This window comes from Ricinus communis, chromosome 10 (genome assembly GCF_019578655.1).
Source record: "Ricinus communis isolate WT05 ecotype wild-type chromosome 10, ASM1957865v1, whole genome shotgun sequence".
Taxonomy (NCBI): Eukaryota; Viridiplantae; Streptophyta; class Magnoliopsida; order Malpighiales; family Euphorbiaceae; genus Ricinus; species Ricinus communis.
The window spans coordinates 16,635,896-16,746,628 of record NC_063265.1 but is presented as its reverse complement, the minus strand read 5'-3'; the positions used below and the strand labels follow the sequence as shown (position 1 = coordinate 16,746,628).

Below are 110,733 nucleotides of genomic sequence, written 5' to 3'. Positions count from 1 at the left end.
TAAAAAGAAAATAAATTTTATTGATATTACTAACTTTTATGAATGAATTGCTGGGGATGTAAGCGGCGTGGCATGAGAAGTGGGTGAAGTATAAGGATTGTGGTGACACTTGGCCATGCCTATCAATGTTCCTGGAAGGCAGGTCCAATCCAATTGTTTGTTGAGGACAAGCTGTCAATTTCTTAGCATTCGAAGACATGGGCTCGATGAAAGTGAAAGGGACCATACTGTTACTATTACACCTCCTGATTATTACACCTCCTGATTTTGAGCCTTACACATTGACATTTCCTGGTCCCACCGTCACCGTCACCATCACCATCACTATCACCGTCACTGCTGCTCCAGTCCACCACTACCCTACATCACAGACCTACAGCTACACCTCCCAAATGTCAATAACCCAATTGCTCCATCTTCATCGCCTGCTAATTCTTTTAGCTGATATATGAATCAACTTTATACACATATTTGTTAATCAAATTTCTAAATAAACCTAAAATGTGGATTCAATGCATGTCATTTATGCATTATGCAAACTATGTGATTGAAAAATTCTTTCTTTATCTATCACAGTTACTTTTTGCTTTTTTTAGAATCCCAATTCTTATTTTTCATTAACAAAATCTCTAATCAAAGATGGAATCAGATCTATTTTGCATCTTTGGTAAGTTCAAGAAACAATGGTACTCGATCGTTATCAGAATATAATGGAATACATAATTATCCATGGCTTTAGAGCATTGTCCTCAGCAAGCGTACTCTGTTTTAGTTACTACAGCCATTTAAGCCCTTGCTCCATGTCGGATGAAGAAGCTGCCTTTTATAGTACATTTTTAATAAATTATATACCATCACACGTACATGCAATGGGTAATTAGTCTTTTTTTTTTCTCTAAAAAAAATAAAAATGAATTGTAGACAAATTTATAAAACATGATCTTAAACATTTATTATAACAACGGCCTGATCCAGAAAAGATTTGAACTGCAGTTGAAGAAACCTCATGGTCTTCTCTTCCCATTCCTTGCAACTTTAGAGATAAGGGGAAGCATGCTACCTGCAGCAGTAAGAAGTGTAGGCCACAAAAAGAGAAACCTTGGGTTTGTTTTGGGTCATTGATTTTGTGGACCCACTTCCCTTTTTTATTTTCTTTTAGATTGATTCTTTGTGGGCCCTCTGATAAGAGCCCAAAGCATGCCTTATGATGGGTTAAATAAAAAAACAAAAAAACAAAATCAAAATAAAGAAATTGATAATCAAGAACAAGAACAATTTACAGGCAGGCTAAACACAGGAAGAAAAAGAGGAGACGTGGCCTGTTCTATATAGTTTTGGTTTTATTCAAATTTTATTTATTTATTTTTAAAGTCATTTCATTCCATGTCCTGTGGCTGAGAATGAGATGTTGATTCTGATAGATAGACATGCCCTGGGAAATTGTTATTTCTTCTGTTTCTTTTCTTTTTCTTTTATATTATTTTTATTATCCTTTTGGAGATTTTCATAGCTCATTTATTTCATAATTATAATCATATATTATATATTATATACTTTCAAGTCAGTCCATAGATGCATTTAGAGTGAGAAAAATGGTGCCAGCCAGATATTTGCTTGTTCATCAAATGCAAGCTATCTGGTAAACACTAGACTAGCCTTTCTTGGACTATTTTATGGGTGAAAACAAAAGGAGGTGAAAGAAAAAAATCCTTGATTACACCATTTTGTCTCATATATTATTCTCTTTAAAGATATAAAAATACTATAATTGGGCTTAATATTGTATTTCTCATATTTTAAAAATTACTTTTAAACGAATTTGATATTTTTAATTAATTGAATACTATAATTTACAATTTCTTTCTGCACTTAATATCAAAAGAAAAGAGAATTCAATTATGTATTTTTTTGTAAAAATTGCCATAAATGGGATGTCATGAGGGAGATAAAAGGGTCCATAATACATGGAAAGTGTCCAAGTTTTTGAAATGAATTTGCACATAAAGTTGAAGAAAATCCCAATTCTACATTTCCAAGGAATTCAATAATATTTTAAATCTGAGAAGAGGGAGGTGCTCAATTAAATTGACCCACCAAAACAAAAATGCTTACAGAAGCATAATTTTCTTATTATAGTGCAATACTTGTTTAAAAGCACATGAATTGATACTCTATGTCACCAATGAGGTCACTGATATTTTCCTTTTTTTACAAAGAAGATCCATCCCTCTTAAAAATATCAATGGACCAGAATCCTTCAAGTTTTCGCCCCCTGGACCTTCTATTTTTCATGTGATTGCGGTGAAAGTTATATTAAATCAGGAACCTACGTTCTCTACTGCCCTGAAAAACTATTAGCATTCATCAGTTTTAGTGTTACCCAAGATTATCCAAGAATCCCATTAAAAATAAAAAGTTTCCCGTTTCTCTTTTACTTTTTTAATTTACAAAGTCATGTTTTTTCAATATATAATATCCCATGGAATAATTTAATAATTCATTGTACCAATGACAACTGAATTTTATATTTAATTTTATTATTATAATTTAATTTTTTTTATTTCAATCATTAAATTTTAATATTAATCATCCTTTAATTATTTTATCAATAAAGAATTGATACGTGGTATTTCTCATTCTTTATTAATTATTTTATTTTATAAAGTAATTAAACTAAAATATTATTAAAATTGAATAATTAAAATAAATAAAACTAAATACTCAAAAAGTTGAATGACCAGTAAAATTATTATTTAAATTCTGAATGAAAATCAAATAAGATATGAATAAATCCATTTTGTTGTTATCATTGATGCTAAAATTCCTGTAGTAAAGATTGAGAAATTCAATTTTTAATGTGAAATTTGGAAAAGGATGGCATCATCAAAACTAAAAATTTGAGCCGATTTTTCATTTCACATATAACAACATACTAAAAAACAAATCCTTCTTTTCTTATCTAAAACATGTGAACTTCTTTCTTACTCACATCGCTATCTAAAATCAAATTCAAATTAATCTCCTACAACCTTCTCATCACGTGGATATACATACAGGATTAGTGTTTAAGATGCAAGATTAAAAGAATATTATAATTTTAAAAAGTTTATGAGAACTTTTTTAGACCCACCAAACTTTAGTCTAAGATATCGGCACCATAATATATTATATTATTATGTTTTCTTTTTAAGGAAAAAAAGAATTAGTTTGCTAATATATCTTAATGTATGGACCATTTCAAGACAAGCAATTTCCATCTTATTACAACGTTCCCCACTTTGGGGTCATCATAGAATTTCTATAAAAGTGTTTGATTACGTTTTGGCAAATTCTATTGAAAAAGTGCTAAACAATATGTATAAGTCTTCCCTGTTATTACATTAGAGATCCTTTGAAAGGAATTGATATACTAAACGTATTAGTCAGGGCATCTGAATTGGTGCCATATGATACCAATCTCTCAATTTATTCTACTTTTTTCTTTCTTTTAATAGTTATTACTTTATTATAACGGAGAAAAAGAACAAGAGATTTTGAGAAAAAAAATTATTTTACAACTTTTTAAAAAATTTTATTTTTATGGATTTTGAATTTTTTATTTTTAAAATTTTATCAAAAAATAAAAATATATATAAAAGATATTGAGAAATTTTCTTTTCAATCTTCTTTACTCTCTTTTTATTATTCTTTACCTTTTTTTTTCTTTTCACTACGGCTACTCATTTTTTAGATGAACGATAGTTCCTTCTTCTTTTATATATTATTACATTTGAACAATAAATACATATTTTTAAAATTTATTTAAGAATTAAAAAATTGATTTGTTATTTAAGATAACCACTGAGTAGTGCACACGGATCTTTGAATTGCAAATTAAAGAAGTACTATCAAGGCGATCGAAGAATATGAACACAAATTTTTATTATTCAAGTGAGATTTTTTTTTTCTGTACTTCTTAATTGTAATGATCTTTATTTTTATTATTGATCAAGTTGTACTTTTTACCTTTAATAAATAAAAGATTCATGATTTCTATAAAAAAAAAAAGATACCAAAAGAATATCATGTTACTTGTATTATTATTAAACTAGCCAAACGAGGTAGATTTATTGTTTTTATTTTGTTACTTTATATTTGATATCCATGAATGGAAAGACATTATATATTTTTTTTATAGTAGCTAGTATGCTTTGATAATAATGAAGAGGTATATGTTCCAAAAATATTCACATATATAAGAAATATACTAAAATATAGTTAAAATTATATGAATATAAAAGAAAAATTAAGAGTCTAAAAAGAATAATAATTTTATATTTATAGTAACTATTTAGAGTTTTATGATAATGAAAATGTATATAGGGATAAAAATGAAGGTGACGTCCTCATATTTTTATTAAGAAAAATAATAATAAAAATATCACAAAAGGATACCAATAGAATATCATAATGCAATTCTAAAAAAATATATATAAATAATTATTTTGTTCAGATTTTGGTTTGTAAAAGTAAAAAGAATTAGACCTTAAAAATAAAATTTACAATACATTTCCTGTATATATGTAATATACCTAAAAAAAATAAATGATATAGAGTTGTAAACTATTTGTTTGGACCTAAGAAAAACTATAAGCATCATATAAAATTGAGAAAAAATTGCTGTTCATGCCTTTTCCTGTTGGCCTTTGAACAAAAAAATTGAATAAGATTTTTAAAAGTAAAATTTAGAAATAAATAATTATGTACCTCTTTCACATGTAATGATTGATGATTTCCAATTTACATTGCACTCAAATTGCAATATAAACTCACTCTTGTGCAAAAATGTCATTACAAAAAGGGAATGTTACCTCTTATTGTCATCAAAATTTTAATTTAAAAAAGCTATCAATATATGAAAAGAGATTTTATTTTGAAATGAAATTGGTTTATATATAATTATTTGACTATATTATTGTGTTTTTATTTTTTTATATGTGATTAATTAATTGTTGATGTCTAAAACTAAGACTTTCTTCTTGGAAGGTGGAAGTCTTGAGTTCAGGTCTCCACCTTTATACTAAGTGAGATTTCTCCTTTATGATAAGTATAAGGAGATGATACCCTCTATTATGTAACTCAAGTCTATTAAGCATCCTATTAATAATGAAAAAAGCTAAGACTTTTTTCTCTATTTGGCTTTCTCAATTTTGATTTTGTTGATATCAATCTTCTCTCTCAATTTTTATATTAGTGGCACACATGAGATTCGATTTACATTTTTATTTTATTATCTAAATTTATGAGTTTTAGTTTATTATTATTTTAACATCTTGAAATACAGACTTATAAACAAGCTGTCCTCAATTTACGATTTTACTTTGTTTTTCTTTTCTTCTCTAATTATACTTTTATCTTTGCCTACATTATTTTATATTAATTCCAAATTAGTGCTTCAATGGATTCAAGCATCTTTTACCTTTTAAGGAAAACAATAACTTCTGAAAAAGCCAAAGCATAAACTCATTTATATAAATAAATATTAAAGATAAAACTGTGCATTGCATGGTTATACGACTAACACATTTAACAATATCGAGTAGTTAAACATACAATAAAATGGAATTAATTATAGTTGAAATCAACGAGAGTAATTAAGCTTAAAAAGATCTAAAAGCTGGAGAAATTTGATGGAAATGAAACTAAATATGTGCATGAACCGAAAACCTTGACATAGAAAGGAAATGCAATACGAAACTTTGCTTGAAGGATTTGCTGTAATTGTGTGGTTGTTCTGTTGGAGAATTATTATTCCTTTCTTCTTCTTCTTCTGCCAAAGTTTCTATTCATGGAGCTCTTAAAAATGTCCTCTCCAAGGAATAACTTCCCTCCATTAATTCTGTGTATCTTTGGTCTGTAACTTTCCTGCTTACTGCAGTGGAACCAATTTAAATTGCAGTTAGTGGGTATTTTTGGGGTGAGGGGAGGTTAAAATTCAGTTAGGAGTCCAATTAAAAAGAAAATGATGCTCAGAAAAGACAGGTAGACTTTGACATTAACCATAGGATAGGTGTTGCATAATGCATAATGCTTAATGCGGTCCATGCAGAAAAAACAGTGTTATAGTGATGTCTATCATTATTTTTTTTTTTTATGTCTTACTTTATTTTATTTTTCTCTCTTTAAATATTAAGATAAGGACATATAATTGGCTTATGACATGAGGTTGTCTATTGTATAGTCGGTTTATTTGACTTGATAATCAAAGTAATTATTTTCTTTTATATATAAGGGCATTATTTAAGTATTTCTATTACTTTCTCTTTTAACTTAGTCAAGATATTAAATGATTTGATAAATCTCTACAATTATTTGGTAATATTCTTTTTCCTTAATTGCAAGCTAAGTGATGTTTTTCTAAAAAAGAGAAAATATAATTTTTATTTTGGAAGTCTTGAACTTTCTGTGGATCTCAATGATGGGCACAAAAATATAAAATAAATAAAGAAACATTTAGCAAAGGATATATTATATAGTTTGAGAATTGAGATGAGATTTTTGATCAGAGGCAAACCTTCCCAGTTCCAAGAAGAAACACAAAACAAAACATCAAATTCACAAGCAAAGGCTGTACCTACTAATTATATTCATCCCTCTGCATTCGAATCCCAAATTGTCTTCCATCTTATAATTAATTTAAAAAGAAATAATTGCATGTATATGATAAAGATATATATATATATATATATATATATATATATATATATAAAGAAACAATTTCTCTGTCATTTCCAATTCCTCTTGCCTTTGTTCCCTCTCACAGATTATTTAATAATGCCTGATTTAATCCTTATGCTTAGTCTTCTAATAGAATGAAATTAGTCATTTTCAACCTATGTATTATCATAGAGTCTTTTAACATAAAATATGGTTACATAATTAATTAATCAATTAGACTTAGCTAATTAAATTGGTATAAGGGTCATCTTCAGAACGGTAAAATTCCAATTTAAACTCGGATTGCAGCTAAATCATGAAAAGGAAAAAGAAAAGACAGAGAGAGAATAATTAATTCACAGATGCCGAGAATCATTAACCTTAAATTAACTGATATGTTGTGTTTCGTTATATGCCTTTGTGAAGGTTCAGTTTGTAGGCAGATAAAGATGCGTATCTACTTATAGATTGTGGTGCATTGTTCTTGGCCTTTTGGCATGTTTCTTAGGTTTCTTTCATTGAACTGAAATATACAAATCTCAAATCTGCATCTTTTCCAATTAGGTTTAGGAACTTATTCTTCAATATATCCACATGTTATAAAAAAACATTAGACAAAAAGGTACATATTATACATGTTGATGTTCATGATGCTATTACAATAATATAATATATATATAATCTTAAAGATTAGTCTAATTAATTGATAAATGATTTTATTATTTATATTCAAAGATTAAGGGTTCTTTTAGATTTTTTTTTTGGTGAGGAAAAACAAACTAACTTGTGATACATAATGACTTTAGAAAAGGGTATTAAATTATAGATACAGTTTGTTTTCATTTAGAAAAAAGAAAGAAGAAGAAGAAGAAGAAGAAGAAACACCTCCATGCATATTTGTTTTTCTTTTTGGCCATAAGTATTTTAATAATAATATAAAAAAATCGAAGTTTGCAAATAATTTATTGGTATAAAAAGAGAGTAATGGATTGTAGTGCAGAAATCCTGAGGGATAGTCATGCACCAGGTGAGTTTTGCTTGGGAATTGAGGAAGTCTCCAGATATAGAAATTTTTAATTTTGTTTTTTTATAGCAAAAGCACCTTTATCATCACTCACCACTTTCCTTAAATATCTTTATATAATTAATATAGCATGTGTCTGTCTCTTGTTTCCTTCCTGCCTACTCTCTAGAATAAACTATACATATGCATTATGCAGAAATTAACCCTCCACGGATTACATAGCAGATTCCTTCCCTATTCCTGCAGTGCTTTCCCTGTGGTCAAGGATTCCTCTTCACCATTAGAAAAAACCCTAAACAAACTTCTTTTCCTGAAATTGCACAAAATTCCTAATCCTCACAGTTTCCTTTTTTCACTCCTGAGATGTATAATTTATAGATGAATCTGAATTTAGCAATATTGTTGTAAGATTTTAAATTGGAGCTCTAATAAAAACTCAATTAATGATAAAAACAACTCTTTCTTTCTTTAACTTCATGGCCTTTGTGTTAGTATAAGAAAATTTCTTGTTACTTGAATCGTTGATTAGAGGTAATGACTTGACGGATCATACCATGATTTCAGATGAATTGCATGGTGCAAATAAAGAACTATAGATAGATAAGGAACTACTTGATAAGTACAATATTTATATATAAATATAAATATATGTGCATAGCCAATGAATAAGATGACAGAAGCATCAATTGTTTGTATTAGACAATATTGTATAAAACAACAACCAACAACCTCTATTATGTGTCCCCAACATGTACTTAAATTAACAACTAGTCTCTATACCCTTTTGTAAGGAAGAAATAAAGGAAGAAAGAGTGTCTGAATCTACCTGGAAATTGAGGTGGGTCTTGTCTCAAACTACTAGAAAAGACACATCTAGCTACAAAAACATATATATCATAAAAAGAAAAAAAGAAGGGGAAAAAAATCTATTGAAATAGAACACAGAATAACCCTAAAAAGCCAAGTGATGATGAAGTGCGTATGTGTGTTTATATGTATTGATTAATAAGAAAAAGAGAATGAGTTTGAGGAGAGGAATTGAACACGACTGACCCCCAAATAAAATATAAAAGAAAAGAAAGAAGACTGAAGAGGGTTACACTGGTCTGGTTTCTCTTCCAATTGTACAACAAATCTTATCTCATCATCTTCTCTTTCTGCTCATTGGAAAGGGAAGGGATCTGTGGACTTTTTTTTTTGTTTTTTTTTGTTTTTTGTTCAGACCCCATTTTTCCACCTCAATATCCTTCTTTTTTCTCTTTCTTTAAAACTAGGAATGGCCTGACATCAATAATGCTGTCATGCACGTGACTAAAATACTATTCTCTTCACATACTTTACATTAGATTTGGAGAGACCCAAAAATTCACTTCCTTAAGGACCACTTTTGCTATGTTTATGATTTAATGTTAGGGAATGTAAAAAAAAAAAAAAATCATCAAACTTGTCAATAAATTGAAACCAATCGAACTGAAAAATAGTTAATTAAATCATGAGCCCAGTAAAAATTTTAATTTTAAGAATTAATAAGCAACTGATATGGAAAAAAAAAATATATAATAAATTAACTGTTATTGCTCTTATAATATTTTAATTTTCAACTGCATTTCGCTATAAAATTATAACTAATGTATTTATTTAACATACTATATAATTAATATAACAATGATAAGAATAATAATAAATATATACGATTTAGTGCATGTATTAGACAGGAAAAGAATAGAATTAAAAATTTAAAGTGATCAGTAAAAAAATTGATTAAACAATTGATGATGGACCGATTATCGGATACAAAAAGGTTAAGATTCAAAATTGCTCAACCGCACGGTTAATCACTGTCCTCAAGGCCATAGGTAAAATTATTCCATTTCATAATATTACCAAAAACCCATAAATGTTTTCTCTTTCTTTTGGCCTCTTCTTCGTTATTTACCACTAGTGTAGAAGAGAATTAGGTTTATTTTTTTTCTTTTTCAATATTCTTGTAGTGGAAGTTACTGCAAGGGGAGAATCCCATGTGCCCAATGAATGAAGACCTGCAAAAACAAAGTGCTCAACAGGCCGTTGGATGGGAACACAAGTTATCAATTATACGGCAGGAGGAGGAGGAGGAGAGGGTTCGGAACTTGGACCCCACCCATTTGATTTGTTTGCCAATGTAGTAACATGGGTTGTGTTTGTTTCTAAATGACATATAAATTTATATGTAACATGTACAGCAACAATTTATGTATCTGTGTGTGCGCGTATGTATCTTTTCTCTCTCAGTTTTCATCCTCCTGCTGCACAATTCAGTAAAATTCCTTTGCATCAGTATTCTTTTATTTTTAATTTTCTCACTAGAAGCAAGAAACCAGCTAGTCCGTCAATACCCAACAAAAAAGAAGAAGAAGATGATGATGAAAAAGGAAAAGGAGAAAGAAAAGGAAAACTATGAAAAGGGATTCGTAAAAAATACCAAATTACACTGAAAATAATGATTGAAATTTTTTTTCATCACGCAAAACCTTAAAGTACTTTTGTACTTACCTACAATATATCTCATATCCCACACCCTCTCTCACTCTCTCTCTCTCCCTCTTTCTCATTGTCTTGTCCTTGTAGCTATATCAAATAGTTCCCACAGTTTCCACATCAAACCCATAATCATCACGCCTCTACCAGCCCACAATCACCCCTCCCTTCCCTTCCCTTTCCCCACTCCTCTCTCTCTCTCCCTTTATCATTATAACACCAAAAACCTCTCTTTTCTTCCTTTAATTTTCTTCTTTCTTTATATCTTTCCTCCATAATGTCCATAAACCAGTTCTCTAGAGACCTTCCAGAAACACTCTGGTGGTCTCAGCATCAACAACGGCAACACCAGCAGCACCAATCTTTCATGGAGCCAAACCCAAACACAGCACACAAACCTCTAATCCCAAACCCCAATTCTTCTTGGCCATCCCACTTTTACCAGCACCACCACCACCACCAGCAAAACTCTTGGCTTAACCCTTACAGTAATAGCCAAGAACCTGACCAAATGTCCACTGCCCAAAACCCGTCTCTCACTTTCAATCTTAACCATGAAGATATCGAAGAAGAACAGGACCCACTAGAAGAACAAGAAAAGCACTATCGTAACAACCAAGAACAGCATCTTCACCAGCAACAACACCACCAAGAACGTGAAGAGCAAAATGAAAAAGAAGGAATGTTCGAGAAACCCTTAACACCAAGTGACGTAGGGAAACTAAACCGTCTAGTAATACCAAAACAGCATGCGGAAAAATACTTCCCACTCGGAGGTGACTCAGTCGACAAAGGTTTGTTGCTGAGTTTCGAAGACGAGTTAGGCAAGTGTTGGAGATTTAGGTATTCATATTGGAACAGTAGCCAGAGTTATGTACTGACAAAAGGATGGAGCAGATATGTGAAAGATAAACAGCTTGATGCAGGCGATGTCGTTTTATTTGAACGACATCGTTTAGACGGTGAAAGGCTGTTTATAGGGTGGAGAAGAAGAGATAACAATCATACTAATACCAGTTCGTGTAGTAGTAGCAGCGGAGTGATGGTGCAGGGTAGTAGTGGTGGGGTGTGGAGTAGGGTATTGTATTCTCAGCAGCAGCACCAGCCTTATCAACTTGGTCATGGGGCTAATGTTACTACTCGTGTCCCATATCAACCTGACTGTCTTCATGCAGGTAATTTATTTATTTATTTATTTTTATTTTATCACTATTCACATTATTATTATCTTTCAATAAATGGGATTACTTTTTTTATTTTTTATTTTTCTGATAATGGGAAATGAGCATTAAAGTGCGTGAGAAACACCCTCCAATTAGTTTGGAGGAATGTGGCTGGATTCGGGTTATTTTCAAGTCCTCGGGAGTTGTCTTAAGTATTTCCTTTTTCAAGAAAAACAAATGGAAAATATTACTCAATTTCTGGTATGCATTTAACCCAAGCTAAGCTTGTGGATTCTTCTCTGGCGGCATAAATCTTTCCTACTGTTTAGCGCGTGATTTACCAACTTTATGCAGTTTTAATAATTTCCGAGGAAGTTTATGGGATCATAGTTTGCTTCTTTTGTGGGTTCTCAGGGTCAGGTGGGCAGAACCAAACCATACCAATAGGGAATTCAAAGAGGTTCAGGCTATTTGGGGTGAACTTGGAATGCCAGCTAGACGACTCCGAGCCATCTACACCAGATGGTTCGTCAATGTCCAGCCAGGGTCCAAACCAACAACAACAGTTCTACAGCTCCCATTCTCCTTATAATTCTTCTTCAACTGGCAGTCAAGGTCACATGGTAAGCTATACTTAATTTCTTTTATTAAGCTTAAAAAGGGAATTTTTGAGCTGTTTATTTTATGTACTCTGTATAGTTTAATTCTTTCTGTTTCTTTTAGAGAGACAGATTATTTTATTTTGATTTATTTATTTTTTTAATAAAGAAAGGATTGATTAGGCCAACTATCACATGTCCAATTTAAGTCTAATTTTGAAGCATGATTTATCATGATGAGGAGCTAACTTGGTCTCCTTTTTAGCTTTACCTTTTCTGATATCATTTCTTGACCATAAAAATAAAAGAGAAAGAAAAATAAAAAAGAAAGAACGGCCTAAGTATAATTATAATAACTAAACAGCTTAACCATATAGTTTGAGCTGATGGGTTTCCATTAGTGGACCCATATAATATAAATATTGACATAAAAAGGGATAAAGATTGTTTTTTTTTTTTTTTAATATTTAAACTTCAAGTATATTTGGCCTGTGTTGTTTTATTAGGCCCTTTTCGAGATAGAGAAAAATCAAGGCACGTAAAGTGGAACCGACCAAACCAGACACTAACCAAAGTTATAATTAATTTTGAGTTGAATTGGTCTTTGTTTCTCAAGTTGAACATATCATTGTGTTCTTTGCACCCAAACCCTACACCATGACGAAGATGGCCTCTTTCTTCTTCTTCTTCTTCTTCTTCTTTCCTAGGGTCTCCATTTAAATTTGCCCTTAATAAAGTAGTTTTAAATTTCTTTAATTTTTAAAGGGCTTGAAAATTTTACCTACATAAAGGGCATGAAATATATTTTAATGGCTTCAAGTAAGGGGGAGAGGGGTCAGTACCGACCATAAAAGAGAGTAAAATCAAGACATAATTAAGGAACAGCCTCACTCATTTGTCTGGTGATATATTATTGGTCATGTTAGATCGATGGAAAGTAATGTGAACTGCCTACTGTCAATTATTAAACAAAGAAAATTGATGGTCAACAAGAGTTATTCTCACATGATAGTTAGGCACATGTGCTTAAATAATATACAAATAATTGTATTATGTTGAAAAGTAATTCCATATATATTTTCATTTATAAAAATTGATAAGATTTTGAGTTTAGATTTTGTTCGTCCACGATCAATTATTGATGGAGTTTTTTTTTTTTCTTTTTGTGATAGATAATAAAGTAATTTGAATTGTCAAATTTTTTTTTTTTAAATGATGAAAATAACTTAAATATGTATGTGATTGTAACAGGATATAACTTTCTCACAAGATGTCAACCAAATGAGAAATCGTCGAGGATAAGATCTTGAGGATGTGACTTATTTTTGGAATTTGACTTAATTGAACACAACACCAACACCAACACCAGCCACCCCCTCCCTCTCCCTCTCCCCCTCCCTCTCTTCCACTTGGAAAAGGTCGGTCCAAAAGATTTTATGAAAGACCAGAAAAAAGAAAAAAAAAGAAAAAAAAAAACATATTCTCCTTTTCTTAATATTAAAAAAGAAACAAGAAAAAGAAATCCTGAATAAATCAGGTGTGGAAATTTCAAGCCAGGAAGGGGAGGTGGGGCCCCAAAAGAAAATAGTAGCAATCGAGAGAATTTATTGCCAAATGGGCAGAAAAGAGAAAGAAGAATAAGAAAGATGGGGTTGGGAATTGAATTTGTGGGAGAGGAATCTATTTGGTGTACTGTTGAGATTCTGTCTGAAGATTTTTCATAATCACAACAATGGAATACAAAGGAAAGGTGATGGGTATGGTGCTGGTGACTTTGAATAGATGAATGACAGCTCTTCTACTGGTTACTACTGCTACCTGTACCCATTACTCCTGCTGTACTTCTTCTTTTCTACCTTAGCCCATTACTCCTGTACTTCTTCTTCTTCTTCTTCTTCTTCTTCTTCAACATCAATCTATCTATGCAACTTGTTTTTTATGCTTTTTTGCACAGTCCCAGAGCATGTCTCATTTCCTTGTAATTTTTTTTTTTTTTTTTTTTCAATGTAATTGTAATTCTCACTTCAAGTTAAGAAGGGAACAGATAAAACAACAACAAATAACATTGTCTGCATTTCAGTGAACAGTTTAACATGTTCCATATGGGTGGTGATGGACAGGATAGGGTTCATAAGATCAATGCAAATCGTACTGTTTGTCCTCAAAGATCCATATAATACTGTTCATACAAGAAAAAGAAAAAAGTAATAGAAAAAGAGTTGCAGTAATGAACAAATGTGAAAAGAAGACACATACTAAAGTATGCAGTTAAGAACATATGACATAAGTTTGTAACATAAATGTTCTTTATTCATTTACTGTCCTATTTCTGCCTATAGGACTAGAACAAACTATCTTCAGATTTCTTTACACAGAAAACAACATAGTTTTCCCTTTGCTAAACACCAGAATATATAATCTACACCTTTGCCTAGAAGCCCCAGATCATTCTTATGTTCTCCAGCAGCAAGAGCAGCCCCCAATTAATCTACCAAAAGACATTAAAAGGTCTACCCTAAATATTAGTAGCAATCAAGTTGAATTTAAAAACTCCAAATGATAGAGAACTCATATCAAGAATTTAACTGCTAGATGTCAGTTATATGACAAAATAGAGATTGTGGAACCAGATGATGCTCCCTCTCAAACCCAACTGAGTGGGGAGTATGCCACTCAATGATTTCTCCACAAAATATTACCCCACATAACTCTCTCTCTCTCTCTCTCTCACACACGCTCACAAACACGCACACAATATGCCGTCACATGCGAAAAGATCCTTGCAAAGAAGATGATCTTCCATGAAAAGCATAATTAGAAATCTTGAACAATAGATGCATAAAAAGTAATCGACATTTGACATGCTTCCAAAAGGACTTGGGGCAAAATAAGCCTGAAATTTAATAAAACATTATGTCTTGATACATTTACAACTCGGTTCATTAATTTATAACAAATTCGCATTGTCATACATGTTTAACTACAAGTTCCTCCTATGATACTGAAGTTTGACATCTATTTTACATAGATTTTCAAGCAACTAAGAACTTGATTTGATTAATGGAATCATTTGACAACAACTTTTGAACAGCATTATCCCTTAAAGATTACCATAAATAATTGGCCTAATGTAGGATTTCATCATGAGACACCTCAATGGTTTATGCTGAGTACTTCCCACTTGGACGTATCAAGTCCAAACTCCAAATGATCTGTCCTATCAAATAAGCATACCTATTAATTTTACATCCATCCGCCATGAATCGAATAAATTGAGCTTCTTTTTTTTTCAGCCGAAAAGGCACCTTATGTCAAGACAAGCTGAGCACTATCTGGTAAATGACCAAGGAATTCATTTCCTAGGTCTCTTCACACATCCTAATCAGCAACAAATCCAATTACAGTGCAACAAAATTGAGTACATGCTAACAATATGAAGGCCAAAATTGGTATCATCAAAGTAGACAGCAAGGGAAAATTGTCAATTCACCCTAATGGCAATAATGCTATCTGTGACTAATAATGGATGTGAGCAAAGCAGCATCAAAAATTGCAGTCCACCAATTAGAAACAGCCTCTCATCTATTAAAGTTAAGCTTCGATAACATATCACTCCATACAGTGTCAAAGACCAAAGCCTTCTAGCTTATCACCACATGTTCATTACAACTTGTAAATGAACTGAAAAGATTGACACAATTGGGCAATAAATTAACAAAAAGACTAGCAGATATATGCATTACCTGAGTGAATGATCATAAACAGTATCAAGTGAGTGTTAGGGCCCAGAAATTATTCAGGCACAAGAGACACCATTGACCTTGCTAGCAAAGGTGTCCAATGCTTAGTGCTCTACAAGTGGGAGGGTCCCTAAATGGGTTATTATCAAAAGGCAGTGGCCAATCAAAGGAGTAAAGAGACTTGTCCTGTATGCTTCATTTGTTCAAAAGAATAATTTCAATCATGCATGACTTGGTACAGTAATGATATAGAAAAACCATGTGAGTATTTCCTCATCCACTTGGCTTTTCCTCTTATCAAGCTTTTTCTTTTGGAGTTTTGGTTCAGTCCCACCTCTGCCTCCTTCCATTACCTGCCAAAGAAAAATGAAGAACCCAAGTGAATACCTTCCCCCTCAGGAACTCAAACAAGCATTGGTGGTAAAACATTGTTGACAATGTATAAACATTGTGGACAGATAAAAAATTGCAGATAGAGAACACTTACCAAAACACGTACTAATAAATTTGAAAAACTGTAGATTCTAAAATGTATTTATCAACTAATTATCAAATAAAAAAACAAATAAGAAAAGAAAAAAGAAAAAAGAAATCAATACCACAACTCAATTTTGAAAAAGAATTCATCTCATAATAGGAAAAGAAGTGTATTATCTACAAGTCAAGAAACATATTAGTTTATTGTTCGCAAGGCTCCACTGATAGGCACAAATATATTAGTTATTAGTCATCGAGTTCTAATCACAAAATCATATCCCTGACAAGACTTAAAGCAAGTGCATGTGCTTGAAAAGACTCGACCAAAATCAATCGAACAGCGGGTGGGATGTGGAAACCCCACTAACAATATTACTTGAAAAAATAATTCCACAATCAGTTTCTCAATCACAGTAAACTCTAATCTAAAACAGTAAGAGAGAATGATAACTTTCTTCTATTATCGACAAAGCAACCTTCATTAACAGCTTATTAGTAGTGTGCAATTCATTAAAAGTGCGGTAAGGGCCCATTTTTAATCCAGGAGCTGCAAGTCCATTCAGCTTTCAGACCATGCATGCCATAATCATCTATTCACCCTAGAGTTTTATGAACCAATGTGTCTGCCACAAAAAAGTCACCTGCCGTATCTAGTTGTATCAAGGATAGATGCATTTCAATTTGAAGTTCAAAAAACACCTACCAAATATTCCCATTAAATGCTTGGGGATCATCCGAACTAAAGTAAGACTACTAAAAAAGTAAATAACAAAAGATAAGAAGCACCAAAAACCACAGATTCTAATCGTTCTAGAAGGAGGCATGCAGATTCAGCACACTTCTCAAAATATTCACTAAAAGATCAATACTTTGTTTCAAAATTAAAAAGACAAACAGAAAATCTTCCTGAATGCTCCTAGCATGATGAGAAATTCAGATAGTTCAGCAGTGAAAGTACCAGCAAAAGGAGGAGAGAGAAAAAGAAACACAATACTGAGAACAAAAGAAGAATCTACAGGTAGTTCTAACAAAAGCAATACTTACAATTATTCCTTTTCAACAAAGCTGGGAGGCTCCCCTGAGCTTCATAATTAGTCTGAATCGTGTGTACTTCGACAAGCTCTGTTGCTTGTGTTCTCTGGATATGGAAGTCAATAAATTTTTGGATATTACCTCTTGCCATTGATCCACAGCCAGAAACTATCAGGCAACATTACAATTACACTTCACACGGCGCTGATGCACAATTCAGAACTCATTAAGATGCCTCAGCCACATTAGTGAATATAGTTTTCATAAAGTATGCAATACTTGAGCATTCATTATATTTCCACAAGTGAAAGAACAACAATATTGCCAGATAAACAAAATTTAGCGGATTAAAGCATCAAGAAGTGCTAAAGCTATTCGATGAGAAAAGCTTAGAACAACAAAAATGTGTCTGTGGGTTCTTAGACTCCATAATGGTATAATATGTACAAAAGGTTTTCCAGTGTGTCCACAGTTGTCGACTTTGGTTAATGTACAATAGCTTAGAACCCTCATAAGAGGACGAACACCTAGAACATTTTACATTCTTTTTTGCTAGAGCAGTAACTTCCCACATTGAAGAGATCTGTTACTTGCATCAGCAGTTAATTTGAGAACAAAAACTCGCACTGTTCTAATAAAGCAATAAGTAGTCAAGTCGAATTCTTGGGAGCATCGCCCTCTCGTTCTGTTTTAGATTCTTCTTTCTTGTCCATGACCTGTTGGACGCCTTCTTGATATCCTTCTATAAAACTTTTTAGAGCATCTTTGTATGCTGAAGCTCTTGTCATGTACACCCGCTGCAAAGCAGGCCTTAATGTCTCCATGCCTCCTTTTGCAGCCACAGCTATCAATTTAATTTGTAGCAAAAACAAAAACCGAATGTCAGAACTTAAGGCAAGAAAGCACAAGTTCACAGAAAAAGAAGAATATAGAACAACCTATTACAGCGACTTCCTCTTCTTAATTTTGTATTAGGGTGAGCAAGAAGAGAAATCAGCAGCAAAAGAAATTATCATTATCTTTAAAATGTAATGTTGCTTTTGAAATTTTAGCAAGTATTATGCCCTTTAGGCTACCTTTAAGCATCAACAGTTTTTGTGCAGCACAAAGGCAAGATCAAGGCATGACTTGTAACCTAGTAAATTACGACCACAGTGAGGTTCACTCCATAACCAAACCATTCCTCAAAGAGTTTACTCACAGAATTCTACAGGCTGTAAGGCTTACCAAGTACCAAACAGAGTTTCCCAAAAAGAGTGGCTCCCATTAGGCAGCACATCTGATTCCAATTATCAATCTCAGAACCAAGAGAAATGAGAGAATATAGCAATAGTTTATCACCCTATATAGCATAATTTTTAATGGCTATATAGTGATTATATGAAGGAAAACAAGAAAGGCTGTTTTAACAAAAGATGTATCAGAATCTAGTTCTATTGCTGTCTTCGGTTCTCGTCAGGCTTCTACCCTTTTAAAACCTAAAACCAATAATGAAAACTTATCCCAATCACCTCTATAATCACCTAATAGCATTACAACACAAATACAATCGGACTTGCTCCACCTAAACACAGAAGGCAATGGCTTTTGTTATGAATAAAGTTTGCCTCAATCTAGGGAATGAAGACATTATATTTTCCTAGTGCATTTAATAAATATACAAATTCCATCCCCACTCAGAGCATGATAATCTCATTCCTTTTTATCAACCCAAATAACGAGATTGCACCACCCTGTTTCTACAGCTCCAAAAGCATTATTAAGAAAGACAGAACCTAATAACCACCACAAGAACGAGACAAAAATAAAGGTGGAACTCAACACTCACGGATCACCTCAAAATCCATGAATTAATGGTGTTAACAGAGAAAATCTTATGCAAACAAAGTACGGTCCAGACAACCTTTATGTATTTTCTCAACATTCATATTCATTTCTTTCTCAGTAACTCAAATCTCACCAGAACAAACAAATTCATAATATTAAATTCACAAGAGCCTTCAAAGGCCAACTAGTTCAAAATATGCTGAAAAAATTGCATGTTCAATGTCCTGCAATCTCATTAATAAATGATAATCATGCAAACCAATAGAAACATAAATAATAACAATTAACAGCACCAATCGCATTAGTCAAGCGCTCTTACCAAGATCTTCAAACAATGAAGGCTCTTTCTCTCCAGTTGTGGTACTATTTGTCCCATTAGCTTTATCTTCACTTTCTTCTTTCTTCTTCTTGTAATCATTTGGCCTAAGCTCAGGACCAATATCCCTTACCCAGCTAGCAGCATAAAGCCTTGAGGCCTCTTTCAATATCTAATACAAGTACATAAAGCTACTTACTAACTAAATAAAAAATAGGATCATGCATATGGATAAGTGTGCTCAATTAGCAGAAACTAGCAATTTCTCGTGTACAGGAAAATTTCCCCTTTAAGGCCCAGTGAGAACCCAGAAGTAAAACACTATAAAAGACATATAAAGTATAGCTGAATTCATCAGTTTTGAAGCTTCTAAAGTATACATTTATAAGTGTGCTCAATTTAAAAGCTTGGCATCAGTGTTTGCTGATATTTTTTTCAAAAAAGTCACAGTAGACCCATAACTAAAATAGTAAAAGGACATAAAAATTTATAGGTGAATTCAATATAATTGAAGCTCGTTTACAAAAATTGATGGAGTAGAGAAGAAAGAAAGAAGAGCAGGGGAAATACTAGAAAACCCACAAGTAAGATAGTAAAAAGACATCCAATTTATAGCTAGAATCAACAGAAACGAAGCTTATACATACAAGTTGATAATGTGGATAAGAAAAGGGAACATACTAGAAAACGATCGTGCCAAGTCAATTTGGGTCGTTTGAGATGAGGAGGGTCTGGAAGTGAAGAAGGAAATGCTATTTCTTTCAAATCATAACGAATGTAATCATACACTTTTCTGCGTACAACTTTTAGCTTCATTTCTATTTCTCTTTTCTCTTCTTCTTCTTTTTTCCAAAATTTGAAAGTGTGAAAGAAATTGAGATCTTTGCTGTTGTGTCTCTCGCTCACTTCCAAGTACATTCAGACTTCTTCTAAGACCCGTAAAGTTTGGGCCCAGTGAGCTGAGCGGAATCGGTAAAAAAGAACCCTAAACAACACTAAATTTCTTAAAACAATAAAAAAATTTAATTATGAAAATAAACAAATTAATAGATTGAAAATAAATAAAACCAATCATTTATTTATACGTCGGAAGACAGATATGATTATTTTAAATATAAAAATAAGATTCATAAATAAAATTTAATAAGATTTTTAATATTTAATGTTTATTTATAAAATTTCAAATAACAATAGATTAAATATTTTTATTATATTAATGTAATAAAACAAAGATTATTCTAAGAATATTTCTTAATAATTTTGATATTACATAAATTTATATAATCAATATAATTAATATTATTTTTTATAATTAGAAATTATTATATAATTAAAATATTTAAATATAATATTGAATATTTTTTAAATTAAATTATTATTTAATTAATTAATAAAATATTACAATATAATTGTACATTAACTTTATAATATAATTATAATTATTATCTATTTAAATATAATTAATATATTATTTTTTAGTATTAGAATTTGTATGTAATTAGAAATATGATTTATTAATTAATAAATTATCTTAAGACGTATCAAAAGTTTAAATAATTAAGAACATAAGTTTAAACTCTATGTACCAAAATAAATATATATATATAAATAAAAACTTCATGTATCGAAATAAGAACACACGTGTTAAGAAAATTTAAGTATATATATAAATTTATATGAAAATCTTACTTATAAAATAAAATTTTGACTTAAATAAATATATTATCTGTAATAAAAAAAATTAAGTAGAGAAATTTAGGAAAAAAAATTACTAGAATGGTAAAAATCATAAAATTAATTATTTCTGAGAATTTTGCTAGAAAACTATTGCACTCTATCATTATAAGTCTATCTTTTTAATTTAAACTATTATTAGATTTTATTTTGAATAATTTATTAATTTATATATTACTTTATTAATTTAGACTATCAATAAATCTATATATAATTTTTAATCATTTACATAAGTCAAATTTATATAAATAAATATTGTAATTTTAAGTAGCTCTAATTAAATTTAAAAAGTGAATAAAAATCTTTAATAAGAAAAAATAATATATTTAGTTAATCGATAATTAATGATTATATATAATGACTAATATAGTATTTAATTATATCAAAAATATTAAAATATAAATAATATTAAGTTTTATAAATTTATACGATGATAATACAATAATTTCTTCTCTTAAAAATAGCTAATTTGGGATAATCTATTATACTCTTAGATATAAAGAATGCCTCCATGTTTTTCTAAGTGCATATTTCAATCATAACATATAATGATTGATTTGAATAAATCCTTAAATGAATGAAAACTTTCAAGGTTAGACTATCTTTTTATATATATTTTTAATTTTTTTTTTCATATATGAATAAATTGAAAAGGAGTAAATAATGTCTTATAAAATCATCAGTTATTTTAAATGTCATGAATATAAAGAAATCCTAAGAGTATCTCACAGAAAGCATTTATATTTGATTTTTTTTTGTAACTTCTTTTGTTATCACTTAGTTGAAGTAAAAAGACCTTCTCATTTTACCTCCATGAAACAATAGAATTAAATATCTTTTTTTTTTTTTCTTTTTTGAGAAGGATAGCGAAATAGGAAATATGGAGAAAAAGTTTTATAAGAATTTTAAAGGAAATATTTAATCCTTTAAGAAAGAAATTAATTGAACTTTTAAATAGGTTTCCAATTTAGTTGTGGCTCTAGTAAAAATAGTTGTGGAAATAGAAGTAGCCTTTTTTTTTTTTAAATAAAATCCTAAATTATAACAATAAAACAGATCCTAAATAGAATCTAAACTCTAACTCAATATATGAATATGATGACAGCTTGTTACTAAAATAGAATACAAACTCTAAAAGGAATATTTATCTTATTTTAATAATAATAATCAACATCGCATTATATGGTAAACATGGATATTCTCAAATAAGAAAAGTCATTATACATATTTAGTAAATCCACTGACTACAGTTACTTCTTTGTTAACAATCAAATAGCAGCATGATCAAAGACAATTAACAGCCACAATCCCTTCTCTCTCTCTCTCCTTCCTCTTCTTATGGATCATCATCAACCCACAATCCAAAAACAACAGTTTTTTCTTTTCCCAATTATAATCAAGAGAGGACTTGTTTATGCAATATCTTTTCTTGTTATCATAATCTCTTCAGTCTTCTTTGTCTCTGATCTTATAGCTCCTTTCGGACCCCAGCAACTTTTTCGTTTTGATTTCTTGTCACAAATCCAACTTAACAGTAATAAAAGATCATCATCATCATCATCAAAGGAAACCTGTGATTACTCTACTGGAAGATGGGTTCGGGACGAAAGTTACAAGATTCAATCCTATGATGAAACATGCCCGTTTCTTGATCCCGGTTTCCGGTGCCGGAGATGTGGAAGGAAAGACGTAGAGTATCTGAACTGGCGATGGCAACCTGAGGGCTGTGATATACCAAGGTAAAGACAAGTATCTTTTATATGCTTGTTATCTTTATGCATGGTTTTGCATGGTCGTGTTATGTTGTGTAGAATACAAATATTGCTAGCAATTTTAGAAAACAAACTCATAATATGGTTGGTACGTCACTGGCCCTCCATTTCTGTTTACTGATTAGATTTTGCAGAAAAGAAGAATTGTCCATGGTATCAAAAGAGGCAATTTTCAGTCACTTTTATAACGTTTTTTGTTTTACAATCACAACGGCATATATACCTCGATGACACAAAAAAGGAAAAGAAAAAACAAGAGTAAAATAAATAAAATAAAAAAGTATTATTTTTTCTTTTTCTTTGCCAGAGCAAAATGTCCTCTATTTTCTCGTCAAATGTCAATTTGTGTTTTAGAGGACAGGCTTCAGCCTTTTTAATACACGTTAACTACATGACAGAATCTGTACAGGGAGCATTCACGATCACTGTACAGTAATAGTGGCTGCATCATTTTGACAAACTTTTTCTAGGCCCTACTAATTCCAAGGCTGATATATCAAGAATAATTATAATCTTTTCTCACTGGCACTGAGGATCCAAGTTTGCCAACAGCCTTGATCATAACAAATACACGAACAACTTGTCGATTAGAGAATAGAATACTGTAAATTATTTGTTTCAAGTATTTGTCGCATAGTATAAGAGGTCTGACATTTCACCATTCAACCTTGACAACTGATAATATTCTCACTAGATAAAATGGCTGTAGAAATAAGCATATCCCGTAACTAAAGTGAGATTATAATTATCATTAAACCTTCTATATCCCTACTCAGGTTTAATGCAAGCGACCTTCTAGAGAGGAGCATGAATGGGAGGATTGTGTTTGCTGGAGATTCTATTGAAAGAAACCAGTGGGAGTCATTCCTGTGCATGCTAAGCCAAGGAGTTCCAAATAAGTCAACAATATATGAAGAGCATGGGAACCCCATAACCAAACACAAGGGCTTCCTCTCTCTGCGTTTCAGTGAATACAACCTGACTGTAGAATATTATAGGGTGCCTTTCCTGGTATCTGTTGGCCGGCCGCCAGTTAATTCCTCAGTTGATGTCAAGATGACCGTAAAGGTCGACCGCTTGCACTGGTTTTCCACAAAGTGGGTAGGGGCAGACATTCTGGTTTTCAGTGGAGGCCATTGGTGGAATGAAGATAAAACAGTGAAGATGTACGGCCTTTCAAATTCTCCACTCTATTCTAGTTTTTCTTTCTCCTTTTGTTTTCCCTTTTTTTCCCTGCTTGATAACTGTACTTTCGTTCATTCAGGGGCTGTTACTTTGAGGATGGGGGGAAAGTAAACATGTCCATGAATGTGATGGAGGCATTTCAAAGATCTTTGCAGACATGGAAGTCATGGGCATTAGAGAGTTTGGATCCTGAAAGAACTCACATTTTCTATCGCAGCTTCTCACCGGTGCATTACAGGCAAGTATTACGGGAAATTTATAGCAACTTCCCGTCTGAGAATTATGAATTTGTTTTCTGAACAGAGCATCGGGTAATATTTAGGTCATAATTTAACCGAGTAAAATGGCAGGAATGGCACATGGAACACTGGGGGACGGTGTGATGTGGACATGCAACCAGAGACAAATTACATGAATCTGGAACCTGAGCCAGTGAATAATCAATTGATTTCCAACATAATAAAACAGATGGAATTGGAATACAGAATAAAGAATATTCAGTACTTAAATATCACACATCTGACACGGTTCAGGTTCGATGGTCACCCTTCAGTCCATCGCGAGCCAGGCACTCCAGTTCCTGCTCCACAAGACTGCAGCCACTGGTGCCTGCCCGGAATACCAGACATATGGAATGAAATTCTCTATGCTCATTTATTGTCAATGGAATTCAGAAAGCGATGATCTTACCTTGTCAGAATAGTGAGGACTTGAAAGTCAGTCATATTTTTTGGAGTTGTATATAATCTGGGCTCCTTCTAACTAGGCTAATTCCTCATCTTCACTGGCATCAGCTTCACTGGTTTCCATTTCCTTCACTTTCTCAAGCTGCCTCAGAAGCTCCAACCTTTCTGGTCCATAAGTGGAAGGTATCTGCCAAATAGCACCCTGCTTGTTAGAGATTGGCATCCAAATAAGGACTTAAGAGAATCATTATGGTCAGAAACCACAGACCAAAGCTGGCACATAGCGCTGAATAGCAGCCAACATTGCAGCATGCCCAACTGCAGTAACCTGTGGAACACAGAATTATTGATTATACAACTTGACACGTACAGATTAATGACATTATCAATTTAAATGTGAAACCATTTGGATGGTGTTTAACTAATCCACTTATTTGCTTCATAAAAGCAACGATTCAAACTTGAAATGTGATATGAGAAGCCCAATCCTGATCAATTCTTTTCATGACAAAATTAAAAGTGATAATTTCAAGCAGTCGAAATCTCACTATAAATAGTTTGTCATCAATGGAGCAAGCTACCACTGGAATTGTGATAAGGACAACCTTGGAATCAAATCTAGAATCAGAACACCAACCAAAATGCAATTGGAACCAAATCTAGAATCAGAAAACCAACCAAATGCAAGGCAAAAAGGGATGGTAGCCATTAGTTTAATAGTGCACTTCCGGCAAGCCAGATTTATTTTGGTGCCCCAGTATGCATCCAAGGCATGTCAAGCCTGTGCAGGTTTAACAAACAGGCACATTTTTGGCAAACTAGCATATTCCTCACCAGAGGTGTATCAGCATGTTATAGCACACTCGGAGGAAGTCAGTAGAGGTATAATAGTAGAAAAGAGAAAATGAGAACAAAAGGCCTTCCAGTATCCTCTGTTTTTATTACCCAAGTCAATAAAAGGGTGAAGTGATCTATTGGCATGAGTAGAACAGTATAGCGAAGGACTAAGGGAGCATTTTCTGATTTTCTTCAGACCCACTTTGCCACCTGTTCTAACACTGATTTACCAACAATACTCCAGAAACTAGGGAGAGAATAAAGGATCCTTTTGCATTTAAAATTAACCATCTCAACCACCAGATGAAAGTTTTGAAGCATAGCAGTCGCATGGATTTACCATGATGAACATGAAGACGAGAATTGAGAGAGCTGCAGTGATATATTGATGTTTGAAATGTTATGATTAAACTTACAGGAAGAAGCATTAAAACCCCAATAGGAACAACTGATGCCAAGTCAGTCAGTGTTCTCTTAAGAGCCTTTTTCTCTTTCTCCGTTAACTCATCTCCAATTAAGGCTCTCCTAAGCAACCCTAGTGCAGCACCAACATCAATTGCTAGAAGCTGAGTTCCTTGGAATACATCCTGCACATAATCAACCATATATCACCATTCAGAAGACAACAAAAGATAATATTCTTGGAAATCTGAATATGGTACACCTTATAGTAGTAAAAAGCTCAAAAAGGAAAGAAACTATCCCAGAAATTGACTAGAGGAATGAAGTTTCAAAATTCAAACTATGATATCTTTATTAGCTATTCAAAGAAATGAAGGATGTGATATGCAAAAGCACATCATAATACAAATTAACAAGGGTATTAAGAAGAATGCCACTTCCTCTCTCCTAATCAGGAACCAAGGACACGAGAAGACAGGCCACCTTAGGAGAGGGAAAAAACAAGAAACAGAATCTTCCGTACACAGTTAAGGAAGATGGGTGTAATTTGCTTAATTTGATTGTTGAAACTCATGAACTGATTGAATCTAACAGTAACCTCAGTTTTAAGTAATAGGTGTCAAATTATGCATGACCACTCAATACATTTATCCGCATGTGGAGTAAATTATGCATGACCACATGCCTCATTGGAGCTAACAGTAACCTCAGTTTTAAGTAATAGGTGTCAAATTTTCTCAGAGCTTTTCTCCCAGAATGACGTATTGTATGTTTATCCTTTCCAATATGAATTTCTTATTCACCCAGCCTTAACTAGTCCACCAAATGTCTATCAACCATCATATAGTAAACACCCGAAGATATTTAGAAAATAAGCTTTTTTAACAAATTGGAAAAAACTAAAGCCCAATACTATTCCCCAAGATCAGCTTGAGGCCACTGATAAAATACTATTTATTTACTAATGGAAGCCCTCACCGTACCGTGCTAGTTTCCTTCAACTTGTCCAAAGACTTTTCAATTATATTTTCTTTCTTTTGAATGTGGACCAATTGAGCACCTCCAGCCTCATCAGAGTTATCAATAACTTCATCAGCTTCCTTAGAAACCTGAAAAAGAAAAACAGCATGTTTGACTAATTAGAAATTTCCCTGGAAGCAACCCAATGAATAGATCTGACCATGTACTAGGGCTTGGTTTAAAGTTCTACCAAAATTTGAAGGGTTCCATCTAAACCTTGATTAATTTTCTTAAGAAATTGAATCTCAAAGCCAGAAGTATGATCAGGTTCTGTGATAAGTAGTTGACAGTAATTATGATGAAATACTGGCATAGATAGACCTGATCACTGCAAGGCTTGAGTTAAAGATTGTTAGAAAGGGATCCATCAGACCTCGACCAGATTTCTTAGGAGATTAATCTCAAGGTCCACACCATAATCAGGCCCAAGGACCAGTAGTTAAAGTAATCATCAAAGTACTGACAAAATGAACCTGATAATGGCATGGTTTGTATAGAAAAATATTGCACAATTTAAGTATTTTAAATTCTTCATTTCTCATTGGATAAAAGGAAATCTCAATGAAAGAAAAGAAAGAAGAACCTTCACAAGCAAGAGAATTGTATAAATAAGACAAAAGAAAGGCAACAGATTACAAGAAGCATAACTAGAACATCTGGAGCACCAGGCTAGTCAATGCTATTTCAGAAATTTTAATTGATATCATACATCAAAATGATTCTCATAATTTCTCAATTATACCTAGTGAAATTTCTCATATGTAAGAGAAAACCACAAGAACAATGTTAAATAAAGGTGGTCAGAAGCACGAGATGTACCTCTTCATTTTCTGATTGATCAGTACTTCTTTGCACACGTTTTTCTAGTTCCATTAGCTCCTTCCTTAGAAGTTCGAAACGGAGAATCTCATTTGATTCTGACTCTGCAACATCTACAGTCACAATAGTTTGTCCACTATGTTCATCTCCCTGCATTCACCAAATGAATAACACATGAGCTTTCATTATAATGAAGACAGAAACTTTCAAAATCAGAATATATCTTTCAACTCCAGTAACTCCCTCTGTGCAAACAAAATCAGGTAAAGAATTAGTGCATTCATCACTTTTCTAATAACTCTGAAGTCTGAAAGGAGAATTTCTGCTTCTGTATTTCAACTGAGCAACAGCTAATTTTACAGCTAAACTACAATCAATGCTTGAGTATTTAAATATTTAAATGTTCCTGACCTCCAATATGATAATTCTCTAATTTTATCTATTGGACCATTTTTTACAGATCATTTGCATATTTAAATGTTTAAATGCTCTGGACCTCCAATATTTATAAACCAGATCATTTGCATTAACTATACCTTAAATTTTTATAGAGACCAAGGAGGACTTCTAACTTTTGTATTTGTCACAAGCCCAATCACTTTTCCATCAAGATCACATTTCAACTTCAGAATAATATGCATCAAGTATCATAAAGACATTTTTGTTGTCAATAATTCTCCATTTTCAAAAGGACTACATACAGTAATTATTAATCTCTTAGATCTGGCATCAGATTTCAGATTTATCATATCCTTCAGCATGGAAATATGGAACATAATATTACTACGGTAAGGATAACCTTGCCAAGTACCAGCCACGTATAGGAAATCAACTATCCATTCGACAGCCTACCCAGTGCAATTTTGTTAGTTTTGTTTCGTTCTAATGAACTTTTGAAGTGGACAAGGGAATGGAGAAAAGGCAAGTGTAAGGATGAGGTTGAAGTGCACTCATGCATGCATGTCTAATGATAACTACCATCGGCATTAGTTTTTGTTCAAAACCTACAGTTACGCTAGTGGCAATCACAATGCTTTGATGTATAAAACTGCATGAAACTCAGTTTATGCATTTGACAGTGATTTTCTCAAGGCACATAAGATAAATAATTAATACTATAGGCACATCATGAAGGTAGTACATACAGATCCATCTCTCACTGCTATGTCAGGATCAGGCTTCTTAGTTGGAAAGCGCACAAAGGAGTTCCATAGTCCTTGAGATTTACTGACAACTCATACAAAGAAAGAGAAGGCAATGCAACTCAGCATGAAATAGATCAAACTACTTGCATACACAGCACAAACATACACCAGGGTTTTCATACCTGTTGTTCTTCTCTAGTCTTATATCAGCATTCTTTCTCCTCTTCCCTTTTAAATGCACTTGCTGCTTGCTAACAGAAGGCTGAGAATCACTTTCATCATCACCCTTGAAATCAGTACTCAAGTATCAATATGATAGATGAGAATTGTATAAAATTTCAATAAAGAGGATAATAATAGAATGATAAGTCCAAGTATAAAGCAGATGTTGAAGGATGAAATAGAGAAGAATTAAAATGCACTCTTGTCAAATATAAAGAAACAAATGATAATCTACTTTGAATATTAAAGAAAAAATCCAGCACCACCATTGTCCATAGAACAAGCAGGAAAATTAACATGTACCTGGTTTTATTTGCATTTTGATTTCCTCTACATGAAATGACTATTAAATACTAAGCAGGAACATTTCCTATTCCACATCACTAACAGATGCAATCAGTCTGTTATTAAGGAACAAACACAAAAATTAAGCACTCCCAAATGACATTCGTGTTTAGAAAATTATAAAACCACATCAAAATTATAAAATATGCTACTTTGTAGAACAAATGAATAAATATGCAAATGCACATGCACGCACCACCTATGAGTACATGCCAGCTATGACAGGGAATGTAATTAGCTCTCAGCAGTAGTTAATATGTTTTGAAGTGCTCATTCAATTGAATGTTAGGAAAAAAAGGAATACCTGCTGAAGGGAAGCTGCTTTTGCTCTGAAAGATGCCTCCAGAAATTCAGCTTCTTTTTTAAGTTTCCTTATTCTTTCAAGATCAGAACAAGCTGCTTTTAATTGCTCTTTTCCAGAATTAGAGCTTGAGACATGCAACTCTTGCAGCAATTTCTCTAGTCTCAGCAGAGCTCCTTCAACACTTTCCAATGCCTGACCAAATGCAAGGCACAGTGAGCAGCATTCAATAAATTCTAAATGCAATAAGAAGCACATCAGTGGGGACAGATATTGTATTAATATATACATATATATAGTAATTAGGTGATCAAGTGTGTCCCATAAACATTCTGCAAGGAAAAGGCTATCACCACAGCTAAACAAATTTGTCCATAGACACATAAATGTCATTGGATTGATATAGCTTGATTTCTTTCATTCAAATTCAATCCTTTCTGCTATGGCCTTCCAAGAACAAAATCATCTTTTCTATCAATAATTAAGGGATTCACATTTGATCTTCTAACCTACCAAGGATTATTTCATCAGTCCTTGACTTAGCCCACCAAAGTCATTGTTTCATTTGTGACATCATGTTTATCATCCTAACGCTCATCTTATTTCTCCAAAGGAATCTTAAACACCACTTACGACCGGAAAACAATTGTCCAAGGTATCTGTTAAGATGCCACTTCACTAGTTAGGTTCACAATACATCTCTTAATAAATGATAAATGGGCTTGGGTAGAACTCATTCCCAAAAACTAGCTCAAAGGAAGAGGGTGCCCAATCCGCATATATACACCATAACAGCCCAGTAACTAAGCGATGTGGGATAAATACAACTTCTGACAATAAAGAACTAAGAGTTTCACACATTGCCATGTTTGTCAATATTCATTGCACATAAGCATGTTAATGTGGTTCTTATACAGATACTTTGACTGCAAGATAGTTCCATCTTTATGCAAATTGTTAACAACATAAATTTTTAAATAAGTGAAACTGATACCAGCAGTCACATGTTTGAATACAGGTCCACTTGATACATTATAATATAATTCTATGGAAGCATGCAGGGAGATGATGAGGGTTGAAGTTCATATGCTTTAAAAATCACACTCTATTTGTAACTAGTCTCTAAACATAGTACTAATGTACACGTTTCAGAGTGTCAATTGCCAAAATAAGTTCATTGTTTTACCCCCATGAGTTATTGGATGATACCAAATACCAACCTGAAATGTGAGAAATTGTAGAAAATGGGAGGCACTTCAACATAAAGGTAAAAGGCAAACCTTGTCAAAAGAATCCATCTCTTTGTCGAGCGGTGAACAAATTCCAGATCCAGTTGCCTGAGTTGTAATTTTCCTACAACATGATTTCTCCAACTGAATCAGCTATAGCTAATACTTCCACAGGAAATATATAGACGATGAAAGGACACCACCAGGTAAATAGTGTCATGAAAACAGGACTTCATAAGTTTGTTAGAACCTTATCCTAATTCTTTATGCTAAGAAAAAAAATTAGAGAACATACAAATTTTGAGAAAGCATACTACTGACATAGAAAAGAAAAGCTAAAAAATAATGCATGAATTGGTAGGAATGTTGACAAAAAAAAATGTGGGCAAAACTGACAGTGGGTTAGTTCAGGTGTTTATGAACTCGCTGCAATGTTAAGCTTCTCATGTCATATTGATGTGCCTCCAAAATTTTGTCCAAAGATAAAACTCATTTATGCATCTTTGACCCCAAATTTAATATCACTGGAGGTATAATTTATGTAACTATGAAGGAGAAAGAACTAAAATATTCCCATTATTAGCGTACCGTGATATCCCCAGTTCCTCCATGCACTCTGTCAATTTTTTGTGCCTAAACAATGATAAAGGAAATGTTAACTGAACTGATGATTGATCTCAAACATGCGCAATGATGGTTGCAATGTACATTCATTACCCCCTTGACAGGAACCTCGCTGCCTTAACATTAGAATGATTTTCCAGCCATTTACTGTATTTAATAAAGCTCTGCATCCAAAAGGAGCAGACATTTAATATGTGAGGGATAGCTTCAGCATTTGGAGCACCTTCACGTTTATTTCCATGGCCATGAGACTGTTTTTGAGTGCTAATATCGCCTGGGTAGAAAGGAAGCCAGTCCAGCTCTTCACAGACTACCTATAGAAAAGCCTATTGTAATTATCCCAAATTAATAACAAAACAGATTTGTGTAATGGTATTGACGTACATGCTAACCTCAACATACAATTGATAAGAACTTATTGATGAAAGTTGAGGATAGTATAATACACTACCCCCGATAAGGTACCTGGCAAAAAAAAGTCCACTCAGTTGAGCTTGTAATGGGAAATCAAAAAAAAAAAAAAAAAGAAAAGAAAGCAAGAAAAGCTACCTAATGAAGGCTTCAATTGGATCGTCAATAACATTAAATCCATTTGCAGATAGATAGGATTGTGTACTTCTTCCTAAGGCAATAAAGAAACCAAATATAGCCAAATCCTTCTCCAAAACCTGCAGTTAATGAGGATTACCTTTTAATACCAGCATCTAAATAATTAGACTATTATTCATCAAGTTTTAAATTCTTTTGATAAATAGCTTAGTGAGTTCTAAGCATTTATACTACAAGCATAAGCAAAAATAACTTTATCCAATGACATCATCTCCTTTACAAAATTCATTCTCAAGTTTTCCATTATGTTCAGGCAGCAAATTGTACTAAGTGATTTTAAAGGTAAGTTGTTTCCTTTACAGGAGCTCACTTCAGTGGGGCCATATTCAATATTGTCAAGCCTTCAGTACTAACCTCAATGCTTTCAGATGTTGTTAACCTTGACCATATTCTCTCTCTATCTATAGCCTGCTGCAGTTGCTTCTGTATAAGATTAACCCAGAAAACAACCTCTTCTGAACTACAATCATCTTTCACTCCGAATGCAGCAGCTCGGGGACCAAAATGGACAAGAAACTCTCTGCGTAGACCAATATCCTTTATATAATGATAAGCTTGGCCCACTGGAACGAAATCAACCAGCATCTCCATCAATCTGCCAGTATTATCTGAGATCATTGAAAAGAATTGCGGGCAAGAAACCTTTGTCGGACCAAGTTTTGTGATTGCAGCAATGCAACTCAGTGCGAGCAACAGTAATGCAATATCACATCCATTGCCCGAGTCCAAGGACATGCCTTCACGGTACCTGGTAGAAACCAAAGTAACTTTATTTCCACCTAGTTACCAAATTTGTTATGGAATATATATGAAACACTTCAAAATCGAGCAACAGGAGCAATGACATACATGGCAGTGGCAGCAGTAAAGCGTAAATCCCCCTCAAAGTAATTAATAAATGATGTCACCACAGCTGGAACTTGCTCAGAGCAAAACCATTCATAAGCCTCAGGATGCTTGGCAGATAGTTTCTCCCTGATTAAACTCTCCAAAGGGGCAGATTGTCGCAATAAACTGCAAAAGATAAAATTGTTGAAAGGTAGCAAAGCCTAAATTAAGTGGAAAGTAAAATGGATGACAGCATGAAATTTACATCAAAAACATTAATGGAGAGATACAGCAATGGTAACTACAAAGGCAAAGATTGTGAACATACAACACAGACAGAGACAAAAGACAGATAGAACCTACAATCAACAGGACAACAAAACTACATAAATCACAAATGTGAAAGTCCAATCAAATTTCTAATGTCTACATTGAGTTATGGCATGACTTTCCACCGATTGATAATAGAAAACATTAACTATTTAGGCATAATAGTTTTGCCAAGCAAATTCTGACAGAAAGAGGACGAGAGATAGAGAGAGGAAGAACAAGAAAAAAAGGAACTTCAAAATTCAATTACTTGATAATTAAATCAAGTAAACTGACCATCTATGGAGAAAGACTTCCCCGAACAACTCACAGCATAAAATGGAAACAATCCAGATAGGTTAAACAATTTGAGATGCTTGTTCTATTCAAAAAGACCTGCAAATAGTTAATTGTTGATGTACATTCACATATATTAATAACGTTGAAGGTTTAGCATATCAATATTTCAAATAGGTACTAAATAGACAAGGTTTTGAAAGATTGAATATAAATTTATGAGGTTATAAATGTGTTATTCAATACCTCTTCTGGACAAAAATATTTACATCCCTATCTCTTCCTTCACCCCGAGATGAAATCTCACATGCTGCTTGCAATAGGGAATACACAGAAGCCTGAGAAATTCATGAAACATAAGGTAGTCTAAACAACATTTCTACCAAAATAATTACAGTCAAAAGTCACACACACACAAAAAATCTCTATGGAAGTATCTAGATCTCTTAGAAGAAATTTTGAGAAACAGAACTACAATAAATCAGATACATACTAGATAACAAAGAAAAAGGCTACAGTAATTGCGGAGGCAAAAAAAATATTTTAAAAAGAAAAAGAAGAGAAAGAAAATAAGGAGTACTTTATGAGATCTCAGAACCAGGACTTTAGTAAGAAGTCTAAGCAAGAATTTTTTTCTGCTGAGGACAGCACAAACTATTGAGATGTTGCCTTCTACTTGAATTGCTGATGGAGATAAATAAACCAAAAATACAAGAAAAGAATTTTTAGAATCTAGATACCTCAGGAGCACAATAGTTGAATATTCAATGTCAAAAGAATTGAATAATCAATGTAGAAGTGTAAAGTACACCCTGGTCATCTATAGAGGCATGAAGCAAATGCATCGCCAAGACAAGGCTGAAAAAGGGGACTCAATTCGCCAAACAAGTAAATGGATGCATATATTTTAAGCCACCAGTTTGGCAACAGGAAAAAGCACAAATATACTAGATCCATTAAGTTAAGCTCCATCAATGATGAATAACTAAGCCTATTACACACATACTATCAAACAAATTGGTAGCAGCAAAAATATCAAATAAAGGTTGAAGTGGTAGAGACCTCCGGAGCAGCAAAGGTTTAATACAATTTGTTTACTATGATTGGCAGCAGTTGCAATCAAAGCAAGGGTGTCATTGATAAGACTGATTATGGCTCTGACATGCAGCTGTAACAGAAAAATAGCAACTTGACTAGCAATGATGTATGGAATGCCAGCAACAATAGTGCAGGTAGTCACTTGCAATTCATACAGGTAACAATAGTGGTGGTTGAGATAATCACATTCTTTTAACAACAGCTACTGAAGGTGTTATAACAGTAGTGAGAGTGCCACCCGCGACTTAGACAGTAAAATATCTTCACTATTCTGTTAGTTAAAACCAAGAAGTAAAGCCAACAAAAGGCAACCAGCATATTCAGACAGGATAATCTCTAAGAAGTCCAAGAGCATTACAGGATGTATTCAATGAAAAAGATTGAGAAATATTAAACTACCATATGGATGATCAAAATACTCATTAATTTTTCATTTCAACAATGAAAAAGTTACCTGATAAGACAGTGTTTTCACCCATGCATTCCTGTCTATACCAAGCCAGGCTGTTGAGAACCAGGATAACTTTGAAAGAGAGCCCTGTTCTTTAATTGCCAACTCAAAACCCCTGGCTGCATCATGTAAAGATTGAACAAGTCTATCACCATAATCTCCATCTTGCAGTGATTGATTGAGTTTGACTCTCATTTCATCTACATCAGAACCAGTACTTGCTGGTGGACTTCCATTGACAGTTAAACCATCATCTGCAGTTGCAAAGGGACTCAGATGCGCTACCCTTCCTGTTTTATGATATGTTGATTGCAATATCCTATATACTGCCAATTGATGGTTCCCATTCCCCAACGAAGGACGTCTCATACTGCATTTTTTCTTTGAATTACCCCAGCTACTCAATATGTAGTCCACGTGAGCAACTCTTCTGAAGGAAGCATGTTGTCCAATTGAATAATTTCGTGACAGGCGTAGATTCGAAGAACTGCCAATTGCAAATACAAAGCTTAACTATAAGCTCTAAGCCTACATGCACATTCAAGAATATTTGCACATTCCGCTGGAATTAGTGAATATAAATTAGCTGTCACACAGTGTTGCAGCAAAGTCCAATACCGAATTTAACATAAAAAGGTAATTGTACCATCATTTTTTGTTCCCTGCATATATACTTATTAATACCAAGGTAATTTAACATAAATGGCAAAAGACACTGAAAACTGAATGCCAGACAGCAATTCAATTACAAAGGAAACTGAAATTTATTTCTCTAATATTCAATTGTTTTCCGAACATTCAATTTTTTATTTTCATTTCCTCTAGTTTCTGAGCATCTAAACAACAAATTCAAAGCAACAAATAAAAACAGAAAGTTCCAACAAGTAATTAAATTCCAAACACCCTAGCTGTTAAACAAGCAAACAACAGTCAAACCTGATGGCTAACGTATTAATTTCTTCAAAAGGAAAAAAAAAAAAAAAACACACAGACACACATAATCATTAGATAAGAATTAGAGGACCTTGAAGGTGTAAAGGTATGATGCTGCAACTTTACTGCCATAAACTTTACAAAAAGAAAATAGAAGAAGAACTAAGGAAATTCAGCGGGAAAAAATGTAGTGTTTGGGTCGCGGGAAAATTTATAGAGAAACAGTGGGAAAGGAAGAGAAAATGTGAGGAAGAAGAAAACTGGAGAAACTAGAAAGCGGTTTTTGATGACGTGGCAGTCAGACTTTATCCGTATACGTGGAAACGCGAGTGATCACATCTATTTTGTGGCAGCCAAACAATGTCTAGATACCGGTACAGTTCCCAAATTTATATTTCTTGCCGTTCTTTTCGGGTCGGGTACTCAAATAATAGCTCGAAAAATTGACAAAATAAGCAACCACGGATCTTTTAAATTTGATGAACGGCTACCCGACTCTATCCGACTTGAATAGAATATGTTTCAGAAATATACAATCAAATCAGGGTGAGTTTGTAAATAATTTCTGATACTTGTGATGATCGAATTTGGATGGATTTAGATTAAATTTCTAATATTTGTAACGGGGGTGTAAACTTTGCGGGTAATGGATATTTATCTTGTATTATTAATTTTTATTTAATTGATTTAGATTTTATTAATAAAGTAGTATTTTATTATATTATTTTATCCATTGATCCATTTTAAATGGATATAATAAAACTTCTTTATAAACTAAATAAAATTTATAACTATGAGGAAATTATAATTTAAGTTTGAGTTCTAAAATATTTTTTAAAATTTTTATTTAATATTATTGGTAAAATAATAGAAATTAAAAATAAAATATATAAATATTTTTTCATACTATATAAATAAAATTAGTAAGATAAAATAATATTATAGTAAGATAAAACATAGCATAACATACATTTTTTAAAGTTATATATAAATATTACTATATATAGAAATATTTTTTAAAGTATAATTTAAAAAATATATAATTTATTACAATAAAAATTTATTTTTATATATAAACGCTCAAATTATAACAATAATCTTTTATTATTATAAAGAAAATATTTTATATAAAAATATTTTATATAAAAATATTTTATGGTATTTATTTTAATGCTTAATTTTATTTATAGAGACGGATTTTTAGCGGAGCCCGTTATCCGATTATTACCTATCAATGCTAGTAGCTGCAATATGGCTGTGCAATTTATAACCAGTGAAATCATATTAAAATCACCACATTATATGCTTATGGTATTGATGTTTTATATTTATTTTCGGAATTAAAAATTATAGAAGAAATTATAAATAAAAAATAAAAACACAAGTTAGATGTCACATTATATAGAAAAAATAATTTTTTCAAAATAATATGGATAATTTATAATTGTAGCCGTAAACTCAAAGCATACATCCTCAAGTTAAGCCTCTTGCCATGGGGTCTTTCTACTCTTTTGGATCTTTAAATTTCTTTGAGTTAGCTCTTTTGGATTACACGAAACATATCATACTTGACTATTAGAACATTGCCATTGGATAAAGAGAAGAGAAAGAAGAAAGCCAGCAAGAGAGTATATAAGAGAGAGAGGTTTTTCTTAGAGAAACTTGTTCGGGATTTTATTACTAAGGACCTCTCCTTATATAGAATGGAGAGTCGGTACAAACCCCCAAAAGATAGTGGATATCCCACTAATGCTAACAAACAAAAGTTAGTGGATATCCCACTAATTCTAATAATACAGCAAAAGTTAGTGGATATCCCACTAAGGCTAACAAACAAAAGTACACCACAACTATAGCGACCTACCACTATCACCTATAATACACTCCACTTACTGAGTGGATAATTATTCATAATAAAGACACACACAATAATACAAAAGAGTGGCCGACAGTTGCATGTGAAACACAATTATATACAGAGGTGGTCGGACAACAGCATGTGATCAGAAGACGTCATCATATGAGTCATCATCCATTGGCTGGGAGTCTTGCATGAGAGCTTCTTGCTGTGCCCTGGTTAAGGTAGGGTCATCCAGAGGAGTTGGAAGATCAGAGAAACAGAAATGTTCAATGGATTGTTCAGTTGATTGATGTCCATTGAAAGTGCAGACTAATGGTGCAGAGATACTAGCTGTCCTTAATTCATTCCTGTATTGCAGGGCCCGCTTTAGTTCTTCCGTGATTCTTTGGAGGAGCAAGATGTAAAGGGCTATCAAGTGTTCTCCGATAGTGACAAATATTTTGAGTTGCATATGTGTCTTCCCGATAGTCGGAGATAAGGCCTCATGCAATATGAAAATAGCATGGTATTCAAGAAGCTCTGGAATTGTTGTCCGAGAATAAGCATTGCTCATGAATAAGTTTAAGGAGATCTCCTGTCCATTGATATGGAGTTTTGAACCAGGTAAGGAATCTCCATGGATAAGACCCCGAGTTAGCTTCGTTGTTGAAGAAGTGTAAGAGATTCATAATAGGCACCGAGGCACCATAGAAACCATAACTCACTTTCATGCTTTGGATGTTCAGGGATAAGTGGTAAATCAAACACCAAGGATAGTCCGGAAAGAAGAAGTTGGGTTGTATTGGGAGTGAGAAGGTTTGTTGAAAAGTTGCCGGATAATGGAATAAAGTCTGTGACTTGTTTGGTTGTAAGGTTGTTGGGAAGATCTGGTGGTGAAGGAGGTTGCAGTTGGATCCGGAGGATGAGGAAGCCATAAAGATTATGGGAAGATTTATTGTAAAGGTGAGAAGAACTATAGGGCCGATTCCGAGGGTTTGGAAAGTCCGGATAAGAAATCCGGGATTAGGTTTCTTATCCCTTTTATATGCTCAACCTTAAAGTCATACCCTGCTGAACCATGATTTTAATCGCGATAGTTGGGGCTCGGGCAAGGTCTTCCGGTTGGATTCAAGAATCTTTGGGAAGGAAGAGTTGTCCATTCGAACCGGGGAAGTGTTGTCCAATCGGGAAGAATTCAAACTTTTTATCAAAATTTCCTTGTAGGTCGTGTGATAATATTTTTCCGAAGAGGAAAAGCGACCGATGCATATCCACACAATTATTCCTTGTGGTGGAGCTTTTCTAGGAGGATGGCCCCCCATGCATAGTCAGGATGCATCTGTTTGGAGAATAAGTTCTCCCGATGGCGGGATTGTAAGAGGTGGCGGATTGTGGGCCGACTCTTTTAATTTTTATTGTTGTTTGTTCGCTCCCCATGGAGGAGGGTTCTTCTTGAGCATCTTTGAGAGGTGGCACGTGTAACTAGACAGTGTGGAATAGCCTCTCGAACATAATTCAGGATTCCAAGGAACTGTTGAATTTGTTTCTTTGATAAATTCTCTTAGGAAAATTATCAAGTTCCTTTGTCGGGGTGGGGACCATATGTGTCGGCCATTCTTGAAATGCATTCAGAAATTCAATTTCTCGTTGGCCAATAAAACTCTTCTTTTCGGATAGCATAATGCCATATTTTTGGATGATGGCGAGGCTGTATGTGATTGGTGATGGTCCTCTAACATTTCGAGAATAGAAGGATGTCGTCGATGTAGATCGAAGAAGAGTAAAGGATGGGCCCAAAATCTCAATCATTGTCTTCCGGAATTGAGATGGGGCCGTCTTGAGCCCAAAAGGCATCACCCACCGGTATTGGGCATTAGGGATACAAAATGCAGTTTTGTATCTCTCTAGAGTTGCCAAAAGCCCGCTTTTAGGTCAAATTTGGAATAATCTTGGGCCTTTTGGATGTGGACCTTGAGATTTGAGATTCGAGGGAGAGGAAATTTGTTGTCTTGAAGGAAATGGTTTAAGGGTTTGTAGTCTATGACAAGCCTCTTCTTTCCTCGGATTCTTTCAGACCTTTTTTCCACATAAAAGGCTTGACAAGCCCATTGTGAAGTAGTGGGCTCAATTAGACCTTCGTGTCGGGCATTACGATCGGGCAAGGGCTAGGTCAGTGGGAGACATTCCCATGTGTGTGGCTTTAGTAGGGTTAATGTCTTCATTAAGTTTGAATGGGAGGCTGATATAGAACTGTGGATTTTTCCACAGAGGAAGAGGATGTTGGAAATGTGAATGAGATTCCGGACAGAACTGAAGGAATTTTTCTGTGTATGGAAGGAATGGAGGAATAGTATCACGGAAAAGAGATTTGAAGTTTCAGGTATGTGGCCTCTCTTGAACTTTATACCATTTGGAAGGATTTGGAGCTTTTGAGCTTGGTGATAAACATCAAATCCTATCGGGATATCCTTGTTTGGAAGATCTGAACCAATGATGTGCGTCCATACAACGCAATCGGGAAAGAGCTGAATTCGATCTTGTCTTTGTGATCGGAGTGGTTTTGAAGGTTTGGCCGTTGGATCATGGGGCTTCCAATACTCGATGGGAGAACCATTGGGTTCATCATGCTTCTTTGAGCTCCGGTGTCGAAGAAAGCTATTCAGGCTTGGAGTATTTTGAGGGCGATTCGTATGGAAATATATGGAATTTGGAGGAGGTTTTGTAGTAAATTGAAAAGTTTCGGAGGTGGAGAAGAAACAAAGAAGGAAGATAATAGGGTTGGAGAGAGGATATTGTATTACATCTTCCGAATATTCTTCCGACTTTCTTCATGCGGACCAATCATCAAGATTGGTATTTCACTATCATCGAATCCGAAGAAGATTCTTGTGAAGACTGAGTCCGAGAACTCCATTCTAACCCAAATAAGCTTTCCGGGGTAAGATCCTCTTGCTCAAAGTAGAGATTCTATTTTCTCTTGAAAAGAGTCTGCAGAGATAAAGACATCTTGACTTGTTGAATCATCTTTCCGACTTTTCCGGATTCCTAGGACAATTTTTTGCATAGTGTCCCTTCCTTTTCGCGGATGAAACATCATGGACTTGTACCCGGTTCCGTTTTTACGAAAGTATTTGAATTTCTTTGGGTTCTTTTCCTTGAACTTCTTGTTGTTCGCTGCGTGTATTTCCGGAAATGATGTCCGGATTTCTTCTTATGATTTATCTCTGGCGGTTTTGCACTTAATCTTGAGGTGGTTTTTGTTGCAAGCCTTTTGGACTATCAAGTCCTTCCCCGAGACAACTTTTGAATAACTCCTCATTGCTACAGCTCTAGGAAAAGTGTAGTGTTGTGATTGCAGTTGCTGCCAAGGTGAATCTCCAAGTGTAATAGAGGTGGGTCCCGGTGTGTGTAGCGCAATCATATTGTTAACCTCGGGTTGTCTCCCATCCCCGGAGAGGTGATGAAGGTATACTTTAGTGTATCATCACCATCATGTCCTCCAATGACATAGTAGAGCTTGGACATGGCCGAATAGTGCTTTTCCGGATCCTTTATCTTGAACGAACATTTTCGATCAAAGAACTTGTTGTGTCTGTTCTGCTCTTAACTTCCATAACTCAAAGAAGAACTGGCTGAGGATCGTTATCTGCTGGCGATGGAGTCGGCGAGAGTGACAAATTGAAGCCTAGTGTATTCGGGAAATCGAAACCAATCTCTTAAGCCTTAGGTAAACCTTGTGACAAATTCGTGAAGGACTTTTTTGAGTGTGGCCCTTCAAGGGTCATCCGAAGATCAATCCATGCCAAGAATTCAGAAGCTTATCCTTCCATTTGATGGTGGCAAGTCATCGAAAGTGAACCAAGGTCCTGCGCTATTTGGTTTTGACCTTGGGTTTGGAGCTCCAAATGGGAGCAAAGAATGACCGAGCATCATCGTCTTGGGTTCCACTATACTTCCGGACTGGAATCGATGGCGGAAGTGTTCATAGAATCTCGGTGATATCCGCCATCTGCGGGTTGTTCAAGAGGATTACAATCATACTGGACTGATGAGAGATTGCTCTGGAAGTTTGTCTTTAGAGGCTAGAGGAGGAGAGGATTTCTTTTCTTTGGGTTTCCGAGCTTTTTGGGTAAAGGTGAGAAAATGTGCCAAAGGGTTGATAAAGGGTTTCTTGTGGTTGTTCGGTTGTGAAAGAAAGGGAAAGAAGAAAAGTATGAAGGAGTAATAGCCGGAGTGAGGTTGAAGCTGCCGATATGAATGTTGGAATTGCGATGGTAGTCTTTCCGGAGATCATTTTCAATTTGATCGATTTGCTTCTTCGGTGGAAATCTCCTTTTGCTTTTGCATAAAAGAGGGGTGATCGGTGAGGTATCCGGAGTTCTTTCTCCGAGAGCTTGATATTTCTTTGTCGGAGATGAGTACAGTTGTAGGACTTCTTGTGAAAAGTATCCGACATGATCTATGTTTTGAACCAAGTGCGATTACTTGATCTAGTTTGCCATCTATCTTCTTCAAAATAAGTGTTGGACAATTGGGGTTGCCACAATGAGTACTTGAGGGGTGAGTGTCTCTCTAAGTTTCGAGAGGAGAAACGGTCGTGTAGGAAGGATTTGATCTTTTGTTCTCTGTTTTTCCCAAGGGAGGGAAATCCTCTGGTTGTAACATGAAACATTCTTGAACCAAGGTTGTCACTGATATAGTGTGAGAGATGAAGTAGGTCCAAAAGTTCGTGGCATTGTTATACGGCGGTTTTGTACCTGGGCACATCGGTTTCGACCTATAAATCTGAAATTCTGCTTGAAGGGGTTTGCCATATTCAATGTTGAGTTGTGCCATAATTTCCTTGAACTCATCATAAGAAACGTCGTGGTATTTTTCCTTCTTTGGCTTCGATTGCCTCGTGAACATTGGCGGTGGTTTTTATTCTTTCTCTAGGAACCATCCGGATCCCGATCATCCGGCTTAGGATGGATCAGAACAAGAAGTATCCAGAGACATCTTCTTTGGATTCTTGTAATCCATATCATCATGACATAGGCATTCGGCTTGCACATTTCACGGGGCTACATCCCACAAAGTGTCCACGACTTGTGCGGCATAGATCTGGTTGCGGATGCTTGAAAGGAGTGAATAGGGATCTTCTCTGGGGCCGTGATACAGTTGTATCATTGATGCTTGAAGAATTGACGGTCTTTGAGGAAGATTCCTCGATTCTTGTAAAGATCGTCCTAGGTCCCATCCTTTTCTTTGAATAAAGGGATCTGTGGCTTATCTTGGTTTTGATTGAGATGCCTGGAGCTTCTCATAATTTGTTACCCATTCAATAGGAATTAGTTTGTAGATCTTCCTTGTCGAGGGGCTTGAACTATTGTAGGGGTTTGACCGAATCGACCATGATGTACAAAGCATCCCGATGAGGCTTGGAAGCTGGGATCTGCAAGTTAAGTGCATGATCCTGCAATCGATAAATGATCCGATGGTGAAGAGAGCATTTCGACTTGACTAGCTCCCGTGATTTGGACTTGTACTTTTAAGGCGTTGGATAGATAAGGATCACTCAAAGAGAGGTTAAAGTTTGGGAAGAAAGTCAAAACAACACTACCGGTGTTGAGTGTTGTGACTATTGTCCCAATCAACGCATGCTCGTGCTTGAGATAACGAGTGTCCAAAAGCGTCATTCGTCATGGCAATCCCATCCTTCCATGATAGGAAAGGACAAGTCTCAAGGATGGAGATGAGAATAGCCTTGTTCGCCATTGTTCTATGAAAGAGGTGGGAATTTCTAAAGTAACATCGCTCTTGAGAAGTAGCGGTAAGTGAACAACGAGAAAGTGAGGAGGATTGAACATATTCTTTTTATGGTGAGGGGTTTTTGTGGATGATTTGGTTAAAGGTTTTGACAAAATTTTTTTCTTGAATATGTTGTAAGGGTTGATGATAGGTACTAAAGTATCTTCTCATGCGTTATCGGGAATATGGGAGATTTCAACAAGATGATCTATCTTGTTAGATATGGTTTTCTTCTGAAGGAGATAATTGAAGGGTGGAAGTATGAGAGGTAATTTGATTGACATGGTGTTTAGGGTTTTCTCTTCTTCTATCACCAAGGCTCGATACCAATTGTATTTCATGGCATAACCCTCATGCTGTAAACTCAAAGCATGAATGGCATAACCCTCATCTTTGTAAACTCAAAGCATGGAATCCTCGAGTTAAGCCTCTTGCCATGGGGGTCTTTCTACTCTTTTGGATCTTTAAATTTGCTGAGTTAGCTCTTTTGGATTACACCAGAAACAGATCGTAGCAACTATTAGAACATTGCCATTGGATAAAGAGAAGAGAAAGAAGAAAGTTAGAAAGCCATAAGAGAGTATATAAGAGAGAGAGGTTTTTCTTAGAGAAACTTGCTTGAGATTTTATTACCAAGGACCTCTCCTTATATAGAATGGAGAGTCGGTACAAACCCCCCAAAAGATAGTGGATATCCCACTAATACTAATAATACAGCAAAAGTTAGTGGATATCCCACTAATGCTAACAAACAAAAGTTAGTGGATATCCCACTAATTCTAATAATACAGCAAAAGTTAGTGGATATCCCACTAAGGCTAACAAACAAAAGTACACCACAACTATAGCGACCTACCACTATCACCCATAATACACTCCACTTACTGAGTGGATAATTATTCATAATAAAGACATACTGATAATACAAAAGAAAAGAGTGGCGGTTAATGTGAAACCAATTATGGAGAGGTACTAAGACGATATCGTGGCGCCATCATATCATATGAGTCATCATCCATTGGCTAGAGTCTTGCATGAGAGCTTTGCATGTGCCCACGGTTAAGGTAGGGTCATCCAGGAGTTGGAAGATCGGAGAAGCGAAATGTTCAATGGATTGTTCGGTTGATTGATGTCCATTGAAGAAAAGTGGATAATATGGTGCGAGATAAAATCCTAATTCATTCCTCCTATTGCAGGGCCCGCTTTAGTTCTTTGAAGGAGCAAGATGTAAAGGGCTATCAAGTGTTCTCCGATAGTGATAAATATTTTGAGTTGCATATGTGTCTTCCCGATAGTCGGAGATAAGGCACTGCAATATGAAAATAGCATGGTATTCAAGCTCCGGAATTGTTGTTTGAGAATAAACTGTTGCTCATGAATAAGTTTAAGGAGATCTCACATCCATTGATATGGAGTTTTGAACTAGGTAAGGAATCTCCATGGATAAGACCCCGAGTTAGCTTCATTGTTGAAGAAGTGAAGAGATTCATAATAGGCACACCCTGCATGGGTATAGGATGGCAATGCGCTTGGCTCATCTGGCAGCTCGAGTCGGCAGAAGTGACAAATTGAAGCCTAGTGTATTCGGTGGTGCAGAGCACCAATCTCTTAAGCTTAGGTGAAACCTTGTGACAATTGGCGAGGACTTTTTGAGTGTGGCCCTTCAAGGGTCATCCGAAGATCAATCCATGCCAAGAATTGAAGCTTATCCTTCCATTTGATGGTGGCAAGTCATCAAACCGTCCCGCGCTGTAGATAGCTAATTGGTTTTGACCTTGGGTTTCGGAGCTCCGAGCAAAGAATGAGCATCATCGTCTTGAGTTCCACTACCTTACGGAATGGGATCGATGGCGAAGTGTTCATAAGAATCTCGATTGATATCCGCCATCAGTTATGCAGAAGAGAGATTATTGATCATCGGTGATGATTGCTCTCCGGAAGTTTGTCTTTAGAGGCTAGAGGATGAGAGGATTTCTTTTCTTTGGGTTTCCGAGCTTTTTGGGTAAAGGTGAGAAAATATGCCAAAGGGTTGATAAAGGGTTTCTTGTGGTTGTTCCGGTTGTGAAAGAAAGGGAAAGAAGAAAAGTATGAAGGAGTAATGGCAGAGGTTGAAGGCTGGCGATATGAATGTTGGTCTTTCCGGAGATCATTTTCAATTTGATCTATTTGCTTCTTGACGGGAAATCTCCTTTTGCTTTTGCATAAAAGAGGGGTGATCGGTGAGGTATCCGGAGTTCTTTCTCCAGGAGCTTGATATTTCTTTGTCGGAGATGAGTACAGTTGTAGGACTTCTTGTGAAAAGTATCCGACTTGTGATCTATGTTTTGAACCAAGTGCGATTGCTTGATCTAGTTTGCCATCTATCTTCTTCAAATAAGTGTTTTGGACAATAGAATTAGATGTTTGCCGGTTGAGTACTTCTTGAGGGTGTCGGTGGCTCTAAGTTTCGGAGAAATTCGTGTAGGAAGGATTTGGATCTTTTGTTCTCTGTTTTTCCCAAGGGAGGGAAATCCTCTGGTTGTAACATGAAACATTCTTGAACCAAGGGTTGTCACCGTGATATAGGTGTGGAGATGAAGTAGGTCCAAAAGTTCGTGGCATTATTATACAGCTGTTTTGTACCTCGGGGTTTCCAACCTATAAATCTTTGGATCATTGAAATGCGGAAGGGGTTTGCCATATTCAATGTTGAGTTGTGCCATAATTTCCTTGAACTCATCATAAGAAACGTCGGTATTTTCCTTCTTTGGCAAGAAACTCAATTGCCTCATCGAACATTGGCAATGGTTTTTTATTCTTTCTCTGGGAACCATCTGGATCCCGATCATCTGGCTTAGGATGGATCACTGAACAAGAAGTATCCAGAGACATCTTCTTTGGATTCTTCTGTTGATGCTAAAAACAGGGTTCAGCATAATCCATATCATCATGACATAGGCATTCTGGCTTGCACATTTCTGGGGCTACATCCCACACAAAGTGTCCCCTGACTTGTGCAGCATAGATCTGGTTGCCAGATGCTTGAAAGGAGTGAATAGGGATCTTCTCCCTAGGCCGTGATACAGGTTGTATCATTGATGCTTGAAGAATTGACGGTGCTGAGGAAGATTCCTCAGTTCTTGTAAAGATCGTCCTAACAGTCCCATCCTTTTGCTGAATAAAGAGGGGATCTGTGGCTTGTACTGGTTTTGATTGAGATGCCTGGAGCTTCTCATAATTTGTTACCCATTCAATAGGAATTAGTTTCTGTAGATCTTCCTTATCAAGCTGTCGAGGGGCTTGAACTATTGTAGGGGTTTGACCAGAATCAGCCATGATGTACAAAGCATCTGATGAGGCTTGGAAGCCTGGGATCTGCAAGTTAAGTGCATGATCCTGCAATCGATAAACGATCTGATGGTGAAGAGTCGCTGAGAGAGCATTTTCGACTTGACTAGCTCCCGTGATTTGGACTTGTACTTTTAAGGCAGTGGATAGATAAGGATCACTCAAAGAGAGGTTAAAGTTTGGGAAGAAAGTCAAAACAACACTACCAGTGTTGAGTGTTGTGACTATTGTCCCAATCACTGCATGCTCGTACTTGAGATAACGAGTGTCCAAAAGCGTCATTCGTCGTAGCAATCCCATCCTTCCATGATAGGAAAGGACAAGTCTCACAGCTCCGAGATGGAGATGAGAATAGCCTTGTTTCCGCCATTGTTCTATGAAAGAGGTGGGAATTTCTAAAGTAACATACTACTCTTGAGAAGTAGCAGTAAGTGAACACTGAGAAAGTGAGGAGGATTGAACATATTCTTTTATGGTGAGGGATTTTTTGTGGATGATTTGGTTAAAGGTTTTTCTGACAAAATTTTGTTTCTTGAATATGTTGTAAGGGTTGATGATAGGTACTAAAGTATCTTCTATCTGTACGTTATCAGGAATATGGGAGATTTCAACAAGATGATCTATCTTGTTAGATATGGTTTTCTTATGAGGGAGATAATTGAAGGGTGGAAGTATGAGAGGTAATTTGATTGACATGGTGTTTAGGGTTTTCTCTTCTTATCACCAAGGCTCGATACCAATTGTAATGAGAGCTATTCATGGCATAACCCTCATCTTTGTAAACTCAAAGCATGGACGGATCCTCAAGTTAAGACCTGGCGGCCTCTTGCCATGGGGGTCTTTCTACTATTTCACAAGAAGTCCTACAACGTACTCATCTCAGTAAAAATATCAAGCTCGGAGAAAGAACTCCGGATACCTCGGTAGATCACCCCTCTTTTATGCAAAAGCAAAAGGAGATTTCCGGTGAAGAAGCAAATCGATCAAATTGAAAATGATCTCGGAAGACCGATTCTTTGCAATTCCAACATTCATATGGCTTCAACCTCGTGGCTATTACTCCTTCATACTTTTCTTCTTTCCCTTTTCTTTCACAACCGGAACAACCACAAGAAACCCTTTATCAACCCTTTGGCACATTTTCTCACCTTTACCCAAAAGCTCGGAAACCCGAAAGAAATCCTCTCCTCCTCTAGCCTCTAAAGACAAACTTCCGGAGCAATCTCTCATCCGTATGATTCGGAATCCTCTTGGACAACTCGGAAGTAGTGGAACTGAAGACGATGATGCTCGGTCATTCTTTACTCATTGGAGCTCCAAACCCAAGGTCAAAACCAGCTTGGTTCACTTTTGATGACTTGCCACCATCAAATGGAAGGATAAGCTTCGAATTCTTGGCATGGATTGATCTTGGATGACCCTTGAAGGGCCACACTCAAAAAAGTCCTTGCCGAATTTGTCACAAGGTTCTGGGAAGCTTAAGAGATTGGTTTCGGTCTCGACTGAATACACTAGGCTTCAATTTGTCACTCTGCCATCATGATGTGATCCTCCATAACCAGTTCCTTGGAAGTTATGACCTTGTCATAAGACAGCGAAACAAGAGTTCTTTGATCGAAAATCTTTATTCGTTCAAGATAAAGGATCTGGAAAAGCACTGACCGGAAAACATAATCCAAGCTCTACTATGTTATTGGAGGACATGATGGTGATGATACACTAAAGTATACCTTCATCCATCTCCTACCTTAGGATGAGATACAACTGAGGTTAACAATATGATTCGCGGCTAAATCATCAACCTATGTACACTTGGAGAAATCACGGAAATTGCACCAATTCTTTCCATTAAGTACTGTGATCAGCGGAGTTATTCAAAAGGTTGTCTCAAAGGGACTTGATAGTCCAAAAGGCTTGCAACAAAAACCACCTCAAGATTAGTGTAAACCTCAAGCTGCGACCGCCTAATGTACAAATCCAACAAGAAGAAAATCGGACATCATTTCCGAGAAATCGGCGGAAATACATTGTGTGAGACAAAGTTCAGGTGGAAAAGAACCCGAAAGAAATTCAAATACTTCCGTAAAAATGGAACCGAGAATACAAGTCGGCGGATGTTTCATCTCCGCAAAGGACACTACAAAAAATTGTCCTAGGAATCCGGAAAAGTCGTGAAGATGATTCAACAAGTCGGCATGTCTTATTCTTCACTTTGAAATAATCTACTAACTAATCTACTCTTTTCAGCAAGATCTTACCCTAGTAAAGCTTATTTGGGTTAGAAATGGAGTTCGGACTCGCGCACAAGAGTCTTCACAAGAATCTTCTTCGATTCGGATGATGATAAATACCAATCTTGATGGATAGTGCATGCATGAAAGCGAGAAGAAGAAATAGGAAGATGTAATACAATATCCTCTCCTCGACCTATCCTCGACTATCTTTCACTTTTTTCGCCCATCAAACAAAATACGTCTCGGTCCCAATATTCCCGTCCTCAAGCATGATGAACCAAGGATCCCATGGCCCCATGATGGCACACCTGACCTTGAGCTCAAAGCAAAACTGGTTCGTCACATCGGGAGTATGGAGGCTGGAAGCGTGAATTGGGTTCTTTGCGTCAAACCCAACCTCGATCGAGCAATGTCCACGAATGCACTGAGCGAAGATTAATCAGAAGTTCTCTTCACCAAATATATCTGTATGGCCACATCCATCCTTCACAAGGATATCTCGTATAAAGTTCAAGAGATGCTTGGCCATACTCGCTGGCTCAAAAGCTTCAAAATCTCTTTTCCGTGATTGATACTATTCTCGCGTCCTTCCATCACTTCAAATTCCCGTAGTAGGATCTATATTCCTCCTCATTCCTTCCATACGAAAAATACACGAAAAATTCCGCACGGAATCCTTGATTCGATTACATTCATTCACATTTCCAACATGGAAAAAGCTCTATATCCAGGATTCTATATCCAACCTCCCATTCAAACTTAATGAAGACATTAACCCTACTAAAGCCACACACATGGGAATGTGACATGATCTGCTAGATATATAGAAGGTCTAATTGAGCCACTACTTCGCGATGGGCTTGTCAAGCCTTTTATGTGGAAAAAAAGGTGAAATCAAATCCAGGAATCAGGAGGGCATGCAACTACAAACCTCAAAACCATTTCCTGAGACGAGACAACAAATTCTTCCACTCGAATCTCAATCTCGAGTCACCAGGCCGGTATTCCAAATTTGACCTAAAAGCGGGCTTTTGGCAACTCGATATCCGACCAGAGAGAGATACAAAACTGCATTTTGTATCCCTAATGCCCAATACCGATTGGTGTGATGCCTTTTGGGCTCAAGACGGCCCCATCTCAATTTCGGAAGACAATGATTGAGATTTTGGGCCCATCCTTTACTCTTCTTTGATCTACATCGACGACATCCTTCTATTCTCGAAATGTGAGAGAGGACCATCACCAATCGCTACAGTTCCTTGCCATCATCCAAAAATATGGCATTATGCTATCTGAAAAGAAGAGTTTTATTGGCCAACGAGAAATTGAATTTCTCGAAATGCATTTCAAGAATGGCCAGTACACATATGGTCCCCACCTGACAAAGGAACTTGATAATTTTCCGGAAGAGAATTTATCAGCAAAACAAATTCAACAGTTCCTTAGAATCCTGAATTATGTTCGAGAGGCTATTCCACACCTGTCTAGTTACACGTGCCACCTCTCAAAGATGCTCAAGAAGAACCCTCCTCCATGGGGAGCGGAACAAACAACAGCTGTCAAAAAATTAAAAGAGCTGGCCCACAATCCGCCACCTCTTACAATCCCGTCAGCAGGAGAACTTATTCTCCAAACAGATGCATCTGACTATGCATGGGGGGCCATCCTCCTAGAAAAGCTCCACCACAAGGAACAATTGTGTGGATATGCATCGGGTCAGTTTTCCTCTTCAGAAAAATATTATCACACGACCTACAAGGAAATTTTGGCGGTCAAGTACGGGATAAAAAAGTTTGAATTCTTCCTGATTGGACAGCACTTCCTGGTTCGAATGGACAACTCTTCCTTCCCAAAGATTCTTGAATCCAACCAGAAGACCTTGCCTGAGCCCCAACTATTGCGATTAAAATCATGGTTCAGCAGGTATGACTTTAAGGTTGAGCATATAAAAGGGATAAGAAACCTAATCCCGGATTTCTTATCCAGACTTTCCAAACCTCAGAATCAGCCTATAGTTCTTCTCACCTCTACAATTGGTATTAGTAAATCTCATTTGTGTTCAATTATGTCGTAAGAAAGACTAAATAATTTAGATATATTATCAATTAAAAATTAAATAAAAAATTAATTAGTAATTTTATATCTCTAAAGACAAAAAAATAATTTTTAAATACTTTTTATAAAATAGAGCTATAAATTAATATTATCTAGAGCTACAAAAGGTGTTGAGTTGGCCCTAATGCTAGGTGAATAAGTAATAAAGAAGAAGATATTATGTGTTGAATTTATATTTTTTATGGCTTCAACTTTTTCTTTTTTGTGTTTGTGTAATATCCAATACTTTCGATTAAAAATTGAAATATTTTGTTTAAAACAAATAGAAAGAAGTGTGTTTATTAGACATAAAGAGACGTGTTTTTCTTTTTGAGTTTTTTTTTTTTTTTATATTTCAATGAGTTTTAGATAAAGGAAAAAATGATAATAAAATTAAAAGAAAGACACAATTGATAAATATATGTGAAATGTAACTTAAGTCACAAGAGTGTTTATTTTTGAAAAATACAGATATTGAATTCGAATCCTGACTTATGCACTATAAGAATTTTCGCATTTATGTTAAGCGTAAAAAAATAACTATTTTATATCTATAAATTAACTATCTCACAATCATAAAATATTGTTTCTACTGGTAAATAATCCTCCTTTTTTCTTTTATTTTTCCTCCTCCTCCTTTTTCTTTCTTTCCAACCAAATTCAATGTAGCAACTCTTCCTCTCATTCTTCTCTATCTTCTCAAACATGATATCATTTTTAATTTTATGTATAATCTCAAAGTAACTTTTAGCTATTAATACTCTCTTTTTCTCTTCTTTCCTTGGAACAGTTTCTTAGGAAACTATCATGGTTTGAGAAGAATAAGATTCAAAAGTAAAATCTTGTTGTTCCACCGAATAATGTACATCAACAATCTTATTATTTTGGCGACTAAAACAGAGTTTTGTCGGTTAATATTTCTGTTATCTGATTTTATAACATAACTTTAAAAATTCAGTAGCACTATATATATATTCAGGGAATGGAATAAAAGGATCTTTGATTCTCCATTTTGAATCCTACATTTGCAGCTCTCGTTGCGGCCACCAGCTCTCCGCGACATTCTATTCAATTACTAATCAAAAGAAATTTCCATGGTTACTTTAAGTAACCCTACTTTGTTACATGCAATCAATAAAAATTTACCAAATAATTAACTTTGGCAATAATATAATCCTCAATGTACTAAAATATTACTAAAAAAATACAGGATTTTTTATATTAAAAAGTTAAACTATATGGTCAAATTTTGTAATTTTTTCTGTTCTAAATAAAAAGTGACCATACTTTATTTTAAATAATCAATAGAATTGTAACGTGATAATTAATTTTTTATAATTAAGAAAAAATCAAGAAAAATAGAGAATTGTTAAAATAACATTAGGTAGTATTAAATTTCTTTATACTTTTAAAATTTATAAAAGAAATTATTTTAAATTACAAAAAACTATGAAAAGGTTATTATATTTCGTAAGGTAGTAATATATTTCGTGTTTATAACAAATTTTAATATTTTTATATATTTGTCGATTTTTTTTGTAAGTCATTAAATTTTACAAAAATGATAATGTTTTGGTAATACTATACATTTTTGCCAAGTAGTAAACTTACAAAATATTATTTTAAATTGCAAAAAGATTTGGAGAAGGTTATTATTTCTCACATTTTAGCAACATATTTGCATTTATAAAAAGTTTTGTATTTTTTATGGATAATATTTTATAAAATATTAAATTTTATAAAAGTAATCATATTTTTATAATATCATATATATTTTTATAAGTATTAAGACTTGAAAATAATATTTTAATTTATAAAAAATATGAAAATGATTATCATTTTTTATAAATTAGCAATATTAGTATTTTTCATAAATTTACTAATTTTCTTTTGACAAATGCAATCGTAGTTTCATAATATTATCCATTTTCTTATAATTCAGCCACTTTTAAATTCAAATTTTTAAATTTTAATTTGAATGAATAAGATTTAATAAGTTTATAAATGGTCCTTAGACCAAAGTAAAATTAGTTTGTAACAGCGGATGCCAGGTCATGACTGTTATGGAAAGTTTGGTTTTAGTATTGATATTTATATAATGTGGGATTTTTTATTTTTTACTCTGTCCCTCTCAACTAGCCAACGAAGGTTTGTCATCCTAGACAATCTATATCTTGAATTCTGAAAATAAATTGGTACAGAATGAGAAGCCATCGCTAGCTTAACCTTTATTATGGGTATCTAAATTGCTGCCACTCCTGAATTGCTGAACGAAGAGAGTGGTTAGAGATGAGATTGAAGTGTTCAAGTTCTAAGTTTGTCGTTGGTGAAGTATTATGGCCACTCTCTAGCCACCCTGTCAAAGCCTCTGCTTCATAAGTAAATCCATCCGCTGCTACCTTAGGATCTTGCATCACTTCCTGCAAACATAAAACAAATACAAATTATTCAATGAAAAATATAAACTGAATAAGATTCATGGCAGCCATTCGACAAATAAACAAGTTGCATGATTGTTACCTGCAAAATGGGACAAAAGAAGTATGATGGAGGCTTTTGATTTTCTTGATCTCCACAATGGATTGATGGTGAGGCTCCACAATAAGCTCTCATTGGTTCGAGTACCCTCCACACTTCTGATGCAAGGTCTGATCGGCTGCTTCGGTTAATATCGCAGCACTTTAAAGCCAGGCGAGGCAATTGCTTTGCTTGCACAAATGGCCAATCACCTGCTAAGGAATCCAGAAAGGATTGCAGATTTCCCGCATCTATCACATTACGATGCCAAGGGCTGATCTCCCTGTCAGCAACTGTAGCAGTATAATTCCAAATGAGTATACATCTGACTTAGGAGTTAATTCCCCTGTTGTTAGAAAATGAGGATCCAGGTAAAGGAAACTCCCCTTTGGGTCAGTTTGGTGACACAATGTCACGTCCCTTGGAAGTGCTCGACAGATTCCGAAATCACCGACTTTGCATGCAAGGTTAGCATCAAGAAGAATATTTCCAGGTTTTAAATCACCATGTACAATGCTGTAAGGGTTACTAGAATGAAGAAATATAAGGGCAGAACATAATTCAGTAGCTATGCGTATTCGAGCTTGCCATGGCAATGGAGGAGAATTGTGCTTGCAGCTTATTTGATCTTCAAGATTTCCATTCGGCACATATTCATGAATTAGAGCACAAACTTCTGAGCAGGCTCCAATAAGAGTTACCAGGTTGGGATGCCTCATTCTGCCTAATACGTGAACCTGAAAATAAAGTAACTTATGATGTGACAAAATGCAGTAGTATTTCTGATAATTTGGATCTGCAATTCAATCTAGAATGATAATTAGTGTATCGAACTTGAGTGATCTCCCACCTCCTGTGTAAATTGTGAGGGTCCTTGCAAGCTATCTCGGTTCAGCACCTTTATAACCCTCTGTAAATGTTCCCACACCCACCTTCACCAATTTTCAGTGAGAAGTCGAAGTTACGGGTTGCTTCCTGAATTTCTGACAAAGAGAAAACAGAAAGAAACTGGTGCATTTGCGAGCATGAGGTATCTTCTACTTTGGGTCAGTTTGGTGACACAATGTCACGTCCCTTGGAAGTGCTCGACAGATTCCGAAATCACCGACTTTGCATGCAAGGTTAGCATCAAGAAGAATATTTCCAGGTTTTAAATCACCATGTACAATGCTGTAAGGGTTACTAGAATGAAGAAATATAAGGGCAGAACATAATTCAGTAGCTATGCGTATTCGAGCTTGCCATGGCAATGGAGGAGAATTGTGCTTGCAGCTTATTTGATCTTCAAGATTTCCATTCGGCACATATTCATGAATTAGAGCACAAACTTCTGAGCAGGCTCCAATAAGAGTTACCAGGTTGGGATGCCTCATTCTGCCTAATACGTGAACCTGAAAATAAAGTAACTTATGATGTGACAAAATGCAGTAGTATTTCTGATAATTTGGATCTGCAATTCAATCTAGAATGATAATTAGTGTATCGAACTTGAGTGATCTCCCACCTCCTGTGTAAATTGTGAGGGTCCTTGCAAGCTATCTCGGTTCAGCACCTTTATAACCCTCTGTAAATGTTCCCACACCCACCTTCACCAATTTTCAGTGAGAAGTCGAAGTTACGGGTTGCTTCCTGAATTTCTGACAAAGAGAAAACAGAAAGAAACTGGTGCATTTGCGAGCATGAGGTATCTTCTACTTTGGGTCAGTTTGGTGACACAATGTCACGTCCCTTGGAAGTGCTCGACAGATTCCGAAATCACCGACTTTGCATGCAAGGTTAGCATCAAGAAGAATATTTCCAGGTTTTAAATCACCATGTACAATGCTGTAAGGGTTACTAGAATGAAGAAATATAAGGGCAGAACATAATTCAGTAGCTATGCGTATTCGAGCTTGCCATGGCAATGGAGGAGAATTGTGCTTGCAGCTTATTTGATCTTCAAGATTTCCATTCGGCACATATTCATGAATTAGAGCACAAACTTCTGAGCAGGCTCCAATAAGAGTTACCAGGTTGGGATGCCTCATTCTGCCTAATACGTGAACCTGAAAATAAAGTAACTTATGATGTGACAAAATGCAGTAGTATTTCTGATAATTTGGATCTGCAATTCAATCTAGAATGATAATTAGTGTATCGAACTTGAGTGATCTCCCACCTCCTGTGTAAATTGTGAGGGTCCTTGCAAGCTATCTCGGTTCAGCACCTTTATAACCCTCTGTAAATGTTCCCACACCCACCTTCACCAATTTTCAGTGAGAAGTCGAAGTTACGGGTTGCTTCCTGAATTTCTGACAAAGAGAAAACAGAAAGAAACTGGTGCATTTGCGAGCATGAGGTATCTTCTACTTGCTTATTTGCAAGCTCCTCAGCTAATTTCTGAACACTGTCTCTCTTCACCTGCAACTCTTTTATCTTATGATCTAACCCTGCAACTTGGACTTGATATAATAAATTTTGATCCTTGGCAATCAGTTGTGCTTCTTCCAGTAGGTTCTTCATTCTTCGATGCCCTTCCTTTTCTTTTGCTAATGCTTCCTCAGAGTTCTTCCTGCGCTTCAGTTCTCTATTGTACAAGCTTTCCAATGCTTTAAGCCTGTAAGATGGTGGTCGGATTACTAATTTTCAGAAAATGATATTTTGTTCTGAGACCCAAAAGATATTACCCGACAAATAGTCTTGATGGAAGTCTTTTCAGCTTCAACGCGCCTGAGTGATTCTTCAAATGCTTCTCGTTTATGCTTTTCAACCTCTATCAGAGCTTGCTACAATTGACTGTAGAGCAGATCAATACCACTTCCTTCCTGCCAACCAAACCGACTATGACTTTAATATGTCGTTTGATTCGCTGAACTAACATCGTGAACATGCGTAATAATGCAGTTTCTAATGTTCAAACAATGACATATTTCAGAGTACCATTGCACTCAAAGAATCTTCTTCTGATTGAAGCACTTCGCAGAGCTCTAACTCGAGTCCATTGCCCTCGGCTCTCTCCTCTGAGGGAGAAGCTGAATCACCAAATGATTCGCTAGATGAACATGAAGACTCACCTTCCCTAAAAAGAATAGCAAGTGATAATAATAATAATCAGCATTGACCAATATTTTGCAGAAGCAGCAGCAACATGCAACTGTATATACACACACACATATCAAGCAGCCTACCAAGCGCATGATCGTATGCATTTTGAAAATATAACATGGCATTTATCAAGAATACCTTGTAAGAATAAGGTGACTTCCCCAGATATACCAGACCTGACAGGAATGAGGCACCCGTTGTTGGATATACTTGGCCTTATTCGACCTGAGATCCGTCATTCCCCTGCAATTTTACAGATTCTGTAAGTGCAATTCAGAAAGAGGAAAAAAGGCCAAGAAAAATGTGGTTTGTACTCTGAATAGTGTTTATCTGCCGCTGCTCCCATGACAAGCTTCTTTATATCATGCTGGTAAATAAGCTCAATAATCCCCTTTCCAATGTCAGCCATCTCAATGTACATCTTTTTCGCATGAATCTTCAAAAGAAATCCACAAAAGTGAAAAGATATCCGGTTTGATAGGTCCTTTTTTTCAGGCGATGCCCACATTTAGTTCTAAATGTTCCATTTGATTCAAGTCAACTGACCATTAAAGAGAACATGAGAACATGAAAATTGTTCAAGGAAGAGTTTGAAGCCTACCTCTGCCTGGCGACATATGAGAAGGTAATCATCCAGGATCTTGTGCATAATATTTCTTTCGAATTCTTGAAATTCCCTGAGTTCATGTTGTTCTAGTCTACTAGCGGGAAAATTCACACCAACTGCAAGCCAAAAATATACAAAAAGAAACTCATGCGCAACATATTAAAATAAACTTTCTAGCAAAAATCAAAAATTTCCCATTGTACACGTACAAAAATACAAATACTGATCAGAACTTACTCAAGGGGATGGATTTAGCGGGTTGATGAACATGAAGAACACATACTTTCTTGGAATGAAAATTCTCTAATACCCACGACAAAGTCAGCTTGCTTTCTGCAACATCTTTTCCCACAGCAACATATACTGTATCATCATTAGTCGCTGCCATTAAGAACTCTAGCTTAAGAACCCAGTTGAAGAAATTGCCAGGACAGGCTGTTCCTTGCCAAACACATCAGAATTACTTATACATTACTTTTCAGAGAAAATTTCAAAGCATTTTCCTAATAAATTTTACCAAGGTCAAGGCAAGGGCAAGCAAAGGCGCGTAAACTGGAATTGTTTTGTCTTGAACTTTCAACTATAGTACAAATCATTCAATGGTAGGGTTAATTGCAATTTAAGCCCTATATTTTTGGTCTAATAAATTGATTGCTCATTAGGTCATTTTTGTTACATTAATTCCTCCTAGTATTTTTACAAAAATTAACTACCACTCGTTTTCATCCAAAATCAATCAAAGGATCAAAGTGATAAAATATTACAATTTGATTTATAAATTCTTTTATTAAATATTAAATTTGTCCAAAATATAATTTCTTTTAATCAAATTATAACATAACTTCACTTTTAGTATAATTTATTCTATTGTTTAACAAAATAAGAATAAAAATAATATTATAACCTATAAATACTTATTTCATTTTAATAGTTTATAATTAAATTATATAGTGATTTAATAATATTGCTCTAAATATAAATATCTTTAAATTTTCTAAATATTCAGAATTAAATTGTGCTAAAATACTAATTAAATATTTTTATTAGATATTAAAAGTAACTTGCCCCACTAAATGGCTTAGTGACCTAATTAATTCCGAACTTTTAACTCTTTTTTTCCAGTTTGATCCAATTCTTCTACAAATCTGGGAACTGGATGCAAACTTCAATCTTTTCTTTAAAAGTAGCTATCGATGGGACACTTGCACACTTGGCCACCAGAGGGTTGAGTCACTGTACCAAAGAAGAAAAAACTTTGACTAAGAAAATGAGTCAACTTTTTTATGGTGACTCATCTGACCCCACGAAATGATGTGTTTGTAGCCTCTTTTTTCTTCACCCTTCATCCTTCTTCTCTACAATTTCTTCAAACCTTCATCTTGATAGCCTGTCTTTAATCACTTCAAGCTAGCTTTAACTATCAATGGCAGAGACTTGTAGTGCTCTACTCTCTCTTTCTTTCTTTTATTTCAAACCAAGAAACTCAAATAAAAAATAGTTTCCTAAATCAAAAAAATTAATAAACAACATCGAGTCTTATAATATATAACGCGTTACTAGATATTATTGTTAAACACTGTAAAGGTTTATTGTAAGGGTAGTATAGTCTTTTCCATGATTAGAGTATAAATAGTCATTAGAATAGTCATTTAGGTTAAGCTTTCTTTGTAATGAACATTATGTAATTACCTCATTTTGTATCATGGTATCAGAGCCTAAATTGATTGAGTCTACCGCGAGTCTTCTTGCTGGTCTTAATCGTTGCTAAGTCTCTGTGAGTGGCTCCTGCCTGTGCGCTTCTGCTCCTCCACTGGCATAGGTCACTGGCCATGTGTCGATGCTTCTTCTTATCGTTGTCCAGCGGTTGGCTCTGCCGGCTACTGGGCTCTCATTGGGCTGCTTTGGTTTCTGGTTCGCGTGTCTCTCGTCTTCTTTCTATACATTCTTAAGTGTGTGTCTCCTTGTGTGGGCTGTTCTTTGTTGTAGGCGTGAGTCTCTTCTTCAGAGTCGTGTGTGTCAGCGCTGTGTGTGCGTTGCACACCACCTGCTCGACAAAATTCTTTAAGTTCCTGGTCTGAATCAGTGTGACTTCTTTACTCCACTTTGCTTTGTTGTTTGCTTTCCTCACATTAATTTTCTTGCTTTGTTTGCTTTGTACGAGCCATTGCACTAAAAGAAAATTGGTGGAAAATTATGCATTGTGGTTTTATATTGATAAATGGTTATGGCACATAAGCAATCTGTGAAAGTAAATTTATTGCCCCTTCTTTAGAGTAATTGATTATTGTTGATTTCTGTTGAGTTTTCCCTTCGTTTATGCATTGTATGGTCGGGCTAGAGATGATTCGCCCAAGCAGTTAGTGTTCAGTTGGATGGTAAGAATTATGCATATTGGAGCTATGTGATGAAAAATTTCTTGAAAGGGAAACAAAAGTGGGGATATATTTGGGGTGCTTATATTAAGCCTCAAGATGATGTGGCATTATTGGATAAATGGGAAGTTGATAATTCAAAAATTATTACTTGGATCAATAATTCTGTTAAGCATTCGATAGGCACCCAATTAGCAAAATATGAGACGGCTAAGGAGGTTTGGGATCATAGATTGATTTGTATACAGTCTAATTTTGCAAAGCAATACCGGTTGGAGTCCGACATTCGTGCTCTTGACAGGAAAAGTATGAGTATTCAAGAATTCTACGATGCTATGACAGATTTGTGGGATCAGTTGGCTCTCACAGAACCTGCTGAATTACGAGCCTTTGGGCCTTATATTGTACGAATTTGTCATCCTTTCGTTTGAATCCCTCTTCATCTGTGTTTTATTTGTGGCACTCTCACCTTGGTCATGTCTCTGTGTCTCGTTTAAAATTTTTAGTTTCTACAGGAGCTTTAGGAAATTTGAAAACTCATGATATTTCTGATTGTAGTGGTTGTAAACTAGCCAAGTTTAATGCATTGCCTTTTCCTAAAAGCACTACTATATCTGTCTCTCCTTTTGATCTTATTCATTCTGATGTATGGGGACCCTCTCCTGTTTCTACAAAAGGGGGTTCTCGCTATTATGTATCTTTTATTGATGATTGCACTCGTTATTATTGGGTTTATCTTATGAAACGTCGTTCGGACTTTTTGGCATATATAATGAGTTCCGATCTCTTGTAAAAACCCAACATTCAAATTTGTTATCAAATGCTTTAGATGTGATTTGGGGGGAGAGTATACTTCTCATGCTTTTAAGGATCTACTTACTTTAGATGGTACAATTTACCAAACTTCTGTGATACTCCCCGAACAAAATGGAGTTCACGAGAGAAAACATAGACACATTCTAGAGACTGCGATCACTTTTGTTGTCCGCTAGTATTCCTAGTGAATTTTGGGGAAGGAGTTCTTACTTCCGCTCATTTAATTAGCGATGAATTCCTATTTCTTATAATTCGGCTTGTCTCCCTATGAAAGATTGTATGGTCGTCCGTGATTATACTTCTCTTCGTGTTTTGGTTCTACATGTTTTGTTCTTCTTCCTCATATTGAACGCAGCGATGGCTATCATCTCGATCTACTATATGTGTCTTTCTTGGTTATGGTGCGGGTCAAAAGGGTATCGTTGTTTTGATCCAGTCAGTCATGAATTATATGTTTCTCGTCATGTTATTTTTCTTGAACATATTCCTTATTTTATAATTCCCGGCCCGTCCTCACCATATATCTATGTCCGATCTTATCCATATTGACCCTTTTACTACCGATGTTGATGAGCTATCCTCTGGACATTCCGACACCTCTATTGGCTCCTCTCTACTACACCACCTGATCATCTTCGCTCACGGATACTATCGACCTCGCTATCCCGCATCGCAATCATAAGTCCACTAAACAACCTGATTTTGATTATTCTTGTTATTCGAGTTCATTTGTCTCCTTTCTCGCTCCTATTCATTGTCTTTCTGAACCTTCATCTTTCAAAGAAGCCATTCTTGATCCTCTTTGGCGATGCCATTGAGGAGTTAAGCACTCTTCACCAAACCCATACTTGGGATTTAGTTTTCCTTCCTGGTAAGCGTGCTTATTGGTTCTCGTTGGGTCTACAAGATTAAAACTAAGTCTGATGGTTCTATTGAAAGGTATAAAGCTCGTTTAGTGGCTAAAGGTTATTCTCAAGAATATGGTATGGATTATGAAGAGACTTTTTCTCCCGTTGCTAAAATGACTACAGTTCAAACTCTTATTGCAGTTGCTTTCGTTCGCCGTTGGGATATAACTCAAATGGATGTCAAAAATGCCTTTTTGAATGGCGATCTTCATAAAAAAGTTTATATGGTCCCTCCTCCTGGTCTTGATCATCATCCTGGTGAAGTCTGCAGACTTAGGAAGGCTCTTTATGGTCTCAAACAGGCTCCTCGCGCTTGGTTTGAGAAGTTCTTTGCTGTAATTACTTCACTTAGTTTTCATCCTAGCCATCATGACTCTGCACTGTTTATCAAATGTACTTCGGCTGGTCGAATTTTGCTCTCTCTATATGTTGATGATATGATTATTACAGGTGATGATGTTGTCGGAATTAGTCTGTTAAAGTCCGAACTGACTCGTTGTTTTGCTATGAAGGACTTGGGTTCCCTTCGTTACTTCTTGGGTATTGAAGTTGCTTCTTTTCCAAAAGGGTATCTTCTTTCTCAATCTAAGTACATTTCTGATATTTTTGAGCGTGCTCGCCTTTCTGACAATAAGACTGTTGCTATTCCAATTGAGCTCAACGCTCGTTATTCTGCTTCTGATGGTTCTCTACTGCCGGATCCGAGTTTATATCAGACTGTTGTTGGAAGTTTGGTTTATCTTACTATCACTCGCCCTGATATTGCATATGTTGTTCATATAGTCGATACGGTTTGTTACTTCTCTACTTACTGTTCATTGGGGTTCTTGTTCTTAGCATTTTGAGATACCTCAGGACTCCTGATTTCGGACTCTTCTATTTTCATCCGCTTCATCTTTAGAGTTATGTGCTTACTCGTCGTCTTCACAGTGATCCCAGCCGCATGAATCAACTAACATGGATTTTGTATCTTTTTAGGTGATTCTCTTATCTCTTGGAAAAGTAAGAAGCGGACGTCATTTCTCGATCCTCAGCGGAGGTCGAATATCGCGTATAGCCCTACTACTTGTGAAATAGTTTGGTTGCGATGGTTGCTTGCTTCGATATGGGTGTCTTCGCGTGACCAACTCCTTTACATTGTGATAATAAGAGCGCTATTCAGATTGCACACAATTCAGTCTTTCACGAACGGACCAAGCATATCAAAATCGACTGTCATATTACCCGTTATCATCTTCAGAATGGCACCTTGCCTTTGCCTTTTGTTTCTTCTTCCTTACAGCTTTGCGGACTTATTTACAAAATGTCTAACTGCTTCACGTTTTCGTTTTTTATCTGACAAACTTTCGATGCTTGTTGATATCGCATCGTGAGTTTGAGGGGGAATGTTAAACACTGTAAAGGTTTATTGTAAGGGTAGTATAGTCTTTTCCATGATTAGAGTATAAATAGTCATTAGAATAGTCATTTAGGTTAAGCTTTCTTTGTAATGAACATTATGTAATTACCTCATTTTGTATCAATTATATCTATAAATTAATAAAATAAATATTATTTTTAATTTTTATAATTTAATTAAAATTTAAAAATCTAATATTATTTCACTTTTTAAAAATTTTAAACTGAATGTATTTGTTCATTGGATATAATTTCAAGAGTTATCTACTTAAAAAATTTAAATTGAATATATTATTAAATATAAGTTAAAGGGACTATATATTAAAAATATTTATTTAACTTTTGGATATAAATTCAGAAAGCAAATCCCGCATTTATCCATTTGTAGTGTATATATTTTTGATAAATGTATTTTTAATGAGTCAACAATGATTTAGAGTGACTTAACAGTGTTTTTCTAAAATGAGTTATTTGAATGGCTTCTATAGCCAAGTTAGCAAAATCAATTGAAATTCTAAACAAATTTTGCGAGAATTCTAAAATGGAAATAACTATCATGGTTTCGACATAAAATTGAAAACAGATTCAAATTAAAATTAATATATTCATAATCTATTTACACTACGCTCATTTCTAATTTTTAATTCTATGGACTTTTTCAGGGTCTAAAAATTCATTTATTCTAGAACCTGTTTAATTCCAAACAAGACTATAAGTTTAAATTAGCCTTTAAACTGGTTTGATACATATAATATTGTTCAATACAAGTTGCACTTGAAGAGAAAGTGCCGAAAAATATATGAATTATCTCATATTATTGTACATAATAACAATATAAAAAGAAAAATTCATTAAATTAACCGAGCTTAAACTAATTTGGTTCATATAATATTGTTGTATTTGAAAAGAGAGTTTAAGATATATAGATTATCTTACATCGGGTACATAAAAAAATATAAAAGAGTTTATAATATATATAAAAAAAAAAAAAAAAAACTCATTTACTTTTAAATCATGCTAATAGTTAAGTCTAACTAAAATTAATTTACCAATAACACGTTCACACTTCTTTCATTTCGAATATTTGGCATCATAAATTTCTACTCCCGTTGGATAAAGAGGCGTAGAACATAGTTACATATAGCTTCACAAAATATTAATAAACATTCTTTCTCAAAAATCAATTTCCATTGAACATAATAATGTGTTATCAAATATTTGAAGAACAAAATGAATATATGGAATAAGCAAAAATAAAATTGATTAAAATAATTATTTTACTACAAATATTATGAATATATTCGAATAATGAAAATGTTTTTTTTGTTGACAAAAGGATAATTACATATTAAAAAAAATGATTATGACTACAAATTAAGAAAATAAGTAACAAGGAAGATGAGGACGAGGACCAAAACAAGAACAATGACAGGATAAAACTCGCCTCCTTCAGGTCCATTGAAATGTCCTCTGGCTTCTTCTTCTGCTGATTTTTTTTATCTTTCATTTGTTTTTGGAAATTCTAAAATCCCAAACATGTTTCTTATTTGTTATTAATAAATAGGAGTATATATTTATTAAATCAACACACTTGCATTTAAATGTGACGAGACTTTTTTAATAAATATGTCATTTGTATATCATTTTTGAAGTTAAATCACTTTATTCAACATAAAATAATGTATAGCTATACATTAAAAATAGCAAAAATTGAAGTATATAAACACTATTTACTATAATAGTTCATGAAAACATTAAATACTAATTATGTCACAGTTCCTTAATGAGCATTAATCCAAAAAAAAGATATAAAAATTTGCAAGATTCATGGTTGTGCTTAATATAGCCATAGAAAGAGATTTTCCCAGAAACTTTCCTAAAACTCTTTAAAAGGAAAAGAGCAAATTTGTCAATTTCATCATTATAATCAATGTTCAAAAGTGGAAAAGTTGAAAAGTCTAAGACAAGTATTTTCCAAAAGAAAGGAAATTACTTTGACGTTTTCTGTTTCAGAATTAATTAGTTAATAAACACAAACTTCAATTTAGTAATCTAATAATTAAAGACGTTTCAATCATCTAATGCATGTATAAATAAGTATTCAATGCCATAATTTTGCTTGTACAGGGCTAACCTTGAAGTTTCAGTGATTGGGTATTTTTAATGGCAACATGGGAAGCTGAGACCTCCTCACAACTCACAAGTGGCAGGTTATAATAATACTGTAAATGATACTGTAAGTGTAGCAATGGGAAGCACTGTTGAAAAATATATAAGTTGACTTTGTTATGGGCATTAGACAATTTTCCTAGCGAGAAAATATGTATTCCCTCATCCATGTCCATATGGTATTAAAAAAGAAATTTTATTTTTGCTTTGCTTTGCAGTTCCTGAAAGTTTTCCTGCTAGCAGACGACGGCAAACATCAACTCAGGGAATTACAAGAACTTGAAATTAAGGAAGATTATAAGCAAGATACTGGATGATTATCTTCTTACTAATGGAAATATGATCACTTCCACAACATTTTTCTTTTCTTTGTTATTTTATGAATTGTGTTCACTCTATTTTTCTCTCTGCTAATAATATATTATATATATGGAGCTGATCCCTTTCACCCTGGCCTATACTTCTTTGTCAGAGATAAATTAAGATTTTAGAAGAATCATTTTAGTTTTCCAAGATCAATAGGTTGATTGTTTTACTTTTCTATGTTTCGCGCTACTTATAGGATTCAACCAATAACGAATATTTTATAATCAATTAAGAAAGTTTGTTTATTGTAATAGAACAAAAGTGTGGAGTGAAGCATGCTATAGTCGAAGGAGATTAGAGATTATTAATTCTAAGCTAATGTCATTTTTGAGATCCCCTTGTTAATATGGTCAATTGGATAAGATTACTGAAGTAAAAAACTAAATTTGTCATATAGTAGCCTGAACTCATTTTTCCCCATAAAGTAGACAAGAAATGTTCACATTACCGACCTAAATCTTATGCTGGGGCATTTTTGGATTGATTGCTTTTGAAGGTACATGCAGGAAAGTTGTGTGTCAAGGTGGCTACTAACTAATACAATTACTATATATGCAAAGAAAAACCAACGGGGTGACGAGTGCTTGATTACCATGGATCAGTGACTCTTACAACATATTCGATCTTCAGACTTTGTAATAAGCTCAAAGATATAAATGGTAAATCCTTTCTGACGTGGAACAGTGCAAAGAATACAAAATAGAACGAGAGGAGCTGCAGCTGGAGCGTGACCATTGCTCTTAAAGTAGCTGAAGAGCTTTCAAAAATGCAGCCAGAAGATAATGCCTGAAGCTTTCATATGCATCAGGTTCTCCCTCTTCTCCTTGTCAGAAATTCAGGAAGCAACTTGCAACTTCAACCCATCATTAAAGATTGGGGAAGGTGGATATGGAAGCATTTATAAAGGCTTCCTTCGTCACTTCCTGGCGGCTATAAAGGTACTGAACCCTGATGGCATGCAGGGTCCCTTGGAGTTTAAACAGGAGGTGAGAGCTTCAGTTTAGCAGAATCATACAAATTTTGTCTTTCTGCAGTAATGAAGCAAAAATATGAGCTCGGCAATGTGTCAATTTTACTCCAGGTTGACATATTGAGCAAATTGATGCATAACGTGCTCATTCTCATTGGAGCTGCTTAGAAGCTTGTGCTTTAATCTATCAATATTGAGCTGCAAAGAAATGACTCCACCTTAGGGTCACATTGGTCATTTTGATCACCTAACAGTATTGAACTCAAAAAAATCGAGACTCAAAATGTTGAAAAAATAATAAATTTAAACTGAAATGAAATTTGATTTAGTTCCACTCAATTTCTAATTTATTTTTATTTTTATTTTTATTTTTATTTTTAAAAATCACCTAAATAATTAACTTAATTTTATCTTAATTAATAATACTAATAAAATTTACATATTTAAAAGTTCAACTCAATAAATTGTATTCCATAGAAAAAATAAATAATAAAATATGATATTGTCAAACACTTTAAAAGACTCCTTAAATATTTTGCTCAGGGAGAGAGCTCTACGAAATGCGGTAGAAATCTCAAATTCGAATCGCTTTTTTTTTTTTTATAATAATAATAAATAAATAAATAACCACTTAAAAACCTAAATACTTCAATCTCATCCCTAACCCACTATCTTCAGATCCTCGTAACAAGTATTAAGTTAGCAATTGCTGCTCATCCTGAACCAATTTCCTAATCAGAATGTGTCATATGTAGCTGCCAAATCACACTTAGACAAGTTTGTTATAATTAAGAAAAACATAAATCATATAGAAATTGATTTGACGAGAACGTTAATGAATAGTCTTTGGGCCCATTTGGAAAATCACATTCATATTTTATATGTAGAGAGAAGATTGTTCAGAAACAAGACAGGAGAAACAAATACACATGTTGACGTATTTTAATTTCCCAATTGAGTTACGCCAATGATACCATATTATTAAATAGCAATTACTATTTATTCATTTTCTCCTAATATACAAGTTGCGTCTTTATATTTTTATTATATTAAAACTCAATCCCTCCAGTTTTTACAAAAATGATATTATTTTTCTCTATCCAAAATCAACTCAATCAAATAAATTTATATTTTAATTTTTAAATTTTTTACTAAATACCAAACTCATTCAATAAATTTTGCTTTAAATCGATAAATTTACCTTTTTTTATGTTATGAACTCTTTTATATTCTCTGTGTAATAATTCACACATCCTTCAACAACACATATATTTTCAATTATTAATTATAAATAAATAAATACTAATGTAACATTTGAATATTTGTATGTATGATAAATGCATGTATTATATATACATGGATTTATGAGAGCCTTTTAGGCGATGTTCAACGGTATTATATTAAACATATAAGTAGGAAAAAAAATATTATTTGCGTTGTTTGAAGAATAAAAATTAATTTCTTAAAGCTACTCAAAATTGACAGAAGATTTGAAGATTAAATATAGTGGGAAAAAGGTAGTTGTTCATTAAATAAGACCTTTTTGATCGAAACTGGTCCAATAATAATCAAACTTCTTAATTTGTTGTATATACAAACATGGCAGCATTTCAGAGACAGATATCAATAATATGATTGCCACAGCCAACGGCCAACGCCATTTTCCTCTACTAAATGGCAGCCCAACGCCAGTTTTATTTTATATGTACATATCTTTTCAGTTTTCACTTTAAATGCTTCATCTAACTCTTGCTGTTTTCTAGTTTAAAATATATCTATTTTCAACCCACAACGAAAATGAAAATCTATTCATTTTTAAATTTTATTTTATAATATTTTTTTAATTTTTTATTTTGAAAGAATTTATTTTAGAATTTTTATTTTTTACTGAACAATTATATTAAAACATCAAGTGAAAATTTAAAATCAACAGCGATAGTTTATTCAGTCTCAATTACATCAACTCTATTTTTTAGAATTTTTCTCATAAGTTGATATTTAATTTAATTTTATTTATTTATTTATTTAGACAACATTATTCTTATTAAAATTATTCAAATAACTTAATTTAAGTTGATTTCATACAATTAATTTTTTATGATTCATAATAAATTATTTTTATTTAAAATTATATTTAATAGTTCAATAATTATGATATTTATAATTAGAAATTATTTATTAGTAAAATTTAAATTTAAATTATTATTTTTAAAATAAATTATAGTAAATACAATTAAACTAAATAAAATTAACTATAATACTTTTAATTATTATAAATTATTTTAAATATTTTTATCATTGAATATAGTATAATAAAATAAAATATTTCAAAATAAATTATACCATCAATGACCATTTAACACACTAATAAATATTAATAAAATTTTATTAAATAATTTAATTTAACTGTTATTAGCCATACCCTACTAAAACAATATAAAAATTTAAACGCTCAATAAAAATAAAACTGAAAGCCTCAAATACGTAAAAAGTAACATTTTTTGCCAAAATAAGACCTTAAACACACTACAAGAAACACTAGAATTAGTAGCAATAATATTTATTGCCAAAGTACATAAATTGACATATAAGACTTGCACCATGTGCTCTTGACAAACATGGTGTAAATAATTTACAGCTAAAATTGAATTGTAAAAAAGCAAAATAATATTAATAACAATAAATTTTGCTTCAAAAATTTGAAGAAATACCAAAATCATTATTATTGTCAAAAAAAAAAAAGTATGTCAGTATTTAAAATAATATTTTCAATTTACATATGCCAATAGTGTACGTGTCGTATTTAATTTTGTGATTAAATATCATAAATGAGTCAATAAAAGATTGAAAATAAATAATAAGAAGTGGTATTGATATATGTAACTTATTAAAAAAATATAATATTTGTTCTAAAAAAGCTTAACTTATATTTATTTATTTAATATTCTCGCTTTAAAAATATTTATTTAATTTTGTTTGTGATAAAATGATAAAATTATACGATTTATGTAAAGAGAACTATATATGGCTAGAAATGTGGACAGCGTATGGCTTAATCTCCTTTCCCACATCTTTGCCTCTGTTGGTCAACCATTATCAAACTTGATTAGCACTAATAAGAAAATTAGTAGCTAATGACAGCTCCATCACAATTAGGCTGATGCCTCAGTTGTTGACTTGACTGGCTTTTTAACTCCAAGCTAATCAAGAAAATTTGCGTCCTTTCTTTTCTTTTTTCTTTTTTTCAAAAGAACTACTATTTATTGCTCACATTAATCTTTAAAAATATTATAAGCTTCAACTTTTATATCACCTATTTGATTAAAAATATTATTTAATAAAGACAATATCGTACTATAATAGAGTCATTGTAATGTATTGTGAGTAAATAATATTATATATATATAATACTTAGTTATCAATCAATTAAATACATTTTTTTATTTTTAAATTTAATCAGTAATACTTAATAATTATAAAATTTATCTTTATTATTTTAATTTTTATATATAATTTAAAATTATATTTAAATTTACCGAACACTCTTAAATGAAAAAGGATACATAAAATTATTTATTTATAACAAAAAATATAAAGTTAATAATAATAATAAAGTACCCTAATAGTATTATCTTTTTATACTAAAATTCATTATTTTTACTTTTGTCACATTAAATTTGAATAGGATCGGAGAAAAAGAAACTCATAAGATACGACAAAAACATAAAAGAATTTATGAAATAAATTATAGATTAAGGATATGAATCGGCTAAACATTATGATCAGAGATTACAAATGAAAATTACAAACTTTTATATTATATATTCCTTTTGACTCTTTAAACAAATATACTGATATCAAAATCAAAATATTCTGAGTTTTATTTCATAAATTGTTAATTATAAGGAAACATGAAGATCATTAATAAAGATAATTATGAATAATGTTCCCATCAATTGAACTATTGCAAAATAAACCACAATGAGGTCCACATTTGTGATTGAACACATTCCTAATAACCAGAATGACCTGATATCAGACCGGCCTATTAATTATCTTCATTAGGTTACAAAAAGAAGGCCTATCTATTTCAACTTTCGTTTTCTCCCTATAATCTATTAATATTTGTTACTATTGATTTGACTATTAGTATGTTTGATTTATAAAATTTAAACCGATACCTTTCGTTTTAATTCTTTTTTTTTTACTTGAAATAAAAATATTAAATAATTTATATTTATTTTATTATTTAAAATTAATAAATATGTGCTAATCGTATTTAATGTGTAAATAGAGATAAGATTTTTTATAATCAAAATAATATATATTTAAAAATACCTTTTAGAGCGTGTTTGACATAGCTATTAGAAAGCAGTTGATAATTTTTCAGTTTCCAACAATTATATTAAGATGTTTAGTTAATCTTTTCTAACAGCAACTCATAGTTGTTAGGATATTCAATAGCTCCAGTTCATAACAGTTCTAATTTGAAGCTTCTCGCTAATAGCTTTTATAAAAATGAATAGACTAAATTAATTTTTTTTTATTTACTTACTTTTATTCATTATTCTTTTAATTTTAATTTATAATAACTTAATTTGAATTTTTTATAAATAAAAAATAATTCAAAACATTTCTTATATATCCCTTAAAATACTAATTTAATATTAAAATAAAATATTTTCATTTTTTTAATAACTTAAAAAAAATAATAAATATGACACTTTAATAAAAAAAATAAAAATCAATTAAATTGATATCTATATTGTCATTAAATATTTAAATAACAATAGCTATATATAGTTTTATCAAATACAATTATCAATCAAATATCAGCTATACCGGCTATCAGCTATCAGTAACAGCTATGATTGTCAATTACTAGTAACGGCTTAGCCAAACGGACCCGGCCTACTTTCAAGAGGAAGAAAAAAAACTTCCACAAGTTTATTTCTTTTTTCATTTGAGACTTTTCTTGACTATGTTTAAGCAACTATTAAATGTATATATTGTGACCTATGATTGGATGCAGTTGACAGGAAGATTATAAAGAAAGGTCTAAATATGGAAGGATGTGAAGCCATTAGGAAACTGATAAACAAAAAAAAAAGAAAAAGTTGCAAATGAGAAGACAAATATATATATATGTAATTAATGAAAAGGACATGTTCATATTATATTAACATGATTTGATCATATCTTTTAACTTTGAATTGCCGATTTTCCTTCGACCGCATTATTCTGCTCAAAGACCAGTTGTTTATTTATGTGCAATTGTTGCCTAATATATGTTTAATTAATTAGATTAGCTAATTAGATAGATACATTCAAACAATCAAAACAAAAGGATCAATTAGATATCAATTACACAAGGCAATTGAGTGGCGTAACATAACCTCACATCTTCATTTTAATAGACCTCATATCTAATAATATAATAATCAACGGATATAATTAATCACAAAATAATTTAGTTAATATTTTAATTATGAAAATATAAGAGATTTTAAATTTAAATTTTATTATTAATCGTTCGATGAAATTTTTTATAAATTTTATGTTAAAATTGAAAAGATAACAACTCGCATCGGTTAAGTTTTAATATAATTTTTTTTTATAGAAAATTCAATAATAATTATTAAGTTATTGAATTAAATCACAAATTTAGAATTTTTATTTATGTATTTAAATAAATAGAAGGTATCAAACGAGTTTATGAGACAAGTTTTGAATTAATAAAATGTGCTAAACTTATATTCAAATCAAGTGGCAGTTTAGATAATCTTACTTTTATTGATTAATTTGAATCCAATTTACATCGTTAATTAAACTAGTGTTCTTCTGAATTCTTTTTTAAAATCTTGCGTATAAAGTGGGGAATTATATAGTTTTTAAATTGTTCTATTTCTAAATATGTTTGGTGTGAGATTAAGTCAATTTGCAATGAAATTAAAAAAATAATAAACAGGTGGGGTCTACTTTCTAGAAACACATTTATTTATAGTAATTTTATAATGATAACCCTTCCAGCAGGTAGCTTCATTTCACCATCTTCCTCTTTGACCTTTTATGTTCTCATTTCAGAGCTAACCTTAACAAAACAATAAAAGAATCAAAGAATAAATTAGAAAATTACTTCTATCTTTTAATATTTTATTTGAATTAAAAAAATATTTAATTTATTTAATTATAAGAAGTAAATAGTTAAATAATACTAATTTATCCGTTTTTTATATATTTTTAAAATCTATTACTCTTTTTATAAATTTATAAAATTTTCTAAAATTAATTATAAATAAGTTTGTACAAAAATTAATACTCCATATAGTATCAACTTTCGATTTAACTATCTAATTATTGTTAATTAATTAGACTAAGTCAGTAAAAATCTATAGATTATTAGTTACAAGGCCTGTAATTAATATGTTGATATTTTCCATTTAAAGATTCCACAGGTCATTAAGCTTGATCAGCATTTCTCTAAGTTGTATTAGGATTATTATTAATTAATTAATTAATTAACTCTTCAAGTTTGTTGATTTTTTGCTGCCCTGGATTCAATGAAAGAAACACTCTTTCAAGACTTGATATTTATAAACCAAAGTTTGACTGTACAAAGAATTCAGCAATTAAGTTGTATTGACCTTTTATGATTTATAAAAAAGAAAATGTCCATTTTTCTCCCGGTCCCTAACTTTTAAGCGTGTTTCTATAATAGTCTTTTAAGTTTTAATTTATATCATAATTATTATTTTTTGATTTAATAAAAATTATTATTTTTGATTTAATATACATAATTATTAATTATTCACTATGATCTAAATCGAGCTCGACATAAATTTCAAAATTTCAAAATATTTCAATTACACTTTTAAAATTCTGAAAAATAAAGTAACTATTTCTTTTGAGCTATCATACAATATTACGAGACTCGATCAATTTTAGATACTAAAAGAGATTTTCTTAATTTCTTTCAGATTAAATTTTTTCACACATCTTGTAAACAGACATTATAAATCAATAATTGTTTTATTTTTTTAATAAAAAATTAAAATCATCATCATTAGTTAAAAAAGCAGAAAGCGTTAGCACAGGCGGAATTCACTCCGGGAATATAATTATTCTGCTTTTCAAAATTTAAAATTGTAACTCAAGGACTTTGAGTGTGGGGGTTTAATTATACTTTGATCAAAAGTTGAAGGGCTGAATCCTCCTTTTGCCTAAAAAGTAAAAACGTAAATATTGGATATTGTTTTCAAGTGGGTAACGAATCAAAGAGGGAAAAAGGGCCTGCACATGCCCTAATATATCTCTGCATACTTAACTGATTTATTGAAAACAAAACAGAAAATGGCAATTATGTTATTTTATCCCAAAATCAATGTCATTTAAATAAATGAAAGGAATAAAACACTGCATTACATTCCCTCCCCCCGCGAAAAAACAAATAAATAAAACCCATTTCCTATATAAACTCCATCCTATTAGCCTGTCTCTCTTGAGACACGGAATCTTAAATTATCATACCATGGCTTCCTCCTTAAAACAGCCTCCCAAAACCACCGTAGAAAGCGGCGGCTGCTCCGCCACGATCTCCACCGTCCACCAAGACATACTCCAAACACACATCTTAACACGGCTAGACGGTCCCGCCTTAGCCTCCACCTCTTGTACATCAACAGAGCTCAACTCTCTCTCTTCGCAACGAAGTCTCTGGTCCAACCTTTGTTCCTCCACGTGGCCTTCTACTAACTCGCCACGTGTCCGGGAAATCATCTCCTCCTTTCCCGGCGGCCCTCGCTCCTTCTTCTCCTCGTGCTTCCCTCTTATAATCCACTCTAACTCTATCAATCCCAGCACGGCATCGTTTCCGTCAGAAATAATCTCAGCCGTTGATATTCACTACAAAAACGAACTCATTTTTAGTAGAGTCGTGGAGACAGAGACTGAATCAAGCTGGTTTAAGTGTTCGCCTTTTAGAATTGACATGCTTGACCCTAAGGACACGTGTCAGACGGTGATTCCACGTCCTCAGAATGAGGAAGATCATTTTGCACTAGCTGATGAGTTAACGCTGACATGGATTTTGATTGATCCAGCTGGAAAAAGAGCCATGAATTTATCAAGCTATAAAACGGTATCGGTCCAAAGGCATTGGTTGAGCGGTGAAGTGCACGCGCGGTTCGGTTTGGTTTTGGGTGGAGAGAGAAGAGGAGGAGGAGGATCATCGTCGTCGTTGCAGATTGTGCAGTGTGTAATATTAGTCACGTGCGGTGGAGGGACTCAAGGGGGAGGGATGCACGTGAGGGAAGTGAGTTTGCAAATTGAGGATATGGATGGAATGTTTTTGAATGGGAAGGAAAGTTTGGGAATTTTGCACTGTTCATTTGAGGGTAAAAAGGGGATTAAAGGAAGAATGGGGGAGGAAGGAAAGAGAATGCACGAGAGGTTTTTGGAAATGAAAAGAGAAAGGAAAGAGAGAAAATTAAGAACTGAAGGCACTTTAGATATTCTTTGCGTTACTTTTGGGGTCTTAGTCTTTGCTTCTCTTGCTTTACTTGTTTTCTTAAAATAAAATTGAATTTGATTTTTTTTTTTTTTTTTTTGGTAAATTTTCCCCAAGTATAGGAATAAAAGAATTGTATTTATAATTACTTTATAAAAAACTCACAAATATGACAAGTCTTAAATTTGTCTTTTCCTTGTACATTCTTCTTAGAATATTTTGGATATCTTTTTTCCAGAAAATATAAAATTGGTGATGATTTTCTAAGTATACTCTTCTATGTCAAGTGTTACTTGTACATGGTTCTCTATATCCTATCCATTTGTGCTCATCAAGTTAAATAATCGAAAATACCTTGTGAGGTTAATATGTTTTATAGGTTTACTTTACATGGGTAACAAAATTTTGCTATATACTTTGTCTCTGTTCATATGAACTACTGTAATCTCTATCTACAACAATCTTTGGCAAAGTGTAGTTAATACAATTTTGTTGGGAGACCGGCATCAACTAGAGCTGAAACTATATATGATTTGAGAATGGAAAATGATTAAGAAGAAAGAAAGAGGTAGAGGGCAGAATATCCTGATTGAAAGAAAAGGATTAGGTTAGGCATGCATGAAAGCATTGATTTATGGGAATTTTCAGGTTGGACACAGCAAATACAAGAAAAAAAGGGTTTATTGTCAGGTAAAGAACCTAAAGCAGACAACTTTTGCAGCATCAAAGAAAGAATGTGACTGGAGGAGGTCTAATCAGTCATGAGGAATTTATGAGTAACTTGCACGAATGTCTTGCAGTACAAACGAACAGAAAGGTTGTTGATTCACGAGGGAAGACAAATTAACTAACGGGTTTTTTTTCACTTAGTATATGCACCAAAATAGTGTGAATTCTCCTTCTTTTTCTTTTTCTTTTTTTCTCTCTTTATCTCTTTCTCTCTCTCTCTCTCTCTTTAGGCTATTGAATTCATTTCTCTTCTATCTTATTATGTTAACACAGTAATGCAAGATGACTTATTTTAATTTGTATCGACTCGTCTCATCCGATGAGGTATATAATAATTTTTAAAAAATAGTCTTAATTTTTAAAGTTGTAAAATAATGTTATAATAAAATTATATACCATATTAAAAAGACAAAAGTTAATTTAATTAAAGTGAGATATTTAATAATTTTCTGAAAATAACAAGAAAAACAGCTTCATACACAACTAATTAACTCTTAAGTTAGTGGCATGGCAGGTGCTAAGTAAGTAATATTGTTTCCCAAGAAAGGAGGGTGAAAGTAAAGGGTCCCTTTTTTCTCCTCAAGCAAGAAAACATAAATAGAAGAAACTACATAATATTTTATAACAACGGGTGTTTGACAAATACTTGGACGTGCTACCACTGCTCTTACAGATGGACTATTGTATTACACATCCTGTCTGAATATGTAATTTCCGAGGCGGCATGATAGACAGTAGTCAATAATCAAATACTATATCGTCTAAACACAAAAGAGTGTGAAAATTGACTTCATACCCTAAAGATAATGATATAAATAATCAATAGAATTTGTATTTCTAATTTTGTTTTAATTATAAAATTTTAATTTATTATTTTATTAATAAAAAATTAATGAATCACATTCCTTTATTTTAATTACTTTTTTTTCTTGGTTATTCATGCCTTGTCAATTTTTCACCTGTGAAATGTTAAAATGATATAAATTAATTTTTTGTAATTAAAATAAAATTAAATGTAAAGTTCAATAATCATTTATATTATTATTTACAGACTAACTACAATTATTTGACAGCATTCCTCAAACTCAATTGAAAGTTGGAAAGATGCAAATTGCTATAGAACTTTGTAAGGTGTGATAAGAAGGAATGAGGTGTAGCATCCCCTTGCTAGGTTAGGCACCTCTTGATATTAAAATAGCTTGGCCTCAAATTTTAGGTTAGCCACCACCGCTCGTGTCCTCCCAGTGACGTTATTCATTCGTAGATCAATCCGCTCTTATTGCCACAGAAAAGAAATTTTAGGTCAGGCACTATGACTCATAAAAGCATTTGATTGCCACAGAACTCCTGAGACAGGGGTATCATATTTTTCCAACATTAGCTAAAAACAATTTGCAATTCTGAAAACATGCTGCTTTTGCCTTATCACCAGAGGAGAACATGAAGCCTGCTTATGCTGCTGGATCAATCAGTCAAGCATCAAGGTCTTTATAATTAATGTTCAAACAGCTAAAATGCTAGGAAGCACTCTTTGCTGATAATTGGCAGGCGTCAGAATCCTAGAATAATCATTCCTAAATATGCTGTCCTTAGAACAAGTAACCCAGTCAAGAGAATTGTGAACTGCTACTATTTACATTCCTTTTTTTAGTTGATATAGATCACTTAACCAGCAAGTTCAAAACTGAATAACTTGTATGCAAAATTACCATATTTCTTCAAGCATTTAACCAGTACCTGGAACTAGAACTCACTAGAAGTCCAAAACCACTATCTTTATCTAATTAATGTAAACAAAGTTTTGTTACTAGCTGGTAATCCACTGTGGAGTCTGTTGTAATAAATTGTGATCACTTCGAATAACTGGCACGATAGAAAGAACAGTAAACCAACTTTTAACTGAGATATATGTGAGAGGATTCCATTCTTTAAGATGGTTCAGGAGGTCCTCTGGCAATTGGCACTTCATTTCGAGAATCAGTTCTAGGCTTTGCATAATCCACGTAGATAACCCTCCCATTTAATGTCTGCCACACATAATATTGTTATATCTAATGCTTTGGTTAAATGCAGTGAAATCGAGATAAGAGAGAAATTAGGTTTACCTTTCCGTTCATTTCACTTAGAGCGTTGTGAGCTTCATCTTCAGATGCAAAAGTAACAAAACCAAAACCTTTTGATCTGTCCAGGACTCTGTCACTTACAATTGTAGCTGGGAAAAGGAAAAAAAAAAAATAAATAAATAAAAGAAAACCCAGCATTCAGTCGATGAAATATTATTACAATAGCTCAACATTATTGCAGTCAGGTAATCCTCAAGATACCTTCAACTACTTGACCATATTGAGAAAAGGCTTCCGTTAATCCCTTATCTGTTGTGTAAAATGACAGTCCTGTAATAGAAGCGAGTTACGTCTATCTAAGAAGCGGTACATAAAATTTACAGCGGTTCATGAGTAAACAGCAAAGTCAATCTTCTGAAAACAAGCGTCATATTCATAACTCTAATGATGCGACCGTGTATTTAGTCTTCTCATTTTCTGGAAACAGGATCATGAATATCACCCAAAAACAGAAAAGAGAAAGAAAAACTTGTATTACTGTCATTCTTTGAAAGCTTTTTAAGATAACCTTTCTCGCAGACAATCAAAAGGATAATTAAAGAACTAGTACCTTGTTTGGAAAGTCTAAAAGATGGTAAGAATTTAATTTTAGTCAATTCTCACGTTTGGAAAACTCATACTTTCTAAAATTCAATTATTTCAATTTAGAAAATGAACAAGACAATTTTGAAAGAAATAAAATCATGCCAACAATTGACATGTTCTTGCAAATGAAATTATTTGATACAAGGCCATAAAGCTATACATACATGCTTGTTTAAAACTTATGCCACTGGCAACTGCTTGGTAGTAGCAGATAAGATTTTAGTCACATCATATCGTAAAACTCATTACAAATAATAAACAAGAGGCGTCGCCAATTAGATAGAAGAAGAGAAAAAGAAGTTTTAGTGTGAACTGATTTCGGTCAGACATTTCTACAAACACTTTGATGAAGATTTTAAAAATGATCAGACAAATATAGAACATGAATTTGGTAAACATATAAATAAAAGAAAAAGAAAGAATACCTCCCACGAAGAGCTTAGTAGCTATGCCACGGTAGGAAACGAAAAGAGAAGGAGAGGTTGATATAGTAGCAGCGCTTTTTCCCGCGATTCTCCTCATAGCCGTCATCATTTTGTATTTCTATGTTATTCTTATGGTTCAGCAGAATAAATATGATCCGTCCATCCGCTTGGCTCGACCAAACTCAATATCTTACACACTGAGAATTCTTGTACCATGGAAAGGCCCAATAAGATTTGGTTGGGTTAGTTCATCCCGTCACCAAACCGAACCAGGCTATGAAGAAATAAATTATAATTCTATAAAATGAAGATTTAAGTTAAGGGTTAGTTTGGTATTATCTTTTGATTTTCGTTTTTTTTTTTTTTTTATAAAAAACTAAAAAATCTTGAATGCTTTTTAGCTGTTATCTTTTTAAAATAGTTTTTTTAATTTAATTTTACATAAGAATGTAATGAAAGAAAAAAAGAATGAAAAAGGAGTAAAGTCTTGGAGAGAGAAAAGTGGAGAAAAGTTAGGAAATAAAAATTATAAAAACAACACTTAATGATTTATTGAAAATAGATTTTTGTTTTATAAATATTATGAAAAAGCTTTTTCTTTTAATTCGAAATTAAATAGCCCTTGGACGACTGTGCCCGTTGTTGGCTTTTCAGAGTGATGCGAAGCTCCAACTCTAAAATGTCATGAGATCTCATCTCATCAGGAGCGTCGTTCTTTTGCCTTCTTAGCTCAAACCACTGAATATTTAGGCAAGAATTTCATTTGGACATAGTAAGTTTCTGTTCAATAAATTGGATGATGCCCTAAGACTTCATCAAGCCTTTCCTTCCTTTTCTTTTTGTTCTCCTTAATAGCATATGAGCATGGAGACCGGTGACTGACAATAACATTCTGTGTTTTTTTCTTTTTCTTTTTTAAAAGAAGAATGCTTTTGGCAAAGCTAACCTCCAGCTATGGTCTACGATTACCCAACTATCAGGAATCCCAATAAAATAAAATAAAAGAAACTTCCCAATTTGATTATTGAAAAAAATTAAGATATTCAGATTCTACACTTAAAAGTTTATAATATATGTCCAATAGACATGAGTATAATTTGAATTTTTCAAGTTAAAAATTTTACTTGCGTAGACAACTAATATCTAATAAATTTGGGTGAAACCTTTTCTAACAAGTGGGAAATAATGTCATTGCATCATATCACAAGCTCCATCTATGTTCATCTATCTCCTTCCAAATCCAGTGCTAAAAATTCAAAAAAAATAAAGAATTCAACTACGGCAATGACAACTATAGTAACAATAGTCCAGGGTGACAGTGAAGGAGACTTCATCTCTTACAGACAGATTGTCCTTGATCTGACATTCGAATTAACTGTTGCACTCCTATGAAACCTGAAACTGAGATGACCTCCTGAAATCCAAAACTTCTATTCCTACTATTACAACATCCCATTGACTGGGAGACACCACAACAACGAATCAAAGCATATAGTAAATCCCTTCGAACCTGGCAATTTTTATGACAAATATTGACAAAATTACTATGGAGAGTTATGCCACCATTATTCTATGGACTACAGCTGTACATCAAACTCGAGTTTCAAACATTCTGTACTTCGGTCAGATTCGCCAAAAGAAAGGCCACTTTGTCTCTTTAAGTACCCCTCAAGAGTGATGCACCTTCAGCAGTGCTTGGTAAAACAAGTCAATAAATTGATCATCCTAGCAAAGAAATTCAATTGACATATTTAAGGGATGTTCTCAAGAATAATCTCAAAAATTGCACAAAGAAATGAACAATTCCACAAGCAACAAGAATTCAAATAAATAATTCTAAAATGAGTAATGATAAGGATAGTTAGCTTGCTACATTACCATAGTAATTTATCTCATATGGAACTGATTCTTACACAAGGCACATACCAGAAGCATCACATGGGAAACTATAGCACTGGAGCTATAGCTGCCCAACTACCTCGGGAACTTCTATTTGAAGATTCCACTCAGGGGAAGGTTCAAAACAATGTTACACTGAGAATCTAAACAAAAGTCCAAGTCCATGGCATAATATTCTCTTTTCTAGAGTGTCAATAGGTTAGGCCAGTTTCATCAATACTCCTTTTCAATAGTTAAAAGAGTTCTTTGACTGCCAGTCCTTCAGCAATTTGATCAGATTGAACAATGCTATATTCGGCCACCATAAAGCTGGCAATTTCTGTATAACTAACCACTGCTCATTCCCAACCAAATGGACTAGAAAGCATCTTGCTTAGTTCTGGTACTAGTTAAAATGACACATTGTCAAGAAGCAGCAACAGGCTAGGTCCGAGCAAAAAGAGCATAATAAAGCCCTTAATAAACTAACAAATTCTATACTCTCACCACTTGAAAAACAGAAGAATGCACAAGTGGAAGGTATAGTCTTGCCACAAAATAAAGATCAAGCAATGGTCTATTACACACAAGAGAAACTCACAAAATTGTGAAACAAGAAAAATAAAAATAGATAAGAAAAATACCTGAACAAGTGTTAAAAGTGCATCACGGACTTTATCTCTGTTAATAACAGGCATAGTGGTAGCAGAACTAGGAGTAAGAGATGGCGGTGGAGTCGGAGGTGGAAAAGGTTGAAGCATTGGGGTACCATATGGGCGTTGCAGGTTTAGAGGAGGATGAAGGGAGGGCGCAGTAGGCACGGCTGAAGAGATAGGTGGAGCCACCGGTGCAGATGAAGAAGGTGGAGTAAAAAATGAAGAGGGTTTCACAAGATTAGTAACACGATTGCTACTGCTGATTGGATCAGGAGTCTCACGAATGGTTACTGAAGCAGGCAAAGGGGAAAGAGAAAGGGTTGGTATTTGTGGAGTTTGTGAAGGAGGGAGAACAATATTAGGAGCATGGGAGGATAATGGGACAGTGGCTGGAGAAGGATAAGGTTGTCTAGAATTTGCTAAATTAGATGCACTACTTCCGATATTTGTGGCCGCCTGCAACAATATCATAAAGAAACTTCTCAGGAACATGATTAACATACAAAGGGCCATGTAGAGAAAAGATAACATGATAAGACTAGCACAGCATCATAAGCCAACAGGCAACTGCAGATTCTTGTGTTACTTTCAGAGCAAATTTTAGAATATTAAGGTCTATTATCCATAAATATATCAATGCAGACTAATTTTTCACCTGTATGTCCTACATATAAAATTTCCGGCAATCAATGTATTCTGAATGCAAGAGATGATACTGATGCAATCTTGACCACAGAATGTGAGCAAACATGTGGCTTCTTCCTCTTTTATTATTTATTATTTTCTAGATTATTCTCTCTTTTTCTTGGGTAAACTTTATGAATATTGCATGCCAAAAACATGAGCATTTTAAACAACTTAATACAACACCACATACAACTCAAACTAGTTTTCCGCAACTTAGCTCTATCAAACATGCTACACTTTTAAATTAAACAAGACTGCCACTAAAGTCCATACTACTGCTTTTGTAATCACCTTTCTTTATTAGATAGAGAAAGCTATCTAGCAATGTCATAATTAAAATTTACTTCCAACTTTTTCACTTCAACAAGAAGGCATCTTGTCCTATCTGAAATGACACTGATCCATGGCAAACTCTGAGGCTGAATACACTAAAGAGTTACATTTCTATACTTTGATGCATATAAGACCATTCAACTTTAATAACAAATCCCAGAAACAGATGCCTTAAAAACATCCAACAGTGCATGTTCTGCATTAAGAACATGACATAGTCGCATAATAGTAATATTAACACTTCATCACTTTTCTCTTGTAACAATATAATAGTTATAGTAATAATACTTAAAATACAAATAGTTAACAATATAATTAGATGGTCAAGATCGGTCAACATGGGATTGATAGTTTGGTTAAAATAAAAAAAAATGCATGTCTGCAGTGAATTTACCAGCTAAAATGCTAAAATCAATACAATAATCTGGGATGAGAAAGAGTGACATTTTATAGAATCAGAGGAGAAAAGAAGAACTCAAATATGTTAATTCGGTAGTAGATAGTCTAACAAAAGGTTTTGATAAAAGTGGCTGGATAGAGGCACATACAGTAAAGAAACTCTCAAACGAAGAATCTTCAGGACCATCAGTGGCAGCAGAGGCAGTTGATGAAGGTTCCAGGGGGCCTTCAATCACTGACATGCTTGGGACTGCTTCAAGTTCCTCAAATTCACTACATATAACATTTTGAGCAACAAAATAAAAAGGCTTAACATGAATGACAGTTTGCTCGATTGGCAAAATGCAACAGTATAGAATGAAATCATATCTGAATATAAAACTGGCAAAAGAAAACTAAGATAACAAATCTCAACTCAACAATCTAAATAATGTTTTTCAACTGCTTTAAAAGTTATCTTTGCATTCCATGATAATCTAATTTAGCGTCAATTATGTTTGGACTTATAGAACATAGGCAATAAACAGATCTTTGCATGAAAAGGTAAGTCTATGCATTTCTATGCGTGGTTCATATGTTATCAGAATTGTTTTTCAAAAGGTATATAATTTTGCTTTCTCTAAGAGAATCATTACCTTTTGCTCGATGGTACCTTTGACTTTGGAGGAACTTTTGAGTATGCATTAAGTATCCTGTAAAAAGAGAATTATCAAATGGCTGTTATTAGGTCCAAACACCTGAAATAGATGCAAGTAATTAATGGTTTCAGGACCGCCCCCTAAAACTTCCTCTGAATGAAAGTGAAAAAACGAGGGAAAGATTCTCTTAAATTTAATGTGTTTGGAATCTTGAGCTTCCTCTAATTGCTAGTCCTCATCATCATTTCTTTACAAATTTCATGAACCTAGACTATTAAACTAAGTGAACTCCCCTCTTTCCTGCAACATACAATACAATCTCTTTCCACAACTAAGAGCACTAATTTCGTGACAGATATCATTTATCCCAAATTTTCTTATCCTTTTTGGTTATATAACTCACATCATCCACGTCATCACTGTTCCTTCTACCATTCAATCCCATTAAACATATAGCATGTTCAAATTAAAAGTCTCATTTAACATCAGCCTCAATAGGTAAAACAAGAAATATAATATACCTAGTAAAGAGATTAGCAACTTCTTCACATTCACGTGAATTGTAAAACCAAATACCATTGACTTCTTGGGCTGCATTTCGATATAATAGATATGGAACTTGAACTTCATACTCGAAATCGCCCAATAAATTCTCTACTAGGTTTTCTGTTTATACAAAAAGATAATTACAATATTTCAGTAATCAAATGCTACAATAAGTAACTAAATTTCCATGAAATGAGATTTAGTCACAATAATTCTCTTAGAAGTCTGTCTGAAATTTGCCAATCAGAAAGTTGAAAAATGATAGAGCCATATTCGGCTTAAATGTCTATTTGGCCTCTGAAAATTTATGCGATGGGCAATTAAATCCAAGTTACAATTTTCTGGCCTAACTTAGCCCCTAACTTCTATTATGTGGTTGGTTAGCCCCAATTTTCTACAAAATTTTTAGTAGTATATATTTTTACAGTTTCTGACAAAATCAGGGCTAGTTATAAAAAGTTGTGAACTAATTAGGCCAGAAAATTCAAACTAGGGTTGATCACCTGGTAATTGAAATATAAGCCGAATCATATTCAAGTTCCATACTCAACAAGCAGAAGAAAACCATTAAAAACCCTCACTTATCTGTCAGAGCAACAACTCATATAGGGGATTAAGCATTACGAAACTAAAAAATGCAAATCAAGTCAAAAACCTGTATTTCGCCGATTCATTACAATAAACTGAAACCGCGGTTGAGTATTCCTTTAACAACCAAAAAAAAAAAAAAAAGTTAATAAACCAGCCCAAATCAACATTAAATCAGTCAAATTCCCAACAAAGTTATATCGTTAAAAGTAGCAATCAATCAAAAACCTCTTAACAACAAATAGAGATCCTTCAACGTCTTTTCGACTCTGCAAACATATTACAACTAGATTAATATACGACAAGAAAAAAGAGTAATGAATGAGAAATTATAAAGAAAGCAAAAGGGAAAATCAGATGACCCACCCACTGGTTACTCTCGATATTGAACTCATAGAAAGTGACATGAGCAGCAGTAATCAAAATCTCTTCAATAAAAGGATCGATTCTTTGAAGAACAGTGAGATTAAGCATCTTAGTGCTCTGTTGATCTAGATTTGGCATCAATTTTCCCGTTTGAGACATTTTTATTTAAAACTCAAAACCCTAAACCCTAATTTCTAACCGAAACACTAAGATTTTGCCGGGAAAATTGCTGGATAGAGAAAAAGATGCGACGCGCGTGAGCGATCGTGAATCAAAGTGAACGCTCGAGAGAGCAGTAGCCGTAGCAGTGGAAGAATAGAGACTGCAGGTTGTTGAGGAATTACCAAAATGACCTTTTATAGGCTGCTTATTTACCTCTTTGCTTGGTTCGCAAGTGGTAACCGGTTGGTCCAATAAACTTGAATCAATTAAGAGTAGCAACTAAGCTACTTCTAAGCTAAGCCTACAAAATTATTTATTTTTTATTTTTTCTCTTTTTATTTAATTCATTCCTTCAATCACATATAAAGGTGAATATTAAAGCATATACTTCACTTAAGATTTTCAATTATTAGATTTAAGAAAAGTTAATTTTTAGGTTTATTGAGTATTTGATTAAGTCAAATTTTAATGTGAAAAATAAAAATATGATAATTTTATTAATATTTAATTCATCATAAATTAATTTTCATTCCATTTAATCATAATCTAAATACTTATTTAGATGGGCTACTACAAATTCTTAAGTTTTATGAGCTATTTATACTTGAGCTATTTGCAAGAACTGTAACTGGATTGATCAATTGATTTGTATGAATTACAATGAAATTCACTCAAAAGTTAATTTTGTTTTAGGATTAAACTGATTTTTAGTTTGATTTCAATTTGGGTATTTTTTTTTAATTAGGAATGGCAATGGACGAACAATGGTGTATTTAATTAAGATTTTTAAAGATTTTTTAAATAAATTATTTTTAAAGAATTTCTAAATTTTTAACGACTTCTACAGAGTTTATGATTTAATTAATGACTTTCACGGACTTTATTTAAAAATACTTTTATAAATATTAATAAACTTTTATCGATTTTCACATACTGTTATTTATCTATTATTTAAGTATTTAAAAATAAAATTAATTATTTTATTATTATTATTTTTTTATTCTTTTCCGTTTACTTTAAATATTATTCTACATAATGTTAAAATAATATATTTTATTTTATTATTATATTAAATTCATTCTAGTTTTGAATTATTCATCTCATAACATGAATACTATTTTTTTTATCAAGATAATAATTTTTCTTAAAATGAAATTATCATATTACAAATTGTCTCCAATTAAAATACCACCAAATTCATGTCATATTCGTTATATTTTATTTATTACTTACTTGATAAATACTTAAACCGAAAATTATGTTTACCAATAGAAAAATTATCTAAATAATTTTTTTAATAAAATCTAAAAGTCTATATATGATGGAGTTGTTTACTCAAAACAATTTGCTAAAATGTTTCATTTTAAATTTATATCTTTATGAGGCTCTTTTAAAATTAAATTAAAATCTTTTAATTAATTTTTATATGTGTGAGTACAATAAAATATTATTAGTAAATAATTTTTAACTTCTAAAGTTTCGTCATTTTCTATATCTTTTAAAATGGAGAATATAATAAAGAGAAATGAAGACGACAATGTAGAAAAACTAAAAAAGGAGAAAGATGAGTTTTAAAAAAAAAATATCTGTTAAAATCTTGATGAAAAGTGAAAGAAAAATCTTGAGAAGTTTTATTCATAACAATGCATAAAAAGTCATTAAAAGTATATGAAAGTTTATGTCTATAAAAGTCAATAACTTTTTAAATGCCAGCTTACTTTTAAAATTTTTATAAAAATTATAATTGAATACCTCCTAATTTTTAAAAATCTTTAAAAGTCTATATTAGATACCTTATGACTTATATAAAATTTTTCAAAGTCATTATTGAATATATTCTAATTTTGAATTCCATCAAAATTTTTTAAAATTTTAATTGAATTCGCCTTCCTAAATATCTCATCCAACTCTAATAAGATAGATTTAAAAAGCATGTAATTAGATATTGGTTATCTATAATGGATAGGGTCCGAATTCCATTTTTGCAACTAATAAATACTCATAATACTCTACCTCTATATTTAGTTTTATTTTGTTGATTTATATTTTATTAATTTTTTTGTATATTTTGTATTTTATATTAGATTATCTAATTAATTTGATTTAAATAAAATTTATATATTAAATGAGTTTAATTTATAATATATATGATATCCATTATTCGGTTAATATATATAAAATTTATTTATAGATATAAATTACAATTAAATTTGAATATAATATGTAAGTAGTATTAATTGGATTTTTAAAACTGTTATGAGTAGTAAAATTGAATTTTTAACTAAATTTAAAGCAGATTTAAATAATTGTATTTTAAACGAGTACGAATTCAAATATCTTTTATTGTACCGGTACCTCACTATTGTCATTTCTTTCTCAACTTCTCATAACTTTGAGGTTTTGTGGAAATAATAGTGACGTTCTGTAACTTGGGATTGGAAGCTTACAAAAAAAAATTTATGGAAAGAGGACCTGCGAAATGGGCAATATGACACAAAATATTTTCATTTCAATTTTCTTCCAAATAATGATAGTAGTGAATTACATCACAATAATAAACTTTTTAATCAAAGCAAACAACAAGAAACCAAACATGCTTGGGATTAGTTTCTGATTCTTCTTAGTGCTTTCGAAGAGCCACAGCAGACATCACAACTAACAACAAGAAGACAAGAACTGAAACAAATGATGCCACTACTCCCCCACTAACTTTCTGGCAGAAATCACCAAACTGTTGGCACACAGCAAGCCAGTTTGCACTTTGGTTGCCATTGTGTGCTAAGTAGACAATGGCGGCGGCCGCGGCAGCAGCAGCAGTGTTTAGAGTTAGTGCCACCTGCAACCGTTAAAAATGAAGAATAACTTGTATATCAATATCAACACGTTATCAAATAGTTACAGAAAACTGAAAAAGAAAAAAAACGAAAGAGGGACGTTTAAAAGTTCAGTAATTACAGTGTCCAAAATAAGGAGGAGGAGTCTAATTCCAACAGCATGTGGGCGAATAATGGCCACGACTGAAAAGGGAAGGGAAAGGACTAAGTAGCCTCCGACGAATCCCATGGCAATGACAAAGAACCTGCAGGCACGCAATTTTAAGTATGTGCATGTGGATTAAAAGCAGCGTTGAGGTGAATGTGTAAGGAATTAAAGTAAAGAAGACCTACTGGAATGTGGGGAAATCATCATAGCCAGCTTCAAACTGAAAGAACTGTGTGAAGAAAGGAAGAGTTTCATCACTGGTTCCCATTGTAGCAGCAGCAGAAAGGGCAGAAATTACAGCACCAAGCCTCAAAATGAAGTCAAAAATGGCAATCCCCTTCTTGTATCCTCCTTTCTTTTCATAGCTGCTAGAGGAAGCTCCAATGAGAGGTGCTTTGCCCTTAGCAACAGCACTTGATTCAGCAGGGATTTCAATTGTCGTTGACATTTTTTCTTAGTCAGAATTAATAAAAGAAAACTAAAAGATTTTTTATGATGAGAACTCAAATCCTGAATACTGGGGAAGACTCAAAATTGCTTGTGATGAAATGGGAAAGAACTCAGCATTATATACATAGTGAAGTAGAGGATTTGGTTGGTTGGTTTGAATTAATTAAGCAGTTTTTAATAACAAAATTGTCAACTTAATTAATAAAATTGGAACTTTTTTTAAGAAATTGTTTTTGGGGGAGGAGGAGTTGTTGCTAACCAATACTATTTTGGTTAAGGTTTACTTTTGGTCTGGTTTGATTATGAAAAGCAAGTAGAAAGTGTAATATATATCCAGCTCAAAGAATTAAGTTGACCCAATAATACTAACTACTCAATTAGAGACTTTTTCTGATTATAATTGTAATGAATTAGATGAAGAAGAATATATATTGATAATGTCTGCTATCTACTATTTGATAATGGATCTAGTAAAATCCGGACCCAACAGTTCGGATCATCACAATCCGGACCTTTTTCTCTTTTAACTTAAAATGATTAAAAAAGATAGATATAAAGATATTATTATATTGGGAAAATTCTGTTTTATATATACTTGCTCAATTTTGTTATCAGGTCAAATGTAAATGAGATCATTCTTTATCCATATATTCCTCATATATTTTATTTTTTTTATGCATCAAATATTAAAAGAGCTAATAAAAAGAGTATAAATCAGCATAGGTTAAACCTTTAACTGAACTTTTCTGCTATTTTAATTTAATTTATGATTTAAATTAAATTTAAATATATAAAGGTTATTTTTAAATAAAAATATAATTATAAAGAAATTTTACTATTTTAACTCTCAATTATAAACCGGCCCGACAATGACCGGACTGACGGTGGCACCAAAGGGTCCTAACTGTATTCCGGTTAACCATTGGTCAGATCTAATTTTACCATGGAAATGGTAATACGCTCATCTGCTTGAATTTTGCTGGGAACTATACTCAATAAAAAACTTCTTGTATAGAAAAAGTTGTCTTAAATTTGCAATTGCAACTCCTGATAAACCAAAACGGGTTGCTAATTACCTCAGAGAAGAAAGATTGAACTACGTAAACATAGTGAGAGAATTTCTTAACTTTGATCCTGTGGTACATATTGGCAGCTACATTACATTTCAATGCTGAATCATGAGAGATTATACTTAGATGAATGCAGCATCTCATTATACAAGAACTCTAGAACCAAAATCTTATGTTCTTTTTAACCAAGTCATTAACGTTAACTGCTTCTAATTTCTTACTGAATTAACAGCTTTAACCCAATTAATTTTGATTTGCATTTTCTGATTTTCAAGAACTATATACTCTATGTCTCTTTCACGCAAACAAAATTATTATAATCCATGTGATGGTTATGTTCTGCAGATATTCAATTAGCTTTTTTCTAATAACAGTATCACAGTAATGTATATATTTCTCGGTTGATGTGGCATTGACATTAGTTATTTCTCAATTTACAAGTCATTATAATTCTTCTATTGAGTCAGTTTTGCAGAACGTTTCCTTCCTGTCTTTGTTGCACATGGAAACCTGAATAATTGGTTTACATTTTTATAAGAGAGGACTCTAACATGAGTGGTTGCTCAAGTTAAAAAGAAAAAGATTGTACACGCTGAAACTACAAGCACACTCAGGGAAAGAACAAAGAAAAGATGAGACATTAATTTCCATAGATAATTCGCTCATACAACAATTCTTTCTTTTGTTTACATCAGAGGTTTCAAGCTTGATCACTACATCACTAGAAACTTTTACATATCAAACTTTAAAATCTACCATTCATTTTTCATCATACAAAGAAACAATAACAGTTACTCAGGAAGAGCAATCATAACAGAACAAGAACATGGGAAATACACCAAATTAACGAGACCAGTGATAGAAAAAGAACTTATGAAGCAAAATGCAAATCGAACTACTTCCCTAAGAAGTCTAACTTCTGTATGCAAACGATGCCACCACTGATCCACTAACTTCCCTGCAGAAGTCTCCGAACTGTAGGCAGATAGCCAGCCAATTTGTGGTTTGATTGCCATTATGAGCCAAGTAGACTATGTCTGCTGCGGCTGCGCCAGCTGCGGCGTTTAAAGTAAGTGCCACCTGATAGAGAAATGAAAAGAGTTATGATCGATCATGTCGAAATGATATATGACTACTATAAGCCAATGAATTTTTGCATGATCGCAGTGGAGTGGCTTTCAGGACTGTGAAGTTGCGAGTGAACTTCAGTCCGGAGTCTATTTGACCCAAAAAGAAAAAAACCAGTTGGTTCCGGGAAGATGTTGCAGAGTTTACTTACAGTGTCCAAAATGAAGAGTAGGATTCTTGGTCCAGCTGCATGAGGACGACAGATGGATACTATAGAGAATGGAAGAGAAAGAACTAGGTATCCAGCAACCATTGCCATTGCAATGACAAAAAACCTGCATTGCATGGATTTTTATGTCTTAGAATTTCTAGTAATATGCTAAAAGGGCCGCCATTATATTAGTAATCCAGTGATTGAGTAACTGCTTGCGTGTGTGTGATAATACTAGTGCAAAAATAAATAGAAGTAAAGGAAGACATACTGAAAAGTGGGAAAATCATCATAACCAGCGTTGAACTGGAAGAACTGAGTGAAGAAAGGAAGGGTTTCATCACTAGTTCCCATGGTAGAAGCAGCACCAAGAGCAGCGGCTATAGCACCTAGCCTGAGAATGAAATCAAAAATTGCAAGTCCTTTCTTGTAGCCACCATTTTCATCTCTAATATTTGCCATGAAAGGTGCTTTCCGTTTAGCCACAGAGCTAGATTCCGGCACATCAATTGCTACTGAGTCGCTCTTCATCATTTTAGCTGATGAATTGAAAGAGTGGAAGAAGTAATTAGTAAGAGTCTGTTTGATGAGAATTAGATGACTCAAAGCTTGTGATGATGAAAATGGCTAAAGGGAAGAACTTTGTATAAATAGAGAAGTGAACCCTCTAAGAGGAGTTGTTGCCAACCATCTCCATTAGGTTTCCACCAATGAAATCAACCAAATAATACTACTTTCTATTGCCAAAGCTTTTATTACAAAGCAAGTAGAAAAGGTGATGAAGATGGATGTAGATTAGTTAGTAATAGTACTGCTTCACCCGATGAAATCAATCTAATAATACTAACAACTCTATTAATTCAACTTCGAATAAAACTATAATTAATGATGAATAATTTTGTTTTCTTTTGTTACAATTTTGCTCTTTGTCAATTGACTACTAGAACATCAATTTTTCTTCCAGTTGTACTATAATGGAGAGCAGGACATAAACAGACCTAAGAAATCAGTCACAAAAATTAGCATAATTTCAGTTTTAACACAATGGATGAACTGTAGGTGGATTTAGCACACCATGAGCAAAATTTAAATCTCTGATTATTATAATTAATCTGTCATTTATTTTGTGAATTTCATTAGTCTTGGACATTCCTTGGTTAATTACAATGTGCTAGAATAAGATTTTTGCCAATAGAACATCTGAAAGACGTAACTCAGTTATAAAGTTCACCATGTTTCCCTATCGTTTACCAAAACTTCGTTAACAAACCAACCATATTCCAATGATTGAAAAAAAAAAATTGTATATGCATATCATGGATGTGGGACAACTAACTCATGGTTGTTTTCTCTGCTGTTATATTGTAAAGCTCTTGATAAACCAAGACTACGAGTTGAATCAAACAACAAATGGTATGTCAAAATGGCCGCATAGAAATTTTACAAGGTGACAGCAGATGAACTTGTCGCTTAAAAATCAACTGCCTCCTGCAATTGTCAGAATTGACCAAAAATCGCTCTGGAGTGGAAGTGATCTGCATACTTGATAAACTTGATTCATTTCTAATATTGGAAAGAGAAAGCTCATGCTTCTATTATCCATCCACGTTCAGCAAGTGCCTCAATTACCTGACTGGCAGCCTCTGCAGTATCATTTAGCGGAGGATAGCTCCAGGTCTCAGATATCTGCAAAATCAAACATAAGCCATAAGGTATTCAAGAAGTTGAAAGTGATACTTTGTTCAGTGACAGTCTATTGTGATCATGTGCAACCATATGGAACAAATAGGTATATTTTTTTGTGCCGGAGCAGCGTTGGTCCATCCATTAACAGACATGACAGAATACTCCCCTGTCACATATGGTTTCTGATGCAAAATGTGCAATTTAGTTAAGAAAATTATATAGAAGGTATAGATAATAAATTAACATGGGCGACTGCAGTCTTCTATGAATAATTACAATCACCATCTTCTAATAAAAGCAGCAGAGGTACAAGGTGAGACAGACTGCAACTTACATCCTCTTTGCCCGTTAATGGTCTAACCACCCCCTTTTCCTGCAATCTCTTTTGGAAGTCAGCAAATTTCCATGTGCACCGTTGAGCCCCTATAACATAGACAGGCTTCCTGAAGCACAGAAACCAAAGGCAGAGAAACACATGAACTTTGAACTCAAAAGACTCTTTACATTGCCAAGAGAGTAGCCCTTGTTGTTATCTTCAGACATACCCAGTGCTACAAGCCTCACTCAACATGCTCACAGAATCAGCTGTAATGATAAAAGCATCAGCCCAAGCTAGATGCCCCATATGTGGATTTGGACCTAATCATTAAGGACTAGGAAATTAATTTTTCCGTAGAATAAAAGTACACTCAAAAGTATCCATGTGCGCAATTGCATACCTTTGCCATCCCAAATGTAAATCTTAGGGTCATTACTAAGTTCTTTCACTAGAATCTTGGACACCTACGAACAACAGTGCCATAAAAGTAAGTACACATCAAAAGAATTAACAGAAAATTGTTGAAGAGGATGCACACCCTTTCAGGGGTTCTTCTAGAAAAAGATATTCTAACACTTCCACAACTCCAAAGAACTTTCTGCAGCATAACCGTCAACTGCTTTGCAAGGTCTACACCGTACTCACAGTTACCTATTAAGAAAAGAAGTTGCAAGGTACATATTATCAGTTAGCTACAAGGTAAATGGATGAATAACCACGCATTGAGAAGACAATACAGTCCACTTGCAATAATATAGTCGTTTTTATTTGGTCAGAACAAAAAGAAGCTGTATTAATTGCTTAAAACTTTAAGGAAAACAAAAAAATACACAGCACTAAGCTCAAAACATTCAATTTACAATTGCTTCTGAACAGCCTCTATATATCTACTGCTAAAATTGCTATACAAATTCAATATTAAACACAGATTCTTTGATCCTAGCAATAGCTTGATTTTGCTTGAATATGACCTCATTTCTTTCTCACCATATGGAGCAAACAGCGGCAGTGAATCACAATGTTCTGATTGTTGCAAAGTAAGCTTTTCCCTTTAGTTTCCTTAGCAAGAAAAAAATGTTTTATTCTCCAATTCAGACCAGCTCTAGTAATCAAACAGGCATTCAAAATATAGTTTATTTAAAAATCATGATGATCAAGACTATGAGAATATTAAAAAGCTTGAACTCACCAGATGTTAATCAATTAAAATATCATGAAATTTTTAGTGAGAAACTCCTGAAATATGAGAAGGCAATTAAAATTCATATAGATATAAAGCACATTACTTGTAGGCCCTCCAATGTTGACAACAAGCAAGGGCTTCGGAAGCACTGCCAACTCATTACCCCAAGCAGAAGCTGCACTTCTTAATGCAGCTGAATCAGCCTGATGAAGAGCTCCCTCAGTGAGAACCTGAGATTCAAAAAATCCAGAGTATGCTTAAACACCATTAACAGCAAACAAGTACAAAGGGAGCTGAGGCCTAATGGTTATCTAAGTTATTCTTGATTTATACCACTAAATCAGTTTAAGCAGGTACTTGGCAACCAAAATGCATACCACATGCCTATCAGGAGGTTCTCGTGGAGTTATCCACCTTCGAAGAAACCAGGGGATTTGCTCCTGAGCATGTGGAGTCAATGGATAATAATCATGACGAGGAGTTATTACCAAATCAAACCTATTTAGATGTGATCTTGGATGTTGTATCTGCAAAACAGTTTCCAAAAGAGATAAACTTTATTGGCACACGATGGTATACAAGCACCAAAGGAAATTTTCAATTCACAGTAACCACTAACCAACAACATACAATGAAGAGTAGAACAGAACAAAGATAAACCAGGCAACATATATTACAAGAGCAATTGAATACCACATACGTGAAAGCAAGCCTCTAAAACACCAGTCAATCATCAAATGCCAACCATAATAAGCAAACAAAAAAAAATGAAAATAGGAGGAAAAAAAGTGAAAGGGAGAGAGAAGAAAATGAGGGATGAAGTTGAACCTGAACAACAAAAACAATTTCTGGAGCTAATACTCTAATGGAGCTTGCAATTGAAATGGTATCTCGACCAGAAGCAACCACCAATATTGGACCATCTCTGAAAGGAAAACTCACAACTCTTAACACTCACTAAGAACTAACAACTTAAGAAACTTACACCTATAATCCTTAAAAACACTATTGACTAATTACAAAAAGGCAACATTCCTGACCCTAAAGGGAGGGAGAAAAAAGCTAACCATACCTGTCAAATGAATCGCGAGCCATTTTAGCAATCAGCTTGGCATCAGCTTCAAGTATATCCAACAATCGTGAAACAATAAAGTGGTCAGACCCACATTCCATTTTAATGAATAAGAAGATTTTCACAATCTAAACATTAAAATAGAAAAAGTGAAAGAGTTACATTGTTTCATAAAATACCACATCTTTGACTTGACAAAGGCACCTCCTTTTTGCCATTAAAGTTCACTCGATATCTCAAATAATCACCACTGCTCCTCAGTAAAGAGTCCACTTTTTTATGAGTGGAAACTGGAAGCCAATTTAACCACCTACTAAAACCTCCTCTTGGCCTAGTAATCCTCTGCACAATAAACATTCTTATAAAAAAAAAAATTAAAACATACAGACACAAAATCTTGGAACATAGTGTTCTTCTGCAAAAATTCAATTGAATTGATTTCTTGCAAGTGATTTTGTTCCCCCAAAAAAAAAGTAAGAAAAGGTAAATAAATGAAAAGATAGCGAGAGAGTTACGTATAGAGAATGGCGAGAGAAGAGGCCGAGAGCGCGAACCAAACCAAGGCACTGATTCTCTGCTCCGGCGAATCCATTTCCGATGACAACTGCTCGTCTTATCACCCCAGATATTGCACCTTCGAAAGTCTCGGACTGATTGCCGGAAAATCCTCCGGCTGGTCGGTGAGGTAGTCTGATTGGCCTCATTCTATGGGGGCTACTGAAAATGGCAACGGCGACTGGATAGAGGAGAATGATGGGCCGGACTGGTGCATTGGCTGGCCCGGGATAGACAATTATAGGCCCTACTAAATTACCCTTCTTATTTATCCTAATGCAACTTTTGGTCCCTAGTGTTTCAAAATAGATATTTTAGTTTTTATATTGTTTGTTGTAAGCTTTTAAGAGATGAAAATTGTGCAAAAAATATATAAAATTTAATTTTAATTTTGAAAATTTTATGTGTTAAGAATATAAGATAAAAAAATATAAAATTATTATAGTTATCTACATTAATTGAGGTATATTTATATTATTTTGAAATTTTTAAATAATATTTAAGCTTAGTTTCTTTCGAGAAAAAAATTTTCTAAGCATTAGGAACTTATATTGATAAATTGAAACTTTAAGGGCAAATGTGTGTATTAGAGTAAACTTTATAAGAGGTGCAGTAATGAACCAAGAAATCAAGAAAGAAACCAAAAATTAACAAAAAAACAAGCGGAATCGCGGTTGTTTATATATTTAGAGCTAATAAAATCTGAAGTAAATAGTGGAAGAGACGATTGCTTGCTGCTAGTGAGTAACAAAAAGATGTGGGCAAGCTCAGAAGGAGGAGCTCCTGAGGTGACTCTAGAAACTTCAATGGGATCTTTTACTGTTGAGGTACTACTTTTCTTTTTCTTTTCCTGTTTGAATTACTTCTCTGTTTGGTTGCCGAGAAAATGAAAGAAGAATAAAATACACTTTGAAAGCATTTATATTTCTCTTCTAGTTTTATCAAGTATGGGAAATTAACTATTACCCATCTTTGATTTTTTTTTTTTTTATAAACTGTACAGTTATATTACAAGCATGCACCAAAAACTTGTAGAAACTTCCTTGAACTATCTCGCAGAGGTTATTATGATAATGTGAAATTTCATCGAATTATCAAGGTATCTAGTTTCAAATTAACCTTGTTGTTTTAATGCAATCAAAGGGATCTTTTTGGGGGCCTCGGGGGGTGCTTTTTTCGGAGTTTATTGTTAACGCAACTGTTTAATGATTTTGGAATAGGATTTTATAGTGCAAGGAGGGGATCCAACTGGTACCGGGAGAGGAGGAGAATCCATATACGGGTTAGTTCTTATTTAATTTCGAGAAAATTCCTCTTTTTTTTTTTTTTTTGTCTGTGGATGATTATTAGTTGATTAGCCTACACTGCGGAATTATTACTATGTAACTACTCCATTGATGTGTTGCTTATTATGATAATTGTTTGGCCATAATCTGCTCTCGGAAGATTAGCCTCAGTTATGTTTTAGTTTGTTTTGTTGTTTTAATATCTAGGATAAATGCTGGTTCGCTTCTAGTTATTTAAGAAAATAATGCTGTTTTTGGGTTTGAGGGACATGAATTATTTTGTTAAATGTTTTAGTCCAAAGTTTGAGGATGAGATAAAGCCTGAATTGAAGCATACTGGAGCTGGGATTATATCCATGGCAAATGCTGGTCCAAATACCAATGGAAGCCAGTTCTTCATTACTTTGTCACCAACTCCGACTCTAGATGGTATTGACTTTTTTTTTCCTTTACCCTCTTTTCTTGATATAAAAAGTTGTCTACACATGACAATTGCTTTATATTTGCATGACAACTTGATAATAATATGTTTGAAAATTGGATAGCTGTTAGCACATTACAAAATTTGCAAACTTAAACTATTGCAAAAGTTGGCACAATCTGTCCTCACATACGGGTCAAACTTTAAGGAATTGCTTGAAGGTCCCAATTTGGTCCTAATTTTGATTCTCAATTGATTTTATGAAAATTACAAGCTTCATAGCCTGTCAAAGAAAGCAAGCGTGGTAGAAGTTAAATAATGGATTTCAGAAATGCATTTCAAAGCTTCAATTATCAACTCTGAGGATCCAAGACTTAAAAATTTAAGTTCAACTACAATTGAGGCCCTTTTAACCTTTAGTTTTCCTCACTTGTTGATTGGGTTGCCTCAAAACTGTGTAATTGGTCAATTGTCATTTCATTACATTGAACTGTACAGATTTATTTCATTAAGTTGCCATGTATGCTATTGACACATGTTCTGATTATCATCCAGGAAAACATACTATTTTTGGTAGAGTGTGTAGAGGAATGGAAGTACTCAAAAGACTTGGCAGCATCCAAACTGACAACAATGATAGGTAAGTCTTTCGTTTTGCTCTGTGGATCTTTGAGGACTTTACTTTAGAGCTATTGAGGCTGAGTAATGCTAAATATTTTCTATATTTATATCTTTCGAAAAGGAAGTAACAATTTATCTTAAGAATTTCCTGTTTGTTTAAGTATGATCCTTTAGAAGCACTATAACTAACTAGACTCCTCTCATCATCAAGATGTATGATTTTAGAGTCAAAAAGGATTTTGATTTGTTTTCTCATCATTATTGTTCTGTTTCCTGTATCCTAATTGTACCAATCTATTTTTTAAGGACTCCAGGCTTTAAACTTGATTTAGAGTTCTACTCACTGTTGATTCAACCAGCTAACCATAGTTTCGTGTTTTCGATTCTGTTTCTATCTATACAGGCCGATCCATGACGTGAAGATTTTACGAACATCTGTCAAAGATTAACTTTTGTTCTTCTTAAGGCAAACTTTTATTTCCATCAGGGGGAACCTCGAATTGCTAGTGTCTATATTTTTATTGAGAAACATGAGTGGATGTACTTAAATTGCATGTAGAAGCAAAACAGAAACATTGCCTGCATTCCTCTCCCTTATACTTTCTGCTGCTTTTCTACTACAAATTCTTTGGATGATAGCCTCCCTTACATTTTCTGCTGTTTTTTCTACTTCAATTCTCCTGATAATAGCCTGGCATAAGAGGTTTCCATCTTTCAAACAACTCTCACTGTTTGGTGCTACTACATTATCTGTTACCAGTTGCAGGCGAGGTTTAAAATTCATTTGAAGGGGGGAGGGCGCCAATTAACAGTAGCCAGACCTAATTAAGGGAGTTAATGCTCAAGTTTATGAGAGCAGTTATCATCTTATCATGATTGAGAGGCAACTTTCAGGAGTACTTTCAGCGGTGGTCATTCACTTGTGTCAAGGCTCAAGCAATTACCTTTACCCAAACGGCTATTGTCATCTAATATAAGCCTAAAAACAAGCTATTCTCGGCAATTTCATTGATCTATTTTGAAATTTAGGTTGACTATACCACATAAAATGCAGTCTAGTTACGAGCAATCAATTAATCAAGTTTGAGAAAGTGTTGTCTTGCAGCCATGCAACATTAATGACGTCTGCAAGGTTGTACCCTGTTTCGAGTGGATTTGATTCTCAAAGTAAGCTGCAGGCAATCGTGGCGGGCAGAAAAACAGTAGCCAAGCAATGCCAAAATTGTGTTGCAACCACAAAAAATAAAAACTTGTAGACCACAAGCGGCAGAAGGAAAGGAATGCTGCCATTAACAGACAATGGTAAGAGAGAGCACCTGCATCAGTAAATCATGTGAATAATATTGCTCTATTTCATCATATTCACTGTTAGTGAGACCAAAGACTGCTAGTCATACATAAACTAAATCATAAACCCCTATGGTGATCTACCCAAATCATTAAAAAGAAAAGGAAAAAGGAAAAAAAAAAATCCTCTCCTTGCCATTTACAAACATCGCTAACTCCTATAACCCATGGGGAAAAAATGTGATACAGGCAACTGTAACGACTCACTGACCATGACCTCTCTTTTCAAATTCGCTATGATTCTCTAGCATGAATAGAAGTCCAAATACCAGCAATTGCCAACATTCTTTCTCAAAAAATTTGATCCCATAAAAGGGGAGCTTGGGTTGCCACTCTGCAGGCTACAGCCACAAATATTATACACAGAAGATATCCGCTCCAACCAAATCTTCACACAGCTTACCGCAAGCAAGTTCCCACACAGAGCTTACTGCAAGCAAGTCCCCAGGGACAGCTTACTGCAAGCAAGTCCCCACATACAGCTTACGTGAACCTTAAAGACCCTTTCAGTTTCAACTTGGTTTGTCCGAGTTTGTTGTATGATTCAACTGAGTCTGACTCACATTTTCTTCAGAAGAGCGATTTAATATTGATGATGAGACTATATTATATCCATTCAATTTAACAGACTCAGGAGGGCCCTCTACTGGGAATGCATTCCTTGTTGGCTCAAAGTTCTCATTAGGTACTGCCTCAGAACCTTTTTGCTGTTTTAGCAGCTCCATGCGCTTTAAAGAAGGCACATCACCTTTACAATATCTATGCCACATGTCCCGGTAACTTGACTCTAAACCAAGAGTAAATTTTGATCCATCACAGACAGGAGACTTGGACATAAGATCCCTCAGACTCATCCTCAAGTTTGAGAGTGCTGGTATGTCCGAAGCAAGCTGCAATGCCAGTTGAACATAGTTGTCTTCATTTTGAGCAACCAGATGTCCTAAACCTGCAATACAGTTGGAAGCTCACACTCTCAAAGATAAATTAAAAACATTCCTGCTAGAAAACAAGGTCTAAACCAGCAGTAGAAAAAAATATTTTTGCCCATCTAGAACTTTGAATCATCCAAAAGATTTCTCATTGCAATTTAAATATCACATGCATGACCAAGATCCATCAGGCCATGGAGAGCATAAATGATGACACAACTTTTATCACAAGTGAAAAATTATAAAGAAAAACCAAGAGCAGCAAAGAAATGAGTGAAACAAATAGTAACATTCAGACGAGCATTAAAGGTCGAAAGCCAATTTCCTCACCAACTTTGCTAAGAAGAGAAACACCAACATTATGAGCATGTATTGCACCAGCCATAGTAACACATGGAACTCCCATGTAGAGAGATTCACATGTTGTTGTTGTTCCAGCATACGGAAAAGTATCCAAACTGCATAAAGAGAATCCAAAGTGAGACCTCTGAAGAAGATCCAAAAAAAAAAAAAAAAAAAGCTTTTAAAATCTCTGCCATAAATCATTTTGCAGTAAAGTTTAACATAATAGCAGCTGCATGCCCACTAAGACATAAAGGGGGAAGCCAATTATAGAGATAAATGGGAGAACAATCAAATTATCACAATGATGAATCTATAACCCAAAAAAAAGCATAATAAGCTTCTCCGAACAGTCAGGAAAAAAAGACACGTGATTGCAGTATTGACTAACAAAAGATTAATACTCATTATCTTACCTAATGTCCATGAGAGAATATGCTTGCATATGGTCATGGTTAAGAAGAATTAGCGGCAAAAGATCAACACGTAACGATTCCAACCCCAGCTCCTCCAACATTGTAAGAAATCTCTGTCTAACACTATCACAACAAAACGGCTTGCATTTTACCACAAGACGAGAGTTTGGTACTGCACAAAGAATCCTAGCCCAAACTTGTAGTACCTTAGGTGTTATCTGGGAAAAACAAATAACAGAGAAAAGGCAAAAAGGAAAATCAGATGGCACATATTAATAATTGGGTAAGAAAAGATAAAGTTTTCTACTAGACAACTATGTGGTCGTCCAATTACATAATTTAGGAATACCTTCGCCAGATTATTGAAGCTGCCAAATGTAATGAAGCCGTTAGCAAGTGCAGGAGTTGGACAAACAGGTCCAGCTTCTGGGGATGGTGTATAACAAAGGAAGCAATCTGGTAGCCGCACCAACTCCTCAACATGCCTGCCAGTGAATAAATATAGCTAAATGTTAGCATACAATAAATTAAAGATAATATTTCACCTCAAAACAGTCATCAGAAAAAGTAAAAAGTTAACCTACTTTTGCTTTGTATCTCGAGGATCTGCCAGCGAATCAGTGATCCTGTAATCAATGGTAGGCAAACCTGTTGTATTTGGGTAGCCAATCCAAGTCACCTAAATAAAAAGTAAATCAAAATAGGGATAGAGCTACACTGCAAACAGTTATGTCCAAATACACATTGTAGCACCTCAGAATGTCCCATAAAGTTAATCTCTTTGAAATGTGCAGGAAAATTGACACAATTCGTAAAAATGGAAGTTGTTCACTGAATAATCCCCACACATGCACTATCTCACATACACCACAAACAAGCAAGCACAAATTCATTTATATTCTGTTGAGAGCATAAAGTTGAAGTAAGAGAATAAAATAAAAATCATAACAAAAATGCGCATTATCGCAGTACTATAAAATGAACATGAACAATCTAGGAGGTCAAGCAAATAAATAAAACATGCAGGAGGCCAGAGGTTTCAAACCCTGGTACTCCTTTCATCTTCAAATGTTATCATATATGTGTGTGAGTGTCTGAAACCCAAGGGAAGACTGCAATTTCAAACAGGTCTGCTATTTGAGTATAATTGACATTTTTAAGCTCCACAGTTTTCATAAGTAGTTGCTAATACAAGAAGCCAAAATGATTCAAATCAAAGAAGACACTGTAGAGCACAAGAATTTCTAAAGGAACATTTTTAGTATGGGTGCATAAATATTTACACATATATAGTGTCTTAGAAACAAAGATTACTAGTTCTGCCTTAACAAGGAAATACATTAAAATCTAATCTTGCATGGCTAAAAATCATACTTCAACAGAATGCCCACAAAAAACTAATAACCTAATACGTACCTGAATAGGTGCTGGTCGGCATGCCATCATGCCCAACTTATTATTAGCTGTGTGTCCTGTAAGTTCTACTAATATGTCAACATTATCTTCCCTAACCATGCTTGCCACCTTCTTCTCATCAATCCCGTAGATATCCCTCCATATTCCACCCTGTTTCAATACCTTCTCCCTAAACCTGATAGTCTTTGCATCAGCCTGCAAATCATAGGAAATGTAAATCCAGATCGTGAAAGTAGCCCGAAAAAGCATCTCATATATGATACTAGCATATGTAAACACACTACATGACACTTTTAATTGACCATATACTGGATTAAAAAGTGATCAAAATGCTGGAAACAGAATCTCTGAAGACACGGTAGGAATGTAATAAAGCAGTTAATGAAAAATATATAGTTAAATGTGGAAATTGCAAACATTGCCAATAAAGACTGAAAATATTGCTAACGGGCAGTGGTACAAAAGCAGTGAAGAGAAGTGGCAAGAGAACCAGAAAAAATGATAGCCAACGCCTGACCAGGTTTCTAAGCCTAAGCTGCAGCAACAGCTTCGTTATCTTTTCACATGTCAGAACAAGCTATAAACAAGTGCAAACATTTTTTAAAACAGTGTGGGAAACGACAAAGGAAAATATAAGTGACCACCTAGCATTAAAACTGAATCAATAAAATGAAGGGCAGATGGAGAGCAGCAATTGCAGGAATCACAGTAAGATTTTCCTTTAACCATTATAGATATTAATGACAAGAAGCTACAGCAGCATATAAAAACAAGGGCAGAAAGAGAGAAACAGAAACATTCTAAAAAACCGCCAATAAATTAAGGTATCAGATGCAAAGATCCTAACGTCTCACTGAAAATTCAAGTATATCCACCAGACTTTATCATCAGAATATCAATTATGCTTAATTACTAGAGACAGCGTGAATATGGTACTTATAATGCATCCTCAACAATTCATTAAACAAGGAACATAAATAGGCATTTGCAGATGCTACCTTCACAACTGCTGAATATACCACCACTTTGTAATTTGCATAGTCATGATAAACTAGAGGGGCCTCAATGAAATATGATACAGAATGGGTGAAATAATCCGGAGATACATATCCAATCACAAGCGGCCTATCTAGATCTTTTGGATTGTCCCACATTGTGTACTGTGGATACAACCTCATAAAGCGTCTGCCCCAGTCCCTGCATGAAGGTATTTCAGCAAGGATGAAAGCTCAGTAAAACCAAACCAATATTTCCTTTAGAGTCACAAGCATGATACAAACAAACCCATTTGAATTGTCAACAATGAAAAAAATGCAGAAATGAGGCTACCCTCTTCGTTAGCACATAATAAGCATCAACGAGCAGAATACAAAATAGTATGAAGATTGAAGTAATAAAGATATAAGCGTCCTGAAGGAAACAACTTAGATGACTAAACATTTCAACCCTAAGATTTAATGTGAGTTTGAGCAAAAAAATTCATACAGATCTAATCCTGCAATAACAAAAGGTACAAAATGGAAATACCAAAAGATCATCGCTTTAAAAGTGAATGTTAATAGAGTTTCCCAAATGATCAAATCATGCAAGCTCTTTATAGCTTGGAGTCATTGGGAAATCCAAGAGTGAAACTAGCAAAAACTAAAGAGAGAAAAGGGATCGCCTATTATATGTTCGGTTTCAAGTCAAAATTAGAAAAGAGAACAATCGTGCCCAATTTATTGAAGTCAAATGAAACCTGTGAGCCTCAAACAGCTTCTCATCATGTCCCTCATTTATGTAATTCATTGCAAGCAAACGATTCTGCAAAAGGATCGTAAAAACACACATAAAAGGCATCACTGGTACAATAGATAGGATGAGATAACAGAATAGATATATAACGAACAGAAAAAAAAAACATAAATTGTCAAAGAAATATATATATAACATAAGTTGTTTCAATCTTTAGTATTAACTGTTATGATATCTCATTAATCCTGAACCCTGAGTTGTTTCAATCTTTGGTACAACTATCGTGATATTTCATTGACCCTGAACTGGAAAAGAAAAAAACCATCCAAGGGAAAAGGAAGCAAATATGGCATATCTTCTACTGCTAATCCAGTTCAGAAACTGGAGTATACTCTAACAATCTAATCAACAGTGTTTTCTGGAAACTGAAAGGTCAAAAAGAGGGGAAAAAGAAAAGAATTCTTAAAGTTCCCCTCAGTAATCAAATTCAATTTGTTACGTAAGTTGCATGACTGACTTGTGGAAAATAGCAGTATTCCCAATTGTTACAGAACGCCCCATGGAGATGAGAAATGGTAATATATATATATGGCATGAACCATATAGAGTAACAACTTTCCTATGATTAAGGAGCCTAAAGGAGACAAATTATGATAAAGTACCTGCCCTGCATTGCGAGAATCTGGATCTATCTTGAGGCATTGCTCATAAGCATTAATTGCCATAGGTATATTGCCAGCATCTCGGTAAAGGACCCCTACAAATAAAGAACATGGCAGAATAAATTTAAGCAGAATGAAATATAAGAGGGGAAGAAATGGAACAAATATTTAAGTGAAGAAAACTCAAATCCACTGGAATAACAGCATCTTGCAACCACAATAAGTCGGAATAAATTTGAAAAATGATTTGGGCTAAAAAAGAAAAGAAACATGAGCCAGGTTTGGAGAATATTTCGCTGCACATACAGGGATGTGCTTGTGTCTGATAGAGAGGAACAGAGAGAGTGTGCGCATGTGTGTCTTTGCATGTGTCGCATGCATGAGAGAGAGAGAGAGAGAGAGAGAGAGAGAGAGAGAGAGAGAGACCTAGGTTATTATAAGCTTCAGCATATGTAGGATTTGCCATGATAGCTTTCTCAATCATGCTTGCAGCAGCATCCATTTTACCCTGCCAAAAAGAATATGCAGTCAGCAACCATAACAAATAAGTAACCATTTTAAATAACCTGAGAAAAACTCCATGTTGAACCTGGACAGTGTAGACAACACCAAGGTTGTTCAGTGACTGAGAAAAGTTTGGTTTGATTGACAAAGCCGTCTGCATAAACAATGACACTTTGCTGATAAATATGATAACTTTGCCAAGAACTCAAGAGTGAAGACTTAAAATATTACACAAGCTTCGTGAATTACCTGATAACACTCCACGGCTTTATCAAGATTGTCTCGGTCTTTGTATATAACTCCTAAATTATTGCATGCCTCTGCACAATGGGGATTGAAGTGGAAAGCAAGTTCATAAAACACAATTGCCTGCAAAAAGAAACTTATTACATAGTGATAAAAATAAAACAGGCTAAGACTTGCATAGATGTGAGATATGTTACATCAGTAACAAAAGTTAAAAGCTCCATTTAATTTGCAGGCAGGAACAAGAAGTTAATCCTCATTGCTGCGACACCCAGACACAAACATATAGAGCAAAATTCTTCACAAGAAACTTACATTGTCAAACTTCAGCATTTCACCATAAGCAACACCAAGATTATACATAGCATCAGCATAATGCCAATTGTAATACAAAGCCTTCTTGTAATATGCAATGCCTTGATTGATGTCTCCCTCCAATTTAACCTGATAAGTACATAGAATAAAAAAATAAATCGAAGAAAAGGGACAATACTCTCATGGTGTAGAATCATCTACTGATATCACACAAAAATTACAGTTACATTGCATGGAGACTCAAATTCAAACCTTTGTTCCTAAATCTGTCAAAGCTATGGCCATATTATTCTTTGCAATCTCAAAGTTCGGTGATACAGCTAGACACCTGAAACAACAAACATTTGGACAATGAATGCATCAGTACAGTAATATGACTAGTGGTGACTAACAAAGATGCACATTAATGCAACGTGCGGTAGAACGGATAGATTGCTAATCAATAGACTACCTCTCATAACAAGCAATGGCTGACTCCAAGTCACCTCGGTTTTTATAGATGACACCCATGTTGCAGTAAGCTTCAGCATACATGGGTCTCTCTAATGCAGCCTTCTCATAGCAATTAAGGGCAGTGTCATATTGCATCATTTCAGAATACACAACACCAAGGTTATAATATGCTGGCTGCATGTTAAAAGTAAAAGTGAGACCATTAAGCCATACAATCTATAGAGAAGGACGTACAGAAAAGCAGAAAGTTGACAGAGTGGAAGAGAGAAAAAGCATAAATCTACCGCATAGTGTGGATCTATTTTAAGAGCTTCATAATACTTCTGAATTCCCTCCTGCGTATTTCCAGAAAGCTTTAAGCTAGTACCAAGATCTGTTAAGACAATGGATAGGCATTCTGCAGCTGGTTTATACAAAGGGTCTGCTCTAAGAGCCTTCTGATATGACTGCAAGAAGTACGATTGATGGAGTCATAAGCTCAATTTTAGATGCATTGTGGATCTATATACATGCAAGGCCAACAACTTATGCCAACCACAATCAAGTTGTTGATGAGCAGACAAATAACGGAAAAAGACATGCTTTAGTATATTAAGGCATTCACAACAAATTATTGCGAGCAGTGGTAATTGTGCCCCTATGCATTGAAGCTCTCAAGCTAACACATAGGCCAGAAGTGAATATCTAATTCTGTCATCATAATTTAATAACAAAAAGGAGACAACAAATTTAGCTAATTTTAATGTTGAACATTGATATCATTTACATAAATGCACTTGAAATTGAGTTTTCAGATTAATATTCAACATAATATGCAATAGCTACTCTGACGTGTACAAAAAGAACATAGACAGTTGGGCATGTTAATGAAAATTATAATCTTATAGGTAACCAGAATGTTGCACTTGTGTGAAAGCTAGGAATTCTAATCGTTTTCAACTGAAAGAAGCTTAATACAGAAGAGAGGATAAACGCAGGACAGAAGAAAAGCTACCCTTGAATGAGCAGTGAGGAAGAAACATTCTAGAATAACAATACTGTAAGGGGGGGAAACAGAGGGAGATATAAACAAAATAAAGAAACAAGAAAAACATGATGCAATAAACAAACTATTCTAGCACAGAAGTAGAAAATAGTTAAATCTCATTTGCCCATATATGAAAACCTTTCCTCCAGAAATCTACTTACAAAATTCCACAGCAGAAACCCAACAAACAATGTGAACTCCTACACGGTAGAGTTTCAAAAACTCCATTAACCCATTTTCATATCTAATGTCAAAATTTCCTTATTCCAGCCTTTACCTTCACTTTCAACTTCTGACACCCGCACCGACATGATGTAGAAATTCTGATCCAGTATGAGATGAATTAAGAGACCAAACATTCTATAGTGGGATGAAAGATCGAATACATGATGAAGAAAGAACAGCAGAGATTATCTGGCACTGACAGCCAACTATCCCAGCAATAGACAACCGGAAAAAAGATTAGGGCAGACATAAGATTTCAAAATCTTGAGAAAAGGATTAATTATATGCTTCAGGTGGTGAATGAACATTATATTAAAGCCACAAAAAGAAGTAAGTGTGGCAAGTTAGCAAATTTAAACAGGAAACCTGAGGCACTGCCCAATACCATATTAGTAAGACATGGAGAAGGTATGTCGGTTATGCAAACATGGGGTAATAATTTAGAGAGAAATCAATTGTTATAAATCATTGCCCACTTTAGTTTCCAGGTTAAAGTTGTTAGGCACCAATCCAATTTAATTGCGTGTCATGGACAGAGGACAGCCATTCTCTAAAAGAACTCCACCACCATCACAGACAATACAATTAAAAAGGTCTTGATGCATAAGAAAATCGGTTATGTATGGTAAAAATAAAAGGAAGAAGAAAAGAAAAGAAAGGCAAAATGACTCGTCATTTGCAAGAACTACGAGCAAAATATTTTCATATCATATGCAACAAATGCAACCAGTACATAAAACTAATTCACATGCATTTGTCCCATGCATAAACAGTAGAAAGGTACAATACATAGTAAGCAAAGGCAAAATTTACCTACACCAAGTATATTACACCAACACAATAGGTGATTGTCACATGCACTTGGTACATTATATTAAATTCCAATAAATACATGCCACCTAATCTGGATTTGTTACATCAATCACCTGTAGGGTTGGTATAATCCACTCAGTGTAGGCAAGTGTTTTCTTAAAAAAGAAAACGAAGGAAAAACTCCTGAATCATCACAGACATAAACTTCTGTGGAAATGAGCTTTTACTATTGAACAAAAAAATTATAATTGCTTATCTTTTGCCAATATGAACACACTGTGCCGAGCATACCTCAGCAGCCTCAACCAGTCGACCCTCCTCTTTGTACAATATACCGCAATGCGTGAGGGCACAAGCATTTTGAGGATCCAGTTTGATGGCTTCAGCAAAACTATCAAAAGCAAGCCTTCCCATGTTCTGCATCTGCAGGCATATGCCTTTTCCAATATAAGCTTCAACATTTCCACTATCTTTCTCCAAGACACTCTCGTATATAGCAAGAGCATCAACAAACTTATTTCTGGAACGGAGAATGTTGGCATAAGAAAGACTATCCTTTTCTTCAATACCCTTCAGTCCTGCTGCTACAGCAACAGGAGACCCACTTGCACTAGGAGAAGGCTCCTGAGTCCCTTTCAAGAAGCCATTATCTTCAATTGGTCCCCCCTCTTTCCCATTTCCATTATTTTTCTCCGTCCATGCCATCTGCATATATCAATAAATTCACTCTCTTATTACATTATAACTAACATCATATTAAGCTGATCCTTTATGAAAAATGCATATCAAAACCACCTATGAGAGGCTTTTCCATTGCGTGATATAAAAATTTTGAACTTCATGAGAAATAGAACTGAGACATAACAATAACTCCAAATTAATCAAATAACAAAAAGGGTAACATTTTTGGATTTATGAGCGACAAATTTGACTAAGACAACCTGAAACACAGTAAAAAGAAAAAGAAAAAAAAAGCAATTGAAAACCCTAAATACAACAGAAGAATAACTACTCCAGCGAACGAAAGCTATGCTCTTGATCATTTTCTGCAGAGCAAAACCCTAATAAAACACAAACTAACTCCTAAAACCCAGAAAAACCCACTATAAGTAGAAATGAAAAATTAGGGAATTACGCACAAATGCGATCAGCGCTTTACACAATTTAATACACATAAAGCAACAGAATAATAATGATGCAATAAAAGCACGACGCATTTTTTAAAAGAGAAAGAGACAGATTAGGGGTTTGATACTCACATTAAAAGAAGAGAAGCCAGAGACTGCAACAGTTTGCCGAAACAAGCAGAGCTACAACAACTTGATTAGCCGAATGCAATTAACTCTTAATTGAGGCGGCGCATGATAAGCAACCAAAAAAAGTGGGCGTAGGTTAAGAGACTAGTATAATCTTAAAGTGAACGCCAGTGGCTCTTCTCTCTCGTCTCCGACAAAGGGAAAGAGTGTTTGAAGTATTAAAATTGCTGTGTCCCCAAAACCCCTCACGAAGAAGAGAGAGAGAGACAGAGAGAGAGAGAGAGAGCGAACAAAACCTGCTGTCCGTTGGTTAATTACTACACTACTGTGTATGTGTTTACATAATAGAGACAACCTTTAGTAATTTGCCCTTCTTTTCGTGAGATATTTGCATTTACACCACTATCTACGATGTCTATTGTCTAGTGTCCAACTCCATGGATGATTTTGGTTTTGCGCCCAATTTTTGGAGGTGGCTGTCGGCGCGTTGGCTTTTCTTAATCTTGCTTGTTTTGCGTTAATGCTTAGGCTTAGGCTTAGGCACACTTTGGCAAAGGCTTGTCTAAATGGATAAATTTTCTTTTCTTAGTTTTATTTCCTTCTTCTTTTAGAACTTTTCAAAAGTTTGCTTTTTTATACGGATCCTTAAGTAATCTAACTTCTCCCAGATCATAATTGTAAGAAAAAGATTTTAACAAAAAGAAAAAGGAATTGAAAATTAAAAATTGAAATTCTTTTCTTAAAAGCGATTGCGTTAAACTCACACTTAAAGAG

At 33.9% G+C, this 110,733-nt stretch overlaps 12 protein-coding genes and 1 pseudogene across 17 annotated transcripts; 4 read left to right on the top strand and 9 right to left on the bottom strand.

Moving 5' to 3' along the window:
- Positions 1-10,194: 10,194 nt before the first annotated feature.
- On the top strand, positions 10,195-13,938 carry LOC8269717 (B3 domain-containing protein At2g36080). The gene is made up of 3 exons (XM_002530476.4): positions 10,195-11,412; positions 11,815-12,023; positions 13,251-13,938. The coding sequence occupies exons 1-3, from the start codon at positions 10,515-10,517 to the stop codon at positions 13,299-13,301; spliced, it is 1,158 nt and encodes a 385-aa protein (XP_002530522.2). The 5' UTR covers positions 10,195-10,514; the 3' UTR covers positions 13,302-13,938.
- Positions 13,939-17,577: 3,639 nt separating this feature from the next.
- On the bottom strand, positions 17,578-20,318 carry LOC8269718. The gene is made up of 3 exons (XM_002530477.4): positions 20,073-20,318; positions 19,395-19,563; positions 17,578-18,092 (listed from the first exon to the last, which is right to left on the bottom strand). The coding sequence occupies exons 1-3, from the start codon at positions 20,307-20,309 to the stop codon at positions 17,899-17,901; spliced, it is 600 nt and encodes a 199-aa protein (XP_002530523.2). The 5' UTR covers positions 20,310-20,318; the 3' UTR covers positions 17,578-17,898.
- A 2,085-nt stretch (positions 20,319-22,403) lies between these two features.
- Positions 22,404-24,774, top strand: LOC8269719 (protein trichome birefringence-like 9). Its single transcript, XM_025159371.2, has 4 exons — positions 22,404-22,864; positions 23,674-24,063; positions 24,162-24,320; positions 24,433-24,774. The coding sequence occupies exons 1-4, from the start codon at positions 22,464-22,466 to the stop codon at positions 24,764-24,766; spliced, it is 1,284 nt and encodes a 427-aa protein (XP_025015139.2). The 5' UTR covers positions 22,404-22,463; the 3' UTR covers positions 24,767-24,774.
- Positions 24,490-36,604, bottom strand: LOC8269720. Of its 2 annotated transcripts, XM_015726203.3 has the most exons (19): positions 36,329-36,594; positions 35,308-35,791; positions 34,002-34,093; positions 33,171-33,335; positions 32,676-33,069; positions 32,262-32,380; positions 32,105-32,177; positions 31,806-32,026; positions 31,677-31,721; positions 31,140-31,212; positions 29,863-30,054; positions 29,174-29,277; positions 28,992-29,073; positions 27,847-27,996; positions 26,991-27,116; positions 26,022-26,192; positions 25,037-25,096; positions 24,773-24,955; positions 24,490-24,691 (listed from the first exon to the last, which is right to left on the bottom strand). In XM_015726203.3, the coding sequence occupies exons 1-18, from the start codon at positions 36,367-36,369 to the stop codon at positions 24,845-24,847; spliced, it is 2,703 nt and encodes a 900-aa protein (XP_015581689.2). In that variant the 5' UTR covers positions 36,370-36,594; the 3' UTR covers positions 24,490-24,691; positions 24,773-24,844. The 2 variants fall into 2 exon arrangements, with proteins under 2 accessions (XP_015581689.2, XP_048236158.1); XM_048380201.1 differs by lacking the exons at positions 24,490-24,691; positions 24,773-24,955; positions 25,037-25,096; positions 26,022-26,192; positions 28,992-29,073 and having other exon boundaries at positions 27,043-27,116; positions 36,329-36,604.
- Positions 36,605-53,583: 16,979 nt separating this feature from the next.
- On the bottom strand, positions 53,584-58,256 carry LOC8269721 (annotated as a pseudogene).
- A 15,887-nt stretch (positions 58,257-74,143) lies between these two features.
- LOC8269723 (probable F-box protein At2g36090) lies at positions 74,144-76,260 on the top strand. Its single transcript, XM_048370280.1, has one exon. It carries the CDS (start codon positions 74,258-74,260, stop codon positions 75,302-75,304), a length of 1,047 nt encoding a protein of 348 aa, XP_048226237.1. The 5' UTR covers positions 74,144-74,257; the 3' UTR covers positions 75,305-76,260.
- Positions 76,261-77,580: 1,320 nt separating this feature from the next.
- Positions 77,581-79,450, bottom strand: LOC8269724 (small RNA-binding protein 11, chloroplastic). Its single transcript, XM_002530483.4, has 4 exons — positions 79,098-79,450; positions 78,289-78,357; positions 78,070-78,176; positions 77,581-77,991 (listed from the first exon to the last, which is right to left on the bottom strand). The coding sequence occupies exons 1-4, from the start codon at positions 79,204-79,206 to the stop codon at positions 77,893-77,895; spliced, it is 384 nt and encodes a 127-aa protein (XP_002530529.1). The 5' UTR covers positions 79,207-79,450; the 3' UTR covers positions 77,581-77,892.
- A 900-nt stretch (positions 79,451-80,350) lies between these two features.
- LOC8269725 (mRNA-decapping enzyme-like protein) lies at positions 80,351-85,561 on the bottom strand. The gene is made up of 8 exons (XM_002530484.4): positions 85,189-85,561; positions 85,051-85,091; positions 84,890-84,939; positions 84,210-84,354; positions 83,686-83,742; positions 83,200-83,323; positions 81,620-82,087; positions 80,351-80,822 (listed from the first exon to the last, which is right to left on the bottom strand). Exons 1-8 carry the CDS (start codon positions 85,345-85,347, stop codon positions 80,766-80,768), a joined length of 1,101 nt encoding a protein of 366 aa, XP_002530530.1. The 5' UTR covers positions 85,348-85,561; the 3' UTR covers positions 80,351-80,765.
- Positions 85,562-87,839: 2,278 nt separating this feature from the next.
- Positions 87,840-89,049, bottom strand: LOC8269726 (casparian strip membrane protein 1). Its single transcript, XM_002530485.4, has 3 exons — positions 88,518-89,049; positions 88,306-88,429; positions 87,840-88,186 (listed from the first exon to the last, which is right to left on the bottom strand). Exons 1-3 carry the CDS (start codon positions 88,778-88,780, stop codon positions 87,971-87,973), a joined length of 603 nt encoding a protein of 200 aa, XP_002530531.1. The 5' UTR covers positions 88,781-89,049; the 3' UTR covers positions 87,840-87,970.
- A 1,715-nt stretch (positions 89,050-90,764) lies between these two features.
- Positions 90,765-92,245, bottom strand: LOC8269727 (casparian strip membrane protein 2). Its single transcript, XM_002530486.4, has 3 exons — positions 91,403-92,245; positions 91,132-91,255; positions 90,765-90,932 (listed from the first exon to the last, which is right to left on the bottom strand). Exons 1-3 carry the CDS (start codon positions 91,663-91,665, stop codon positions 90,765-90,767), a joined length of 555 nt encoding a protein of 184 aa, XP_002530532.2. The 5' UTR covers positions 91,666-92,245.
- A 207-nt stretch (positions 92,246-92,452) lies between these two features.
- LOC8269728 (mitochondrial fission protein ELM1) lies at positions 92,453-96,177 on the bottom strand. Of its 5 annotated transcripts, none has more exons than XR_007214360.1 (11): positions 95,907-96,177; positions 95,571-95,733; positions 95,392-95,437; positions 95,148-95,244; positions 94,697-94,846; positions 94,423-94,549; positions 93,675-93,787; positions 93,537-93,600; positions 93,363-93,402; positions 93,152-93,240; positions 92,453-92,817 (listed from the first exon to the last, which is right to left on the bottom strand). XR_007214360.1 is itself a non-coding variant. In XM_015726194.3 (11 exons), the coding sequence occupies exons 1-11, from the start codon at positions 96,093-96,095 to the stop codon at positions 92,716-92,718; spliced, it is 1,200 nt and encodes a 399-aa protein (XP_015581680.1). In that variant the 5' UTR covers positions 96,096-96,176; the 3' UTR covers positions 92,453-92,715. The 5 variants fall into 5 exon arrangements, 2 of the variants coding, with proteins under 2 accessions (XP_015581680.1, XP_015581679.1); XR_007214358.1 differs by having other exon boundaries at positions 93,363-93,456; positions 95,907-96,176; XM_015726194.3 differs by having other exon boundaries at positions 93,152-93,260; positions 95,907-96,176.
- Positions 96,178-96,559: 382 nt separating this feature from the next.
- On the top strand, positions 96,560-98,858 carry LOC8269729 (peptidyl-prolyl cis-trans isomerase CYP18-2). The gene is made up of 6 exons (XM_002530488.4): positions 96,560-96,773; positions 96,950-97,045; positions 97,167-97,228; positions 97,528-97,661; positions 98,209-98,293; positions 98,678-98,858. Exons 1-6 carry the CDS (start codon positions 96,702-96,704, stop codon positions 98,721-98,723), a joined length of 495 nt encoding a protein of 164 aa, XP_002530534.1. The 5' UTR covers positions 96,560-96,701; the 3' UTR covers positions 98,724-98,858.
- Positions 98,859-99,603: 745 nt separating this feature from the next.
- Positions 99,604-110,481, bottom strand: LOC8269730 (probable UDP-N-acetylglucosamine--peptide N-acetylglucosaminyltransferase SPINDLY). Its single transcript, XM_002530489.4, has 18 exons — positions 109,963-110,481; positions 108,995-109,408; positions 106,923-107,084; positions 106,637-106,812; positions 106,438-106,513; positions 106,186-106,314; positions 105,874-105,993; positions 105,710-105,778; positions 105,547-105,628; positions 105,121-105,215; positions 104,463-104,527; positions 103,723-103,921; positions 102,725-102,919; positions 101,893-101,987; positions 101,658-101,793; positions 101,309-101,526; positions 100,881-101,008; positions 99,604-100,567 (listed from the first exon to the last, which is right to left on the bottom strand). Exons 2-18 carry the CDS (start codon positions 109,406-109,408, stop codon positions 100,134-100,136), a joined length of 2,793 nt encoding a protein of 930 aa, XP_002530535.1. The 5' UTR covers positions 109,963-110,481; the 3' UTR covers positions 99,604-100,133.
- Between the last annotated feature and the right edge of the window lie 252 nt (positions 110,482-110,733).

Coding starts and splice junctions, on each gene's coding strand:
- LOC8269717 (XM_002530476.4), top strand. CDS start 10,515: ATGTCCATAAACCAGTTCTCTAGAGACCTTCCAGAAACACTCTGGTGG. Junction 11,413..11,814: donor ACCTGACTGTCTTCATGCAG/GTAATTTATTTA, acceptor GTGGGTTCTCAG/GGTCAGGTGGGCAGAACCAA. Junction 12,024..13,250: donor CTGGCAGTCAAGGTCACATG/GTAAGCTATACT, acceptor TGATTGTAACAG/GATATAACTTTCTCACAAGA.
- LOC8269718 (XM_002530477.4), bottom strand. CDS start 20,309: ATGTACTTGGAAGTGAGCGAGAGACACAACAGCAAAGATCTCAATTTC. Junction 19,564..20,072: donor CTTGGCACGATCGTTTTCTA/GTATGTTCCCTT, acceptor TACTTGTATTAG/ATATTGAAAGAGGCCTCAAG. Junction 18,093..19,394: donor TTCATTGTTTGAAGATCTTG/GTAAGAGCGCTT, acceptor TTAAATTGATAG/CTGTGGCTGCAAAAGGAGGC.
- LOC8269719 (XM_025159371.2), top strand. CDS start 22,464: ATGGATCATCATCAACCCACAATCCAAAAACAACAGTTTTTTCTTTTC. Junction 22,865..23,673: donor GAGGGCTGTGATATACCAAG/GTAAAGACAAGT, acceptor ATCCCTACTCAG/GTTTAATGCAAGCGACCTTC. Junction 24,321..24,432: donor TTCTCACCGGTGCATTACAG/GCAAGTATTACG, acceptor GTAAAATGGCAG/GAATGGCACATGGAACACTG.
- LOC8269720 (XM_015726203.3), bottom strand. CDS start 36,369: ATGGCAGTAAAGTTGCAGCATCATACCTTTACACCTTCAAG. Junction 30,055..31,139: donor AGATGGATTCTTTTGACAAG/GTTTGCCTTTTA, acceptor GCATTTGGTCAG/GCATTGGAAAGTGTTGAAGG. Junction 29,074..29,173: donor AGACTAGAGAAGAACAACAG/GTATGAAAACCC, acceptor ATGAGTTGTCAG/TAAATCTCAAGGACTATGGA.
- LOC8269723 (XM_048370280.1), top strand. CDS start 74,258: ATGGCTTCCTCCTTAAAACAGCCTCCCAAAACCACCGTAGAAAGCGGC.
- LOC8269724 (XM_002530483.4), bottom strand. CDS start 79,206: ATGATGACGGCTATGAGGAGAATCGCGGGAAAAAGCGCTGCTACTATA. Junction 78,358..79,097: donor TACTAAGCTCTTCGTGGGAG/GTATTCTTTCTT, acceptor CTTCTATTACAG/GACTGTCATTTTACACAACA. Junction 78,177..78,288: donor ATATGGTCAAGTAGTTGAAG/GTATCTTGAGGA, acceptor TCCTTTTCCCAG/CTACAATTGTAAGTGACAGA.
- LOC8269725 (XM_002530484.4), bottom strand. CDS start 85,347: ATGTCTCAAACGGGAAAATTGATGCCAAATCTAGATCAACAGAGCACT. Junction 84,940..85,050: donor TCTCTATTTGTTGTTAAGAG/GTTTTTGATTGA, acceptor TGGTTGTTAAAG/GAATACTCAACCGCGGTTTC. Junction 83,743..84,209: donor GTTGCTAATCTCTTTACTAG/GTATATTATATT, acceptor CTCTTTTTACAG/GATACTTAATGCATACTCAA.
- LOC8269726 (XM_002530485.4), bottom strand. CDS start 88,780: ATGTCAACGACAATTGAAATCCCTGCTGAATCAAGTGCTGTTGCTAAG. Junction 88,430..88,517: donor GATGATTTCCCCACATTCCA/GTAGGTCTTCTT, acceptor GCGTGCCTGCAG/GTTCTTTGTCATTGCCATGG. Junction 88,187..88,305: donor TCCTCCTTATTTTGGACACT/GTAATTACTGAA, acceptor TAACGGTTGCAG/GTGGCACTAACTCTAAACAC.
- LOC8269727 (XM_002530486.4), bottom strand. CDS start 91,665: ATGATGAAGAGCGACTCAGTAGCAATTGATGTGCCGGAATCTAGCTCT. Junction 91,256..91,402: donor GATGATTTTCCCACTTTTCA/GTATGTCTTCCT, acceptor CATGCAATGCAG/GTTTTTTGTCATTGCAATGG. Junction 90,933..91,131: donor TACTCTTCATTTTGGACACT/GTAAGTAAACTC, acceptor TTTCTCTATCAG/GTGGCACTTACTTTAAACGC.
- LOC8269728 (XM_015726193.3), bottom strand. CDS start 96,095: ATGAGGCCAATCAGACTACCTCACCGACCAGCCGGAGGATTTTCCGGC. Junction 93,788..94,422: donor CAACATTGGAGGGCCTACAA/GTAATGTGCTTT, acceptor TTTTCTTAATAG/GTAACTGTGAGTACGGTGTA. Junction 93,601..93,674: donor CTAGAAGAACCCCTGAAAGG/GTGTGCATCCTC, acceptor TGTTGTTCGTAG/GTGTCCAAGATTCTAGTGAA.
- LOC8269729 (XM_002530488.4), top strand. CDS start 96,702: ATGTGGGCAAGCTCAGAAGGAGGAGCTCCTGAGGTGACTCTAGAAACT. Junction 97,662..98,208: donor ACCAACTCCGACTCTAGATG/GTATTGACTTTT, acceptor ATTATCATCCAG/GAAAACATACTATTTTTGGT. Junction 98,294..98,677: donor CAAACTGACAACAATGATAG/GTAAGTCTTTCG, acceptor CTATCTATACAG/GCCGATCCATGACGTGAAGA.
- LOC8269730 (XM_002530489.4), bottom strand. CDS start 109,408: ATGGCATGGACGGAGAAAAATAATGGAAATGGGAAAGAGGGGGGACCA. Junction 106,315..106,437: donor TGACAGATTTAGGAACAAAG/GTTTGAATTTGA, acceptor TGTACTTATCAG/GTTAAATTGGAGGGAGACAT. Junction 105,994..106,185: donor AAATGCTGAAGTTTGACAAT/GTAAGTTTCTTG, acceptor TTCTTTTTGCAG/GCAATTGTGTTTTATGAACT.